The 113935-nt window shown below is 41.4% G+C and overlaps 20 protein-coding genes across 24 annotated transcripts; 8 read left to right on the top strand and 12 right to left on the bottom strand.

Moving 5' to 3' along the window:
* Window positions 1–4520: 4520 nt before the first annotated feature.
* Window positions 4521–5535, bottom strand: RB195_017304 (uncharacterized protein; the record flags this gene model as incomplete). Its single annotated transcript, XM_064184240.1, has 2 exons — window positions 4521–5333; window positions 5395–5535. The coding sequence occupies 2 exons, from the start codon at window positions 5533–5535 to the stop codon at window positions 4521–4523; spliced, it is 954 nt and encodes a 317-aa protein (XP_064040121.1).
* A 6128-nt stretch (window positions 5536–11663) lies between these two features.
* On the bottom strand, window positions 11664–12021 carry RB195_017303 (uncharacterized protein; the record flags this gene model as incomplete). Its single annotated transcript, XM_064184239.1, has 2 exons — window positions 11664–11814; window positions 11948–12021. 2 exons carry the CDS (start codon window positions 12019–12021, stop codon window positions 11664–11666), a joined length of 225 nt encoding a protein of 74 aa, XP_064040120.1.
* Window positions 12022–13999: 1978 nt separating this feature from the next.
* Window positions 14000–14641, bottom strand: RB195_017302 (uncharacterized protein; the record flags this gene model as incomplete). Its single annotated transcript, XM_064184238.1, has 1 exon — window positions 14000–14641. One exon carries the CDS (start codon window positions 14639–14641, stop codon window positions 14000–14002), a length of 642 nt encoding a protein of 213 aa, XP_064040119.1.
* A 14605-nt stretch (window positions 14642–29246) lies between these two features.
* RB195_017301 (uncharacterized protein) lies at window positions 29247–32537 on the top strand (the record flags this gene model as incomplete). Of its 2 annotated transcripts, XM_064184236.1 has the most annotated exons (7): window positions 29247–29260; window positions 29373–29523; window positions 29611–29820; window positions 30678–30916; window positions 31025–31307; window positions 31385–31728; window positions 32228–32537. In XM_064184236.1, the coding sequence occupies 7 exons, from the start codon at window positions 29247–29249 to the stop codon at window positions 32535–32537; spliced, it is 1551 nt and encodes a 516-aa protein (XP_064040117.1). The 2 variants fall into 2 exon arrangements, with proteins under 2 accessions (XP_064040117.1, XP_064040118.1); XM_064184237.1 differs by lacking the exon at window positions 29247–29260 and having other exon boundaries at window positions 29383–29523.
* Window positions 32538–32831: 294 nt separating this feature from the next.
* RB195_017300 (uncharacterized protein) lies at window positions 32832–33440 on the top strand (the record flags this gene model as incomplete). Its single annotated transcript, XM_064184235.1, has 2 exons — window positions 32832–33022; window positions 33428–33440. The coding sequence occupies 2 exons, from the start codon at window positions 32832–32834 to the stop codon at window positions 33438–33440; spliced, it is 204 nt and encodes a 67-aa protein (XP_064040116.1).
* Window positions 33441–33591: 151 nt separating this feature from the next.
* Window positions 33592–34296, bottom strand: RB195_017299 (uncharacterized protein; the record flags this gene model as incomplete). The annotated part of the gene is made up of 3 exons (XM_064184234.1): window positions 33592–33873; window positions 33934–34143; window positions 34231–34296. 3 exons carry the CDS (start codon window positions 34294–34296, stop codon window positions 33592–33594), a joined length of 558 nt encoding a protein of 185 aa, XP_064040115.1.
* Window positions 34297–36350: 2054 nt separating this feature from the next.
* RB195_017298 (uncharacterized protein) lies at window positions 36351–38846 on the bottom strand (the record flags this gene model as incomplete). Its single annotated transcript, XM_064184233.1, has 1 exon — window positions 36351–38846. The coding sequence occupies one exon, from the start codon at window positions 38844–38846 to the stop codon at window positions 36351–36353; it is 2496 nt and encodes an 831-aa protein (XP_064040114.1).
* Window positions 38847–38926: 80 nt separating this feature from the next.
* Window positions 38927–40866, top strand: RB195_017297 (uncharacterized protein; the record flags this gene model as incomplete). Its single annotated transcript, XM_064184232.1, has 3 exons — window positions 38927–39630; window positions 40671–40791; window positions 40846–40866. The coding sequence occupies 3 exons, from the start codon at window positions 38927–38929 to the stop codon at window positions 40864–40866; spliced, it is 846 nt and encodes a 281-aa protein (XP_064040113.1).
* Window positions 40867–47842: 6976 nt separating this feature from the next.
* RB195_017296 (uncharacterized protein) lies at window positions 47843–52457 on the bottom strand (the record flags this gene model as incomplete). Its single annotated transcript, XM_064184231.1, has 5 exons — window positions 47843–47912; window positions 47983–48053; window positions 49344–49467; window positions 51582–51669; window positions 52406–52457. The coding sequence occupies 5 exons, from the start codon at window positions 52455–52457 to the stop codon at window positions 47843–47845; spliced, it is 405 nt and encodes a 134-aa protein (XP_064040112.1).
* A 9295-nt stretch (window positions 52458–61752) lies between these two features.
* On the top strand, window positions 61753–66251 carry RB195_017295 (uncharacterized protein; the record flags this gene model as incomplete). 2 transcript variants are annotated; one of them, XM_064184230.1, is made up of 7 exons in its annotated part: window positions 61753–61807; window positions 63073–63254; window positions 63342–63551; window positions 64393–64631; window positions 64740–65022; window positions 65100–65443; window positions 65942–66251. In XM_064184230.1, 7 exons carry the CDS (start codon window positions 61753–61755, stop codon window positions 66249–66251), a joined length of 1623 nt encoding a protein of 540 aa, XP_064040110.1. The 2 variants fall into 2 exon arrangements, with proteins under 2 accessions (XP_064040110.1, XP_064040111.1); XM_064184229.1 differs by lacking the exon at window positions 61753–61807 and having other exon boundaries at window positions 63114–63254.
* A 278-nt stretch (window positions 66252–66529) lies between these two features.
* RB195_017293 (uncharacterized protein) lies at window positions 66530–80305 on the bottom strand (the record flags this gene model as incomplete). Of its 2 annotated transcripts, XM_064184226.1 has the most annotated exons (12): window positions 66530–66582; window positions 68001–68111; window positions 74319–74424; window positions 74480–74587; window positions 75053–75167; window positions 75265–75366; window positions 75802–75909; window positions 77060–77172; window positions 77624–77816; window positions 78770–78891; window positions 79198–79323; window positions 80093–80305. In XM_064184226.1, the coding sequence occupies 12 exons, from the start codon at window positions 80303–80305 to the stop codon at window positions 66530–66532; spliced, it is 1470 nt and encodes a 489-aa protein (XP_064040107.1). The 2 variants fall into 2 exon arrangements, with proteins under 2 accessions (XP_064040107.1, XP_064040108.1); XM_064184227.1 differs by lacking the exons at window positions 66530–66582; window positions 68001–68111 and adding an exon at window positions 72824–72867.
* RB195_017294 (uncharacterized protein) lies at window positions 70369–70674 on the bottom strand (the record flags this gene model as incomplete). The annotated part of the gene is made up of 1 exon (XM_064184228.1): window positions 70369–70674. One exon carries the CDS (start codon window positions 70672–70674, stop codon window positions 70369–70371), a length of 306 nt encoding a protein of 101 aa, XP_064040109.1.
* A 9961-nt stretch (window positions 80306–90266) lies between the features above and the next one.
* Window positions 90267–91579, bottom strand: RB195_017292 (uncharacterized protein; the record flags this gene model as incomplete). The annotated part of the gene is made up of 2 exons (XM_064184225.1): window positions 90267–90483; window positions 91458–91579. The coding sequence occupies 2 exons, from the start codon at window positions 91577–91579 to the stop codon at window positions 90267–90269; spliced, it is 339 nt and encodes a 112-aa protein (XP_064040106.1).
* A 2460-nt stretch (window positions 91580–94039) lies between these two features.
* On the top strand, window positions 94040–100427 carry RB195_017290 (uncharacterized protein; the record flags this gene model as incomplete). Its single annotated transcript, XM_064184223.1, has 4 exons — window positions 94040–94130; window positions 99385–99472; window positions 99594–99687; window positions 100362–100427. The coding sequence occupies 4 exons, from the start codon at window positions 94040–94042 to the stop codon at window positions 100425–100427; spliced, it is 339 nt and encodes a 112-aa protein (XP_064040104.1).
* RB195_017291 (uncharacterized protein) lies at window positions 98357–99691 on the top strand (the record flags this gene model as incomplete). Its single annotated transcript, XM_064184224.1, has 3 exons — window positions 98357–98473; window positions 99385–99472; window positions 99594–99691. 3 exons carry the CDS (start codon window positions 98357–98359, stop codon window positions 99689–99691), a joined length of 303 nt encoding a protein of 100 aa, XP_064040105.1.
* A 62-nt stretch (window positions 100428–100489) lies between the features above and the next one.
* Window positions 100490–102199, bottom strand: RB195_017289 (uncharacterized protein; the record flags this gene model as incomplete). Its single annotated transcript, XM_064184222.1, has 1 exon — window positions 100490–102199. The coding sequence occupies one exon, from the start codon at window positions 102197–102199 to the stop codon at window positions 100490–100492; it is 1710 nt and encodes a 569-aa protein (XP_064040103.1).
* On the bottom strand, window positions 100490–103325 carry RB195_017287 (uncharacterized protein; the record flags this gene model as incomplete). Its single annotated transcript, XM_064184220.1, has 3 exons — window positions 100490–102393; window positions 102545–103128; window positions 103285–103325. The coding sequence occupies 3 exons, from the start codon at window positions 103323–103325 to the stop codon at window positions 100490–100492; spliced, it is 2529 nt and encodes an 842-aa protein (XP_064040101.1).
* RB195_017288 (uncharacterized protein) lies at window positions 102534–103010 on the bottom strand (the record flags this gene model as incomplete). The annotated part of the gene is made up of 1 exon (XM_064184221.1): window positions 102534–103010. The coding sequence occupies one exon, from the start codon at window positions 103008–103010 to the stop codon at window positions 102534–102536; it is 477 nt and encodes a 158-aa protein (XP_064040102.1).
* Window positions 103326–103352: 27 nt separating the features above from the next.
* On the top strand, window positions 103353–107285 carry RB195_017286 (uncharacterized protein; the record flags this gene model as incomplete). 2 transcript variants are annotated; one of them, XM_064184219.1, is made up of 7 exons in its annotated part: window positions 103353–103370; window positions 104097–104218; window positions 104814–104954; window positions 105475–105542; window positions 105605–105734; window positions 106744–106914; window positions 106964–107285. In XM_064184219.1, 7 exons carry the CDS (start codon window positions 103353–103355, stop codon window positions 107283–107285), a joined length of 972 nt encoding a protein of 323 aa, XP_064040098.1. The 2 variants fall into 2 exon arrangements, with proteins under 2 accessions (XP_064040098.1, XP_064040100.1); XM_064184218.1 differs by lacking the exons at window positions 106744–106914; window positions 106964–107285 and having other exon boundaries at window positions 105605–105771.
* RB195_017285 (uncharacterized protein) lies at window positions 106902–107285 on the top strand (the record flags this gene model as incomplete). Its single annotated transcript, XM_064184217.1, has 1 exon — window positions 106902–107285. One exon carries the CDS (start codon window positions 106902–106904, stop codon window positions 107283–107285), a length of 384 nt encoding a protein of 127 aa, XP_064040099.1.
* Window positions 107286–113935: the final 6650 nt, after the last annotated feature.

Genomic DNA, 113935 nt, shown 5'->3' with positions numbered 1-113935 from the left:
AGAAACGGAAGCTATATACAGCTATTGAAATTTGTCAAACGTAGTGCTCCACCGGATGTGCGACCGCTGGTAGTGTGCACTTGTCACTGCTTAGTGTACCAAAAAATGAGAATTACTCTGTGTGGATCACCACCGACGATGTAAATGACTTGATCTACACACATAGTATCTGGCAGTTATATGTGTTAATAGTAGTAACAGAAAAATAACACTACTAGGAAAAGTAGACAGAAGCATGCCGAGGTTTTAATACAGGAGTAAGTTTGAACTATTTCGACCCATCTTCATTCACAGGAATGTATCCTTTTCTCAAACCCCCAAGATGGGGAAAGCGTTTTTGAGCTAAGTTGTGTCGTGCTGACTTCAACAAGTGATGGCTGTCAGGTCATAGTGTGGTAAGAACGACTTGGAACGAAGCGACACGGTGGAGTTAGGCATTTGCGATCGAAGTGGGAGCCTCGCTAGCTGCATTGATCTTCACATTGCGAGTGAAGCTAGCGATGGTACCACCTCGAAGGCAACTAACTCCAAGGCTGTACTTCTTCGAGTACAGCCGTTTATACAGTTAAACTAGGCCTCAGGTCGTCTTGACCTGACTGTGCTAATGGATCTTTGTCACCCTCTTCCCCGAGTCGCTTAAATCCAACAACCTCTACTACTTCCTATAATCGGACCTCAAATCTCCGTGTAAAATGTAGGAGAAATCCAAACAACGGTTACCTTTTACCGTTGCTAAATCTAACAGGTGTAGCCTTTAGAGCGATGCTATATCATTGGTGTCTCCTGGCTTTTCTTTAAAGCTTGAAAGATTTTTTCCTTCCTTTGCAAAAGGGTTTTTTTCCAGGTTGACCGTTCCGTAAAGAGATGCTGTGAGTGGAGATTACAGTCAACAGAAAAGAAAGCCTCATTTTGGTATTGTAATTATTAGAAAGACCAGAGAAGTGCTCGGAAAATACCCGACTTTTCCAAATTGAAAAAGCATACTTCAAAGCTGTCTGGCATCTCGAATAGGATACTCACTTACGAAGTTGTAGTCGAGTTAAAACGACCTGTAACCAGTCGCAATTGCTTATGCAGTTGCAGTAGGAGTGGGACTATCGATTGCTGCAATCGAACCGCGGAAATAATTATGATCCTATAGTCGGGTCAAAACGACATGAATCACGAGTGTGGTTGCAGTGCTTTTGCGTGCGCGCACGAAACGGCGCGGTGGAGGCAGCAGTTGGAACCGAGGCGGAACCGTCGCAAAATGCAGCGATGGGTGGTGCCAGCAAGGGTTCAGCTACGCTGCACCGATGCGCCTCCAGAAGGCTGCGTACCAATTGCGTACGTGTTTCATGTCGTTTTGACCTTACTACACCTCGATCGCAACCGTTAGATCCGCCGCTTACGCAACTGAACCAGGTTTTCGGTCGTTCTTACCCGACTGGGCTAGGCTTCAGGCTGGAGCCTTCGCATTAAATATTGGCACAGATGTGTGTTACTGTTCGAAAACTGTGCAATGTAGTCGAGTAGGACGGAGAAGAATAGAGTAGAGTGGAGGAGAATGAAGAATGTCGCGGAAGCGCGATTAAAAAGGAGAGCTGATGTTCTCGAAATATCCCGAGCAGGCGGATCAGATGATAGAAGCGGAGCGGTGGAGCGTAGCGGTTGGGATCGTGTAAGGATCCTCGCTCCGCCACCCACCTCTGCAATTCGCCATGCTCCCACCTTGACTCCAACTGCTGTCTCCACCGCACCGCTTCCGAGCGCGGCCGCTTACGCAACCGCCCTGCTTCATGTCATTTTAACCCAAGTATATTAGCCGAGGGTCGTTTACTCGGTTTCGGCCCCAGCTGTGACTTGGTGCAGCTCATCTTCATCGAACTCTATGTAGTAGCCTTTAGCATACATCACCAACGTCTCCTCGTCGCCTATCCACGTGTTTTTGCTCTATTCGGTTTTTGCGTTCTTTGCTATTTTCTAACTCTCGCGAACATGGCCAGTTTTTTTTAGTAGTCGTGATGTTGATTATTGACGTTAATGATATTCAACTGACATAATAGTTATTTTCGGTTTATAGTTTTTGAGATAAGATCTCCTCGCTTCCCCAAATGCCGCTATAAGTGGTACAACAGGATTTAACCACCATTTAGTCTCAGTCCCTACAGCAGCATTGGTCAGTGGTTCGGACAGTTGCGGCGTTCCTTAGAGGCAGTTTACCATGATTTTAACGTGGTGCTGAACCCACAGCCATAGCGTAGATTTCGGGCAGTAGATTTCGGAACCCAGCATGATTCCATTTATTCCACTATAATCGTCGTTTGAAAAATGGCGTGGAAACCACTTTAGTCCCTACGATTTACGCTATACTGCGCCTCTCCGCACACATCCCGCTTCCCTGAGCAGGTTACTGATTCTTTTTACAACTAGTAGAATAGGCTGGTAAGAAAGCCTCATTAAGCTTCGACCGTTCGTTCATGGACGCGACGCGTTGAACTGAAATCGCCGTAAAAATCGACATGGAAGACACTTAGGGAAAGATGAGCGAAACCACACCGGATCCCGCATTTAATGAATGCGGCGCATTCTACAATTCCAAGTCTAGCTTTTTTTCCTGCGGATTCCCTCACCACATCAGATTCGTGGAATGCTGCCTTTAAGCTTTAGCATCGTTTGGAATGAAATTTTGCCTAGCGGTATCCCCCTTAATGGGATGGCGGGAAAATTCGAGTTGTTACGATATGACAGGTTATTACAGGTGCAGGCTAACGCCATGAACAAGTTTGATCCGGTTGCTTTCATCACAAAATAGGCGAGTTAACATGGCATATCACGTCTTGACACGTATATTCTCTATTTATTTCACCAATAGTATATCGCAATAATTATTTCGTTCCGTCTACATTGTATGCGATGTGCGTTTGGAATTGGACAGTCCAGCAAGAAATTTTCGCCAGGTTACGCTCTTTGAGGTCCCGACAAGTACACGGAGCCTGTTCTTTTGAAATGGTCTAATATGCGTGAAACGTGACTAGGGGCGAATCGATGAGGTAAGTCCTCTCAAAGAATTGAGTCTGCTTGTTGGTTTTTTTTTTATTTCTGTTTTCATACTATTTCTTTTTTCATATTCATCACTCCTATAGTTCTGCAAACTGATCCGTTTTCTTTCGATGGCTCTTTCTCTTTTATTGTACATTACACATACGTACAGTCGGATCAATAATATTAATAATAATATTAATATTTTATACGACATGAAGCACCGTGCAATTGCGTAAGTGGCTGCGCTCGAAGCAGTGCGGTGGAGATGGCGGTTGGAATTGAAGTGGGACCATCGCGAACTGCAGCGATGTGTGGTGGTAACAAGGGTCCCCCATTTATATCCAAACCACAACGCTTCACCGCACCGCTTCAAACGCAGCCGCTTACGCAACTACAACGCGCTTAATATCGTTTTGACCCGACTATAATGGTGACAGCAGCAGCCCCACCGTTTCGCTGCATATTATGTGTCAAACCTGACAGAGAAGAGCACTATAGCAGCAGCGCAATGCTTTGTGAACTGTCATACTTATAAAAAGCCATAAAGATGTGAAGATAGGTTGCGGCTGTTACCACTATCAAAGTTGTAAAGCCCACTAGTGCTGCTGTTAAAACCATAACCAAGGTTAATGACCTTTTAAATAGCAACATATATTATTCGTTTCAAACAGCAACACATCATAGTTTGTGTTCCCTTTCTCATACCTTATCTGCATGATGAACTGAACCAATAACCATATGAATGAATACAATGCTATGCGAAAGGATAAGGGATAAATCCCTATGGAGATACGCCTATGCGTTCGACTTCAACTTAGAATTTGGAGTTTGTGAACGCTCATGACTTGTGGGAGTGAGCTGATGCATCAAGTCAGTGTTTTTGTTCTCCCAGATAAGTCTAATTTATCGACTCTGAAGCGATGAAAGGCTTGGCTGGCACCAAGGCGAATTGGAACCTCCGTTCCTTCGTGCAGCCACAGGTGAATTTCGTACCACCCTCCCCACATGCTATGTTACTTTTACATTATATATGTGAAATAAATTTTTATCTCGATAACTTGTAGCGAACAACATCTACCGTTCTTCTCTCGAAATTATTCGACGGGCTCCTAATAAAGCTTCAAAATAATGGAAAGTACTCAGGGAGTATAAGGAATCAGAAATTAAAACAGCATGTGCTCACAACGAAGTAGCAGTAATAGTATGCAGCTGTCAAATTCTCGCCATGCTCACAAAATTATAGTGGGTACTTGGCTGAAACTAACAGTTGATCCTTCTGTGAATTTTTATTGTAGCAACAATTTGTTATGTTTCTCTCTATTCCCAACCAAATTTGCATAACGGTACTCTTGATCAGAAGCTATACTTCTTTATTGTTCTCCAAATTGTTTTTTACTCTTTGATGCAAATCTTTCATCGCTACCGTGAAACAGCCAAATTTATTGTGAAGGTTTATTACCAGAGTCCACATATACAATCAAGTGCTGATGTAAGAATTAAGCCGCTTTGGCTCTGCGGAGCTTCCTAAACTTTCTTACTGCGGCACGGCGTCTACTGTATCCTGTATTCCCACCGTCGTTGGCATAGCCTTGAGGCGTGTCGGCTGCGGGAAGGTCAGAACTACGAGGAGGACAAGGACAATAAGCCGCATCCTTTCCAGGCAGACCTGGCCCACCAGGTCCTCCTGGAACACCATCATTTCCAGGTGCTCCTGGATTTCCAGCAGGTCCCTGGGGTCCTTGTTGACCAGATTGTCCAGGGCCTCCAGCCTGTCCATCCTGGCCAGGCTGTCCGGGGGCGCCCGATGGCCCTGCTGGTCCTGGTGATCCAGGTTTTCCTTGTCCTTTCTTTCCATTCTGTCCCGGTGGACCAGAATAACCTGGCTGTCCAGGTTGTCCTGGAGCTCCTGCATCACCCAGTGGCCCCGGTCCTCCAGGATATCCATCGTTTCCTTTCTGACCTTGAACGCCGTGTTGTCCATCAGGTCCTGCTGGTCCTGGTGCTCCTGGTGCTCCAGAAGCCCCAGCAGGGCCTGGAGGACACTTATTGCATCCAGCATCGTTTCCGCGCCCTATACCTAGTCCACCGTTACCTGGCGTTCCAGCGTTTCCTGGTGCGCCATCTTCTCCTGGAGCTCCTGGTTGCCCTGGCGGTCCAGCTGGTCCTGGCGGGCAAGTATTGGGTCCCGCAGCACAGTTGCATGATGCCCCGATTTGTTTCTTTTTGCGACGGAACACTCCTCGAGCTTCACGGATGTGGTCCTGTTCCAATGAGTGCATCATGTGGTCCCACGCACTGTTTGCGTGTAGCTGTAATTTTTAGCGGTAAGATTTCGCTTAACATTATTTAATGTTTCTTCTTGAAACCTACCTTGAAATCGCTTAGTTCCTGTTGGGCTTTGTCGTAAAATGTGTTGATGTCATTGAGCAGATAACCGACGAAACCAACAGCGGCTATGATACACGCAGCGCTTGCAATGGAAGTGAGACCAACGAGGCTTTTGGCGAACATGTTGCTATGTTTTTTGATTCAATGTTGCATCGCTTATATACGTAGGGTTGTCATTTTCCTCTTGACATGAAGCTAGGTGTTACATCAGCTCCGAATCCTTTGAGAACGAAACGCCTCAGACTCACTTTCAGTTTTCGTGTCCTCGCTCACTCTCCTTCTTACACTATTTTCAGTTGCCGTTAATAGACACCGATTGGAAGTTGTCACTTCTACAGAATTTTAGAACCTAAACGTCACTTTCCTTACATTCATTTATTTGTTCAGGCACTCAAAGGAAACGCTGTTGACAAGTATACAATCTGCCTGAAAAGATTTATATCTAGGTGATCCATAGGGCTCTCGGTGTAGAGGTGCACTCCATAATACACGAGAGGTATTATCCTCTTGTTTTCATTCTTTTTATTTTTATAAAATAATTGTGCATGAGTAGGATCACGTACTATCAGTGAAGAAATTTTCCAGTAATTTTTCTGACGTTTGTTTTGCCCCTAACGTGTCCCAAAGAGAATTTAGTTTGTAATAGTTTCTTTTGATGCCAAAGTACATACTCAATTTGTAGAAACTGGCTCTCTGCAACACCTTTCGCGTTATTATGCGTAGATATATTTTTGGGACCTATTTCACGGATTATATTATGCCATTATTACAAAAAAAACCTTAAAGGCATCACCCCACGAATCTGAGGTGGTGCAGATTTCAGGTGGAGTATTCGTATACGGAATGGGAGACTTTGGAGAGGGGGTTGATTCTTCCTAATTGCCGTAAAAAAGGGCCCGGAAGATGCGGCGTCGCACAAGGCTGGCGCGCTCCAGTCGAACTCCTTGTAGAAAATATTGCGCTAGAACTCCTGAAGCCGTATCTTCCGGGCCGTCTATTATGGCAATTAGGAAGAAATGAACGGAATCACCCTCCTCTCCATAGTCTCCTATCCCGTACACGAATACTCCACCTAAAATCCGTACCACCTCAGATTCGTGGAGTGATGCCTTTAATCATGGACAGTTACGCAAAGAAATTCAATCCCAACAAACTGAAATCTCAGATACGCTCTAACAGCAAAACAAACGATAAAACTAATGATAAAAGACTTCGCTGAGCTATGTAATTCCATTCATACGGTATTACACCAAAAAAAGCCTATAATTAAAAAAAAAACTCTGATGAGATTTCCGCGCTCTTTTGAGAAGGACAAGCGCACGCCTTTACCGACTGAGCAGCACATCATCAATATATCAAGTTTACGCTGACTGTATGCGTAACCTTTAAGAAAAAAACTTTTACAGGATTTGTACCACTGCTCTAATTATACGTCGCTGTTACAAACTACATCCGAATGTAGCGATATAGCAGGTTTTTTCTGTCGAAGAGTTTATATATTTTATGATGACGTGAACAATATCCCTTTAAAGGCATAACCCCACGAATCTGCGGGAACGGTATGGATTTCCGATTGGCTAATGACTATGCGGGTTCGTAGATTGCAGAAACGTGTGGGATAACGCTCTTCCTAATTGCCATAAAAAACGGCCCGGAAGATGCGGCACATGCAGCGCGCCCCCCGTGTGCATGCGCCGCATCTTCCGGGGCTTTTTTTTAAACGTAAATTAGGAAGAAAGGTTCGTTATCCCATCTGTTTCTGCAATCTACGACCCGTACAGTCTTTGGCCATCGAAAATCCTTAGCACCCCAGATTTGTGGGATGATGCCTTTAAATTGTTCTCTCTCCGTAATACACATCGTACGTGGACGATTTTAAAAATATTAAAAAAAAACGCCGAGGAAATATTTTTATTGCGATATTTTAGGGTGGGTTCAGTTTGTTTTTTCTTTCTCATATGCAAGCTGCCGATAGAGTACTTGCCGTTATATTGGCGTAATCATATCCACTTGTTCACTTCGGAATCCCTCGTTCCAAAGTGGAATCATCTGCATTCTTCTGATTCGTTTTCCCTTTTTTTGTGACGTTGTTGTACCGAACAGGTTTCCGCGAAGTTTTCGATGATTTCCCTGAAACGACCACTTTTTTTGTCTCGCCGATGTGGCGTTAGAAAAACAAGAAGTTATATATTTCCCAAATTTTGTAGTTTCACGCCCTTGTCCAATCGAATGATGCTGACAGTATCATCCGATTTTTTGTTTCCGTAAACTTCCATATCAAACAAAAAAGGAAAAACTAAACCTTAGTCAGAACAGCTGGTTAGGTGCGGTACAACACGAAATTAGCACTGTTGAGATTTCTCTGCGATTAGGGTGGGATACGGGTGTAGTTCACGACTGTGATCGTGATCAAGCAAATGCCGGCTAGTAATTCAGAAAAAGAAGGCAAGAGGAACAGGTTCGGTTGCACCTGACCCATCCTACGATGCTATTTGTTATGCAGATGAGGACGGAACGGGGGCGATTCCGTCGTCATCGAATGTCCGCAATAAAATGTATCTCTAAAGTCATAGTTTTATTATTCGTTCTAGTTATTTCTGCGAGAATAAGATGTAAATGTGACGCTGGTCGTAAAATTACGCAATGGCAATTTTATTCCAACACCGTTTTTGAAGATATAATCAATTCAGCACACAGAATATGTTTGATACATTTAAAATAAGATTTGCAATAAACTTCAGATTTTCCAGAAGACAAAATCAAAGCTCTACAGTTATTTTGCGTGGCGCATATATGCTATCAGTAGTGTCAAAATCGGGTCGTCAGGCTCGCTCAAGTAATTAGGACCATCGACATCTGGCTCTTGCAATCGTTCGAATCTCTTCGTCAGAAAATAGCTATCGCCAATTCATATTTCGTCGGAAATCTGACCGAAACACTGAATATATTATTTGGAACGTCATTATTTACGTGACTGATCGGATACGAATGTTTACGAAAAATACCTCCTTCGTCACATTGGTCTTACAATCAAAATTTATGTGAAGGTCCTACAATTAAAATCTATGTGAAAAGGCAGTGTTCATCTGACTTAAAATTAATCATTGTGCAAAAAATGTTCCCAGCGTACTGTTGCTACAGTTTGTTTATCGAAAAATTATTGCGATTTTACTTTTAAAAAAATATGCAAGAAAAACACACAATGGCACCTAGCTAACTGACAAATTGGCGGATTTTGCAATATATTAATATGTGGTATGAAACAGTCGAAGCTCTCTATCTGGAACAGATTCTGACGCCACTTATAGTCGCGATAAACATGCGAAGGTTAAAAAACGTCAGAAATCGCTCTGTAGTCCCCGAGCTGTAAACACAGATGATGTGACGGTGCTATCATTAATACAGAGCCGTTTGGAATTTCACATACGTTAGAAGAATTAGCCTATTCTGAAGATCCTGCCCATATCTCTATAGCAAATACGGAATGGATTCGGGCCGCACCTTCAATCATATTGATAATTACAGACAATTCTTGACTATTTGTATTCTTTGTAAAATGTTTACGCATTTTGTGTTATGCGAAACTTAACTGAACTGATATGACTTCGCTTACTTCCCTACTTCATATGTTCAACATTTTCGCGATTGTTCAAATGTAGTTTTTCAGAAAACTGTGGAGTAGCTTCCGGTGTGGATAGATTTGGACCTTTGGTATTTGGTTTTTATTATTCGTTCAGTGTTATTCCAGAATCCTCGGGAATCCTAGCTATCATTTAACCTATCTCGTTCTTTATTTTTCTTTTTTCCATTCCTTCTTTCGTGTTTTTTCTTTCGCGTTCTTGCTCTTTCTTTCCCCCCTCAAAATACCTTCTTCATGTGTTCTGCCCTTGTTTCGTTTTTTAAGATATGTGTATTATCATGATATATAATAACGAGCTTAGTGTGTGTCTGTGTCTGTGTCTGTGTCTGTGTCTGTGTCTGTGTCTCTGTCTCTGTCTGTGTCTCTGTCTTTCTCACGAAATTCGAAAAAGGGTCCAACAGCGTCAGATTGCTGCGCCGGCGCCAGATACCTATAGAAGTGGTGCGACGGATCCACCGGCGCCAGACAGCCATAATGTCCTGCTGTCTGTCTCACAAAATTCGAAAAAGGGTCCAACAGCGTCAGATTGGTGCGCCAGCGCCATATGCCTATGGAAGGGGGTGCGACGGGTCCAACGGCGTCGCAATGGCGCGCCGGCGCCAGATACCTATGGAAGGGGGTGCGACGAGTCCACCGGCGTCGGATTGCTGCGCCAGCGCCAGATGCCTATAGAAGGGTGTGCGGCGGGTCCAACGGCGTCGCACTGGCGCGCCGGCGCCAGGTACCTATAGAAGGGGTGCGACGGATCCACCGGCGCCAGATACCTATAGATGGGGGCGCGACGGGTGCGTCGGCGGCAGATACCTATTTAAGGGGTACCTATGGAAGGAGTCCAACGGCGTCTTTGGACCCGGTCATTGGTGCGCAATAACTTAGTATGCATGACGTAAAAGATAAATGGTTGGAGCCGTTCCATAGCCTTGACCACTGGGCGCTTTGCTCTTCGCCTTTATGACTCCTCCGCGTGCCTATTTCCTTCTTTGTTCGCTTCAAGTTTGTAGCATGCCGTTCTCAGAAAGTGGAAACACGCATGCAAACGGTTGCTTAAATAGTAGCAAGATGTGGAATGATGTCTTTCACGTCATTTTATGTTAAAACATCACTCTGTGATAACTATTGGGGGAAATCAAGACGAATACCCATACTTTGAGTAATGCTTTCAAATTGTATCTATATTATTCTGTCATCGAAGGATTGTTTGCAGCTGATGGTCGAATATTCTCCAAATGTAAAATTGACGCGTTTGGAAAACTCCGTAATCTTTCGCCTTAATTTATAATATAAAGAAGAGAAGGTAAGCGTTGTTTAAAAAAAACACAAATCTAATTTTACAGAAAACACCACTACTATTAACTTTCATTGATCAGTGAAGGGGAGCGAAGCTAAAACCACCGAAAGTCTGAAGTCCGGCTTTAGCCGGACATTCAGACTGGTATTGTTATATAGATAATATACATTTAAATCTTTTTCAAATGCAGCCTTTCCCTTTTAGGTAAAAGCCAAACTTCAGAAGTAGCGTGAAAAAGATTCTCCATAATAATTCTCCATATCAATAATTCTAACGAATATTTCGTTGAATTTTCTGATATTTCCAATCCGCGAGTAAAGAAGAATAACCTCTTTATCTCAGTTGTTCCTAGAAAATTTAACTGATGTTTGGCGCAATTTGTTGTTTTTTTACTCATGATTAGGTGAGACTTTCAGATTCCTGTTCCTTTTACTTTTTTCTTATTCAGCCTTTTATGTCAAGGTTTGTCTCACATTATGGATGCATTTAACGGAACTCCTTTCCGCTTTTTGCTTTTAAGAAAGGGTACTCGATTTGCTTGATATCATTTACATTTCACTATGTTTCGTCCGACTATTGTTTAGTTTCTTCGGCATTTTCTCACAAATAAGGACTAATCTAATATTTACAACTTATTTATCTATCTCTACATAGTGAAACATTTTTTTTGTTTTTTTTTAATAAATGGAAATATCGTTATGAAGAAATTTCGGATTCAGGTCTTATTTTCACATAGCTCAAAGTCACTTGTCTTTCTCAGCATCTAGCTACATATTGTCAGTTAGATTTTGCACAAATTTTCTCTGTCTTCATAGATAAAATTCACCCGTATGCGATTAATTTGTTCTATTTCATTTTATCAACTTTTTTTATGTCAGCTATCACTTACTATGTAGAAATATGTATAGACATCATCTATTAGAACGATATTTAGAAATATGAGCTACAAAGTTAAATAATATTTTTGTCTAACAAAGGTGCTCACAAACTTCCATGGTTACTTGCTCAAACGGCGGGCCGATGTTGGTGGATGTGTTCCATGGTCTAACGCGGGTTATCCGCATTTTCGCCGAAGTGAGTCGTCCTAAAACATATTTAAGTCCATCCGTTTAGATTTCCCGTTAGACGCGCTTGCGATGGGGTCGACCGACCACTTCGGTAACGAGTTGAATGCAGAAGTGGCCTTAGCGCGTCTTCGCTGAATATCTCACTCGTACCTGCTGTCGTTTTTCCGCATACAACCCGAATAACATGACTCGTCTAAAAGTTCAAATTCTTGTGTGGAGAGTCGAACTTCATTTTCGGAACACAGACAGGGATCTTCTACTCGTTCGGTGGTTCCTTCCCGACTGCGATGTACATCGGTCGCTGGTCACGCTCGAGTTCAGGGGCTGGTAGCGATTGTCGGTTCAGGAAGGTGTTGGATAGGTAGATAGGTAGGATTGCCTCTCCGACAGCGACTTCGCCTGCTGCGCTGAAGACAGGCGAACACCTCTTCATAATGCCGCTGCTTTGTCTCTGAAGAGCGTAAGGTTTTTTCGGGTTCTTGTCCTCTCATCTCCTCTCAACATCCTTTGCTCTGGACGTCTATTCGTTCTCGCGATCACGTCTCAGCTGACGACGGAACTCTCTCCTCAGTCGCTTCTCCTGGTTCAGTTTGCCAGAAGTCCAGGCGACACATACAGAATCTCCGGAGATGCAAAGGCGAACCTATTTCTCGGCATTAAAACTGGTACCGTTTTCTTTACGACGTCATGTTCGTTGTAATATTCATGGTTCAGGTATCAGTCATGGCTAAAGCATGACAACTCAAAAGACCTCGCACATTTCTCTGCAGGTGACTATGATGACTATGATTATGTATATGCCTAATTAACCATAACTTTTTTTTTACAGAGGTGCTCGCATATTTTCATATTTATCTATTTCCATTTTATTTGTGTATTTATCAATATCTACCTACTTACTTATATTCATATATTAGCACATTCGCGTTTTTTTTTTCGGCGTTTTTGTCGGAAAATAGAGGCGCATCCCTAAACGCTGCGTTCCTGTAGTCACAATTAAACACATTATCCCGAAGGAAACGATTACGTCAGCAATGTGATTAAGGAACGTTAAAGACACACATTTGAATGCAGAAACCTTTGCAAATGGAATTGTAAAGAGGCGCATACGTGCGCGTTCACAGTTCATGTGAACGCGTTCAGTTCATGTGTTCATATTCACTTAATATTCCTTTTGTGATTTTTTTTTTTTTTTGGTGTGGTTCAAAAAATCGGTTCCCAAAAAAAAATGTCTGCCTTTACTTAATTAAATATATTAGGTGAACTAAGAAGTTCTGAGCGTTTCCCTAGATATCTTTAGTGTGCCATATCTCACGATGTAAACATAAACTTCATTCATAAAAAGGAATTTAAAAGTTATATCAAAAAAAAAAAAACCAAAAACAAAAAAAAACTAATTAACCATAACTTTTTTACAGAGGTGCTCACATATTTTCATATTTATCTATTTCCATTTTACTTTGGTGTATTTAGCCATATCTACCTACTTACTTATGTTCATGTATTAGAACATTCGCGTTTATTTCGGCATTTTTGTCGGAAAATAGAGTACTCGATCCCTAAACGGTGCGTTCCTGTAGTCACAATTAAACACATGATCCCGAAGGAAACGATTACGTCAGCAATGTGATTAAGGAACGTCAAAAACTCACATTTGAATGCAAAAACCTTTGCAAAGAATTTAAAGAGGCGCGTTCACAGTTCATGTGAACGCGTTCAGTTCATGGTGTTCATATTCACTTAATATTCCTAGCCTTTGGTGATTCAGCACGTATGCACTCATTTAAAATTACGATTCAACGAAGCTTCGCGCAAAAAATCGACGGCTTCACATAAAAAAATGTCTGCCTTTACTTAATGTAAATATATTAGGTGAACTAAGAAGTTCTGAGCGTTTTCCCTAGATATCTTTAGTGAGCCATATCTGACGATGTAAACATCAGACCTCACTTACATACATACATAGGCGATTTCAAAGTGATATCACGAGAACAAAAACCAACAACGAACAAAAACTAATTAACCATAACTTTTTTTACAGAGGTGCTCACATATTTTCATATTTATCTATTTCCATTTTATTTGTGTATTTATCCATATCTACCTACTTACTTATGTTCATGTATTAGAACATTCGCGTTTATTTCGGCATTTTTGTCGGAAAATAGAGGCTCATCCCTAAACGGTGCGTTCCTGTAGTCACAATTAAACACATGATCCCGAAGGAAACGATTACGTCAGCAATGTGATTAAGGAACGTCAAAAACTCACATTTGAATGCAAAAACCTTTGCAAATGGAATTGTAAAGAGGCGCATACGTGCGCGTTCACAGTTCATGTGAACGCGTTCAGTTCATGTGTTCATATTCACTTAATATTCCTAGCCTTTGGTGATTCAGCACGTATGGCACTCATTTGAACATTACGATTCAACGAATGTACGCGCAGGTGATGGGTGCCACAAAAAATCGACGGCTTCACGTGGAAAAACGTCTGCCTTTACTTATTGTAAATATTAGGTTGAGTCGAAAGTTCTCGGACAAATTGACACTATTTTTATTTACTTAGCAATTTTCAAACGATAACTGTAAATTATTTGAAGTATGCCCCATTGGCATCGATGGTCTTCTGCCAACGTCTAGGCAGATCGTAGATGCCTTTGCTCCAGAACGCTGAGGACTGTTCCTTGAAGAGCTGCTCGAGTGCCTTTTTGATATCGTCGCGGGTTTGGAAGTCTTGACCATCCAGATGACGTTGGAGATAGGGAGAAAGGTGGTAGTCCGAGCTAGCCAAATCTGGGGAATACGGTGAGTGTGGTGAAATGGTCCAGAAGAACTTCTTCAGTTCAGCATTGGTCATTTTTCCAATGTGTGACTGAGTGTTGTCGTGCTGGAAGTAGACTTCGCGCTGCTGCGGGCGTGCATTTTCAACATTTGTCTTCAAATTCCTCAGTTGCTCAACGTAGACGTCTGCGGTCACTGTACATCCCTGAGCGAAGAGTACCCAGCATTCGACGCCGTGTACGCTCCACAAGATGCAGAGCATAACCTTTTTGGCGTGTACGTTGAGTTTTGAGACGTCTTCTGTATCCGTACCTTTGTCGACCCATTGGGTACGCCGGTGAATGTTAGAATAGGAAATCCACTTCTCATCCCCGGTGACTAGTTGCTCAAGCCACGTGTGGGTGCGCTTGAGCGTGATGAGGGAAAGTGCCGTATCAGCGCGGCAGTCCATCTCATACTACGTCAGAGCATGTGGTACCCATCGACCTAGTTTTCGCACCTTGCAGATTGACTTCAATCCGCGAACAACTGTGGTTTGACTCACCCCAAGAACGACTGCCAGTTCGTGAGTGGTTTGATACGAGTCGCCTTCCTCTTGTCTCCGCAGCAAGTCCAAATCCAACTCTATCGGGCGTACCGAACGGTCTTCATCTTCGATGGAATAGCCGCCCGACGCGAACTGTGAGTGCCACTTGTAGACTGTACTTCTAGCGGGGGCGTGCTCCTCGTAAACTTCCTTCAGATGCCTATCGATATCTGCGGGTTCTTGGCCAGCTAGATGGAGAAAGATTATGACGTTGGAACTAGCTCAGTGTAATTGTTAACCTACACTTTGAAGAGAATTTTATACTGTATCAAACGGTAGCTAACGCATCCATTTTTTGTCAGCTCTTTGCTGAGTGATGATCTCTAGAAGTCATCACTACCACATTGTCCGAGAACTTGCGACTCAACCTAATATATTAGGTGAACTAAGAAGTTCTGAGCGTTTTCCCTAGATATATTTAGTGAGCCACATCTGACGATGTAAACATCTGACCTCACTTACATACATACATAGGCGATTTCAAAATGATATCACAAGAACAAAAACCAACAACGAACAAAAACTAATTAACCATAACTTTTTTTACAGAGGAGCTCACATATTTCCATATTTATCTATTTCCATTTTATTTGTATATTTATCCATATCTACCTACTTACTTATGTTCATGTATTAGCACATGCGCGTTTTTTTCGGCGTTTTTGTCGGAAAATAGAGGCGCATCCCTAAACGCTGCGTTCCTGTAGTCACGATTAAACACATGATCCTGAAAGAAACGATTACGTCAGCAATTTGATTAAGGAACGTTAAAGACACACATTTGAATGCAAAAACCTTTGCAAATGGAATTGTAAAGAGGCGCATACGTGCGCGTTCACAGTTCATGTGAACGCGTTCAGTTCATGTATTCATATTCACTTAATATTCCTAGCCTTTGGTGATTCAGCACGTATGGTACTCGATTGAACATTACGATTCAACGAATGTACGCGCAGGTGATGGGTGCTACAAAAAATCGACGGCTTCACATAAAAAAAATGTCTGCCTTTACTTGATGTAAATGTATTAGGTGAACTAAGAAGTTCTGAGCGTTTTCTCTAGATATCTTTAGTGAGCCATATCTGACGATTTAAACATCAGACCTCACTTACATACATACATAGGCGATTTCAAGGTGATATCACGAGAACAAAAACCAAAAAAATTGTGCTCCAATTGCGGTGACCCGGAGGTCCAAGACCTTGGATGGGTGATTCTACCATACTTCTGGCGCCAAGCGACTAGCCGTAACTATGTTTATTTCATCGTCAAAATAAAGGCTAAGCGCTCAGAATTTTTTATTCACTTAATATTCCTAGCCTTTGGTGACAGAACTTATGCTTATGCAATGAAAGGTCTGAATAAAAGCGAAATAGTTCTTCGTGCATATTGATTGATGTGCACAAATTTATATACGGGTATTGAGAAGTTGCTGGGATCAGTTTGATACAGATTTTCAGAGACCCTGACGAAATGAAGAGAGAATAGTTAATATATTTGTGTTTAAGAGACCTATGAAAAGACGGGAGAGCAAAGGACTTCCTTTTTGAAAGCTCGCTGGTTCGTTTATACTGGTGGTGAACGAAGCACATCCTTGCTAAGAATGTGACATCTAGTAAATCATTATGCACCTGGTTTGAAACCAGAAGATTAACTCACTGGTACGGCTCTGAATGATCGTTCCTTTAATTAAAAAGTTTACTCGGCACATTAAAATGATGGAATTCTCGGATACGGTTGAATATTTCTTCCTTAGAATATAAGCAGTCCAAGCAAGCAATATAAATCCATCGAGGTGGATTGAAAACAGGAGGATAATTTTTAAAGACATCATCCCACGAATCTGGGGTGGTACAGGTTTCAGGTGTGTTATGCCTACACGGGGTCGTAGATATTGGGGAAGAGGGTGATTCCGTCTATTTCTTCCTAATTGTCGTAAAAAAACGCCCGGAAGATGCGGCGCACAAGGCTGGCGCGCTCCAATAGAACTCGTTGTGGAAAATAGCGCCCCGGAACTCTCGAAGCCGCACCTTCCGGCCGTTTCTTACAGCGATTAGGAAGAAATGAGCGGGATCCCACCCGTTTCTGCAATCGACGATCCAGCATAGTCTTTGACCCCGGAAATCCATGTCACGTCAAATTCGTGCAGTAATACCTTTAAGTACGGCGCTGAACACTCAATTCCGCTTAGTAGCATAGAAAAAGTGTGAGAAATAGCCTTAGTCGTCCTTGTGCTCCTCGTCGTTTTACAGTCCGTAGTAGATTATATCTTCAGGGACATAGGTGCAGGCATGGGTGTTCCTCAGAAAGTTTTCCGGATTATTAGGCGGAATTGATTGTGATCGTATTCATATTTGTTAACCACATTCAAACCCTTGTCTGTTTGTGGTGAGATCCCTGCGCCGTCAATTTCGTTCTATGCTGTCTCTAACTCGTTGTTTGAAACTAGAATGATTTCGCCGAGTTAAAACATAGTTATCTATAAGATTACCATGAGCAATATTCATATGTGTTCGTAATTGAGCGAACACCGGAAAGAAAAATGAATTATTAATAGAACCAGTTCTCCAGAGGTTCGATTTCACATAAGAAGAATTAGCGAAGTTTATTATGTGGAATAACAACAGGACAATGACAGATTTTTTTATATTAAAAACAGTTACATATTTTATCGAAATGCTTATGTCATCCAACTCTTCTGGTGGTTTTTTTCTTTTTTTTTTTACTTTACATATGATATTTTACATCTGTTGTGTCTTATGGAAGTACGTCCTAATTGGCGTATGCAGCTTTCGTCTGTTCTTGTTCTTTTGTTCTTTTGTACAACGTTTTCATCAAAAAACTAACTGACTCGTTCGTTAATAGTAATATTTTAATAAGTTGAGTTGTATATGCAGCCAAATCGGACAAAATTAGATATCCGATAAGTAATAGTAGAATAAAAGATTTGAAAAAGAGCAGGATGCGATTTCTTGCTCTGTTTGAATTGGAAATGATTCATATTGTTTTGTATGAATATCATATATGTATAACCTCAAGTTTGCAACCCAAACTTTTTTTTTTACCAATTCACACTGTATCGGACTAATGTCCACAGTGGTTTCTGACTAGTCTTGATGCTGATGCAATCTTTCGAGTTTATTGCATACATCATGTCTGCTCTTCCGTTTCCCAACAAAGCGTGAAAGAGTAGGAAAATAAACTTTTGAAATGATTTCATAGAGAAGAAACTAGGAGTAAAAAGGAGGAATGGATACGAATGAGTGATTGTGAGTAGTTAGGTACTAAACACATAAAAATGTATGAGGTATGAACCGCTGAAATTAGATATGTAAAGGTTTTTTCTCTCGAATACAACCAGAATTTTCTCTTAAAGGCATCACCCCACGAATCTGAGGTGGTGCAGATTTCAGGTGGAGTATTCGTATACGGGATGGGAGACTACGGAGAGGGAGGTGATTCCGTCCATTTCTTCCTAATTGCCGTAAAAAACGGCCCGGAAGATACGGCTTCATTCGTTTTGGCGCACCATTTTGCACAAGAGGTTCGATTGGAGCGCGCCAGTCTTGTGCGGCGCCGCATCTTCCCGGCCGTTTTTTACGGCAATTAGGAAGAAATGAACGGAATCACCCCCCTCTCCGTAGTCTCCCTTCCCGTATACGAATACTCCACCTGAAATCTGCACCACCTCAGATTCGTGGGATGATGCCTTTAAGGGAAAGTGTTTGACCAAGACTAGTTCTCTAAGAGTTTGTTTGTGCGGAACAAAGTTCTAAACTTTTGCGAATTCCAACACATTTGAGGTTTCTCTTTTCGACATTTTCACACCTTAAAGCCCTTATGCAGTGATAACTGTCTTTTTAGATTCTGAAAATTAATTGAATCTTTCATCCGTACATAGAAAGAAAAAAATCTAAATGTTAATGTAAAAGTAAAGTTAAGAATCTAAATTAAAGTTAAGTTAGTTAATCTAATCTAAAAGAAAAGTTAGAAATGCGGTTGTAGACTGCGGGATCCGCGGTGATTCCTCTCCCTAATCGTCCTAATAAACAGCGAGGGAAGACGCCGTTCTCATCACTCATCGTTCTCATCGGCCGAAGATCAGTTACGTCTTCCCACCGCCATTTCCACGTGGAACGAATGAACAAGTTGTTTAAAAAAACGGACTGTACATAGAGGAAAGTTCCAGCGTACATCGTAGAAACAAAAGAGATTGTAATGTCGTTTTCTACGACAAAATTGAGGAAGGATCAGTGAAACCATCCGGAATCAATAATCTACATCCCTTTCTCCAGCATTTTCCTCCTCAGGTCAGGTTCTTGGTATGTTGCCTTTGAAGAAAGAAAGATAACAACATTGTTATGGATTCTCAGAGACAGCATATACGCTGCATTGATGATATTGGGATCACTAAGCGAATAATTACAACACTGCCACTAATTTCAGTCCCAAAATCCGTCGCCGACGGATTAATCCGCCCCTAACCGTCGAATTAATCGATCTCAAACCGTCCGAATTCTTAGAAGAGGGCAAAATAAAATCTTGAAAATAGCATTCGAAAGCAAACGAGCTGCTGATTTGAAATATACTTCGAGAACTTATTTTCGCAATCCTACCATTGGCATATCCCGCGGATATATCTCCGTTGAAAGAAGACGTATTCATAGAATTTGCGCTAATTTCTTAAAGTTGGACGTTCGTTAAGTTCGTAGTCAGGACTTCATTTAGAACGTTTTGGTATCCAACATCATATGTGGGTTCGAAATTTCCACTGTTATTGAAAGCTGACGAAAGTGCTGCGTTGAAAGTTGATAAAAAAGAACGGTTTTCTAGATGTAGAAAATCTGGAAGTTTTTCAAGTGAACTTTTAATTCTGACAACAGTTCAAATTGTAAGTTCCTAGCTTTGAAAGTGTCTGGTTTTTCAATGTCAGACTTAGAACTTTGCCCAATTTCGTTATTTGTTCCAATCTTTGAGAAGCTGTCAATGGCCTACGATGAACGCTGAAGTCTCGCAATTCGGCACTTGCATTCTTATTATTTATTTATCTCTTTCTATTTATTTAATACCCGTAAAGTAGTGAAGTGCTGTGCTATCTCCGTTTATCCCTGGAGAGATCCTAACATGGTCATTTTCATGATACGGTCCCTTCAAAATACATTTAGAACTTCTATTACAAATAACGATCTCTTGTGTGCCAAACTTTGATGCTATTTTGATTCCAAAGCGCCGACACATATGTGCGTGAATTCTCGAAGATAAAGTCATTGCAGTCAAGTACATTGCCATCTAGTGGTTACTGTAACTACCGGTTCTCGTTGTACAAAACGTACAATAGGTGGGAGATATCGCAATTATTATGAATTCACATATACGAGACAAAACCAATTCACCGAATGGAATGGCTGAAAATAGAACTTTTCCATTTAGAAAAGTCAAAGATTTCCCTCAGAGGAAAATCGATGCAACAGCTGCAAAAATGTTCGTATGTGAACAGCGTTCACATATGAACATTTTTGCAGCGTTCGAGTAAAGTAATGATGATATTCATTTTTTTCGTAGAATCATGGAACGCTTTTGAAACTGATGACTATCAGTTTTTTAGAATTATATGAAGTGAGGCCACCATTCGGACCCACGACCTCACCGGAAATGAGAGACACTGGTTTTATGTGACACTTAGCGAAAACGATTACAGTTTCGTGCCGACCACCAACTGCTCCGGTACTTTAGTTCGAGTGAATCCGTACCTTGAAAAAAGTTGAAAGTTCGGTGATTGCTTGGGATTTCAAGACTTGATGGGTTCGAGAAAAGCAAGCAACTTTTGTCATCTCTGGGGAGGTACGGAGTTCCGATGGTCAAGGACTATACGGGGTCGTAGATTGCAGAAACGGGTGGGAGCTCGCTCATTTCTTACTAATCACCATAGAAAACGGCTCGTAGAAAATAGCGTTCTGAACACTTGAATTTCTATTGGAGCGCGCCATCCTTGTGCATGCGCCGCATATTCCGGACCGTTTTTTACGGCGATTAGGAAAAAATGAGCGAGGTTCCACCCGTTACTGCATTCAACGTCCCGTGTAGTCTTTGGCCATCGGAAATCCATACCACCCCAAATTCGTGGGGTGATGCCTTTAAGCGTGGCGGTTAGGATAGAGTGAGGACTCTTGTTATTACCACTCACCAGTGCAGTTTCCGATGATCCTCCCCTCGATCCTAAACGCTAGCTCCACCTCAGCTTCACTTGGAATGCAGTCCTTTGCGCAACTGCATTGAGTTTGAGGTTGTTTTGACCCGGCTATAGCAGTTTTCAAAATTGCTGTTCTGAACAACTTTTGGAATTTGTTAACGAGCACTCAGTATTGGTCAGTTTCGTCACTGTTTCTGGACATTTTTGTATTGGAGCGGTCAAATCAGTAATTCGAGTACAGAAACATGCTCGCACACTGTCTAACTGGATTCCTGAACATCTAGTTTGATCATATCCGTTTTAGAACAGGAAATCTTGATGTTACCATTGAGTTCTGAAGAACTTTTGTAAAACACAGAATGCCGTCTAATTCAGTTAAGACTGCAAACACAAACAGCTATTCAAGCAATCTAGAGACAGGATCTTGCATGAATATACAAAAGAGTTTGTTTTAAATGTTGCATGAGCTTTGCATGAGGAGATGTAATGTTTGTCTTGCACAGAAAAAAAGGGGAAGCGCAATTGTTTTTTGTGGATTTCGTTGCTGGTATCGAACAACGATCGCAGAATCCGTGTTTTGCATGTGATTTACTGGTTTCAGAGCAGATTTGCAAGTTTTGTATGTATCCACTTGTGTTTTGCAACGCTTTATGTACGCTATTTTGCCTTGAAGGCAAAATAGCATGAATCTGAGTGAATCCGCTGGAGAAGGTACAGATGGGGTTGTAGATCGCGGGATTAGGAGTGGTTCTGCTCATGTCCCCCTAATCTGCGTATAATAACGTTCGTTTGGAAACTGATTTAATCCCTACGACGTACGTTAGAACGCACCTTGCAGGAAATAAAGCGCTTTTCAAACTGACTTCTCTATGTACTCGTTCGGGTTCCCCCGTTGGTTTCAATTAAAAACCTCACTGGTCTTCGATTGCTTCTATTTGCAGGCGGAACGTGCAAAAGGGTAGCATGCAACTGAAACCATCGTAAAACGGCGTCTTTCACGACGACGATTAGAGAGAGATGAGCGAAACCATTCTGGATTCTGCAGTCCACAACCACATCTCTTGCTTTTTCAGTGGATTCCCTCATCACGTCAGATTCGTGGTATGCTGCCTTTAACGACACCTTCACTGTTATTGATCCATTTTTGTAATTTAATGTAATTTACCTTGAAGGATGATAAAAGTCAAAAAAATGCGGTGTAAAAAATGACCCGATTTTGGTCGATAGGTCAGCAGCGAGCCACGGTGGTGACGGTCCTCGGGTTTCTATGAGCATATACAAAGTTCACGGTGTAGATTACATTACGAATATGACGTAAACCTGCTCAATCCTCTCTGATCGTCCTGAGAAAACAGTGTAGTTTCTGCGAGAGGTACGTTAGAACGCGCCATCTCCCACCTCTCTTCCCTTCTACACGCTTCTGTTACCTCATCGGTTCTACTTGATTAGGCTGCTGAGGATACTTCATTGATTCCCGATCGCTCGCTCGTGGAAGAGGGACGTGTACAAGGATGTTGTGTTCCAACTTACCTCGTAAGAAAGAACGCTGTCTTCCACGCCGTTTTCACTACGACTAGTGGGAGTTGGGCAGAGCTTGGGTTCTACGATACGCTTTTTTTAATCGCAAACGGTCCGTTCCCGGAAGAAGCAAAATTAATGTTGTGCATAGTTGTTTTCACCTAATAATTCCGTGGAATTAGGAATTATATATACTACAACGTTCCATACAGAACAAGCGCAAATCCCTTGAAAACCTCAGCTCGGTGTTCCTTTTTTCTCCTTTTGTACGAATGAGTATGTCTTTTTTGGGCAAAATCCAGGTCCTTGACTACCTGAATTTTATATATTATACATCCGATATGCTGAGTTGTTTTTTTTTTTCCAGTGGTTAAAAACATATTGTCATTTTTCTTCTCCAATCGCAAGGTTTGTTTGTTCGTCCTAGCAGCTTTTTCGATGATCTCAACAGATAAATATTAGTATTTACTCCAACAAGGGTTCGCTCCGACTTTTGCTCCAACAACTCAAACAGATTAGCGAGTTCCTTGAGTTCTCTGGTGAAAGATGCTCATCTTTATCTTCTTATTTCCTCAGTATATGGAATTGGCCGTTCTGTGAATCCTGTAAAGAGGAACTCATTGTGGTTGCTGTTTATTTCCGATAATTCTTGATTATCGAGCAGTCACCTCGCATTCGAAAGCTTCTAGAACTCGTTGAAAAAGTGCTCTGTGATGTTGGGTGCTATTTTTGGAGTAGCTATCATTTTGTTCGACTAAAAAGTTTTCCGGTTAGGAGTGATCATGCGGCGTAGGTGGTAACTGATTGGTAATAAATACATAATGCGTTCCTTGCAGAACCACTGAAAAACTTACTACTAAAATACTTCTTGAAAAAATTACCTATGGCCTCACATTAACTATGCTAAGTCCAAGTTAATTGCCCCCCAACGATACATCATTTCGGTCGTAAACATATTGTTTGAAAAGTTAAATGATAGTTACAGTTTCGTAATGTACAGGCCATTTCGAACATTTTGGTAACTCTAACCACTGTAATTTCCGTGGCCTGTGAAGATTCTGAAAATTTGACCTGAGCAACATGTTTCAGCCTCATAAATAAGTGACATTAGTAACTTGAAAGTTTTCATCTTACGGATTCAGCAAGAAAACTATTTATTGTGGGATGTCCTTGTCTCTCGACTTCCTAGCTTAACAGAATTTTCTGTTTTTTTTTTTTTTGCTTTTTTACAGCTTAATTTATAACTTCGGTGTTTTGAACTACTTACTGTGATTTTCGGAAGTTTATAAATCGTCAACAAAAGAGGTGTTCCTTCGCTCGACGCATCACTTTGGAGAACGATTCTCGTAGTAGGAAATCTTTAATTTTTTTGCCATAATGTGTCAGTTTTGAGTTTGTAAAAATGAAAACTTTTCGTGTGATTTTACGAATAGCTCATTTTTCCGTACTAGCAAAAATTGTATCTACTTTAAATTCTATAATTTTCACAAAATGCTCTCCCCACCTCCTTAAACTTTTGCTATTTTGCCTCATAACATTTCGGCTTATATAGCTCATACGCTGTCACACTGTTGCACGACAGCACCTTTTTCCGACGTATGGGAAACTTTTGCCTTATAACAGTGCGGATAACATACATAGCTCGTTCGCTTCCAAGGCGTAAACTCAAACTCCCTGATTCCGTTTGGTGAAAACAGCACCACAAACAACAGAGGTAACAATCAGACTTGCATACACAGCCCTACTTTTAGTTCTAGAATTTTCATGATATTCTCTCCTCACCCCTTAAGCTTTGGTTAGTTATTCCCAGGAACAGCTGCTCCAATCAGACGCTATCAACCTTTCCATGCAGGCAATTAATTGAGAAAATCATCTCTAGCCACAAATTGACCACACTGATAACGTTAGCGAACAAAAAAAATTATGTCTTTATTTTTTCGCTCTTACATATCTCCATTTCATCATCTTGTTAATTTACTCTTTAATTCTGGGACATTTCTCTTATCTCTTTCTTAGGAGCACGAAGCATTTTTAAGGCAGTAAACCTGTCCAACACTCGGGAACTTCTAAAAGATGAAACATCACTGTGGCTCTGCTAAGGCGATTAAAAACGAAAGCGAATCATTTTAAACGAAATTAAATGAAATTGAATCCGCATGCGGTGCAATGAAAAATGCCTTAGTGGTTTGAATGGGTGTACTCATCATAGGTTTCTCTTTCAGTGGTATCCAATATTGTTATACGACAATATTCGATGACACACCGTCGCTCATCGAATTTTCCAATAAAGGCGAAACCATAACGACGTAAGAGTTGCACGAAACGCGAAAAATGTTATCTGTCATGATTGGTCGCTGTAATTTTTTTTGGATGAATAGGTGCTACGTGTACAAAGAAGAAAATCGAAAAATAGCTCTGACAAAGAATAAAATTGTTGAATGGCTGCAGCGAATCAACCGTGACAACATTTACTCCCTAGAAGGAAGCGTATCACGAAATTGAGGGAACTCTGCATTGTTAGGTGGAGGAAGCAATGTAGTTCACGATTCTGATATCGATCACTCTCATTTCGTCCTAGTAATTCAGAAAAAGCCTTTTGAAGCAGCCGTGAGTGATCCCGTCTCCCAACGACGACAGTTATTACGCAACAGAATGCGGGCAACTTCGTGGTCGTGCAACGTCCGCAATCCAACTAATATTATTAAACCATGGGGCAGAAGCTGCCATGGAGACACGTATCACACCAGGTTGTTCCACACGACTTTTTCTGGATTTTTAGGAGGAATTAAGCGTGCTCACGTCATAGCCGTGAATTACACCCCCGCTCCTATGCATTCGTGGGAAGATTCCAACGTAGTTAGTTTCGTGATGCGCTGCCTTTAAAGTATAATGCAGGATTCACGCATTCACGGAATTTTCATTTCGAAAGCAATAAGTGCTTGAGGATAAGGCATAATGTAAGATTCAGCAAATCACATTTCATTGTTTGACTGACAACAGTTTCAGAATACTACGCAAACTGTGTGCCAATCGCTTCCCGCATGTTGCCACGGATTCCTTGTCTATTCTTCTGCTCCTATAGAAGTAAACCTGTCAAGAAAAATCTTTGAAAAAATATGACGCCTCTCCTATATCGATGAAAATCTTAATGATCGTTCATTGCAGAATACTAAGGATTGATAACGTACAGAAAAAAAAAACCACTTTTCTTTTCTTCTACTGCAAAGTATTAATCAATTTAAAAGTTTTTTTGATTGCCTAAATCACCAAAGAAATTATTCTTAGTGGCAAACTGCAAGAGCTTAACAAGCAAGAAAATTAGCTGCTTCCACAAAGGCATTGACCTAATAAGTACTAACTCGACAGAGATTTCTTTTTGTAAGATTTTATGTTTCTCCCTGTAATTTTGTACAGTTCAGTATTGGTAGTTATTGATTAGCCTCTTTATAAATAATATAATATAAAATAGAATATTGAACACAAAGGTAAAAGGATAAAGTGCGCAATAGTGATGAGTTCATATGTGGATGCGCCTACCCGTTCAAGTTCACTTCCTATCATTCATAGTCCTTTGAGGTTTATAAAGGTTTCTTCGAGTGCACCCTCGGAATGACTTGCGACTCGGAGCCAGCCGAAGTGTCAAGTCTTGTTTTTATCCTCCCAGAGAAGTCTGGTACCAATTCATCGATTCCGATGGGGAGAAAGGTCTCAGGCTGCGACTACACCATCAGTGGCCTTTTTGAACCATCGATAGTGCAGTTACGGCTTAACCTCTTACAGACTGCGCTGCACCCTCCCATTGATACAAATACGAACCGTAATTCATACGTTTTATGTAGAACAAAAGTGGACTTCCGATACTTTTGCACTAGAATAATGACATTTCGTGCCATATTTAAACAGATGATAAGCTTAGAATAATCTAGTATGGATCCTATCAAAAGAATTACTAGATTATTTTAGGCTTATCACCTGTATAATCTTCATCTTCTACCGGAACGCTTTTCACGAAACAACGCAAACAATCTGCGACTGCAGAATAGCAGCATCATTTCTTTGCATAGCTGAATCAAGTATTAGCATGTGAATTCTGTGCGAGCAGCTACAACAACACAGCTGATATCCAGCTTTTCTATCAATCATCTTCAACTCACGGCTGCCGGTGACACTACTTCCTCTTTACTGTGTTTCTGAGGCAAAGCATGAGTTCAAATCCTATTTTTTGACATTTTTTTGTTTACACTTCTATTTCACATTATTCTCTTTCATTATTTATGAAGTGTTTTTACAACTCTTCTTTCAGAACTTTTCTTATGAAAATATGTTATCAGTTGAATTCAGAATGTATGAGTTACTTCATAGCATTTAGAGTGGGAATGAAATCTTTTAAAGAAAATCATTTTTTTTTCAACAGAAACAGGCGTTGTGATCTGGATGCGCATTCGAAAACTTTGGAATTTTGAAATTATCATAACTTAGTGGTGTTAATGAGGAACAAAGCGGTAATCAGTGTTTTTACGGTTCTTTTACGTTACGTTGTTTTACGGTTTAGTTAATCGATAATCTCCAAGAGCAGAGCAAAAAGTCGGCAATACGTTCGTCGCAGTTTGCTGGAAGATTACGGTAAACTAGCTACTTCGTGAGAAAACTTATGAGGAATGAAAAGATTTGGTAAAATGCCAAAATGACTGGTCATTCGAAGTGAAAGCAGGTCTCCGAACTTTCCTTATCCGCAACCATCTCCTGCTCCCCACACAGCTCACACAAACGTAGTGAAGCCTGCCTCAAACTAAACTCTAAGTTGAGGATGAAGGTGTGGTTTTGGTGAAACAGTTTAGATATTTTTAAACGGAGTACTTCTTCGAATATGGAAACAATTTCATGTGTGAATCATTTTCTTTCGGGTTCCTCACCAAAAATCAAGAAACCTCAGGAAACAACACGGAAGTACACTTTTTTTGCACGCTTTGTCCTGCTTCGCCCTAAAAGTTGTGAAATGAGCAGAAAGTCAACAACGCTCTAATTTACCAGAGTATGTATGTGCCAACATGAAATATTCAAAGCAGAAAAAATACAAAAGGTTTACAGAAAAGATGCTGACTGCATTGAAGGAGAAGAACTCGCAATAAATTGCAGGAAATCGAAATTTTAGAAAATGCAAACTGTCTAATGTAAAAAAACAAATTGTCTAATGTAAAAAAAAAATAAAAGCGAACAAATTGTCTAATGTAAATTTTGGAAGCGAAAGTCTTTGAGAAGAAATGGGCTGGGAGGAAAAAGAAAGAAGTTAAGTAAAGGAGTTGAAATTCTGGAGTTCTGGAGCATTGATTCTGCTAAAACTACCAAAATGTTCCCAAGATGTAGAAACCGGTTTTTGTATGCTACATGATATTTCTAGTGATATCATTGTACACTAGATATCATTGTGTACAATGATATCACTAGATATCATTGTACACAATGATATCACTAGAAATATCATGTAGCATACAAAAGGAAAAAATTGTTTATGGGGATCGGCAGTTTTCTTTTTATGTTGAAACGAGGGATGTTGCGAGTAGTTCTTTATAGCAGTGCGAATTTCTTCACTTAAAATCATGTGATGTGAAATTAGTCGAAAGTAAAGGAGAATACAAATCGAAGAAGAAAATGCCGACTACAACCAGAGTACATTTGCCCAATGAAGCGGAAAATTTGTGTTTTTTTTTTAATAAACGTTCTTAATTCTCACAAATATCCGCGAATGGATATTATAAGCTAATTTTCATATGTTATCGTCCTCTTCATAGAAAAGCAGCTTGTCATCGTCAGTAAGCACACTTTTTTCTGTACTGAGCTCGTCTGAAAGGCGTAGTACCAGCTGTGAAAGTACACAGCCGCAATCATTCTCATTTCACGTGCTAATTCGTTTTAGAACTGTTTTATGACGCCGTTGTATTTGTGTATCCAAAAAAATCAATCGAATCCCTCTTGGCTACGGTAGGAATGGCGGTCGCAGTCCTGGCCTCATCAGCAGTAATTCGTAAGATAAACCGGTCGAACAACCGTCATAAATTGCAAAAGTCACGTACACGCGTCAGGTTTACGTGACTTTCCCGAGATTTTTCGTCCCGACGGCGCCAGACACGCCCACCGGAGCGAATTATGCGACCCATACATAAGCGAGCCACGCACAATCTTCCGACAACATTGTTGTTACGAAGGTAGTCCCTGCTCTCTTTGTAATGTATTTTTAATTCAGACCTTTGATACACATGTACGATTCACGAAAGATCCATACCATCGGTGCACATCGCCTCACATTCTCTTATTTCCAGATTTTAGCACATCCTCTCCGCCTTAAAAAATTTCCATTAGAATTTTCTGAGGTCATGATGTGAATGTCGAGTTGTGTAAAACTACTGCGAAAAATTCGATGTTTGGAGACGTTGAAGGTTTTCTGCACCGATCTCAACGTTTCCCTTGTCGTTTCCGAAATAAATTTAATGAAAACAGAATTCGTTCGTAGTTCATAGATCTTTTAGATTCTGCAAAGGCTCGAATCGGATCCTGTTTTTGTCGGCTTAAGAGAGGTCTAAAAGTGCTATATAACTGCAACTTATCTAGGGATACGGTACAAGGGGCTGATGAGACTTTGGAAAGTTTGTTAACGCTAATCATTTTGGATGTTGATTCAGGAGTCGATCTCATCACGTAAAAATGACGTACTTTATACGATAACTATTGCTGATCCCGTCCAGCTCATCATTTTGTGACAGCACCATGATTCATCCACCGTACTTTTTTTTCTAAATTTCACGAACCATATCACCATTATCGCTTCATAATATTGTGTTCTGTACATGATAATACAAATGTTGCAATGCTCAATACAAGAGAACACTCCAGTTCACTGAACATGGAATCTGTGCGTCTTTACCGTGAAATTTACGTCCCCACCTATGGAAACGAGTCTTTCTGTTTGTGGACTGCTATGGGACAAATGATCCCCCAAGATTATGTATTGGCTATGGTGCCAATCATTTTGTGGATGTCTGTGGTGAGCTAATTGACCAGTAGCTCTTTTTTTCGCTAATAGCAGACGAAAGTATATGAAAAATCCAAGACTCACGACACACTTTTGCAGGTTGTCTACGGCACCGTGAATTCACGCTCAGTGCTCTCATCGCTAAGCCTACGACGTTCGTTTAAGGAACTAACAATGGAACGACACTCGCAGCTGGATGTGTTGGATGTGTTCCGAGTTGTTGCCATTATATGGGTGATGATAAATCATACCGGTAGCGAAGGTCGTGTGGATATTCTGGATCGCCTACCATCAGCGGAAAAGTTCAAGGTACGTCAAGGAAAAACGTGCAGTTTTTGCAGTGTGGGCGGAGATAGCAATTTTTCCGTCAGGTTTTTTGTATTCTGGACACTTTGTAGGTGATTTTAAAGATCACATCATCGTAACGTAGATCACGTCATCGGCTCCTGGTATTTTTGCTTGTCACGCGAGCAGCTCACGTTCTTATCGGCAGTAGTTCCTGATAAAAGCTGATCACTAGACAGTTGCCGTAGAGGAGCGCATCCGAAAAATTGTAGGGTCAGCTTACTCTTTTTCTGATGCGACTAATCGATCGACTGATCGATTGCGTGCAAAGTGCAATTCAGAAAACTGCTGGAAACATTTGAGAAAACCATTCAAAATCGCACTAAAACAGAGCTGCTTACTCTAACATTGTTAGTGATACTGATCCTCGATCAGAGCAACAGAATACTTTTCTACCCAACGTAATATCTGCTTACACCCATGGTACTCATGAACTGAAACCGAACAGCGCAGTGCAGAAATTGCTGTTTACAGCAGCCATTTATACCAGGGATGAAATCCCATGCTGTTATCAAATCCTCCTCGCGCGTCGATCCTATGGACGTAAATAATTGTCTTGTTTGGTAAACTGATCCTGATTTGTGGATTTCTGGCAAATGGTTCATCTTTTTGTTTTCGTAACACCTGCAAACTACATTACAAGCCCTATCTACTGCAGAAAAGAACCCAATGTTTTAAATTTTTCGCTTATTTCGAAGTTCAGCTGTGTACTGCAGCACATCTGAACACAAACGTTCCATCTCTGCTATCTTCCACAAAATCCGTGCATTTATCTTCCGTTGCACTTTTCTTCAGCTCGGCCTACATTACTCTTTTTCCAGACATCCGTACATAATAACCCGATCTTCGGAGCACTTCTTGGCAACTCCGCACTCGGTGTCGAGATATTCCTGGTGTTGTCCGGACTCCTTGGCGCTCGATCATGGTTGCGCAAGGCTGACCAACCATTCTTCAAACACTACCGCGAGTTCATTATCAGACGAGTGCTCCGTTTGGCACCGTCGATAATTTTCTTCGTCTACATCGCATCTGGTCCTCTCACGAAACACTTCCTCCCAAGGTTAGTTTAAAAATCAAATTTTAACTCTTTTAAATCCTAGATTCCTGACAACGTATCGAAGGGAGCTTCCTATGTATTTTCTGTGTTACTATTCCATTCGCTTTGTAGATTCCACTCGTCTATGATCTCCGCCTGTGGTGTCACCGGGATCGCATCGCATCTCACGTTCCTGGGCAACTGGCAGGCCACACCCACCTGCATGGGATACCTCTGGTACCTTGGATTGGATATGCAACTGCACATAGCTGCTCCTTTCCTTTTGCATTTGCTCTATAAGCGACCGTTTGTCGGAAAAATCGCCTTTGCCGCAATGATTGTAGCTTCGATGTTCATTCGAGGCGCCTACTGTACCGCCTACGGTGTCTGTCACAAGAGTGATGTTGATATACCGGTGAGTGGCAAGGACACTATGAACGCGTGTCTTATTGCCTTCCATAAACAATCCGTAATTCTTATCGCCCTTTTCAGTTCATCTCCTATCCCGGTCAAGATCCGAAAACGTTGACCAGCATTTATGCAGGCCTCTGGGAAATGTACGCTCGTCCGTACACGAAATGTGGCCCATTTCTTCTCGGGCTGCTACTTGGCACTGCGACAACCAAGATGAGACCGAGCCTGGATCGCCGCATGTCACGACTGATCGCCACCCTCTTCTTCGTGTTGTCTGTTTGCGTCATTTACGCGATACTGCCGCAGTACTGGTATGGCGACCACTTGACGCGCTACAACCTCTACTACACAGCCACCTTCCGAACAGTGTTCAGCATCGGAGTCTGTGGAATGATTTTGGCGATAGTTTCGCGTTTCGAGAGGTGAGACTTTTCCTGGAGAAAATCGAAAATTTCGTCCTAATAATCAGGAAATGCCTTTTGAACGGTTACCTCTTACTCAGCAATAAAGCAAAATATGTAGAACATCTGTAACAACAGGTTGTTGGCTCTATCTTACACACTGTCGCTCCGCCAATCAATAAGTCCACCTATAAATTCTTCTATAACACCCAAGACGTGTGCGATTAATAATAGGCTGTTGCAACTAGCTTGGTTTCCTAAGTAAGAATGAAAGAAATAGTGAAATTGGAATGAAATTTGTAATCATGAACAAAAAACAAACACATAACAATTGTGCTGAAAACTTTCTTAGAATTCTGAAAAAAAAAAACAGTGCCATCTTTCACTACCTCACCGTATTCTTTTCTCAACATTCCGATCAGAAAAAGAGCGCAAAAATGATCTAGAAAGTAAAACCATTAAATTCTACTCATTAGTATTGGTTGATTTGTTTCCACCTTGTTTATTGTGGATTTTTCAGCAAATCCTATCCTGGATACTGGGCGGCACTTGCTCGACTCACCTACAACACCTACCTTCTCCATATGCCAATCATCTATCTCTTCAACTACCTACCATACCTCCAAAAGGCCGAAGGTGCCACCGAGTTATTGGTAGTGGTGCCGTTCGTAGCTCTGCTAAGCTTCAGCGCAGCATCCGTGTTCTATTTCTTCGTTGAAGCTCCCATAGGACATACCACATTCTTCTGGATTGAGAGAATTGATCAAAAGATCGGGAGCATTCTGTTCATATCGAAAAATTGGCTCCAATCTGCATGTCTCCTTCGGTAGTTATGCAGTCTCGAAGATAAGCTAACTTTAGGCTCGTAACTTAAATTTTGAATGTCGAATGAGCATTTTTAATTGCAAGGGAAGGAACGGGATTCTAAAACGGCTACTATACAGGCAAATAAGCTAAAGAAGCATAATTCGTACATATCGTCAAACATGTTGTGTAATTCTGTAATTGCACAAGTGTTTGTTGTTTATTGTGTTTGCATTTTCGTGATAATTTTCGTGTACATGTGTGGAACAATACGTGTCAAGAACTTTTAAAGTAATAAATAATGCTAAACCTCGTATCCAATGAATCTCGCTAGTTTTGCTTCAGCAATTGGGAATGCTGGGAACCTTTACCTAATGGTCCTCAAACTTTGTTCAGAATTTGAATTGAACTACGAGGTTGAACGTGAAATCACAAAGATTTCACAAGTAATTTCACGATGGTTCCCGGAACCTGCTAGTCGGTCTTCACTGGACGAATTGTCTGATATTAGGTATGATGTATGGTATTAGACTCAGTAGTTAGATGATATACAGTGATAGAGGAAATCAACAGAGCACAGAGCTTCTAGTCGAAATCATTGTGGTTGGGCACAATTGCTCCTATTTGTTATTCTTATCATCGTTATTATAATTTTCATTCTAGATCATTTTTGCGCTCTTTTTCTGATCGGAATGTTGAGAAAAGAATACGGTGAGGTAGTGAAAGATGGCACTGTTTTTTTTTTCAGAATTCTAAGGAATTTTTCAGCACAATTGTTATGTGTTTGTTTTTTGTTCATGATTACAAATTTCATTTCAATTTCACTATTTCTTTCATTCTTACTTAGGAAACCAAGCTAGTTGCAACAGCCTATTATTAATCGCACACGTCTTGGGTGTTATAGAAGAATTTATAGGTGGACTTATTGATTGGCGGAGCGACAGTGTGTAAGATAGAGCCAACAACCTGTTGTTACAGGTGTTCTACATATTTTGCTTTATTGCTGAGTAAGAGGTAACCGTTCAAAAGGCATTTCCTGATTATTAGGACGAAATTTTCGATTTTCTCCAGGAAAAAGTCTCACCTCTCGAAACGCGAAACTATCGCCAAAATCATTCCACAGACTCCGATGCTGAACACTGTTCGGAAGGTGGCTGTGTAGTAGAGGTTGTAGCGCGTCAAGTGGTCGCCATACCAGTACTGCGGCAGTATCGCGTAAATGACGCAAACACACAACACGAAGAAGAGGGTGGCGATCAGTCGTGACATGCGGCGATCCAGGCTCGGTCTCATCTTGGTTGTCGCAGTGCCAAGTAGCAGCCCGAGAAGAAATGGGCCACATTTCGTGTATCTCCGCCCACACTGCAAAAACTGCACGTTTTTGCAGTGTGGGCGGAGATAGCAATTTTTGACTTGACGTACCTTGAACTTTTCCGCTGATGGTAGGCGATCCAGATTATCCACACGACCTTCGCTACCGGTATGATTTATCATCACCCATATAATGGCAACAACTCGGAACACATCCAACACATCCAGCTGCGAGTGTCGTTCCATTGTTAGTTCCTTAAACGAACGTCGTAGGCTTAGCGATGAGAGCACTGAGCGTGAATTCACGGTGCCGTAGACAACCTGCAAAAATGTGTCGTGAGTCTTGGATTTTTCACATACTTTCGTCTGCTATTAGCGAAAAAAAGAGCTACTGGTCAATTAGCTCACCACAGACATCCACAAAATGATTGGCACCATAGCCAATACATAATCTTGGGGGATCATTTGTCCCATAGCAGTCCACAAACAGAAAGACTCGTTTCAATAGGTGGGGACGTAAATTTCACAGTAGAGACGTACAGATTCCATGTTCAGTGAACTGGAATCTCTTGTATTGAGCATTGCAACATTTGTATTATCATGTACAGAACACAATATTATGAAGCGATAATGGTGATATGGTTCGTGAAATTTAGAAAAAAAAGTACGGTGGATGAATCATGGTGCTGTCACAAAATGATGAGCTGGACGGGATCAGCAATAGTTATCGTATAAAGTACGTCATTTTTACGTGATGAGATCGACTCCTGAATCAACATCCAAAATGATTAGCGTTAACAAACTTTCCAAAGTCTCATCAGCCCCTTGTACCGTATCCCTAGATAAGTTGCAGTTATATAGCACTTCTAGACCTCTCTTAAGCCGACAAAAACAGGATCCGATTCGAGCCTTTGCAGAATCTAAAAGATCTATGAACTACGAACGAATTCTGTTTTCATTAAATTTATTTCGGAAACGACAAGGGAAACGTTGAGATCGGTGCAGAAAACCTTCAACGTCTCCAAACATCGAATTTTTCGCAGTAGTTTTACACAACTCGACATTCACATCATGACCTCAGAAAATTCTGATGGAAATTTTTTTAAGGCGGAGAGGATGTGCTAAAATCTGGAAATAAGAGAATGTGAGGCGATGTGCACCGATGGTATGGATCTTTCGCGAATCGTACATGTGTATCAAAGGTCTGAATTAAAAATACATTACAAAGAGAGCAGGGACTATCTTCGTAACAACAATGTTGTCGGAAGATTGTGCGTGGCTCGCTTATGTACGGGTCGCATAATTCGCTCCGGTGGGCGTGTCTGGCGCCGTCGGGACGAAAAATCTCGGGAAAGTCACGTAAACCTGACGCGTGTACGTGACTTTTGCAATTTATGACGGTCGTTCGACCGGTTTATCTTACGAATTACTGCTGATGAGGCCAGGACTGCGACCGCCATTCCTACCGTTTTTTTTTTGCACGCTTTGTCCTGCTTCGCCCTAAAAGTTGTGAAATGAGCAGAAAATCAACAACGCTCTAATTTACCAGAGTATGTATGTGCCAACATAAAATATTCAAAGCAGAAAAAATACAAAAGGTTTACAGAAAAGATGCTGACTGCATTGAAGGAGAAGAACTCGCAATAAATTGCAGGAAATCGAAATTTTAGAAAATGCAAACTGTCTAATGTAAAAAAACAAATTGTCTGATGTAAAAAAAAATAAAAGCGAACAAATTGTCTAATGTAAATTTTGGAAGCGAAAGTCTTTGAGAAGAAATGGGCTGGGAGGAAAAAGAAAGAAGTTAAGTAAAGGAGTTGAAATTCTGGAGTTCTGGAGCACTGATTCTGCTAAAACTACCAAAATGTTCCCAAGATGTAGAAACCGGTTTTTATTGTACACAATGATATCACTAGAAATATCATGTAGCATACAAAAGGAAAAATTTTTTTATGAGGTTCGGCAGTTTTCTTTTCATGTTGAAACGAGGAATGTTGCGAGTAGTTCTTTATAGCAGTGCGAATTTCTTCACTTAAAGGCATCACCCCACGAATCTGAGGTAGTGCAGAATTCAGGTGGAGTATTCGTATACAGGATGGGAGACTACGGAGAGGGGGGTGACTCCGTTCATTTCTTCCTAATTGCCGTAAAAAACGGCTCGGAAGATGCGGCGCCGCACAAGGCTGGCGCGCTCCAGTCGAACTCCCTGTGGAAAATAGTGCGCCAAAACACCTGAAGCCGTATCTTCCGGGCCTTGTTGATAGTCGAATTTAAGCAACAGCCAAGATTGTTAACAAAATTTATTACGGCTAACGTTTCGGCGTTGTCGCCTTCGTCAGAGCCTGGAAAGTAAGAACATTTGCAATATATCCTCTCAAATGCCTCATCCAGAACAAGTCATCATCACCTAGGATATTACACCCGGAAACAAAAACCAAAAAAGCCCAAATCGTTGTGCCTACCTTAGTAGCCGCGTTGCCGTGATGTTAGCGGATATCCGCGTGGTGCTATCGCTCCGCTGATACTAATTAGGATGCGACCCGCATATGACCCCGTAGATCAAACCCGCAAAGGTCTTGATACAGAGCCAGCTCGTTGGTCACGGCTAAGCACTCTTCCTTTCTATTCATTTTTGGACCTTTTGCATTTATCCAAAACGCTTTTAAAGTTCTGCGAGCTATAATTTCGGGTTCGTACGATAGAATTGTGACAGCTACACAGAAAGGAACGTTTTCATGGCATTGTCTGCGGTGAACTCCGAGGGGAGTTGCTGCATTCGATTGTTTCATCCCCCTTAGATGTTCTTTAATGCGAATACAAAGGGGGCGCCCTGTTTCGCCAATGTATTGGTCCCCACATGTTTTGCACGAAATTAGATAGACTACACCAGAGACCATGCAGTCCCCTTCCTTCCCGAATGGGCATATTACACAGTCTGGAGTGAGACAGAAGCGGTCGTACATTCTGTTTCGAACTAGTTGTTTTTTGAGATTTGTTGGAGGTATTTCCACAACTCTCACTTGGTCCTCGAGACCGCATTTCACCAGACTAGCCCGTATAGCTTTACTCAGGTCGTCGCTTATGAAGGGCAGGCAGAAATTGATCTTATTCGACTCAACCCTTGTGGCATATTCTTGCTGCGCACCAAGATCTGGCCTACGTGCTACATTACCAATGTAACCGTTAGAATTCGCGATGCGTTGCGCTAGGTTGATCGCATCGATCCGCTCCTGGACATCTGATGTCACCCTTACGGCTGTCCTAAACATGTTTTTAACCACAGATTTCTTAGTTTTCCAAGGGTGAGCGGAAAGACAATGAACTAAAACGTTTTTGCTGCTAGGTTTTCGGAACCATCGTGTCTTCCATTCACCATTGGACCACTGCATTTCTACATTGAGGAAGGACAGCCAATTTTCTTTGGGTTTCTCCCTTGTGAACCGTATGTAAGGGGACTGTTGGTTTAGAAGCTCGAAACAAGTGTCCATCTCGTCTTGAGTGGGGCATATAATGCAACAGTCATCAATATAACGGCAATACAGGAAAGGTTTCCGTTCCAGAATGGGTTGTTCTATTTTGGACATGAATGCAATGGCTAGTGTGGAAGCTAGTCTTTGTCCCATGGCCAATCCCCTGACCTGTCTATAGTAGTTGCTGGCCCAACGAAAAATGGAGCACTTTAAGCATTCATCCAGGAGCGTCATAATTTGCCTTATGGAAAACCCGTGCAAGTCTAAGGTGTCCCGATGTTCTACGAGTAGCTCGAACACAGCTTGCATTGCAGCGCCGTTGGAAACATTTGTATAAAGCGATGTGACATCGAAAGATTCGATGACACATTCTTTTCCTGAACGCGCTCTTTTAAGCTGCTCAAGGAACATGTTGGTGTTGGATAGATGCGCGGGAACATACTTGAGCAATGGTGCAAGTGTAGCGTTCAAAAGCCAAGATATTCTGTCCGTGGGGCCACCTACGTTGCTTATGATAGGACGTACTTTGAATACATCCGGGTCTTCTGAAAGGAAAGCAAAGGAAGAGAGTTTGTGTGTTTTTATTAGCAGGTATAAAACTGGGCAAGTAGGAAGTTCGTATTTCAGCTTTGTGATCATTGTTTTATGTAACCCCGCAGCCTTTCCAATCTCTACCCAAACTCTATTGAGACGACGACTCTGTTTTATGAACTCTTCATGTGACGAAGAGTGGTAGAGTGTAGCGTCATCCAGATGTTTTCGAGTGATAGCCATGTCTAGTTCACGTGATATGACCACAAACTCTCCTCCCTTATCGCTGATTGTGACCTTTATCTCGCCACGTGTTGAGAGTTCGCGTATCTCACGTAGGCCAGAGCGTTGCATTGGCGTGAGATTAGAAATAGGATGTTTTCTCAAAAAACGTTTGAGAATCGAGAAAACTGATGTGGTGAACAAACGAAACTTGGCATCCACTCGAGGATGGGGATCCTGAGGTTTGAATATCATTGCGGGGAACGGTACCACAGGGAAATTCGCATTAATATTACTTCCTCTACCCGTTTCCTCCTCCCAGCTCTTTGCTCTATATCGCAGACGGTCATGTACGTATTGTAGGCTGCCCACTATCTTTCGTACTACCCTGGGCCCTATCGATTGAACAGGTGAGAAACTTGGGCCCATATCCAAAACTGAGAGCGCGTTCTTAGAAAGAGATACACTGCCTATGACCGAAACACGAGGCGGTAATTTTGCATTTTCGGAAACATCACTACGGCTAGCACTACCAGGGTCTGCTACTACTCTTGTAGGCTGTTTTTGATTCAGTTCCCGATGCAATAACCCACTGAACTTCCCTTGTAGCCTAGACTTGGCATTAGAGCGAATATTATCACAAATGACTCTTGACTCACCCTCGATTCTCCTCCAAAGGTTACCAGGCACGAATCGTTTACAACACTCTTCTTTACAAGCACATTTTAATAACATGGAATACAATAGGTCTTGTTTTGTCTTCAGTGCTGTTCGGAGTAGTAGTTGCTCGATTCCTTTCATTTGCTGGCTAAAACTAAAACATTTTAGTTCATTGTCTTTCCGCTCACCCTTGGAAAACTAAGAAATCTGTGGTTAAAAACATGTTTAGGACAGCCGTAAGGGTGACATCAGATGTCCAGGAGCGGATCGATGCGATCAACCTAGCGCAACGCATCGCGAATTCTAACGGTTACATTGGTAATGTAGCACGTAGGCCAGATCTTGGTGCGCAGCAAGAATATGCCACAAGGGTTGAGTCGAATAAGATCAATTTCTGCCTGCCCTTCATAAGCGACGACCTGAGTAAAGCTATACGGGCTAGTCTGGTGAAATGCGGTCTCGAGGACCAAGTGAGAGTTGTGGAAATACCTCCAACAAATCTCAAAAAACAACTAGTTCGAAACAGAATGTACGACCGCTTCTGTCTCACTCCAGACTGTGTAATATGCCCATTCGGGAAGGAAGGGGACTGCATGGTCTCTGGTGTAGTCTATCTAATTTCGTGCAAAACATGTGGGGACCAATACATTGGCGAAACAGGGCGCCCCCTTTGTATTCGCATTAAAGAACATCTAAGGGGGATGAAACAATCGAATGCAGCAACTCCCCTCGGAGTTCACCGCAGACAATGCCATGAAAACGTTCCTTTCTGTGTAGCTGTCACAATTCTATCGTACGAACCCGAAATTATAGCTCGCAGAACTTTAAAAGCGTTTTGGATAAATGCAAAAGGTCCAAAAATGAATAGAAAGGAAGAGTGCTTAGCCGTGACCAACGAGCTGGCTCTGTATCAAGACCTTTGCGGGTTTGATCTACGGGGTCATATGCGGGTCGCATCCTAATTAGTATCAGCGGAGCGATAGCACCACGCGGATATCCGCTAACATCACGGCAACGCGGCTACTAAGGTAGGCACAACGATTTGGGCTTTTTTGGTTTTTGTTTCCGGGTGTAATATCCTAGGTGATGATGACTTGTTCTGGATGAGGCATTTGAGAGGATATATTGCAAATGTTCTTACTTTCCAGGCTCTGACGAAGGCGACAACGCCGAAACGTTAGCCGTAATAAATTTTGTTAACAATCTTGGCTGTTGCTTAAATTCGACTATCAACAAGTTGCTATCTCTATGCCAAGATTCAAGGAAAGTCGAACTTTCGCACTTCTTCCGGGCCGTTTTTCACGGCAATTAGGAAGAAATGGACGGAGTCACCCCCCTCTCCGTAGTCTCCCATCCTGTATACGAATACTCCACCTGAATTCTGCACCACCTCAGATCCGTGATGCCTTTAAGTACTGGTTTAGTGAACCCTGATGCTGCGTGAACAGTTCGTGAATAAAATGCATCCCAAAACCGTTTGAAACTATCATATTGGACGAAGTAACATCGAAGGACTCTACGAACATTCACATTTGAACGTGGTGCTGCGTAGTTGTTTCAGGAAGCAGTTGGAACTGCTGGGGTGGACAGTGACAAAACTGAAGCAGCTGATTCAGGACAATGTTAAGCAGCCAGGAAGTTCTGTCTGTGGTGCCCCCAACAGTACCTGTAGGATAGGTCTCACTCTAAAGCCAAGTGGATTACTCGGAGCGAGACCATTTTCAGGGAGTTTGTAAATTTTTATCAAACTATATGCGACTAGCGGCGAGTGTGGCGCGGTCGGTTAGAGGTCTGTTGTACCCAGACAATCTGTGGTGCGAGGCTGACTTAGTGCAACCAAGCCTTTCATCCCTCGGGATAGACTTGTCTGAGAGGATAAAAACACTGGCTTGATCATCGGCTGACTCCCACAAGTCAATGTATGGGCCAACACTCGTTTCAAAACCTCAAAGATACGAATTGCAGAACACGTTGCCACGGCCCAAGCGGATTGATACGCAGGGTATTTTGTCCTTTGTGCTTTTTATATGCGATTGGGCATACCAATAAGTCATTCTTAAGACATGTGATAAGTAAGGTTTGTAAGGTAAGGTTTTTGTAGCCTTGTCGTCTCCACTATTTCAACCCAAGCCTTGTTTAGACGACGATACTGCATTTTTAACTCGTTGGACAAGGATGGAACATAAAATAGATTGTCAACCTCAAGATGTTGTAATTTTTCATTGTATTTGTTCTTTTAATAACACAGTGGCTTCCACACAGGTGTGCTGATCAGAAATGCGTCAGACGTCTGATGTGTGATTCATAATATTTCTTGTTTAGCAGAAGTGCTCACGAATTTTCATACTCATCTATTTCTGTCTATTTGAATATTTATCCATTATCACATTCTTCATTCTCGTTTATTAAGTATGTTTTTGTCAGGAAATTGAACCACCCTTAAAGATTGGATTTCTGTAGTCACGATTGAACACACCATCCTGGAAGGAACGATTACGAGAGAAGTGTGAAGGAGGGACGTTGCAAAGACACATTCGCTTGCAGTAAATGCAAAGGCCTTTTGCAAACGTGGAAATGTAATCATAAAAACACATATGCGTGCACTTCACAGTTTCTGATTCGGCACGTACCGTCTCCGACTGAACATTAATGTTCAGCAAATATTCAGACACGTGTAGGTGATGGCTTGTGGGAAGAATTGATGGGTTCACGTGAAACATGAATGCCTCTTACTGATTGAAAATATTTCTAGCAACAGAAACAACGGTAACACAATTAATTCTGCATTGAAGGGTCTGAATAACAAGGGAATAGTTCTTCGCGCATATTGATTGACGTGCACAAATTCGTATGCAATTAAGAAGTTGCTCGTACTAATTGAATACAGATTTTTAGAGGCTCTGAGGAAGTGAAGTGAGAATAGGTAACGGATCAGGGTTCATGAGTTCCGTATGAAAAAGGGGACGCAAAGGAGTTGAAAGGAGTTGAAAGCTCACTTGTTCGTTTAAATAGGGAGTGAGCGAAGCACATCCTTGTTAAGAATGTGACATCTAATAAATTATTATGCAAATGGTTTGAAACCAGAAGATTGACCCATTGGTACGGCTCTGAATGATGGATCCTTTAATTAGAAAGTATACTCGGCACATTAAAATGATGGAATTTTCGGACACGGTTGAATTTTCTTTCTTAGAATATAAGCAAATCGTCAGATGTATTGAGTTCTTCATTCGAAATTAATGCAGTTTGCACGTGTATGCATAATTAGAGTTCACACAATTCAACCACATAAAAGTTCGTACGTTTCCGAATTGTTAGTTCCTGATTTTGGTGCTCGGAATCTGTTTAAAGGCAGCGCACCACGAATAGAAGTGGATGAGGGTGTAGTTTACGACTACGAGCGTGCTCACGCTTAATCCAGCTTAAAGGCATCACTCCACAAATCTGAGATGGTACGGATTTCAGGTGGAGTATTCGTATACGGGATAGTAGATTATGAAGAGGGGTGTGATTCCACCCATTTCTTCCTAATTGCGGTAAAAAAAAAACGGCACGGAAGATGCGGCGCCGCAGAGGGCTGGCGCGCTCCAATCGAACTCCCTGTAAAAAATAGTGCGCCGGAACGCTCGAAGCCGTATCTTCCGGACCGTTTTGCAATAAGGAAGAAATGAAAGGGTTCACCCTCCTCCCCATAATATACGTTCCCGTATGCGAATACTCCACCGGAAATCTGTACGACACCAGATTCGTTGGATGATGCCTTTAATAGTCGTGGGAAAAGAAGGTGAAAGAAACAGCATTGGTTGCCACTACTACGTTTGTCCACTAAGATACGAACCTCCTACGCTTCAGAACGCGAACTATTCCGTCATCGTACAACGTTTCAAGTCCAATTAAAGGCATCACCCCACGAATCTGAAGTGGTGCAGATTTCAGGTGAAGTATTCGTATACGGGATGGGAGACTACGGAGAGGGGGGTAATTCTGTCCATTTCTTCCTTACTGCCGTGAAAAACAGCCCGGAAGATACGGTGCCGCAATAGGCTTGCGCGCTCCAGTCGAACTCCTTGTAGAAAATAGTGCGCCAAATCGCCTGAAGCCGTATCTTCTGGGCCGTTTTTTACGGCAATTAGGAAGAAATGGTCGGAATGAATCAACCCTCCCCCTCCCGTAGTCTCCCATTCCGTATACGAATACTCCACCTGAAATCTGCACCACCTCAGATTCGTGGGATGATGCTTTTAATGTAGCAGGGGCTCCCCAACTTACATTACCATCATCGCGGATTGCCATCATTTCACTATCCACAAAAAGTCACATCTTCGGGGACACGGGTCTTTGTTTGGTGTTTGAAACGTGACAAACTCGGCTGTGTTTTAAGGAAATGCGTCCTAACTGGCAGTTACAGTTTTTGTCGGTCTTTGTTTATTTTGTACAACGCCAACGTCGTTTATTTTGGCCGTCGAAAAACTGGCAGGTTCCGTCTGTGTGGTGCGAAATCATATGAAGAAGCTTAGTTTCACATGTGAAACAGTTACATTATGATTTTCACTGAAGAAAAGAACCGAAAAAAAGAGAACGGATCGTTTAAAACGATATAACAGCTTTTGTTCTCTTGTGGATAAAGTTGAAAATAGATTTGATGAGAACACAAAATTAAACAAACAATATGTAGCAAACTGCAATATTTTTAATAAATTGATTTATATGTGCAATCAAGTGGGACAAAATTAACACATTGACAGCAATCGCGTTCTGGGAAAAAATAACCATGAAAGACCGGAGCCTTTTTTCCGTTAGCGACGGCAGCCCACAAATTATTCTTATTATCATTGAAATTCAAAAAATAAAAGATTTTCTGAGACCGCACAATGTATAGCTTCATTAAGATCTGATTTAATTATTAAATTGAATCAATCAGTTGAAATTATTGAAGGGTGACAAAAAAGTGAAAATGTAACTGAATCAAATTAGAAAAAACCAAAGACAAAAAGAAACAACAGTAGTCCACATGTTGAATATGTCGTAAACAACGTGTGAAGTATCGGAGGGGTAGTGACTTACTTGACTCAATTGCCGGGCGGGTGTTACGGCCTAACGCGGCTATCAGCATCTTCGCCGAAGGATCGTCCTAGAACGTATCCGAGCCCATCCCGTTTGTTCCTCAGCTAGAGTTCGCATAGAATCTATCCATCCGTCGCTATTCCATAAGCGGCGGAATTTTTCGTCTCGACTGAACTGCATGCCAACATGTATTCTCAGATCTTTTTTTACCAATTCCGTCCAGAACTTCCTTTTTCCATCAGGAGGTCTTTTCCAGTTTGCGTCTGGAAGTATCCTCAGATAAACCTGGACAAGATAACATGACCAGAAAAGCAAAGACGGCTTTCTGTGAATATTTCAAAAGGCTGAACAAGGTGTTGGTGCTTTCCATCAGCTAAACGTAGTCTAACAATAGTCTAAACAGCTTTCTCTCCATGCACTCAAGCTTGTCCATCACGTCGAAACTGCTGCCAAAAGCCCTAATCTGTATATTATGAGAAAGTAAATTGGTAATAACTAGACTCGCAGATTGACATCGTTGGCGATCGGAGTCGACCACAGACACCTCGTTAATGAGTTGAATGCCGGTTTAGCTTTAGCGCATCTTTGCTGAATATCTTTCTCGTAGCAGATATAGTTTTTCAGCGTAACAAATACCAGAGTTCATTCACGAGTTGAATAGGTTGTCTGTCCCATTGATTCCCATCTCGAGGAGCCCCACATCTGCTTGCATCTATCAAGACGGAGACGGAGTCCGTAGGCTGGAGCTCATTTCGATACAAGGTTAGCAACATGTTGTAAGTTCGCGCTGCTAGAACGAATACTAATATATTATAATAGTATAATATCGTCGGCGTACTCGAGATCCACCAACGGATGTCCAGACGGTGTTAAAATAACATCGGAGGGACACTGCTCAACTGTTCTTCGCATTATTTCATCGATAGCAAAGTTGAACAGAAATGGTGCTTTCATGACCTTCTGTTTTCTGGATTTCATGGTCTCACTGCAATTTCCACTTTGGAAGGTGTAGTACATCCAGCTGCTGTTCGGACCGCAGCAGTTGTTGTCCTATTTATGTTGATTGTTAGGCATACGAATTTTTCTGGAGCTCCAACGGTGCGAAACGCATTGAGAAGAAGACCTCTACGAGGACAGTCGAAAGTTTAGTTGAAGTTTCGGAAGGCTTCTAAAGGCTTTCAACTTTGAAAGCCTACCGCTGCGACACTTTAATTACTCTTATCACAATAAACATCTGATCAATTGTCGATTGACCGGGTATCCGGCTTGTCCGGCTTGCTCGCCCCAGATGGTTTCTTCACGATGCCGGATTAGTCGATACAGGATAACCCATTCCAAAACCTTGTGCATTACATGCAGCAATGATAATTCTTGGTGACTATTGGGTTCCATGACAGGTAACTTCCTGTGGAGAGTAATTATAATAGCTTATCTCCGCGAACGTCCTTTCATCAATCTATATTGAACGGATGAACTTCGCATCTCACGAATCCCAGAAAGAGGGGGAGATTTCAAAAGGAAATCTCGGAGGGGCAGTAGTAGAGAAAATATTTGAGGACGAACGGAATACGATTCTTCGCCTTGATTAGGAAATTGGGATTGCAATTGCTTCGGAGTAAAATGCTATATATGTTGAACTGCAAGTTTAAAGTCAGCGTCAAGCGTATAGTTGGGAAAAATCCCTCCTAAAAACGACCCCCCCCCCCCCCCCCAAACCCCTCGCAGACCCTCCCAAAAACGACCCCCTCATCACGTTCCTACCAGTATAGCTGCCCACACAGCAACCAAAATTTGGATAAAAAAAAATGTGAAAAGCAAATAAACGCTTAATAAATAAATTAAAACAATACGATGTAATAAACAAATAATAAATTATTTTACAAAAATAGTAATGCTACAAGTAAAACAAAATACATATTGTAATGCAGCGATATTAATGGAATAAATAGTAACTAGAAATTATATGTTCATGTTAATTATATGTTCAAGATGCCGCATGACCTGTGCCAGATGGAAAAAGATCAAGAAAAATAAAAGTTTTAAACAACAAACAAAAGTTCGATCCCTGCCGGAACCATTATTTTTGCAAAACGAAAAAACAGCTGGAAAAGAAGAAGAACACCTTTTGAAACAATTTTCACACTATTTCCAACTATTAATAAACAATTTTACTCATCGACAATGGAAATGAACGGATGAGAGTTCGATCCCCGCCGGAATCTACATTTTTGCAGAACCGAAAAAAAAATCACTGAGGAGAACATTTCACCGGCAATTTGTTGAAATTGTGTTTAGAACACTGTTTGTCACATACAAGTGTTATATAGAGGTTATTTTAGCGATTAAAACCAGGTCTTAATTGGAAATTACTGCTTGACAGGTCGGATTTTGTTACCTTGAAATAAACATAAATAACTCACTAACGAAGAGACATAAGACGATAAAGCTGGCTGCGTTCTGTAGAGGAAGATTTGCGCTATAAAAAGGTCAAAAAATCTTTTGTAGGAACCCTCTGGTTTTTTTGAAACCTAGTTAAGAAAAAGTTGAGAAATTTGGCATTTTTCTTAACTTCTTCTCAACTAGCTTTTTCAGAGACGAAAACTACCTTCAAAAAAGCAAAACAAAATTATAATAGCAAAAATCCTCGTCTACAACATACTTCAAACCGAATTCGTTTTTATAAACTATGAGCAGAATTATGGAAATTTGTTTGAAGTCACACAGATTTTGACGCGTTGCCGAAAATCTGAGATTTCGCTCTTTTCCCGTTGCGAGGATACGGTAGTGCCTTTGAAAAATTTGACTCCATATTTGGATAGAGCACCAAGGAAAATCCTTAACTGCAAATTTTGGTCCCTGTAGGTGTTCTGGTTCTCTCAGAAGCTAGTTGAGAAAAACTCGAAAATTTGAGGCAAAAATTGGGATATTTCTCAACTAGGTTTCAAAAAGATTAGGAAAGCTAGAGCCACCAAACTTTGTAGAAATATAGGAGAAATCCCTCTCTACAGATCGCAGCCAGTTTTATTGCATATAATTCACTTTGAGCGTAGATATTCAGAAACTCGTGGAGCCTATTTTGTACTAATTTTAACCCTAATTGCGCCTGTAGATGTCTTTTTTTCGCTCAGTAGCAGCATCAGAATTGCTTTTTCGACTGAAAGTAAGAAGTTCGTTACTGTAGGATGAGAAATGTGTTCTCTAAATTCTTTTACGTCAAATGCAAAAATAGCACCTTTGCAGGGATTAATCCCTGACCGCCACAATAAAAATAGCCCGGCATCTCATTGAGCCATCCAATCTTAACGAATCACTAGCATCAGCTCTATTTCAACAGAGCGTGTAATGGCCGATTAACAGATGTCCTTATCGAAGTCTTTATCTTTAGTTTATCGAAGTAATCGCGCATAAATAAGTCTGCACTACACTTAGCCAGCGTACATGCTTTTCATTGCAGCTATGCTTCTACTTTTACTTAGTGCTCTTACACTTCTGTTAGCTTCTGAAGATCTCGTTTGTCATCCGTTCCTAAGCGAATTTTCGACGCTGCGAAGCACTGTGCAAGCTATGAAGATTGCCTTTTATGGTACTTTTATTTACTTTTATTTACTTTTATTTACTTACTTTTATGGTACTCACCTCTGGTTAGTTTCATTTCTTTCATATAAATCAGTAACACACAATTTTGTAGTGTAGACTATAATTTTGTAATTTTGTTTTGTAGAACTGTAATTTTGTAGTGCTTAGACTTGATGGGTTTGACAACAAGTCGATTTTTTGAAAGAACAAAAACTTTCAGGTAGTTAATTGCGTTTAAAATAATTGGTTTCCTATTTTATCACATCACAACATTATCACTTTATTTATTATGCATCACGTTTATTCAAGATTTCAGTTGTTTTGGTTTGTGCCACCGAAGCGACTCCGACGTCATCAAGCATCAGTTAGAGCAGCAAAAAATGCTTAGTCGCCCATCTTCAAGATTGGCTCAAAAAGCGCAGTAGTTTCATTACCAGAACTATGGAGAATAAATTTTTTAAAAATCACTTTTTTTGGTTTGTGTACCCTTTTTTATCCTAACTTTTTATGCTACAATAGTCTTCATCAACTGCAACCGCGAGTCTTCTCCAATCGTTCATTCGAATACTAAAAAAATTTACTTATTCTATATCATTTATTTTTATATTAAACAATTTTTATATTGAAACACAAGTACTGAATATGCATCATTGACGTTTTTTCTTCTTTGAGACAGCTCTTCCATTTTTTAGTCGCAGACATCGGGACCTGAAAAAAAAGCCTATGAATACGTTTCAGTTGTGAATATCTTCTGATATGCGATAAAAACATGTCATTCACTGCTGATCATCCTTCAAGTTTCAGCACTACGTCTGAAAAGAAACAGTTTTCACTCCTGTTTTTCTGCTGAATGTCGCATACCTAAATTACACTTCATTTTGTACACCTTAATATGTGTTTGTTTGAAAACGACAACCCCGTCTTCCTTTTCTCTTTGCTCCTTTGACTTTTTCTGATTTTTCGACCCCTACTTAAATTTTTTCTTAATTTTCCGACCCCCTCTTACGACCCCCCCCCCCCCTGATCCGACACCTCTCTTACGACCTCCTGTTGAGAAATTCTCAACACACGCTTGACCCTGTTCAAAGTTCACAACTTTTTTTTCAACAATTGGCATCTTATTTCATTGGTATCCATAGTGGTTTTTAGCTAGAAATTTTTAGAATGAATTTTGAGAGAAAAATTAAGAGTAAAAAGGAGGAATGGATATGAATGAGTATTGAGTAGGTCGGTACCCAACACATAAAAATGCAGTGCATGAGATATCAGATATACTAAGGTTTAGATGGAATTTTCTGGCTGCACAACATAATTCTAACCAGGTTCTTAGACATGTCAATGTGCATCTAAGTAATTCAGGGTCAGGGTTCACTAAACCTGTACAGATTGAGCATTAAGCAGATCGTCACGTTGGTAAAGTAGTGCCTACACTGCTGTATTTTTCGATGGCCAGGATGGTACCATCCACAATTTGAAGGCCCAGATATGGAACAAAGGCTGGGCCCACTCTCGTCATTATTTTCATATCCAAAATCAAAAAGCCTATAACAGACCTCAAACCACTGCTGTATTGTCGTTCACCTTGATCACCTTGACTCCCGTTGATCTTCGAAGTGGTCGAGCGGGCGCCAGTAATTCTTCCATTTGTCCCGATCGCGTACCAGAGCCGCCCAGTGGTTTCTCCTTTCGCGTGGAACACGAACAGCATCAAAATATTCTTTGAAGAACTTCGTGAAGAAATCTGACCATCGGGTCGGCGGTCTTCCTGTAGTGCGCTTAATATCGCGGAGAGCCCAGTTGCTCACGGCTCTGGTCCATCGGTTGTGTTAGAGCGCATCACGTGTCCGGCCCACCTTATTGTACATTCCTGGCAAACGCGGCGGCGTCTCTAATCTTCGGTCGCTGACGTAGGAGAGAGCTTCGAATCCCGTCCCTCACTTGCGTGAAACGGGATACTCCTAGCATCACTCTCTCAATTGCGCGTTCAATGACACTCACCGCGTTTTCTTCCTGCTTGCGAAATGCCCAGGTTTCCGAAGCATAGGTCAAAGCAGGAAGTACGGTGGTGTTGAACAGGCTTACAGAATGACGTAAGGGTTGTTGAGATACCACCAGCGAATCTCTAGGATCTGATGGTTGGAAAAGGAACTTCTAAATGAATTCTGGGAGATAAATAACAGTATGTGTGGGTGTATGAGATATGAAATCCTGAAATTAGATATGAAACAGCCTTTTTTTCTCTGATTGAAACCACTTTTTCTTCTTGAGAGGATGTGCTAAGAGGTGACCAGAATCAATATCCAAAACTATTAATCACGAACAAGGTTCTAAACTTTTATAATACATGTGGGTTTTTTCGACGTTTCAAGACTTTCAAGGCTCGCTACAGGAGGATGCGGGTTTTCTAGTTTATAAAAATTAGTTCAACTTCTCACATGTTGAGTAAAAATCTCCGGCGGGAAGGTTTAGAAAAAAGGTATGAGAGAAAGGTAACAATTTTGTCTTGGATCCACAGAAGCAGCATATCACGACTTGATTTTGAGACAACTAAGCGGATAGCGAATGAAATTGCATCATTGGGAAGGCGAGCTCGCACAACGCTTTTCTAGCGCCTTTTTTCCCTGAGTGCTAAGGGGTCTGACCATATGTGTAAACCATCCTCCTAAGTCTACCTAGTCCTAGAAAGATCCCAAAATTGTTAATTTTGTGATCCGTTGGGTGAACTTTAAGACCTCTATTAAATAACGTTCCCTTGTGTAGGAATCATTGATACATTTACTTCCGAGACATATGTATTTGAACATATATTTGCGTGACTTCTAGAAGATCCACGGAGTCATTGCCATTTAGTAGTTGCTGTAACTGCGGTGGTCGTTTTACAAAACGTATAATGGAAAGGGCATGTCGTCATTGTTATTGCATTCATAAACGCACGTAGACGAGACAAAACCTGAATGTAATGCAAACGCTGACTACCGAACGTTTCAAACGTCGGAAGAGAAAGTCATCGCTACTCATCACAGAAAAAAAATCGACGCAACAGCTGCTAAAGTGTTCACATGCGAACAGCGTTCCAGTACGGTAACATTACTTTTTTCGTAGACTCATAGAACGTTTTTGAAGGCCGACAAACAACAACCCCTATTATGTTAACCGCAGCAATTGTGAGCCCAAACAACAACGTTCTTGGACAACCAGGCTACCAGTATTTTTTCAAATAATACGGAATGAGACTACCATTCAGAAGTATGAACTCAGCGGAAAACTGAGAGACACTCCTCCTATGTGACACTTAGCGAAAATGAATCCAATTTCATGCCGACCACTAACTGCATCCGATACTTTCCTTTCAATGAATCCGCACACATCAAAGATCGGAGATTCCATGGAGATAGACTTCAAACATCTTGGGTATAAAAAAGGTACTGATCGGTCGACTATCTCAGTTGTAAATGAGAAGCCTCATGAAATAAACTTCTTGGATAATCAGGCTCCAATCGAGTCAAAACGACATGAGGGTCGTTGCGGTTGTGTAAGCGGCGCAGTGGAGCTAGCGATTAGAATAGGGGCTGCACCATCGCAAACTCCAGTGGTCAGTGGTGCTTCAAGGGCGGGTGGATGGTGCTACGAATGTGCAGCAAAAGTTCGCCCTCAATCCTAACTGCTAAGCCGTACCATTTCAAGTGCAGCTGTTTACACACTGCACCGGGCTTCAGATCGTTTTGACTCGACTATAACACGTCCAAATAAATTATTGCGATAAATTTTTGAAATCTGTGAACGAACGATATTGGTCAATTCCGTTACTGCGCTTTTCGGTCTTTTTGTACTCGAGTGGGCAAAGACGCCCGTGCTCTGCTCACACTGAATTTCCGAACATTATACATATCCTTTTTTAAAACACCAAATCCAAATATTACCATTGATTATTGAAGCACTTTCATGAAGCATAGGATAACATCCAGCTCAATTAACACTGCAAGTGCAAACCGATTTTCACCCAATGTAGGAACTAGATGTTGCGTGAATATACAAATTAGTTTCTTTAAGTGTTGCATGAGCTTTGCATGAGATGATGTAATGTTTGCCTCCAACATAAAAAAAAAGCGGAAGTGCATATGCCTTTTTTCGCTATCGCGTTTCTTTTTATTTCGTTATGGATTTCGTTATTGCTATCGAACAACGATAGCAGAACCTATTTCGTTATTGGTATCAGGAAGAAACTGTTGTCCTAACCTTCGTCGGCTATGAGAAAGCCTTGTACAGCGTTGAAACGGATGCAATACCGTCAGCGCTGGTGGATCGAGGTGTGGACGCGTGATATCTGAAAACATTAGCCAATTGCTACGATCCACCACTACAATACAGCTTTTCTACCGCCCCTTTACCATACCCATTGGAAAAGGGGTACGACAAGGCGATACTGCATCGCCGTATTTGTTTAAAGCTGCGTTGCAATCGATAATGAAATGAATTAAATGAGATGAAAGCAAACGTGCTGATTGAAGATTCCTCTCGAACCTTCGTTTTCCAGACAACACCGTCCACTTTTCTAGATGTACAAATGAAACAGAGACGATCCTCAAGGGATTGAACTAACCAGAAAAAGGAATAGCTTTGCGAATAAACAGAAAGAAGACACAGTCCATAAACAACGTCCACTGGGCGAAAGAAGGAAAGTAGAAACTTCGTCATACGTGTCTCACTCGTCTAGGCTGCTCGTCCAACTGACGGACAAAGAGCTCCGTGGCCATCTACTTGCTACTTGCTACTTGCAACTTGTTACCCACAGAGCCCTTAATAAATGTCTTTTAAAGTTCGACCGGCGCATACAACATCAAGCAGGTTTTCGCAGAGCAATGCCTCGTCTTTGAGACTCAGTGGAATACATATCGAAAGCAAAGCGTAAATGGGCCGCTCACATTATGAGAAGAATCGACGATAGATGGACTAGACGAACGCTAGAGTGGATCCCAAGAAATGCTAAACGCCCTCTAGGGAAATCGCCGACGGTATGGGGTGATGTGTTCGCTGCAAGGATGACCACGCTGAAGGCTCACCTGGATATGACTCAAGGACTTCCCCAACGGTGCTCATGAATCTTGAGAACATCTTGGATGACAATGGGTAGGGAACGAAATGGCAGGGGCCCGCACGTTTAGTGAAGATGGGCCATCTAAGTCTTTAAATAAGTGAGTCTCGAGCAATGATTGCAGAATCCGTGTTTTGCACATGATCTAGTTCTGGTTTCAGAGCATATTTGCTGGAGTTTTGCACCTGCTTGCTTGCTCTTTCCAATGTTTTGCCTCGTTTTGCCCTAACGACATTTTAACTGGTATTGATTAATTTTTGCATTTTATTCTGAAGGCTAATACAAAATAAAAAGTGAGATCTGAAAAATGAGTGAATTTCGGTGATTAAGGTAGTACCTCCGTCTTGAGAAGTAAATCGCAACCTGAATCGGTTACGGCGCACAATGGGTAGGTTCACCCTAGCAGAGGTAGCTGGTGAAAGAAATTCATTAGTCCCAGGATGTCCTTACCGAGAAGAAGAAGAATTAATATTGTAGTTCTTTTCATCGTATACTTCTGTAGAATTGGATTCGATGCTCAAACGAATACGTAGAGACAAAATCTGATACATCATTACAAAAACATATAATAAGGATAATAAAAATGCATCATTCCATGCATAATCAACGCAAACATTATTCGAAGCTTAGTCCAGCGTTCTTTTTTTTTTTGCACGAATGAGCATGTCATATTCGAGCAAAGTAAAGGTTCTTGTCTACCTGAGTACCATACATACATGTACATCCGATATTCTGAGCTTCTTTTCAGTGTTTAAGAATATTTCGCCATTTTTCCCTTCATTCGTAAAGTTTGTTTCTCATCTCCTAAGAGCTCCTTTTTTTCGTTGATTCTAGCAGGTAAGTATAAACACTACTCCTAGCAAACGTTTGCTCTGACACTCGCTCCAGCAACTCAAACAGCTTTGCGACTTTCTTGAGTTCCTTAGAGAAACGTGCACTTGCAGTTCCTCATTTTGATTTGTCACTGAAATCTGGAATTGGGCGCACTGTGAATTCTGTCAAGAGGAACACATTATGGTTCTAGTTTATGGCCAATAATTCTTGATTATCGAACAGTCACCCCTTATACGAGTATTCCGGAATATCGCTATTGTTCTGTGATGTTGAATGCTATTTTAGGAGCAGCTATCATTTTATTCGACTAAAAAGTCTTGTGATTAGGAGTGACCATGCTGCGTAGGGGCAAACTGATTGCTGATATTAAATACATACTGTATTCGTTGCAGGCTTATATTATATGTAAGCTACACAGTAAATATATATCTTTTTTGCCTTCTAATATTAGCCCAATATCAGAAAATTGAACCTACAACTCATGGAAAAACTTTATTTCGGAACGCTGTAGTTTTAAAATAGTTTTAAAATGCATTCATTTTCTTGATTTTTTCTTCAATAAATAGAAGAAAGTGGTAGTTCGCACTAACTGATTCATATTTTATGGCGATAGACACTCTGCAAAAGTGTAGTGACTAAAAATAGCTGCTTTTATATTCGTGCATCAAAATTTTTTCTATTAAACTTAGACTTCAGTTAATAAGAGATCTTATCCCCATGAATTATAGTTGTAACACGATACTCATTTTTTATATCACATTGGACCCTCAGTAAAAGAATAAGAAAGCAAAAAACAACTCAAAGACAGCTTTTTACGAAACTGACGATGTCAGGGTCTCTATGTGCAAATGTAGAGTTAAAGGTATCGACTACGAGTATGAGCGTGGATCCGTTCTATTCTCCTTAACTGTCGTATAACATGGTGGTAGGAACGGCAATTGTTCCTATGAGGTACGTTAGAATGCTTTCCCTCCCCCTTGCACACGCTCCGGTTTCCTCTGGTGCGCCACCGGTATATGATGTTTAATATCCCGAAGGTATATGTCCAATTGGTTTTAGCTTATTGGTTTTAGTTGAGTAGTATGTCGAGGAGGAGATCTCATCGATTTTAACCCGCTCGCTCGTCGATGCGGCGCGTGCACAAGGTGGGCACAAACACCGTTTTCACTATCGCTTTTAGGGAGACTGGTGGATATTGAGCGGGACCATGCTCATACTCGTAATCTATACGTAGAGTACTGTGTTTATCCACAGAGACCCCAAAATGGTTAGTTTCGGGATATGCTGCCTTTAAGCTGCTCTTACTTTCTTGTTCTTTTCTTGAGCGAGAATTTCTTAGAGTTTCTGTGAAGAGCAACACAACATTCATATGTTGAATTTGCTCTTTCTCTCCCTAATTTCTATCCTGGTTTTTCTTCTTCCCAGCAAAAATTTATAGTTCTATACTTGACCTAAACGGCGCATGATGCTACCGCTTAACGCGAGTATCCGCATTTTCGCCGGGCTGTGTCGTCCTTAGTCATATCCGACCCCGTCCTGTTCAATATTCAGCTAAAGTCTGCGTAGAATATACCGATTCGTAACTATTCGATAACCGGGGAAACTTAATTTCTCGACTGAACGCCGACATTCATCAGATCTTTCTTTACCACTTCCGTTCAGAGCCCTCTTTTTCTATCAGTTGGCCTTTTCCAGTTTGCGTCTGGAAGCATCCTCAGATAGACCTGGACAAGATAATCAGACGATCTCCTCATAACATGACCAAAGAAGCAAAGACGGTTTTCAGAAGACGGACAAGATGTTTCAATGTGTCATCTGCTGGTACACCACATGCATTTTTCAGTAAAGTTCTTTGCTATGGTACACCATCAGCTAAAAGTAGCCTAACAAATCGTGGGCAGCTTTCTCTCCGTCTCCCCAATCTGTGCATCATCGATTGGAGTCGGCCAGAAGCACTTGGTCAATGAGTTGAAGGCAGAATTAGCTTTAGCGCATTTTCGCTGGGTACCTCTCTCGTACCTATTTTTTTTAAGGTACCGCCCAAATAACCGAAATCATCCAGGAATTCAATAGGTTGTTCGTCCGTCCTGATTTTTGCTGGAAAGAAGCAAAATTAGTTATTTTTCTCGTTATAGTTTCCGCTTCAACGGTGAAATGCATGCGATGCCTCAAATTGCATGCGTGCGAGAAACGTTAAGGAGACAGCCTTGATGAGTAGGGTTGAAAGCGGCTTCGAGGTCAAGAAAAGCTATCTGCAAAGGGTTCCAATACCGCTGTCACACTGCTGCACAACAACACCTTTTTCCAACGTATGGAAAGCTTTTTCCTTGTAACAGTGCGGATAACATACATAGCTCGTACGCTCCTTAGGCGCATACTCAAATCCCTGATTCCGTATAGGTGAAAACAGCACCACCACGAACAGGTAACAATCAGGCTACATTCTCTCCTCTCCCCTTAAGCTTTCGTTAAATTTTTTCAGGAGCAGCTGCTCCAGTATAGAAAAACATGTATTTCGTGGAAAAATGCGAATATAATAACAGACACTGTGAACCTTTCCATATGGGCAAAGAATTGAGAGGATTATCTAGCCACAAATTGAGCACATAGATAACGTTAGCGAACAAAAAAGTTTTTCAATCATCTGGGTTTTTATTTTTTTGTTTCCATTTCATCATCTTGTTAATTTAATCTTTAATTTTGAGACATTCCTCTTATCTCTTTCCTAGGAGCACAAAGCATTTTTCAAAGCAGTAAACATGTCCAACTCTCGGTAACTTCTAAAAGATGAAACATCAATGCGACTCTGCTAAGGCGAATAAAAACGAAAGCGAATCGTTTTAAATGAAATTAAATGAAACTGAATCCGCATGGGGTGCAATGAAAAACGCCACAGTGGTTTGAACGCGTGTTCTCATCATAGATTTCTCTTCTAGTGGTATCCATTGTTGTTATACGACAATATTCGATGACACACCGTCGCTCATCGAATTTTCCAATAAAGGCGAAACCATAACGACGTGAGAGTTGCACGAAACGCGAAAAATGTTATCTGTCATGATTGGTCGCTGTAATTTTTTTTGGATGAGTAGGTGCTACGTGTACAAAGAAGAAAACCGAAAAATAGCTCTAACAAAGAATAAAATTGTTGAATGGCTGAAGCGAATCAACCGTGACAACATTTACTCCCTAGAAGGAAGCGTATCACGAAATTGAGGATGTTGGGAACTCTGCATTGTTAGGTGGAGGAAGCAATGTAGTTCACGATTCTGATCTCGATCACTCTCATTTCCTCCTAGTAATTCAGAAAAAGCCTTTTGAAGCAGCCGTGAGTGATCCCGTCTCCCAACGACGACAGTTATTGCGCGACAGGATGCGGGCAGCTTCGTGGTCGTGCAACGTCCGCAATCCAACTGCTATTATTAAAGTATGCAGCAGAAGCTGCCACAGAGAGAAGAGATCACGCCAGGCTGTTCCACAGGACTTTTCCTGGATTACTAAGAGGTGTTGAGCGTGCTCACGTCATGCCGTGAATTACACTCCTACTTCTATGTATTCGTAGGGAGATTTCAACGTCGTTTGTTTCGTGCATTCTAATTAGACAATCAGAATCAGAGAATTTGAAGATTTCTCCATTACGACCACAAAAAACGGGTATTTGATGAGGTTAACAGTTCACTTAATTTTCATTTGGAAACCAATAAATACTTGAGGATAAGGGATAATGTAAGATTCAACAAACCACATTTCATTGTTTGACTGACAACAGTTTCGGATACCGCGTGCCAATCGTTTTCGTGCAATTAGCATGTTATCATGGACTTCCTGTCCATATTCCTGATCCTATAGAAATTGTCTCGAAATAACTTTGAAAAAACATGACGGGCCTTCGATGAATGTATTGACGTTAGTGGATTATAAAATATTAGGAGAACATGCAAAAAAGCTAGTTTTCTTTCCTTTACCTCGGAATATCAACCAATTTTTATAAAAAAACCTTTTTGGTTGTGTAACCCACCAAAAAAACTATTCTTACCTGGAACTTCAAGAGCTTCAAAGAGAGGCAGACAGCTGCTCCCACAGAAACATTACTTGGTCAAGTAAATTAATTTAAACTTGAAAGAGAATTTTTTCTAGGTTTCTAGTTTCATTTCTCGCTTGTAATTTTGTATAGAAATAGAACTCAAAGTGCACAGTATTGATCAGTTCCTATGAGGATGCGCCTACGCGCTCAACTTCAACTCGCATCGTTCGTAGTCGTCAACATTCACAATCGTTTGAGGTTTATAAAGGTTTCTTCGTGTCCAGTCTTACAATAACCGATGTATCAACGCAGTGCTCCTTTATCTTCCAGGATAAAAAAAAAGATAAAGTCAATGGCGTATTAATCCGCTTGGGATGCACCAACGCGTTCTTACTGCAATTTGTAATCGTGAGGGTGTTTAAACACGTGTTGACCTATACATCAACATACGGGGGCCAGCCGATGACCAAGTCATTGTTTTTATCCTCGCAGACAGGTCTGGTACCAATTTATCGACGCCGGAGGGATGAAGGGCCTGGTTTGCACTAGAGCGGTCTTCAACCATCGACTGCGTGGCTAAAACGGACTCCTAACCGACTGCGCAACAAAAAAGCTTTTTATCCTTCGTCTTTGTATCCTCTTTACTTTATCTCCTTTTATCTTCCCAGATAAGTCTGATACCCATTTATCGATTCCAAAGGGAAGAAAAATTCGACTGTAACTGTGATCAATAGTGGTTTTGATCCATCGATCGCGCAGTCACAGAGCATTTTACCGACTGCGCTACAACCGCCAGTGATCGAATGGAACAGGATCCGCCAAGTATTTTATATAGAGCAAGAGCGGGCCGTCTATGCTCTTGCATTCGAATGATTCTTTTTTCTGCCGTATTCACACAGACCGTAAAAGTTTAATAGTCGTTTTTTTGGATGTTTTTGACATGAATATACCATAAAAACAGCGATGGAGGTCAGACCTAAAAACCTGGATAATTTCGCCTCTTCTTGGATGATTCATTTTTAGACTAGGCTCTCTTTCTTTTTTTTTTTTGGCTTTTTCTTAGTATTACATACATTTGCATATTTTGTGCTTGGATTGGCCTCGGTTCCGTACCCTTTGTACGGAAGAGGCCAATCCAAGCACAAAACATGCAAATGTATGTAATACTAAGAAAAAAAAGTAGGATTCTGTGAACAAACTATAAGAAAATTTGGGAATGGAAGTCTTGTAATGGATTACCTCTCATCTGCTAACCATTTGGAATAGTCATAGAGCTTTTTACGCGAAAAAAAAACCAATAAATCTTCCACAGCAAATTTAAGCGTTACGCATAGAAGAAGAAGAGCAAGAAGATGCATATCGTATAGGAGAATCAAGTGCTAGCACGTGAATTCTATGTGAACAACTGCAACGCAGCTGATATCCAGCTTTTTCTATCACTCGCACTCAGCTCACAACCACTGGCGACATTACATCCTCGTCATTGTGCTTTTGAGTGGAATTATTAGTTCAAACCAAATTTTTTCTTAGATTTTTTCTTGGGATTTTCTTTTCTTTATATTACCACGTATTTCGCACTACTCGTTTCTAGTACTTACGATTGAGTGTTTCTCCTACACTTTTCCAAACCAAACTTTTCTAAGAAGAATATTTTATCAAATATATGCAAAATCTATGTTTTACTTCATAGCATTTAGCGTTGGGATAAGATCCTTTTTAAAAGGTCCTTTTTAATTGAATGAATTGAATCTGACAAAATTATGCGTTGTCATCTGGATGCATATTCGAAAGCTTTGAAATTTCAAAAACTAGCACAGCTTATTTCCATTACTGAGGAACAAAGTGGTAATCAGTGTTTTTACGGTTGCTTTACGTCACAGCTGATCGATAATCTTGATCCAAGAGCAAAGCGCATTCAGGACTCTGCTAGTGATGCTTCATCACCCACACCGCTGTATCCCATTGCGCGAATTTTTCGCTCTTCTTTACAACTTTTCTTTTGCATGGAATTTCATTTCGCCGGCTTTTTCTTCTCGTACAATTTTCCTCTCTTTCTCCTCTCCTCCTTGACTTTGACTATTTGCTAACTAGTCCCCTCGTCATCTGTTTTTTGATCAGAAGGAGACATACTCCATTTGCTCATAAATCAAATTAGATTTGTTGATAACTAAAACTAAACATTAACCGGTTCTAGTCATTCAATAATTCATACCTTCAGTACTTGGCAGGCACAAGCGCATAAAAAATCTCTAGTCAGTGAGTTGATGTCATCTAGAACAGCAAATCTACAATTTTCTAACATAAGCAAGGAAATGACTACCGGTTCTGCTACAGTCATTCTTCCGCAAAAAGTCCGCAATATGTCGCAGTCTGCTGAGAGGTTACGGTAAACCAGCTACGTTATTAGTTGTGCAAATACCGACAAAACTGCCACCACACTGCTGTTACAGTGTTACCTCTTTACTCTGAACAGCTGCTTATTGAATTACGATTCCGAAAATCAAAATCATCATGCTTTGGGAAAACCTTTTTTATTCAGTGAGAAGAGTGAGAGGAGTGCATAACACATAAAGATAGCCCCTCATTCGATCAAGGAGTATATGTATTATGATTAAATTATCATGCTTTAGAATAATGGGCTTATTCCGACACGTGTGTGTATTGTGTGTGTGTGTTGTGGATGGTGTTTTGGGTGGTGTCTGTGTAATGTATGTGTGGGTGGTGTATCTAGTGTTTTTGGTGTGCTTGACGAAATTCCGGAAGGCATGGAGACGGAAAAGCCATAAAATTGAGTGGGACGGGCCTCATAGCGCCGATTGATTCGCCAGTGCCAGACAGCCATGAATAAGTTCAGAACGGGTCCCATGGCGTCGAATTGGTGCGCTGTGGTGCAGTAATACCGCACAATGACTCCAAGTGATTTTGTCACGAAATGAGCAAAACGTTATGATCCATTTTATGGCAGTGAAACCCGCTATGCGTTGCGTTGCGCTCCTATGTACACCACCGCAAGTCACTGGTGGTGCGTTCCAAGTTACCCCGTTGGAAAGAACACCATCTTCTAAGCCGTTTTTTTTTCACGACAACTACTGGGAGTTGAGCAGAGCCACTCTTCCGGTTCCGTAATCTACAACCCAAACTCTACGACTTCCCTGGAGTTTCCGTACTACGTCATTTTTCGAGATACGCTGCCTTTGAAAGGGACACTATTCCAATGATGAACACAGCATCGTGTGCGAGCCATTTCCTTTCAATAGCGCCATTAAAGATCGGGAAAGCTCACAAAACTCGATAATTATATGCTTACAAGCGCTGTCCTTCTTCGCCTTAGATGTTGTGAAATAAGCAAAACATCGACAACGCCCTAATTAACCACTTTCTATCAACATCTAAACAAACATGAAACATTCATACATTCAAAACTACAAAAAATCTACCGAAAAGGTGCTGACATCATTGAAGGAGAAGGATTGCCGATACATTGTAGGGAATTGAAATTTTAAAAAAATGTAAAAGCGAAATAAAGGCCACGAAATAGTTCCATAATTTTTGACGGGGAGGCTTTTGAAAGCGGAAGTTGCAGAGATCGAATGGAGTGGGAAGAAAAGAAAAAAAGGAGATCAAAGGAGATGAAATTCTTAAAAAGTGAGGCATTCTGCTAAGACCAGCAGAATGCCCCGAGAGAACACGAAGAAACCGGTTTTTATTGATGTCGTTAGAAGCGTCATGTAACATAAAAAAGAAAAGTTGATGTGACAATGAATGAAATGAATGGAATTTATTACTGAAATTTATTAGTTTTTTTTTTTCGATAGAAACGAGGGATTTTACTACTGTAATAACTGTTTATAGCAATGAGAATTCCTGTGCTTGACATCCATCTGATACGAGGTTTAAAATGGCAAAAAAAAGGGAATCCAGGCCAGATGGAACAGGAATAAGGAGGAATCTGCCTACAGCAGCTTATATTTTGGCCACAAAGCGGGAAATTTTCGATTTTTTTTGTCCTGGAAATTTTCTTAATTATCACATATTTCTATGAATGAATATGAATATGATCGAAATTTTAAATGTCATCGCAGAATGGATAACCCAGAATAGAATAGAAAAACAGCTTGTCATTGGCAGTAAATACACTGTTTTTTGCACCGAGTTCCTCTGAAAGTTAGACCAGCTGTCAAACTACGCACTCACAATCATGCTCATTTCACGTGCTAATTCACATTAGAACTAATTTGTGGCGCCGTTTAATTCAAGTATTCAAAAAATCACTCGAATCCCCTTTGATTACGGTAGGCATGGCGGTCGCAGTTCTACTCCCATCAACATTAATGCATAAAATAAACCGGTCCGGGGGCTGCCACATATCGCAAAAGTCACGTACACACACCCGGTGTACGTGACTTTTCCGAGATTTTTCGTCCGGACGGCGCAAGACACGCCCAGCGGAGCGAAGTATGCGACCAGTACATAAGCGAGTCACGATTTTCCGACAACATCGTTGTTACGAAGGTAGTTTATGCTCTTGTTGTAACGTATTTTTAGTTCAGACCTTTGATACCCATGTGCGATTTCGCGAAAGATCCACACCATCGGTGCAGATCGCGTAAAATTCTGTTATTTTCAGTTTTTAGCATATACACTTCCGTCTCCGAAATTTCGATGAAAATTCTACAAGGATGTGGTAGAGATGTCGTAAAAAATCTAATAAATTCAGTCTTGTAACATTACGACGGAAAATCCCCTGTTCTGGAATTTTGAAGGTTTTCTGCATCATTCATCATCATCATTAACATTTCCCCTGTTCCCGAAATAAATCCAACCAGAATAGATCCGCAGATCCTCTGGATTTTGCAATGTATAGGATCGAATTCTGTTGAATAGCTAAAATGAGACTTACGAACGCCGTATAATAAAAAAATTAGTAAAAACGTATTTCGTTGTTGGACCGCCTTCTCGAATTTTATCTACGTTTCTGGCTCTGAGAAACGTTTGAACAAATACACTGGAAGTGAAAAATTATACTGTCCTTAACGGATCGCTATTATTTATATGGATAGTGATTCACTCTTTGTCAAACCCGTTCTCTCTAATTTGAAATCTCACCGAACGTCGAGGAACGAGTGGATTGTTACAATGACTTTTCTTGATTTTAATTCTTTGTTTCATGCACTTTCCACCACCTCTAACACGAAAAGAGAGCACTTTAAGTGCCGCTCTAAAAACATAGGATACCATTTCCACGGTCCTCTCGTGTAGCTCAAGTTATTTCGACTTAATCAAAGTTGAGAAAAGTAGATGGTAGATTGACACTAGATTCCAGCTTTGAACCATGCAAGATTTCTCCTTCTCTATGTGAAAGTTGTGATCTTGAAGTTAGAGAGGGTATAATTTGACGACTTTACATTATTCGGACCGTTTTTGACACTTTCTCCGTCATACTACGTCATACTGTACACAGTTTATTGGTGTGAATCACTTTGGCCGTTGAAGAAAGACATTCATAGGACACCTCATCTCATTATTGTATAGGATGACAGAATCAAATCTCATCACGTAAAAATGACATAGCTCTTACGTTCCATTTGTTCGGCAAGGATTACTGATCCCTTCCAGCTCATCATCTTTTTGTGACATGATAAATCCATCACTTTTTTTTCCAAATTTTTAGCCTATCACCATTATTGTTTCTTAATGTTGTGTTTTGTTCATAATAGTATAAGCATTGTTGTCATCGAATAACCCAAACATTGATTGATTGGCGAATCACATTGCAGCTGGAATACTCAACACAAGAGAACACTCCAGTTCACTGAACATGGAATCTGTGCGTCTCTACCGTGAAATTTACGTCCCCACCTATGAAAACGAGTCTTTCTGTTTGTGGACTGCTATGGGACAAATGATTCCCCAAGATTATGTATTGGCTATGATGCCAATCATTTTGTGGATGTCTTTGGTGAGCTAATTGACCAGTAGCTCTTTTTTTCGCTAATAGCAGACAAAAGTATATGAAAAATCCAAGACTCACGACACATTTTTGCAGGTTGTCTACGGCACCGTGAATTCACGCTCAGTGCTCTCATCGCTAAGCCTACGACGTTCGTTTAAGGAACTAACAATGGAACGACACTCGCAGCTGGATGTGTTGGATGTGTTCCGAGTTGTTGCCATTATATGGGTGATGATAAATCATACCGGTAGCGAAGGTCGTGTGGATATTCTGGATCGCCTACCATCAGCGGAAAAGTTCAAGGTACGTCAAGGAAAAACGTGCAATTTTTACAGTGTGGGCGGAGATAGCAATTTTTCCGTCAGGTTTTTTTGTATTCTGGACACTTTGTAGGTGATTTCAAAGATCACATCATCGTAACGTAAATCACGTCATCGGCTCCTGGTATTTGTGTTTGTCACGCGAACTGCTCACATTCTTATCGGCAGTAGTTCCTGATAAATAGCTGATCACTACAATTGTAGGATCCGGTTACTCTTTTTCTGATACGACTAATCGATTGCATGCAAAGTCCAATTCACAAAACTGCTCGAAACTTTTGTGAAAATCATTCAAAATCGCACTAAAAACGGAGCTGCTTACTCTGACGTGGTTATGCTAGGTAAAATAGCATTCTGGTGCTCTGATCGAGGATCTTTAACGCCAGAGTACTATTTAACCCAACGTAATATCTGCTTACACCCATGGTACTCATGAACTGAAACCGAACAGCGCAGTGCAGAAATTGCTGTTTACAGCAGCCATTTGTACCGGGGATGAAATCCCATGCTGTTATCAAATCCTCCTCGCGCGTCGATCCTATGGACGTAAATAGTTGTCTTGTTTGGTAAACTGATTCTGATTTCTGGATTTCTGGCAAATGGTTCATCTTTTTGTTATTGTGACACTTGCAAACTACATTGCAAGCCCTATCTACTACAGAAAAGAACCCAATGTTTCGAATTTTTCGCTTATTTTGAAGTTCAGCTGTGTACTGCAGCACATCTGAACACAAACGTTCCATCTCTGCTATCTTCCACAAAATCCGTGCATTTATCTTCCGTTGCACTTTTCTTCAGCTCGGCCTACATTACTCTTTTTCCAGACATCCGTACATAATAACCCGATCTTCGGAGCACTTCTTGGCAACTCCGCACTCGGTGTCGAGATATTCCTGGTGTTGTCCGGACTCCTTGGCGCTCGATCATGGTTGCGCAAGGCTGACCAACCATTCTTCAAACACTACCGCGAGTTCATTATCAGACGAGTGCTCCGTTTGGCACCGTCGATAATTTTCTTCGTCTACATCGCATCTGGTCCTCTCACGAAACACTTCCTCCCAAGGTTAGTTTAAAAATCAAATTTTAACTCTTTTAAATCCTAGATTCCTGACAACGTATCGAAGGGAGCTTCCTATGTATTTTCTGTGTTACTATTCCATTCGCTTTGTAGATTCCACTCGTCTATGATCTCCGCCTGTGGTGTCACCGGGATCGCATCGCATCTCACGTTCCTGGGCAACTGGCAGGCCACACCCACCTGCATGGGATACCTCTGGTACCTTGGATTGGATATGCAACTGCACATAGCTGCTCCTTTCCTTTTGCATTTGCTCTATAAGCGACCGTTTGTCGGAAAAATCGCCTTTGCCGCAATGATTGTAGCTTCGATGTTCATTCGAGGCGCCTACTGTACCGCCTACGGTGTCTGTCACAAGAGTGATGTTGATATACCGGTGAGTGGCAAGGACACTATGAACGCGTGTCTTATTGCCTTCCATAAACAATCCGTAATTCTTATCGCCCTTTTCAGTTCATCTCCTATCCCGGTCAAGATCCGAAAACGTTGACCAGCATTTATGCAGGCCTCTGGGAAATGTACGCTCGTCCGTACACGAAATGTGGCCCATTTCTTCTCGGGCTGCTACTTGGCACTGCGACAACCAAGATGAGACCGAGCCTGGATCGCCGCATGTCACGACTGATCGCCACCCTCTTCTTCGTGTTGTCTGTTTGCGTCATTTACGCGATACTGCCGCAGTACTGGTATGGCGACCACTTGACGCGCTACAACCTCTACTACACAGCCACCTTCCGAACAGTGTTCAGCATCGGAGTCTGTGGAATGATTTTGGCGATAGTTTCGCGTTTCGAGAGGTGAGACTTTTCCTGGAGAAAATCGAAAATTTCGTCCTAATAATCAGGAAATGCCTTTTGAACGGTTACCTCTTACTCAGCAATAAAGCAAAATATGTAGAACATCTGTAACAACAGGTTGTTGGCTCTATCTTACACACTGTCGCTCCGCCAATCAATAAGTCCACCTATAAATTCTTCTATAACACCCAAGACGTGTGCGATTAATAATAGGCTGTTGCAACTAGCTTGGTTTCCTAAGTAAGAATGAAAGAAATAGTGAAATTGGAATGAAATTTGTAATCATGAACAAAAAACAAACACATAACAATTGTGCTGAAAACTTTCTTAGAATTCTGAAAAAAAAAACAGTGCCATCTTTCACTACCTCACCGTATTCTTTTCTCAACATTCCGATCAGAAAAAGAGCGCAAAAATGATCTAGAAAGTAAAACCATTAAATTCTACTCATTAGTATTGGTTGATTTGTTTCCACCTTGTTTATTGTGGATTTTTCAGCAAATCCTATCCTGGATACTGGGCGGCACTTGCTCGACTCACCTACAACACCTACCTTCTCCATATGCCAATCATCTATCTCTTCAACTACCTACCATACCTCCAAAAGGCCGAAGGTGCCACCGAGTTATTGGTAGTGGTGCCGTTCGTAGCTCTGCTAAGCTTCAGCGCAGCATCCGTGTTCTATTTCTTCGTTGAAGCTCCCATAGGACATACCACATTCTTCTGGATTGAGAGAATTGATCAAAAGATCGGGAGCATTCTGTTCATATCGAAAAATTGGCTCCAATCTGCATGTCTCCTTCGGTAGTTATGCAGTCTCGAAGATAAGCTAACTTTAGGCTCGTAACTTAAATTTTGAATGTCGAATGAGCATTTTTAATTGCAAGGGAAGGAACGGGATTCTAAAACGGCTACTATACAGGCAAATAAGCTAAAGAAGCATAATTCGTACATATCGTCGAACATGTTGTGTAATTCTGTAATTGCACAAGTGTTTGTTGTTTATTGTGTTTGCATTTTCGTGATAATTTTCGTGTACATGTGTGGAACAATACGTGTCAAGAACTTTTATAGTAATAAATAATGCTAAACCTCGTATCCAATGAATCTCGCTAGTTTTGCTTCAGCAATTGGGAATGCTGGGAACCTTTACCTAATGGTCCTCAAACTTTGTTCAGAATTTGAATTGAACTACGAGGTTGGACGTAAAATCACAAAGATTTCACTAGTAATTTCACGATGGTTCCCGGAACCTGCTAGTCGGTCTTCACTGGACGAATTGTCTGATATTAGGTACGATGTAAGTATTAGACTCAGTAGTTATTGATGACATACAGTGGTAGGCGCCTACGGAAATCAGCAGAGCACAGAGCTTCTAGTCGAGGTCATTGTGGTTGGACACAATTGCTCCTATTTGTTATTCTTATCATCGTTATTATAATTGCTATTACAAGATCCACGTATAGTTCTGCATGTGTAGCCCGCACTACTGGTGATTTAAACATAGAGAATCGCTTGAAAAGGAGGTTGCGTAGTCCGCTGAGACGTGATTGTGAGAACGAATGGATGTCAAGAGCGAAGAATTTTGAAAAGCCGTGTTAGGTCAGGAACACGAGTAAAGCCTATACTCTGTTACTGCACTATAGCACTAAGGTAAAGAGGTGTTCGTCTGTCCTCAACGCTGCCTACGGGTCACCGTCGAGTAATGTGTTGTCTCAGGTGTTTCTGATGAGGAGAGTGATCGAAATGTGACAGCTGCACTTGAAGCCTATGCTCTTAGCATTCCTTGAGCCACTTTTCGAAGCCACTTTTCACTCTCCTCATCAAAGCTGCATTTTCAACGCATTTCGCGGCGATGAAATTCCAGAAAAATTTGATCGCTTCATAAACGACATTAATAAAAGAACAATTGCTGCTGTTCGAACTCCAGCCGGACGTTCTACACCGTTCGATGTGGAGTCTGGAGTGAGATAAAGGGATGTGGCAAAGCTTAGTTCTGTTCAACTTTGCCGTTGATAACATCATGGACAGTTGAGCAGTGTCCTGCCGATGTCGTCTTAGCGCCATCCTTCTAGCAGCGCGAAGTTGCAACATGTTGTTCACCTTGTATCTAAATTTCTCCAGCCTACGGACACGAACAGCCCTGATAAATGCAAGCAGACCCTCATCGGGGATCAAGGTGGATGCACAACTTATTGAACTCGTGGATGCGTTCTGTTATTTGGGTTGTATGTTGAAAATGATAGCTGCTACGAGAGAGATATTTAGCAGTAATGCGCCGAAACTAATTCGTTGTTCAACTTCTTGACCAAGACTTGAGCTCCTCAAGTGGCTGTGATCGATTCCCACTGCCAACGAAATCAGCCCACTATCAATCCTCAGCTACCAGTTGTCTATCTCTCCTCAATTCTCTCTATCATGATGTACGCATTGGAAACTTGGGCAGCGCCGTCAACGGTGATTGACTACATGGAGAGAAAGCTGTTTTGGCAATTGTTAGGCTGCTTCTGGCCGATGATGTGCCATAACGAAGGACTTTGCTCAGAAATACACATACTATGTGACACGCGGAAAAGATCAACAATTTGCCCGACTTCCTGTTCTTTGGTCATGTTATGAGAAGATCGAAGAAGATCGCCTTGTACAGGCTGGCTGCTACCAGAACCAACTAAAAAAGGACTCCTGATTGTAAAAGAGAGTTCTAGACGGAGCTGGCGAAAGAAGACTTGAGAACAACTGGTGTTTACAGGCTGTTCGATTGCGACGTGAAATTTTGTCGATTATGAAGTAGAGAACGATGGGCAGATTCTATCCCACCTCTATGCAGCTAAAAATCAAACATGATGGGCTCGGATATGTTTAAGGAAGACGAAGGTGCGGATACCCGCGTTAGAGTGTAACATCTGCCTGCCGTTTAAGTCAAGTAATTCAATTACTATCAATATTTCTTTTTTCTTAAAATGAAGAACCGTTCCATGATATACCCGATGGCACCTTTGATTTAGAAGAGCTATGACCTCAACAATGCGGTTTCCGTTCTCTAATTTCTTCGAATTTTTAGCGATCTCGCCAGGGCACAAAATTGATTAAATCATTTTCCTGTGTGGAAGGAATTCAGGTGGGGTGACGTTGTGAGTGAAAGTTGACGGGCTAGGGTTGTCATGATTAGTTTGTTTTACGCTCTCTCCCGCCCTATCTCCTTTTATTCATAATTATTTCGCGCTAGTTGGTCTGGAAGAAATTCAACTATTCTAGAAACCAGTTGCTGCGCAAAACTAAGATGAACTATTCCTGCTGAGCGTCAGGAAGACACATTTTCTAAGGATTTACTTATGGTAAGTTTAAAGAGTGTTTTTCTACACATCAGTTGAAGAGAGCTGGTCAAAATAGGAAGTTTTGCTGCAAAATCCAAGATTAACCATGCCTAAAACATGAGAACTCACAGGACCTCCCAAATTTCTTTGCCACTAACTTGTCAACAAGTCAAGCACTGCGCCTATAACATTACGCTTTGGAATCGGATAAACAAAGAAAGACAATATTATGCTGGAAAACGGGTATAGTTTACGAAAAATGCAACAAAATTATTCATAGGGTTGAAAAACTCGGAATGTGCGATATATTTCTAGGAGAAGTGAGGAATAAAAGTTCATTCATAGATGTAAAGAAGTGAGAATAGGTGGCCAGCCAGAATTTACATGAGTCAGGATTACTACATCTACGTGGAATTTCTTCACCCTAACATCTCTGTAACATCCAAGGAAATGTGTGCACAGAATTTGTGTTAAATTAAGGTGGCATCACTTCTGATAACGCAAACCTATTTCTAATATTAAGAAGAGTGCATTGAAGCACGTGACTAATTATTTATCTTTGACGATAGCTATTCTCTCTTTCGTAGACGAATTGTGTTCCTAAATTGTTCGCAAAGTTCGCTACCATAAGAATTGAGACGGCTCTACGAATAAATGATTATCGATCAGCGATCGGCAGTCACCACCTGTAGAGTCGGCAGTCGGCACTGCGGACAGTTGGAAAGAGACACCAAAACAGAAGGAAAACAAGCACAAAACATTAAGTAGAATTCTAGATGCTTGAACTCGCACTGGTGATTCTATCAAGGAGTCACACCAGGTACATCAAGGAAGGCTACAAGCTGTTCTTAATTCAAATATTTATAAAGTAGGGTCTCTAAACTATTTTCATTCAACGTAGTTAAGAAGGGGAGGAAGGGGCAGAAGGTTGAGAAAGCTGGTATATGTGAGTATAGATGAGAAAGAGTGAATTTCATCGTGCAATTGAGAATAAACCAATTTCCCCTTTCAGTCTTCATTATCTTTCTCGACTTCCCCTCACTTAAAGTCATCTAACTTACTTATTTTTAGTTTATTGTTATTCTAAGATTCACGGATCTCCCTCACTAGAGGATCATACCCGCTTGGTCGCAAACCTGCGTGAAGCATCCACGCGAACCAAAGGCGATCTTGTGCCTGCCTTAAATTCAAGGGATGGACACTCTGTTTCTGCCGTGCCAGGAGTGACTCATGACATCCTTGGGTACCGCACGTCGGTCTGGCCTAAACTCTTCAATCAAGTGACTGGGAGGTGAAAGGGAGACGGTTTGGAGCCGCCTCCAGCAAATAAGCTCCACCCGTCCACTCCAGTAGAACGCAAGGTTCTCCAAAGAAAAAAAAACTCATAGGTCTAGAGGTTTGCAACATGCCCATGGGCTTTAATATTTTACACATGTCACAGTGATAAGAAAAAGTCTCCTGACTCCGGAGGAGAGCCTGGTACTTTGCGCAGGAAGGACGGGGTTGCAAGAGTTATCTAGGCTACCAAAACAGAATAGGGCTAGAATGGCAAACTGTATTTATAACGCGTGTATGTTTGCATCGGAAGCGGCCGTCGAAGATCTGATGATGCTAGCCAAGATGATAAAGTAGGACGTCATCGGCTGACCGAGACGAGACGACGCCACCCACTGAACGCCATCGTTTACGCTCCAACACCAAGCTGGGGAAGAGCAGGAAGTCGAAGCTTTCTATATGGAGCTGGAGAAGTTCTACAGAGAAGACTATATTTTCTACAAGGTCATTGTTGGTGATTTTAACGCCAAGATTAGCCCCAGAAGAACGTCCGAGGAACTTCACATCGGGATCCACGGCATACAACAGCACGAACAGGGGAAGAGGCTCTCCGAGTTTATCATGTCGACTATGACCATACATGGCAGCTCGCAAATCCAGAAACCCTCCACTCTACGCTGGACATGGGAGTCCCCCGGTGGAAGTTACTTTGGTGGAATTGACCACATCATCGTCAGTAAAAGGTTCACCTGATGAACGTCGCTGTTGTGCCAAGGTTCTTTACGAGATCGGAATATCGCCTACTCCCCGGAAGATTTTCCTTTACACAGAGAAGAGAAAAAGCCGCTAAGTTCAGAGAGCGAAGTCACAGAAATATCACTAACTAGGAACTCTCCGCTACGTAAGCTGGCTTTTGGGAAGATTGAACGAGAAAAGCAACCGGCTCTTTGAACACCTTCATGACCCCACAAAGAAATCTAAAACCACCAAGAGAAGCTTGTCTTTCAAAAATCTTGAGCTTATACGCCAGCGTGGAGCGGCATGAGCCGCAGGCTACCAAGAACTCACGTCCGAACTCACAAGAGGCAGAGAGGAGATAAAAGGAGACTTCAAAGTGAGAAGAGCAGAACTATTAACTGATGACACGTTTTGATAACATAACAACGTCAGTCTAGCGGAACGCTGACCGGATTCGACGAACGACGATGCATCAGTCTTCAGATGAATCTGAAAAAGAGGATATTCATGGGGAACGAATGTGTCTCTGATGCTCCATTTATGAACGGAACGAACATATCCGAACCTCACCAGCTATGTTTATCTGGGTCTGGAAAGGAACATGAAGAACGATTTGATCTCCGGACTGGATTAGGAAACGAGAGGCTTGGGCAGCGTATCAGAGCATGTAGTGAAGAAATTCAGGAACTCTCAATTCTTCAACACCACCACGCTTCCTTCCTTGAGCTATGCTTAAGAAACCTGGGCACTTCGCAAGCAGGAAGAAAATGCGGTGAGAGTCATTGAACGCAAAATTGAAAGAGTGATGCTAGAAGTATTCCGTTTCACGCAAGAGAGAACATAATGGAAGTTCTCTCCAACATCAGTGATCGAAACATTGAGAAACGCGTTTGCCAATGAAAGTAAAATAAGATGGGCCGGACACGTGATGCGCCTTAACGACGATCGTGTGGCTTGAGTCGTGAGCGACTGGGTTCCCCACGATATTAGGCGCACTACTGTTAGACCCTATGGTCTGATTTCTTCAGGAAGTCCTTCAAAGAAAATTTTGATGTTCTTCGTGTCCCACGCCAAAGGAGGAAGCACTGGGCGACTGTGGTCGCGATCGGGACAAATGAAAAAATCACTGTCGTCCGCCCGACCAGAATAATGGAGTCAAGGTAATCAACGTAATTATAATCAGGTTATTATTATCTTCATTAACTCAGCTTTCAATAATTACTAAGAATATATTAATAGTAAGGACAGAACCAGTATGTATGGAATTCATTCATCTGATCTGCCGTCGGTATTAGCGTCAACATTTGCGAGAGCGTATCAGTTGATCAGTGATCAGTAGCCTCCTAGTTTTGTAGCACCCCAAAAATCACCCATTGTTGTAAAGTCACCCTCCTCTCTTACGCACCGTAAATAACTTGTTCGTGATGACTACTCGGACAAACATTTTACTACTATTCACGACTGTATTTATAATTTTCTGCAACTCCCAACCATTTTTTCATCCACACTATGGTATTGCTCCATCAACCACTCCAAAACCGCTACTGTATGTCATGGTTAAGTATGGATTTTATGACCCTTATATTCAAGAGATTCAGAAACGTCTTTATAATCTTGGTTAATTTATTCACTCGCAATTCGATGAGATGCGCTCTTCACGCTTCTATCCGCATGGGAATGAACTGCAATGGGAAATTGCTTCCGACTGTTAAAGATTACAAATTAGCGATAATGAATATTTTGTTGTCCACATGTGCTTCCTCATTACAGCCACCTATTTTAAACGGACAAAAAGTTTTCCAATGAGCTGTTTACAGGAAAAAAAAACATTTTAAAGTGTGACCTTCCAGTGGATCACACCGGTTCCTTGTTGCCATAAATACTTACCCCAATGTTCGATCACGTTGCCTGTGACGTGCCGAATCAACTTTTATCAAAAGTGCTACCCTTGTGTATTGCCCATGTTCGACTGTCTTTGAATCTCGGCATGTTGAAACAAAGTTTTTAATTGATTTCCTTGAGCTGTAGCCAAGATTGGTATTGATCGCCTTTATTAAACACCGGCTAACGTTTCGGCGTTATCGCCTTCGACAGAGCCTGGAAAGTTCAAGGCCATTAGTGATTTATCCCCTCAAGCGCCTCATCACCCTACCGAAAGCATCCAAACGGTAGGCAAACTCAACTAAAGGCCTTTTGGATAACCGCCAAAAGTCCAAAAATGAAAAAGAAGGATGAGTGCATTGCTGTCACAAACGAGTTATCCCTATATCAAGACCTATGCGGGTTTTCATCTACGGGCGGGCCGTGAGGTCCCTATATAAAAACCCTTGTGACTTGTAGTTGTGGTACGTGGTGGTCTGCTGCGTTAACAAGTCTAGCTAATGAGGTAAGTCCTAGCCAATGTGTTGCTGTTTGAGTTTGCCTACCGTTTGGATGCTTTCGGTAGGGTGATGAGGCGCTTGAGGGGATAAATCACTATAAAGGCGATAACGCCGGGACGTTAGCCGTTGTTTAATAAAGGCGATCAATACCAATCTTGGCTACAGCTCAAGGAAATCAATTAAAGCTTGTGATTTCCATATGGTTAGCTCAGAGTTTCGTTAGTTCTTAGGTGTTGTGTTCTCAGTGAATGTCAATGTTCCCAACCTTAATTATATTACAAAACTGGAAGTTACCTTCTTATTGATATGTTTGTTGGTACGTAATACTTATCATTCAACTGCAGCTCATGGGCACATATGAGCTTTGTCCAGAAAAAACTTATGTACTGGTGTAAAACTGTAGGGGAAACATCGAAACATTAAACGAAGACAAAGCGTACCAAGTGGTAAAAGAAACGGGGTCGGGAATGTTACACGTAAAGGGTGCAACCAAATTGTCACTGTTTCTGAGATTAGAACGTTGTGTATGTGCTCATAGCTATAACAACCGTGCCCGATTTGCACCTATTGTCATGAATCTTTCTAGAGTTCCCGTGGATTCTTTGATATGGTGAAATACAGATGTTTATATCAAAGCACTACTCTCTATAGAGTAGACTTCAAAATTAAAGCACAAACACAATAACAACAAATAATAAACAAGAAGTACAGCATCAAAACGAGCAAGATGATATGGTCGCGTCAAAACAAGCTGAAGCCTGGTGTAATTGCAGAAGCAGGCGCGCTTGCAAATTAGGGGGAGGGAAGGGTAGTGGTGGGAGGGACCATCGCTTGCGCTTCTCTTCTCTGCAATGCGAGTGGGGATAACAAAAGTCTCACCATCTAACATAAATCGCATTTGTTCTTTGCTTACGCAACTGTACGACGCTTCGGATTTTGACGCACCTATCCCATGGGTGATGCAATGATGGATATTTGACACACTGTGGGGCGTAATACTTTCAAAATTGTAAAAATGATGTGAAACTAACATTAATTAGCAGATCTCATTTTGCAGAGAAATAAAAGATACCGGCAAAACAATAATTGAATGGTAAAAAGAAACACATCACAACATTTCCAAGTAAAGATAATTCGGTCCCCGCATCTTTAGTAGTCCTTACGGACCTTTCGGGCATTTATTGGATCGTCTATGAGTTGCTGGTTCCAATCTGCACATTCCTTTTGTAATAATCATTTGAAATACTGATTCATCCTTCCAGGATGCAATAACCTAAAAGTAGGCATTTGTTTTCGAAAAAAAAAAACTTTTTTTTTATTGAAACTACCTCGTCTGACACCTCGACATTTATTCCTCCAGGACCAGGCACGCAAAATCGTTCGACTACAGTAGTGTCCAAGATGCCTCTCTTCTCCAACATCGATAAAAATTCATCCTGAAAGTGAAACATTTAATGAAAAAAAACTCAATAGCCCGCCAAGCTTTCAATGTATTTAAACACTTTTCTCTACAGATTCTTTCGCATTCTTTACAGATCTAGAGCGTATGTACTTATAACATAGACGAAAAGCATAAACCAAGTATTTCGCCATTATTAGAAAATATCTAGCAATGTGAGCCAGAAAGGAAACCATTTCTTCCATCGCTTTATCACCTAAATACTTTCAGCCTCTGCCTGCATGACAGAAAAAAAAACATTTTAAAAAATAGAAAAAATATTGGTAGATTTTGGTAGATTTTATTGTAAATGAGTAGTACACGTTATTTGTTTAACACTCGAAAGTATGGATATGTTTGTGAAAATTTTCGATCACTAGACAAAACTCTCAAATGCTCATAGGACTCAACCTTTACAAAATGTAAAATTCGAATAACGCTGTAAGTGGCTGAACATCTATACCTTGGTCTTATTTCGCAGTAATAGCATTTGATACAATGGCTCATCTTCCGCGGCTACAGACATCTCTCGAACAAACACTTTAACTGGAGCTGAGAAATCCAATGACGATGAAGATCTGTGGGAACGAATACATATCAAAACATGGTCAATCGCATCTAAGCTGTTTCTTCATCTTCAGATTCAACCAAATGAAGAAAGTCGACCAACCTTACCTTATTTTTAACGAGTGGTAAATACAAAACGCATCTGATTCGTTTCTGCATAGGCGAACAAGCTCTTCGGAACTCAAAGACCGCATCACATCCACAGTAAATCTGGAAAGACTTTTTTACCGTTTTGATTAAAAATGAACCTTCCTATTATCATCACGCCAAATGTTGCACTGGATACCAAAGAAGCTTTCATTTTCTCACCCAGTACAAGTTTATAAAGACACTGGTAAAAAATACATGAAAACTAAGTAATTATAGTAAGCTATATACCATAAAACTAACGAAACAGCTAGTTATCTTCAATGACAACTACAATTAACCTAAGCAGGAAAGATGGAAATATGGAAATAATATGAATATATATTCATATAATTTCCACATCTTTATTTTTCTTCCTTGATACAATAACAATAATACATAAAATGATAATAATAATAATGATAACATTTAATACACATGGTTTACACACTATAAATGTTACACTTTATCGAGTGTATATTCCTTCTAGACGTTAAAGTATTACATCAAATCACTTACTTCGCAAACACAGACTTGTATTTGCTCAACTTCAAATCATCAAGGAGTTTAGCCACAGCGGTGTCGCACTCCATTTCCGTTGATGTAACACAAGATACTGTTGATGATCTGTAAACAGAAAATTTTTCGTTGGATAGGAAGTCTTCTAGAAAGAAGTTATAACTACTATAATTAAATTTCGTGTAAGCAAGAGTAAACCAGACAAGTGTAACGTTTTTGTGCATATTTACAATAGAATAATAATACAATACAATACAATACAATCCTTTTCTTCGAAAGACTATTTGCAGGAATCACAGAGAAAGAGAGAGAGAGAGAAAGAGAGAGAGAGAGAGAGAGATGGTTCATGAATTGATAACAAGTGAATTATGACATTTATTACACTACTCAGATCAAACGAGGAAGCAATTTATAGAGGAGTCTGTGGCGGTGGGACTGTGCGACTAAATGAGTTTCAAAGGAGTTGTCCGTTTTCGACTGGCTTCTCAATATAAAACTGCGTCAAAATATATTTTGGCACCCACTTATACCTGACTAAGACGAAGGAGTTCTATGTTATATTACACGTGTATATATTAATATTTGTTATAAAAATATAACAAAAAAAGGATTTCATTATGAAACTGAAGAGATATAAGCGGCTCAGGGTTTCCACTCAGCGGTATGAGAGTTCCTTGTTGTGAACTAGAGTAAAGTCAAAACGACATGGTGCAGTCGCGTAAGCGGGTGCGCTGGAATCACCAAGCTGTGGAGGATAGCCGTTAGGATGCTCCACAGCTTGGTGATTCCAGCGCACCCGGAGGAGGCACCCACGTTGTCACCACTCATCGTTGCCATTCGCAATTGTCCCATGTCGATTTCCATCGCTACGTTCGTTGCGATTGAAATCTACATGGGACCACTACGAGCTGCTACCTATTGCAGCCGATTATGCAACTGCACTGTGTTTCATGTCGTTTTGACCCGACTATATTTCCAGGATTCCAATGTTATTATAAAAATCGCATAAAGAAATAAACGGGACAGAAATTGACAGCCGACGCTACTGGTCAACGGAGGGATAGATGAAATTAATCCATTAGCAGTCACAAACAGTCTTCAGGAAAACTACACTCTGATAAGGTCTTCTTGATCTCAAGGTACTTTAGTTGACCTTCAAAAGTTACTAAGCTCCATAGTTTCTCTCGGACAGACGTTCGAGGTACTGAGAAAAAGTCTAAATCCAAAGGAAAAAAAGAGTTCAACTACAGCAACTTACCCTTCCTCCCCTTTCAGAAATTCCACCATTCTCCGTGTTGCTTCGAACAACTCCCAAAATTCTGTTGGATGCTGTAGAAACAGTTCCTTCACTGATACGACATCAGCGGGTGGCTGGAAACGAAACTTATTTCAAAAAAAGATTTTTTTAGTACCGATATGAGTGAGAAAAGGGGTAAAATGTAGTAGAAGGGCAGAGGAGGAGGGCACTCAGTGGCGGCATTATTTCTGGACGCTCTATCCTACTTTTTACTATGAGTAACGTTAGCTTACATGCCATAAATCCTCAAAGACTAATGCTTAGGTTTTAGGGCCTCGAATGATTAAAATATTTACTTCAAAAAATAAGGGTGCCACTGAGTGGCCTCCCAACTACATTTTACCAAAACAGTTATGCAGGGATTCATTTACTGTCTGTTTTGCTATTAAGACAGTGAGATACAACCCCCAGTTTTAGAACAGCCAGAAGAAAGCTTGCCTCCAGCTTCAAATGATTTATTGCTTTATTTAGGCTTTCTGACGAAAAGAACATTATACTGGGAAATCTTAACACGATGAAAATCACCTTGTTAGAGTCCCGATTCTTCGACTTTCTCGGCCGCTTTCTTGGTGGCTCAACTGTCTCTTCTTCTTGTTCCGCAATAACTAACTTCTCTTCGGTGCGTTCGATGAACTGACCAAGATTCTGCATTGCGGATCCTCCCGGAAGCATTGGACATGGCAACAAAACACACGCTCCAGGTGGAGATGCTGTTTGTCTGAAACAGTCAAACGCAAATATTTTCCATATCTACAAACAGAACAAGCAAAATAAACGGAAGTTGAAATTCACTGTTCAAAAAGAACACTGCTCTGCAATGGGGACAAAAATAAAATTATAAGCCTAATTCGTTCCCCCTTTGTTTCTAAAAGAAGGTCCCATTTCCAATTGTTCATAATTTTTTTCTTGCACATTACAATGCCTTCATCAACTTATTGGTTGGAACTTATAGTAATCACGAAGTCAGAGACAGACATCACCAAGATCACTTTGCCCAATAACAGATTGTAGATATCTGTCACCTTCTACAGTACAACGAAAAAATTATCCATGCTGTGTTCATGCTTCATTTTGCTGTTGAAGTTACACTTGACGTTTGCGAGGTGAGACGTTCGCAAAACCCAGTCCTTAGACCTCACCACATTACTGAAGACTTCATTCATATTACGGGGGTACCATAACTCTCTTCTTAACTGGTAAATGCGGACTGCGGAAAAACCATTTCAAAGGTCATTTTTGGTTTCCTTGAAAGTACTAACATAATATCATTTAGTTACTCAGTTCCAGCAAGCTTGTTTATAGAGTTTGGTAGATTTAAAACATTAGTAGTTCCAAACATATCTTCTTTTTTCTCGTAGAAGCCTTCGCCTTCATCTCATGAATCCTCTAGGACCAATGCTTAGGTTTTAAGGTCTTAACAAGGAATCAGTTATTCACTTGATTCCGGTGATGAAATGTCGAATAAAGCTCCTTATTGAACTATCTCCTTCTCAAAACTTGCTCAGATTGTAGAGCCATTTGTCGCCTAAAAACGGTTTTTGGGCTCTATTGACTTTTTTGCGCCCAAAGTACAATTCAATTAGAGCAGTGTTGAGTGCCCCCCACAACTACCTCTGCACCTAAGTATATATATATATATATATATATATATATATATCTGCTTGAACTCACGTGTAATCGGTGGATGGCTGCGGTGGTGGTGTTGTGCCCTCTTCACTTTTGAACAGCAACCAAGGTGGTAGTTCGTCCGGATTCGGTGGTTCATGCGAATGTTGATGTAAACGTTTTATGATCTGAAAGCGAAAGCGTGCACTTATCATTCCGCAACTACTCATATATTTACCCTTATATTCATACGTACTATCTTTCTATCTACCCAAAAAAATATCCAAGCAAGCAAAACAACTCCGAATTTTAGCTTTCCCTAATATTGTTCGCAACCACAGATTGAGCACGAAAACTCACGTTAGTTGTTGGATATCACTTCTCACGTTTGGGAATGTCGTGCCCCCAAGATTATTTTCCTCGTCACTGTGACTTTCCCATGGTCTCTCATCGCTGTTTTTGTCAATAAGTTATCGATTTCCAGGTGCACGAACCTGATTTGTCAGTGGATTAGTGTGCACTCGTGCTGGACACTCGTTCTTGCGTTCGCACCGCCAGAAACTACGTTGTCCACATGATGAGTCCTTATCGTACGTAAATATATAGCCATTGTCGTATACCTAAAGCATGAGTGTTTTTAGTTATTAGTTGTTCCTTCTTTAATTGTGGACTAAAATGCCTCTTCAATTAGAAGTTACATGTTCACTATACAACTGTTCCTTTTCTTGATTTTTTCTCTCCTATTTGGGTTTTCTAAGGAATCGTTATTTACATTTCACCTTTCCAAGAAGCGAGAAGTGGCACTGAGTTTAATGGCGAAGTAAATACTTCTTTTAAAATATACCATCGCTAGAAGTTTAAAAAAAAAGAAGCGTAGATAGTAGAATAGAGAAATTATATTAGAAAAAATAGAGAACTCTTCTTTTCTTTTTTCTCGTATTTTTTTTTATTTATGACGATAATGTGCTTGTTAGAAAGAGCTGCGGTATAGATATCTGTCACACATTTGGTAATCCCTTTTCCGTCAAGAGAATTAACCACAAGAAATTTAGCGTTGTTAAAAAATTTGCACAGACTTTTTACTGTTTTCAGCATTCAAAAATCTGGAAACAGCACTTTTGATAAGCGTAACGAGATAAAAGGTCCAAAGTTCGGGAACGGAGTAAAGGTCGAAGCTATAAGCATGGCATTCTGTATTGGTTGATATAGCTGATGGACTTACGAAAAAAAAAATTTAATGCTATACGTTCTCGTTCTCGTGCATCATTTTTAATTTCGTTTGTAATACAGGTCTAAAACTTCGAACTATTAGTTAGAATAAACGTTTACTGAAAAGCTGCGGCACTAAAGAATTTTGGATGTGATTATTTTTAATGAAGTTCCCCTCACCTTCATTCGATTGCCGCGTCGTTGTCTTTTCAGTCGCTCCTTGCTAATGCCCGGAAGACCACCGGCACTAGCCTGATTAAGAACATTTAAGACTTCCTCCATATTGATATTATCCACAATATTATCGGTAAATCCCTCTGAGCTGTTCACTGTCGGAGTGACTTCATCGAGTAGTTGCTCAAGAAACGGCGCCTCTGGCTTTGTTTCGTTCATTCCTAAAACGACGAATCACTAGGTTTCAGTGAAAGAATGATCAAGCGGTGTACGAGGAACTGTGTGAGTTACGAGTTACAGTTAAGACCATTAATAACAGAGGACAACGTGAAATGAGCTCCAAACAAAACAAATGCAGTAGTGTCATTTTGCGCAACTGCTGGTCCTTACCAGATTTGCCAGATCGCCAAGTCGCGGGCATTGAAATCTATGCATTTGTCTTAAAGGAACTTATCTTAGAGGATGACATGAAGGCTAAAGTTACTGAGAAAAAAAGGAAGATCGAGCCCCAGAAATAAAAGCGCGGTTGAGTACCTCCCCCACAACTACACTTCCCTCCATATTTGTTCTGCTTAGCATTCGCATTACGGCATAGTCATGCTAGTCCCTTGCCGTTTGCCAATCACATTTCTGCCCAGACTATAACTAGTTCACATATGAGAACAACAATGACGCACTGGTAGTATTTCCACTGCCACCTATCTCACTACCTCGATAAGTGAGAAATAAAGAAGGGAAGCGATACTTAAGGCTGCCAACAGAGTGTGTGGCGCAGGTGGCGCTTTCTGAGCACAGCGCGAGACGGTGTCGACTGGATTTTCTGGCGCTCCAGAAATGTGTCCATTAATCGCTGAATCCGTCTCGCGTTGGCGCCACACTATGTTGGCGCCTTGAAGGCCGCCGTCCACAGGCTACAGTAGACTCGGAACAAAAGACCGAAACAAAAAACCTAGTAGGGACTTTAGCCCTCTTCCAAACGACTACTTATTTGAAAGCAGTGATTTCATCGTAGCAACTCAGCTAAATGCTCTCGGTTCTTTCAAGTAACATTCTATGGTTATGGAGAGGATATCTCAAACTAGTACTATTGAAATGGAGTAGAATCAGTAACACTGGAGCCCGAATCCAAGATATCTGCCCTTGGGATAAATACAATGGAAATGAAACCATCAGGAACATCTTTTTCCAACTATGCTAAACCAATGCCAACCGTGCAACCTATCCAATATTACTTAGTTATTTTGCTGACGCGAGCTCTGAGCAGCGGTGCTTCGCCGTGGGACCCAGCCGTTTGTTGCTGAAACATTCCTGGTGCTCAAACGACTGGAAACGTATTTCCGCAGCATGATGCGTTTGCCGGCAGATAAGTTTTTATTGGACAGCAATATATCCAACCAAAGCATATTTTCAGCATAGCTTCCAACAGAATTTTTACTCGTTGGGGAAAATTCTATTGGATACCGGTCTAAGAGACTCTAGCCTGTTTTTCCATCGACATTAGAATGGCTTGCAACAGGTTTTTCAGTTAAATCTTACCTCGAAAATTGTTGTTTCGTTTGTCCACCTGTACACCAGTGATATGCTATTCCAAGAAAAAAAATTGCGGGGAGTGTGAAAGGTAATGGGAAAAGTAGCATATCCGAAGGCAGGGAAGCTGAACAGGTTCCCCTTAAAGGCAGCATACCACGAATCTGAGGTGGTACAGATTTCAGGTGGAGTATCCGTATACGGGTTCGTAGATTATCCTTACTGCCTATCAGGGCAGTCCGAATTGATTTTCGACGAATCGCAGGGCGGAGGCGGCGCAAGGGGTGGAGCGTTGCAGTAGATGGCGTCGTACAAAACAGGATTCTGGAGGCGGCTGTTTGCAGTGATGCAGGGAGAGCTAAGCGGGACTACCCCCGTCTCCATAATCCCCGACACCGTATACGGATACCCCACCTGAAATCCGCACCACCTCAGATTCGTGGTATGCTGCCTTTAATGTAGACCAAAAAGTGAACATCCTTGCTATGGCATGTGATGAGAAGTGAATGGACCATCTTTCCAACTGACGGTGCAGCAGTTTTCTATCGGCACTACTAAAGGAATACCACTTTTATAATCGTTCAACAAAGCAGGAGAAGTGCACAAAGAGTAGGATACAGTCCTTTTACTTCCAATGATAGAAACAATTACAGAAGTAAGTGCTTTGGACGTAATGAATATGTGAAGCAAACCAAACGTGGTTTCATAGCGCTTCGTTTGCACAGAGAGAGAGAGAGAGAGAGAGAGAGAGAGAGAGAGAGAGAGATGACGGTTGGAATCGGACGCGGGACTATCGCGAACTGCAGCGATGGATAGTGCTAGGATGGGTCCGTGCTGGATTCTGACTGCTACCCGAACTTCATGTCGTTCTGATCCTGCTAATATATGTGGCAACCGCTTGTTCCACAATAAATCTGGGCGTTGAAGTAAAGATAGGATCCAAAAGACTTCTATTTCACTGTGTGATGCTACTTTAATGCCAACGTGGTGTGGGTTTAATGTGGTGAACTTCGGCTTGGTGTAAAAGGAAACCCCCTACCCTCAGAAACTCTAAATAACCAAAGTTTGGTTTTTTTTTCCCACAATAATAGCGCACTGTCGACAAGTTGTATCGAAAACTAGCTACAACAGCTTTCTTTTTTCTATTTAAATTCAATTACTTGCATTGACTGTTCAGGAATCGACGGTAGTAGCCAACATTCGTGGACTTCTATTTGTATTGACTGCAAATTGTTGTGGTTGTATTGTTGACGTGCACCAGCAAAGAATCCCAAAAAATTGCTTCGCATTATGATTTACCCTTGAACTACGGACTCTGTTCTGAAAGTCCAGGAATGTACTGACTTGTTGTATTTTCATTTTATTCTTTAACGACCGGGTCTTCATGTTTACATTTGTGGATTTTAATTTATTTTGTTTTTTTTTTGTGATTTCTTAATTCTTAATTGCTGCATTTTTCGTCCGTTTTTTTTTTTTGCTTTCGACTGTCTTTTCTAAAAAAATCCTACTCCTTTCTTCTCCGAACAAACGTTCAAAGAATTAATCACGTAGTGGGGGAACACAAACCAGCTGCTCATTCGCGGTCATTAACACTGACAAGCGGCGCCAGTCGAATGTGTCTCCGGTCATAAATATGGCTGAGTTTTTACTAATCGGCGTCGTCGTCGAATATTCGAAAAGTTGACGTTGACATAAATTACTTCAAAGTTCTCGAGTAAAAAAAAACAATCCAGAATGACGTCAACCAGTGTTTGATTGACTGCAGATGTACTTCGTTTTTTTTTTTAACAAATATATGAACAAAGTTGAAATCTTCAGAGATATTGCCTTTGTAGATCAGTCCCTCTAAGAACTAGTCATTGCTTTATCACAATTATCTAAATATTTATCTAAAAATTTTAGAAAAAATAACAAAGGTACTCTCTTGTAGAGAAAAAACGCCATTTCGAATAACGCGTTACATAACGTTAAACTTTTTTTTCTGTGCGCGAGTTTAAACTTCAAAAAGTCATTATTCATTGATGAACTTAATATTTGCATCAGTATGATTTACATTAGAAAATTTGCACAAATGGCAGCATTTGATTTTAGAAAACTCCTTGCTTCCTACCTTTGATATCGTGCAATTTTTGTAGAATTCATTTGTAGACGTTGTAGAAAGTCGAGGAGTTGTAATTGAGACTTTTTTTGTGTCCGAAAGATATGCTGCGCAGGAAATCCGTAAGCGAAACATCAAATTGCTCTCTCTTCACATCTATTCAATCTCAACGCAGTAATGCTAATGTAAAGGGCCTACAGCCTGGTGCAATTGCATAATCGGCTACGCTCGAAGCGGCACGGTGGAACTAGCAATGGGAACCCTGCTTTCCGCGGTCGAACTGTGGGGATGAGTAAAGCACTCACAATACATTCGTAATGTTGCTCGTATATTGCGCAACGAATAAACGAATGCACGAGTTTGCTGTCACTTATACTCACGTCATTTTGATCCGAGTATAAGATGCAGCAAACTCATCTATCCACTTACATATTTATTTTCAATTTGTTTAGTGATGAACGAATAACATTATAAATGTTTGAGACTTCATCTAGACAACAATAGAATTTCAAGCTCAATCAAGAACTCATGTGAATCCGGAATAATTCCTACATTGTTACTCCAGATAGTTTGTATAAAAGGGTCCTGTACATACGCATATGAGGAGAATTAATGCGAAAGGAAATCTTTGAGCTTGTTTCGAATTTAGTTAAAATGGATGAGATGATGATGACGTACATGATTATGAACACAGCTGTGAGCAAAAATTTTATAAAAAATGAGATCAGTAGAAGTCAGTGTTGGCGTAGTTTTCTTCTCTTATCATTCTCTACTACTTTCTTGTTCCTCTTGTCCTTCAGTTCATCCCAAAAATAATAGAGCATAACGTCCCTCAGGACCTTTTTTCCTTTCTTCTTTCGAGAAGAGTAATTTTAACATTCGAGCGAAAATGGCTAGCATCTTCCCACGAATTATCCAAAGCGCCTCATTTCGGGTGCTTCCGGTTCCCACCATCTTCGGACTACAATCTATTATATTTCTTCTATGGTGACTACAATTAGCTTATTTCTCCTGGGAAATACTCTTTTGGGAGGTTTCCTAGCGAAATAACTCAACATTTACTCCGTCATTTGAAATTGGCACCTTCACGAGAGGCTTTGTCGCCAATAGACGACTTCTGACTATCGATTTCGCACACTCTTTATAAACTGTAGATTTAAAGAAGAAAATGGAATAAGGTCAGAAAAGGAGCTGCCAGCTTTTGCGCCAGATGTTCAATCAATTATTTTTAAAGGTGGCCTTGTATGAACCGTAGCACCTTTTCAAAAGTTCCCCAGAGTTGCCCTCAAATGTTTTCTTTCACAGCAATTTGTATACTTTTGAACAAACACGTTCAATAACCCCAATTTTGACTTTTGATGCTTTGAACACTGTAATTTTCGCAGCTTACTGGCGTGAAGCAAAGCAAACACCACTATTGTTTTGCCTAGCCAATTCCGTTACATCACTGAAATAGCGATAAATTGAGATGGGCACATCAGTCGAAAAATTCCTCAGCTAATTCAACGATAGTTTTTTTCCGATGCGCTCAGAACATACAAATTGTGAGAGATGCGTGTCGCAAACAATGTTTGGGCCCAGTTTCTCCTCAAAACCTTTAATTGCAAAATAATTGGCAATTTTAGAGTCATTTATTTCGCATTCAATGTCTACGTCCTTTATAGCCCCGGTGAAACTAATCCGATTAAATCATTAAAGATGAGAGAACAATTCCCACGGTCGTCGTAAACCATTCACCCGGTGCCTAAGTGAATTGCGTCCCAAAATGCAACCGATCAATAATCATATGATATGGCATTATGCTACCAACGGAGAAAGTTTTTCTATCTAACATACTTTCGGACCATAAACTACTGAAGTAAAGAAGTTAACTGCCAATAAATCTTGGCCGTGATTTTCGAATGTAATGGAAAGAAATAAAATCTGAATAGCAACGTACTTTTCGCACTCTTTTGTACGTTCCATTTCCTTTTCATTTAGTCACTTGAGTTATACGTTTTGCAGCAAATCCCTACAGCCATAGATAACCCTTTTGATTAAAAACCTCTTCCCATTCCATTCAAACATGCAAAAGGACAAAAAATGTCCTTTGTCGTCAGAGCTTCTGGTTTTTCACCATCTGATGACACCAGCACCACTCAGTAGGAAAACAACCTTACAAATAGGACTAATTAGTAGAAGAAAATTTAATAATTGATTGAACATCTGGCACAAAAGCTGGCAGATCCTTTTCTTCAACCTTTGCCAGAATATGTTATCTACATGCGGAGCCCTAAAGTTTTTGCTGTCATTGGGTATTTTAAAGTACCAAATGTGTAATATTTGAGTAAATATGAAGCAAAGGAAAGTTGACGAAAAGTATGTCAACATCCACTGCAATATCCACAGAAAAAATTCTGATTCCAAGACGTTAGCTATCTAAAAATATCTAAAAATGTGTCAGCGATGAGATGTTTAACAACCGCAATCGGTCCGACAAAGGACTTAGGTCAATCGACCACAGCAGTTGCCTCTACGTAGACCCAATAAAGGAGGAGAAAGAGAGGAAGTAAAAAAGAAGAGACAGGTTAAAGGTTATATGACATTACTTATCATTACATATCCTGTTGAAATCTCTCCATTCCTTCAAAAATATCCTGAGTTTCAATATCTTATATAGTTTGATAGTTCAATAGTTAGTTGAATTCAAAGGAAATTATGCAGAAATTATTGTGATATAACGCCGTGACAATTTATAATCAGTGAGAGAAACATCGAGCGATAAGAGCAATATCTCAGTTTCCACTTGGATCATTTCCATTCTCGCGTCTGTGAAGGTTTTCCTCCTCAGCCTTATTTTGTTTACAAATTCCAATTTACTAAAACTAATTCTTTACATCATCGTAGCTGCAAAATTGCAAGTCCATCCGATTTTTAACATAGTGACTATATGAAACGTTCACAGTAAGGATAGACTTCACGACGCGATATGTAGTAAGTTCCTTAGGAGGCGGAAAGACTACTAGGCGCATGGTAAATAGGTGTTTTCCATGCTACTGAGAACCGAATACCACTGCCTAACGCATAATCCCTTCGGATACTCAGCCAGATACCGGATCAAAAGACATCTACACCGCACAGAAATACTCTTATACGATCGAAAAATGCGAGAACAAAGCTGTTTATCAGAATGGCACACGGAACGGGAGGATTGTCGATGTGTGTTCGCATGAGCGTACGACGACGGCGGCACCAGCGATGTGTTGTGGCAGCGGATGGCGCGCGCCTCCGGGCGCCTGACCGCGTCGCACGGCGCAACGCGCCAACGCCAAGGCCGTCGCCGCATTGATTGGCGCCCGATGCCGCGCCGCTGGCGTCTGGCGACTAGAACCCTCTGCCGCCTGTGCGTCTCATCTCATCCAGTTGTCGCCGCCACCACTACCATCACCGCCATCGCGTCGACGATAATCGGGTGCGGGGGCGCCGGACAGATGCGGGTCGTTCGTCGGCGGCGTAGCAGCTATAGAAATTCATCGCATTGAATCCATGCAGAGATCTATAACATAGCCCCTTTAATTTGGTGGACATCCAGAGCATATGGTTCAAAAGGGCCATCTTGTTCTGGACTTTGTGACGGTTATGTTTGTACTTTTTGACGATGTAGGAAACCAATCTCCACTTTTTTCTATTCTGATATTCATTGGTCTCCTGTGGGCTGACGCTCATATTAACAACCACCACAAAGGGCGTTTTACGAATCTCAACTTCGGCAATTGCTAGGGCGGAAGTGCTTCGTTAATTTCTGCTTTGGAACATCAAAAATTTCTCTCACATGTTTTAAATATGAAAAGGGTCAGCTATGGATCCGTGTTTTATGATAATGGCTAGGTTTCGGGAGATATATCGGTAAGAATTTCAGACGTTGAAGCATTTGTCGCCTGTATCTAATTTGTACATTGAATATATTTTGTGCAGTGCTCTTTCGGATACTCACACAGCGATACCGTATGACCTTTTCTAGACTCTACAATACGTATTTGGATACTGTATCCAATGTGGTCATCATTACAGATATCTTTTCATAGCGTAAAATACCTGCCTACATATGTGAACGCACATGTTCAGTGTGGTCCGTAGTCCACTCTTGAACTGAGAACGTGTGTCCACTGGAAGTTGTGGTTGCTTGTTTACTGCCGAATAAACTACAGTGCAATTACCGAACGGAATGTGAGCCTACTAGAATCACTGTAGTTTCTTATAAGATGAAAGCTACAGTGGAAAAGTGTTATTCTTCTTTCAAATTTTATTAAATTATGGTTAATTCGTGGGTCTAGTAAGTTGCGGTGGTAACCATCGATGAAGGAGTGTTCGTCCTAGTTATTGTCGAACATCAGCGCCAGAAATGTCTGCTGTGATGCGTGGCAATTAACGCGTTTCTTCGCATCGTCCATGTTTTTGAGAAGAAAAGAGGAAGAAATGTCGGGGATTCTCTAGAACACCAAACCTTTTTTTAAGGAAAAAAAAATCGGATTTATTGCTAAGAATATTTGGCACCACAAATATATTCCAGACGATAGAATATGACTGTAAATTCTATTTCAACATTTGTTAAGTATTTATGCAGAAAAATTTACTTCCGCAAATTGCTTCCACCGCAACGGCCACAATTATCATAAGTGAATTCTGGGTGGATTCTGTAGCCGACTTAAGCTGTTTTGTACTTCTTTCCATTCTACTTTTAATACAACTGTAGGCAAAATTAGGTGGAAAAAAAACTAGGTTACATTCTGCACTGGATCCATAGGTTATTTTGTATTTTATTTTTGTTTATTTTCTTATTATTATTATTACTATTTTATTATTATTTATTATTTTATTTTTTATTTATTATTTTATTTTATTATTTTTATTATTTCTATTATTTTTTTGCGTCTTATAGTCCATAAAGTAATTATCTATTCACATTTGACTTTTTGTAGTCCGATTCTGAGGATATCGAAGAATGTGTATGGATTGGGGAAACCACTGGAGAATAATTAATTATCTAGTAGAGCAATATGATTTTGGGCACCAGTGTGCATTGTTTTTTTTTCTGGGGTTCGTTTGAAATTCAAACGCGCTAGTCATAACATTAACATGGTGGGACGAAAAATGTATGTACTCTGCTGAAAATATTGCCATTCGAACCATTTCACCACCATGAATAACGCTGTTTCATCAGTATTACCAAATTAGAAGGACCGCTTTGAATTATTTACATTCTGCGATTATCTCTAAAGATGTTTTCCGTGCTGTTGCTTCCCAACTATGGAAAAGAACACCGAAGTGCGAGTGGTCACAGCATTTCTTTATGAGCTGTTGGGATATCTCCGAAAAAATAGTTAGGGATAGATATATACATAGTTCACGAGTAGGAGCGCGACAACACTCAATTCTTTCCAATCATCCAGAGAAAGGCATGGATTTATCGCAACGGATCCCCTACGAGGCACCTATTAAGATCCTACGCCATTTAGAGCAGATAACAGAAGTAGAGCATCCATCAGGAAGCGTAGAAACCGCATCAACACACTATGCATTGTTCGCTCGCTTGCCCACGTATTCTTGCTATCGCAGACGTGACACATTGTTCGGTGCTTCGTGTGACAAAGCCGTTTCCTACGTCTTTTTTCTGAACGACTAGGGGAAAATGCCCGTGGTTGCGCTCTTTGCGCCCCATGTTCGTGAACTATCCTTCTAATCCTATCTCTTCCTGGAGATATCCTCTATTTCGTGGTATGCTGCCTTAAAGCGGTACTGTATGGAGCATAAGGGAAGTTATTTCCAGCGTATGTCGCGGTCAAAGCATGAGTTCAACACGTACAATGTGGTTGTGTGAGTATCTAAAAGCATAACTCCACGAATTTCACGTGATATGGATTTGCGATGGTCAAAGGCGATACGGGATCGTAGATTGCAGAAACGGGTGGGATCCCGCTAATTTCTTCCTAATTGCCGTAGAAAACGGGCCGGAAGATGCGGCTTCGAGCGTTCCGGGGCGCTATTTTCTACAACGAGTTGTAGAAGCCTTGTGCACGCGCCGCATCTTCAGGCCATTTTTTACGGCAATTAGTAAGAAATGGACAGAGTCACCCTCTTCCCCACAATCAACGACCCCGTATAGGTATAACCCACCTGAAACCCGTACCACTCGAGATTCGTGGGGTGATGCCTTTAAAATGCTAAGTGTGAAAGACCAAAATCCGTCAAAACCGATTAAAGCCTTAAAAAATCGTGTGTTACTGTTGTTGGGAATCGGTGAAGGTAACCGATAGTTCTATAATATCGAAAGAAAGGGCACATCACACCTCAACTATTATCGCGCTGAGGGGGGAATTTTCAGCAAAATGGGGGCTTCAATTGCTGATTCGAGGATGAAAATTATAGCGCATGCGAACAGCATTTGGATCGGGAACTTAGATCTCTACGAGCTCAACCCGACAAACTTTATGCAGCCCCTTTTTCACCTAGTCCTCTTCCCAAACCTCAAAAATTTCTTGATGGAAAAGTATGTTTTGATCCTGAAGTCGATTTTTCTTACGCATTGTATTCTCCTATAGCGCGTAAGCTCATTACTCCACCAGCGTCTACTTTTTTGCCCGAGTAGAAGGCTGTCACCGTCGTTGAGCCCTTTTTGGCCGCCTTCACTACGTGATTGTAAAATGTGGTATCCATACCAGCAATGTTCACCAGCAATGCATCCGTCTTTTCCGATCGTGTGTGAGCATTGCCGAGTGGTTTTCTTCTCACATACCTAAAGTATCAAGACCCCTAAAGCACCGTACTGTTCTTAAAGGACTTCATGAAGAAATCTAACCATTGACCAGCGATCTTTTTGATGTGCGTTCTTTACTTCGTGGAACTTCGGTCAGTCCCCAGCAGTCCTTGCCCGACGGTTGTTGTTAACACGTTGACGGCAATGTCCTACGATGCCGCCGAACACTTTTTCGCCGCGTGGGCAATGTTCGACGATGTTGGGGCCAGCATCACAAAAATACTTCATGAGATCTTGATCTTCAAATATTCAACAGTATAAAATTAGGCAGTGAGCTCGCTAGTATCTATACCTGACATAAACATGACATAGACATAGACATGTACAGACAGATGCCTATGGACTCCTCAGAGACCTTGTTTGGTTACTGTTTTATTCATACCTTCATACATAACAAACAATGTAAAACAACAACAAAAACTATGGAGCAGAACACGATTTTTGGCTTGTTTGCAACCAATCCCAGTAGATGAAGTTTCGAAAGACAGTGAACTGAGCTCTGGACTTCCTGGCATAAGTTTTGCTAAACTGACTTTAATGTTGATCTGCCAACTTCGGTTGCAGCTTCGGCATTGTTTTCGTTGAGTGCTGCTGAAATATTCTCTTTCTGTTAAGCTACTTATGTTTAGCTTGAGCATTTGGCTGGTATTCATCTAACTTCATCGATTTTGTAGCGATCAATGGACAAGTAGTCACGAAGCTTTAGCAACCGGACAATTCCCATATACAAATTCAGATGTACAGACAGATGCCTATGAAGTCCCTGAGTTCATCGACGGTCGTCTCTATCCAGTCTTTCTTTTTCTTCATCTTCTGACATGTATACCTGTTCGTCTTTGTCCCACAAGGTTTAGCAATAGGTAATTCAAGAAGAGGCAAAAGTAGTCGATAGGCGTGTCACAACTATGAATGGCGAAAGTAAATCAATCGTGGATGAGAGATCTTCAGCTCACGTTTCTTCTTCATCGTCGTCAATCTCATTGTAATCATCGTCCTCGGACGACTCTGATTCCAGAGCCACAAACAAATTTTGAATAGCAACTTCATCATTAAAGTCTTCGATAGAGATATTCATTATTGGGTGGAAAATTGAGTAGTGACCTTGAGACCCTATTAATTTATACATAGTTATCGGATTCTGGGGTTTTGAATAACGTTCAGCATTCCAAAGACAGCGATAACTTTCAAAAATTTCAATGTTTTTTTAAGCTGTCAAAAACGTTCTAAAATCTCCAACTAGGTCCTCACTTCAATATTATTAATTTTTTATATACAAGTTTACCATTTTTAAAAAGTTGAAAAATTAGGTTTTTGGGACATTGTTCGACGACGTAGTCGGACAATTGGGGAGCGAAAAATATGCGTTTTCCCGTGTGCCAGAAAAAACGCCTGGTCGTCAAAGTGTAAAAATGCATTACGTGTTCGACAAGCCCAATTTTATTTATTTTCATTGAAAAATGTGGCAGCGTCTCTGATCTTTGGTTGTTGACGTGGGATAGAACATCGAGTCCCTTCTTCATTTATGTGAAGCGAAATACTCCTGACATCACTCTTTCGATAGTTCCATGCCAGTGAATGCATTTTCCACTTTCTTGCGAAGCGCGTGGATTCTTGAAGCGTACGTCAAAACAGGAAGAACAGTGGTGTGAAAGGAAGGGGTAGTCGTGAAGCCGAGTGTTCTCGACCTCCTTCACTACATCTCTGAGCATGCTTCCTAAACCGTTTCCTTTCGTTTCCTCCGCTCCTGTCTAGCTCGGAGGTCAGAACGTTCGTCATGTTCATGTCCCGATCTATATGATCATAAATATGCTTAGCTAAAGCATTCGAAAATATTAAATTCGTTGAATATGAATGAGGCATCAGATACCCATCCGTTCCCTATTTACATCTTCTTCTCCGTTTCCACCGGAAGCCATTCCGATCGCAACAGCTAGCTCCACTTCGCCACAGCGCAACTATTTTTAAGCGAATGGCCTATACATCCACTCACATTCGCAAAGGTTCACCGTTCGGAAACTCGAATAACATCCAGTGTCGAATTTAATGCAACCTTTTTGATTCTGGACTTGACATTCTATAACATTACAAAGAAAAAGAGAAATAAGGAAATCACCAGAACAAAAGTGAGAGGGTTACTTTCACTCGCAAGAATACTTTGCTCAACATTAACGTACGAAGCTGCCCGCGCTAAATCTTTCCTTTCGAAAGCGCAAGTGCAAGTCTACAATTGTTGCTTCAAATTAATGCTGATGTTCCAGTTCTCACGGATGAACACCGTACTCAAGGTGGAGGACGCTTGCTCCCTCTATATTCGACACGAAAAAGAATGGTTCCCGATGTGGGCTAGTCCTACTGTAGGGCGTCGTAAAATTAAATGTTCATGCTGCGATATCTGTACAGCATTTTACCCCTGAATGTGTATTGAACACATTTCTACAACAAAACGGTCGATAGGTTTTTTGCAATTACCGCTTTATCTCACGAATGGTTATAAAAATCGTATCGGTTTTTGCATTAGTTTTATTAGTTCTGCATTATATTGTACATCATTGTTCAAAATTCGGCAAGTTGTTTTGCTTTGGTGTTTTGAGGACATTCATCTTCGCTTGTAAGTGCAAGTCTTCGTGACAATCTCCCATTGCTTTTTCAACCATTTGTCATTCAATTGTGGCTCGCTGAACTTTGGATGAAGGCTAAAAGTCTAAAATGTAATAGAAAGGAAGAGTAGCCGTGACTAACTAGTTGACTCTGCATCAAGAAGTCTGCAACGTTTGATCTACGGAGTCATATGCGGGTTGTATCCTAATTAGTATTACCGTAGCGATTCTGTTGAGATCAGCTAACATCACTTCAACGCGGCTACTTAAAGGCATCACTCCACGAATCTGAGGTGGTACGGATTTCAGGTGGAGTAATCATATACGGGAGAGAAGATTATGGAGAGGAAGGTGATTCGTGCATTTCTTCTTAATTGCCGTAAAAAACGGTCCGAAAGATACGGCTTCGGGCGTTCTGGCGCACTATTTCCTACAAGGAGTTCGACTGGAGCGCGCCAGCCTTGTGCACGCGCCGCATCTTCCAGGCCATTTTTTACGGCAATTAGGAAGAAATGGACAGAATCACCCCTTTCTCCATAATCTACTATCCCGTATATGAATACTCCATCTGAAACTCGTACCACTTCAGATTCGTGGGGTGATGCCTTTAAGTAAACATAACGATGGGGCTTTGGATTTTTTTGATGTCGGATGTAGTATTTATGGGATGATGACTTGTCCTGAATGAGGCATTTTAGAGAATATGTTGCAAATGTTTTGACTTTCAAGGTTCTGACGTAGGCGACTCCGTTAGCCATAGCAAAAAGTGTTAGCAAGGCTTTTGCTTCACATTGATTACCGATAAATCATTTATGTGCAGGTCCATTTTCCTCGCTTAACGTTGTAAATGTATGTTTTTGAATGTCATCTGTACTTCTATGTATATTCTCTTGTTTTAATAACATCGCTCCTCTCAGGGTGCCGAATGAGAGGTACTCATGATAACCGAACTGTCCTGTCTACAGCGCTACGCACCTACGCATTGCTTCGACTACACCATCTGCGGTGCATCCATGATCGCTCGCTCGGGTACATTTAGACTCCTCTCCCTTCTTAAACTGAAGGCAGCATGTATATGAACTTCTTAAACAACTCTACTTAATCTATGGCTTTAGACAACTTTTCACCAAGCAATTTCCTTCCTTGTTCGTTTCAAAAAGCACATCGTAAGAGTTGCGGGTGTAGCGAAAAAAAATGAATCGTAAGAGTGGCGTACGCGGCAGAATGGACGAGGAAGATGTGGGCGGGGCCTCAGCGAGACGTAGTAGAAGAGAAGCGATCAGGCTACCGTGGCGATTGTGACGCTTTCAGAAGTCGCGCGGTGCAATTATCGATACTCATTAGCCTCCTGCACACGCGGCGGCACATCGTATGGGTACCTCTTCACCGTTCCTCCGAATATGAGCTCATTTTCCCCTAACCACCCTGATAAACGCCGTAGTTAACAGTTTCCTCTTCAAGATTTCCGAGGAGACATCCTGTGACACCTTTGTATACGCGCCGGTTCTCTCGCCAGCCTATCCATTAGTTTCACTTGATTAGTCTGCGGGGAAACCTCGCTGATTACTGTCCGAACGCGCTCAAACGTGCAGAGGGATGGTGCCTTGTAGAGTGCTTCCCAACAAGATTCGAACTCGAGGGCCATTTTCCATCTAGTTTTTTTTTTTTTTTTTTAATGAAGATTGGTAGAATTGACTGTGAACACTCGACGATTGACAATCGATAATCTACACCACTAACCCTATGTTTTATGGAGGAATCTCAACGTCGTCAATTTCGTAGTGCTCTTAAGGTTGAGACGTTCGTCTAGCAAAAAAAAAAGCGAAAGCAATGGATGATATAAGGGAAGGATTTGGAAGACAGAAGTTTCTTTTTACTTGTGGAAAACGCTTGCTATAGGAATTTCTTCGAAGTATTCTCACAGGTTCTTTTTTTTGAAACTAAGAAAGTTTTAGGTGTTACAAAAAAAACACTGAAGAAATCTATAGCTTCTAAATCCTATCGTTTGAGACATAAAATAACTAGTGTAGGTAAAGCGCAAAGTGTGAAGAAGAGAAATTGTTTTTGCTTATTTATTTGAGAATGGAGTAAAAGAAAAAAGGTCATCGTGTTTTCTTTCTTCTCTTGCAATTAATGGTTTTACTCCCACTTCGGAGGCAAAATCGCAAAATAGTAGCAAATAGTTAAGTACTTGAGTGGCGATCTGGCGTCTTTATATTTGCGAAACACCTCTTCAGGAACCGTGCATACCTACCAGGCAACACTACTACTTCAAGCCTAATTGAGAGATATGTCAATATCAGTATACTGGAGAACAGCAAAGAACATCCAAAAGACGCTTTTGGTAACGAAAACAACAACTAATGGATGATTTCCAATTGAAATTATCGTTGGGTTTTTCTGATGGGTAATCTAAAAAAAAGGAAAGTTTAGCAATAAGGTGAGGAAGTAAACGCCAAACAAACGATACTTACTTACAATTCTACATCACTCTCCACATATGAGTCTCCATATGAGTCTGTATCGCATTTACTTATTGAAAATGACTTTCTGTGAATGTAATTCCTAGTAACTAGTCCATAATTGTTAAGCGATTATCGGGTTTGATTATGCTTTATGAAAGCAAAAGGCGCTCAACGACAACGTTCGTGTAACTTGTCGATTCCTTCCACGCCGGAGAGCGGTGGTTGGGACTTGAGTCCTATGAACAGTTGAAGGCATCACTCCACGAATCCGAGGTGGTATTGATTTCAGGTGGAGTATTCGTATACGGGATCGTAGATTATGGAGAGAAGGGTGATTCCGTCCATTTATTCCGAGCGTCCCGGTGCGCTATTTTCTACGAGTTCGACTGGGGCGCGCCAGCCTTGTGAACGCGCCGCATCTTCCGGACCGTTTTTTTTACGGCAATTAGGAAGAAATGGACGAAATCACTCCCCTCTCCACAATCTACTATCCCGTATAAGAATACTCCACCTGAAATCCGTACCACCTCAGATTCGTGGGAACTTCTGTATCATCCATAGCTAGCTAGCGTTAGCGTGGCTTATACTGCGATATCACTAAGGAGTTACCGATTCATTAAATGAGAACAGTCGCCCTTGTAAAATCTCTACCCTATGTCAGTTCTGAATATCCGGACCTGATTTCCGCCAGAGCACGACAGAATAACCTGTTTTGAATTACGACAGTAGAGTTTTTCAATGTACCAGTGAATATGAACAGCAGAAAAAATGTGATAAAAGAATAGGATCGAACGACAAAGAAATGATGGACAGAAGACACTAATCACTGCGCTGAAATTACTGGTATGTTGAAAGCAGCATACCACGAATCTGGGATGGTGAGAGTAATGCGACCGAAAAGCTAAGGATGATTTTGTAGATTGCAGTATCCAGGGTGGTTCCCTCATCTCCATGGTCGTAAAAACGGTACGGGAACCGCTTTAGTTCCTAGGGGTAGGAACTTAAGCGTTAGAACGCTGTTCTGTGTACACTTTTCGGTCCCCTCAACAGCCATTTCATTGGTTGCACTTGAATAGGCTGGTCAAGAGTCTTCGGTCGCTTATATGTGAATGCGGCGCGTGCAGGGGAGTGCAGCGTTGCAACTGATTTCGTAGGAAAGATCGCCGTATTCCACCCCCTTTTCTACGATGATTAGGGGACGATGAATGGAGCCACCTTGGACCCCGCAGTCTACATTCTCACCTCTAGCTTTTCCAGTGGATTCCCTTTTATGCTTAAAACCTCGAGCAGCTGCTACATAAGACCAGATGATCCGGAAAAATCAAGATCAGCATCCCAACCAGTCCATAACACAACTTACTGCATATCAGGTTGAAGTCATAAGCAGGATTTGTGTGTGCGATCTGTGTGGCTTGAAACGCCATATAGTGGCTAAAGTTGTGTTTATTAGTGTACTCCAGATTGAGCACAGTTTTTTTTTGCAGGCAACGGTTTATGGAAATGCGCGCTCTCATTGTCAGCAAGAGCACCAAGAAACGTAGAACGAACTTCAAATGAAAATAAGACACAAGCAACTCTCGAAACTCAACTCAGAAACTTATCTTATGACGTTTCGAATGTGTTACTTATCGCTCTATCCATCTGTGAATCTGTCGTACACATGAACTGGCTAACAGTGCAGTAGATCATGTAGAACACATCTTCACTCAACATTAATATGGATTTCCAAACTTTTTAGTGCCTTTTCTTTACGTAGACAGTGCAAAATTCCCTTACAATGTGTCATTTCCAATTTTTGCCTGAGTATAGCTTTGTTCATTAGTCATTCCTAGCTCCTCGCCGGGAATTGCTTTTGGAACGGGACGTAATGTACCGGTGAATTTTCCTGCAAAGGATATTTCGTGAGTGAGATGACGTTATGACAAATGTAGCGACGTTTTGAATCATTGTTTTCTCCTTTTTGTTAAAGTTAGCGTATCACGAAACCACTGATCTTGAGGTGCATGTGGGCAAGAGTTTAGGGTGTAGATTACGAGTATGACCGTCCCCACTCAATTCCCTTTAATCGTCTTGGGAAACGACGTGGGAAACGGGGCTTGTTCCTACGAGGTGCATGAAAACATGCCACACTTGTGCACGCATCGCATCTATGAGTGAGCGGTCGAAAACCAATGAGGTGTCCCCAGCAGCCTCTTCAAGTAAAACTAAAGGATGGGCTGGGCCACCCCCATACTCATAATCTAAACAGCGAATTTCGTCTTTGGTCTCAAAGATCACAATATCGTCAGTTTTGTGATATGCTGCTCTTTAGGAGGATAACTCGGAGACATTCTTCAAACCGTTTGAAAAAGAAACTTTAGAATAGTTCCATCGGAGTTGCAGATGACAACACCAGCGCATCTTTGTGACCAATTTTGAAGCCGTTCCAGAGTTTGTCTGACGAAAAGATGTCATAACGTTATTTTTCCTGCGCTATGCGTTTTGTTCATGCTTTACCACTTTGTACCGCTCGAGGTGAACATCGTAGTCGCCTCTCGTCGTCACCGTCAGGGATCTCCGTATACTGTAACAATTACTGCAGGGCTCACAAACGTGCACATCACTTACTCCAGTAACAACTGGTGATCATCGACGCAACGCTCCACATAGAACCGCTCGACCTTCACGCGTCAAATGTGCAACAACGGTCGTAGAGTGTACAAAATCCATCATCTTACGACTTTTTCTACGGAGTCGGCTCATTGTACTTAACAATTCGTTTTGTGAACTTCTGGAGCAGTCTGGGCTTTCATGCGTCTTTCGTCAGTGCTTCGGGTTATTATCCGTGGTCCTGACGGTCAACCTATCTGGAGAGAAGTAAGCGACCTGCGTCTTCCTAAAGGCGGAAAGACTCTTTCGTACAGACAGGTTGATTTTTGTATGTACTTTTGTTCACTGCTTTAAATTAACGAGATTCCCATTGTTTTGTTTTGGCAATGGACTGTAGCGATAGGTGTCAGTTGTCAGTACGATTTCCTTTTTAATATAATTTCTACCTCTATAAGAACTGGGAACTTCCCGAATTCGTTCACGCTTTTCAAATCTATACATAACTTCCTTTAAAGGAAAGGTTACCAGTCGATTAGTAGTTCATTAGTAAACGGTACTTATATTAAATATTTGTAATCAAACCGCTCAGATTCGAGTTTTTTGCTGGGGAACTGTATGTGAATTGTTTCACATTTTTAGCGAATGTGTCCCTCTCCCTCCTATCGTTCCATTTTCAGAGGTAGACTTTATTGACTAATTAGGCCAAATAATTGTGATTTATGTTAGAGAATGGAAGGAAGACAAACACACAACTGTATGCAATTGGTGTTACTTATTTCCTCGTCCGTCCCATCGATATCGATCTCAGCAAATCAGAAAAAAAGCAAGCGCGACCGCATTTCGGCGCAGCCTCTTTCTGTGAACAGAGAACTCTTTCGAGAATTATTTTGTTGTCTTTGAAGAATGGTTATTCATTCCTTACTACTTGCTAAATATTAATGCTTTATTTAGTTAATCACCTTTCAATCCACATTAACATTAACTTGTAATAAACATTTTTGTCATTGTGTTCACAAACGATAGAAGCATTTTCTATGACCTGCGTTTTCTTGATGTTAAAGGCTAACAAATTATATGTGCTTCTGACGGGGAATTGACTTCTCATTGTAAACTCGTTCTGGATCAAAAATTCTTCCCGCTGTTCTTTCTTTTGCATTTTAACCCAGTTTTGCCTTTGTACCTATAAGAGAGTCGTTTTAACCAATTAATTGTGAAATGAATGCTTCCAGAACTCACTCATCGTTTTCTTTGTTGCCGTGGGCTTATTCGGCTATTGTACAGTACAACAGGAGGTAAATCCGGACTCCAAGTGGGCAGGTGAGTCATGAAATAGATATGTGCTGTTGGAAGAGAAAACAATAAGAATTTCTAATGGCAATCCCTCTAACATTTCCGAGCAGCGATTTTTCTCTACCTTTTTCTCTACATGTTCTTTCAGAAATCTATCGCGGATTGACTCGAGAACCTTTAAAATGGTTGGGAGCGGACAAGACGGAGGCAAAGCCAGCCCCAAACCTCTCAGCGCATCTGAAGTAAGCTGCTGTCTTTTTCTACGCTGTATTTCCTGTTTAGAGAGATGTCCTTTTTTCACTATATATAGCTTTACTAACTACCTATATACATGTTTCGGGTTAAAGAAACCTTTTTCGCTAAGTTTCCCTGTTGAAATGTGAAAAAGCCAAAAGTGGGAGACAGGTGATGTTTTTCATTATTTCATGGTCATCCGCGTTACGAACTTCATGTGTGACTGACTACATGTGAAATGCCGCATGTTGTCTATCTCATCTGTAATTATGTATTAGAAAATGATGAACAGTTGGTGTTTTGCATGTTATTCTTCAATTTCAACTTCTAGAGAGTCTTCGCTGCTAATCTTCCTGAAAAAAGGAGGAGTTAGTCTTTCGCTTAACAAAACGCCCCAGGGAGATGGGTTGTCCTAGTTATTTTCAATATTTTCTGCTCGACTTCATCTTCGTTGGGGACATTTTGCTGTTGAATTCTATTCTGTTTTGCTTCATTAGGCAATGAATACGTTATACTCGAAGGTTCATTTATCGTACCACCTAGCAAGAAGTCATTTCAAGTAGGTGGATAATTTAATATAGAAGAAAACCTAGTTCTATATTTCTACTTTGGCTACAATATTTCGAATATAGCTAATTTTTTGGATAACAATAGTCTATTCTATGCTGGAATGTTTTTTCAGCTGACTTTCGAGTTGCCGCATCGTTGTTTTTTGTACAAATCAAGAGAAATATTTTTTACAACGTGAGGATAACGAACTTTCTTTAAACTGTTATGTTATGTTGTTGCACCAATACTCTTCTCTTCTTCCTAGCGTTTGTCCCGCGTTGTTGCAGGGTCCGCTTTTCTGCTTCTTGTCTTCCATTTGGTTCTATCCATTGCATCAGCCGTACACAAACGTGCATCTATCATATCCAGCTTCACACGGTCTAACCAGCGAATCTTTGGCCTCCTGCGCGGCCTCACTCCTGAAACGTCGAGCCTCAGAGCGGTTTTGGCAACAGAATCTTTCTCCCGCCGCAATACGTGACCAAACCATCTCAGTCGCGCCTCCTTCATCTTCTCAGTTATCGGGACGACACCGAAGATGGAGCGCACAGTGTCGTTGGATACTTTCTCTTTTAGCGTTACACCTATCGTCCACCTCAACATCCGCAGCTCCATAGCGTGCAGCACTCTTTCCAAGGCTTTCGTTGTCGGCCAGCACTCGCATCCGTAAAGGGCAACAGGACGCACAACCGTCTTGTAGATCTTCGACTTTAGTCGAACAGGGACTTTCTTGTCGCACAGTACCCCTGTTGCCATTTTCCATTTCATCCATGCAGCATTAACACGTGCTCGACCTTCTTGATCAATGTCGCCTGTGGAAGTCACTTTGGATCCAAGGTACTTGAAGCAGTTCACCTTGTTTAATTCGGTGCCATCAACACGAATTGAACCATCCTCTATCCTTGGTCCGCACTCCATGTACTCAGTTTTTGATGCGTTGAGGCGCAATCCATATTGCTGCAGCTGATCCTTCCAAGACTGCACTTGTTTCTGAAGATCATCTCGAGACTCCGACGCGAGCATGACATCGTCGGCAAAGAGTAGAGTCCACGGATGCTGCTTCTGGATTTTCTTCGTTATCGTGTCCATGCACAGTGTGAACAGCAGAGGTGAGAGGGATGAACCCTGATGAACCCCTACTCGTACAGGGAATGGCCTGCTTGTTCCAACAGCACATCGTACAACGCTGATAGGCTTCGCATAAAGCAGCTTCGTCCACCGCACATATTCTTCTGGTACTCTATGCGACCTCATGGACATCCATAACAGCTCATGTGGGACACGGTCGAAAGCTTTCTCGAGATCGAGAAAAGCAAGATGCACACTGCGGTTCTTCTCTCGATGTTTCTCCAGGAGGATTCGGACAGCATGGATAGCATCTATAGTGCTGCAGTCCTTCACAAAACCGCACTGGTTGAGTGAAACGCTAACAATTTTCCTCAGACGAGCTTCCAGGACACGCTCAAAAATCTTCATCGTATGGCAGAGCAGTCGTATAGGCCTGTACGAGGTGCAGTCAGCAATGTCTCCTTTCCCTTTCCAGACAGGCACGGTCACGGAAGTTTGCCAAACGTCTGGAGTCCGTCCTTCTGCAACGATCTTGTTAAATAGAGTTGCGAGCCACATGGACCCTCGATCTCCTAGCAGCTTCCAGATATCAACAGGTATGTCATCAGGACCGGTTGCCTTGTTCGACTTCATTTTTGCGAGGGCAGCACTGACTTCGACGGCAGTAATTGGTAGAACAGGACCCTCGACGCTGGGAACGGTTGGGATGGGAGGATGACAGAACTCTTCGTTACACAAGTGATTGTAGTACTCTCGCCACCTCTCCAGGATCTGACCAGAGCGGCGCAGAACGGCTCCATCAGCTCCCTTAACGATCTTGGTGTGCTCCATATCCAACGTTGAGCGATGACGTGCTCTGACTAAACGATACACTGCCCGCTCGCCTTCTCTGGTATCAAGCATGTCGTACACAGCCTTGTAGCGGTCCGACTTCGCCTTGGAGACTGCCTTCTTAGCCTCCCTCTTCGCCGCTAGGTAAGCACCCCGATCTTCAGGCTGACGCGTCCTCCACCAGAGCTTATACTTGGACTTCTCACGAATTGCCGCCTGAACTTCCTCGTTCCAAAACCACGTAGTCTTTTGTACCTTTGGCTTACCTAGAGTCGTCTTTCCCAGAGTGTTCTCCGCGGTAAGCGTATAACGCTGGAAGTAGACGACCACATTTCCTCCACACTACGAGTAGGGTGGGGAAGTGTAGATGGAGCCACGGACGCGAAAAATACCTCCTTTCGATCCTTCAGATTCCACCATTTGATGCGCTGTGTTCCTTGGATGTTTCTTCCTTTGACGGGAGATTTTCATGTCCGTAACGAGCAGATGGTGTTGGGCAGCGACATGGTAACATCCAGAAATCTATTTGTGTCTCACGACCGCCGCTGGTGTACGTGATCAAATGCGATTTTCTCTTTCGATACTGCGTGTTAGCAATGATCAAATCACTTGCAACAGCATACTCCAGGATTCGCAACCCGTCGTTGTTACGAGCTCCATAGCCGTATCCACCATGACAACTCTCGAATCCGTCTTTCCGAGAACCGACATGTACGTTGAAGTCTCCTCCGATTAAAAGTATTTCTTCGCTTTCCAGGGATTGGACGTACTGCTCCAGATCCTCCCAAAAGCTTGCCTTCTCTTCTTCACTACAGCCCGCCTGGGTCGCGTAAGCAGAGATGACTCCCAATTCCACTTCTCCTGTGTCTACTTTTACAGCCATCAAGCGATCCGATAGTCGAGCCACCGCTGTGACGCTATTTCTAAACGACTCGTTCAATATGATACCAACGCCATTGCGATTTGATGTGCAGATGAGCTTGTAGCCATCGCCTAATTCCCTTGACTTGGAGCCTTTTCAGCGAGTCTCCTGTACGCAACATATGTCAATACGGCGTTTTCTGAGACTGTCTGCCAGTTCACGACTTCTTCCAGTATGCGTCCCAAAGTTAAGTGTTGCCAAGCGCACTGGATGTTGCTGGCGATGGCGGACTAACTTCTTTGGCCGGCTCCGTCCTCTAGCCGGTAGCCCTCGCATATTTGCCACATTGCCCGGGCGAGGACAATGCGCGTCGCTTCTGGGGTACGCCCTAGCTTCTGAAGAACATATAGTAGACATTGGCAGTATGACGCGACGGGGGTGTTGTCCTCGTCGGCTTGTCGCACTAGCAAGCTAGCAGCCTGGCACCGGAATCGTCGTACTACCTCCTCACTTAGCTAGCCTGTAGCCTTGGCCCAAGGACCGGGCTACTAGCCGGACACCTTTGTGGCATGGTTGAACCTGCCGAGACGAAGTCTCGCCACCATAGCTGCCCGACGGCCAGGGCCACCGCTGCGCCGCTTTGAGGCGTGAGGTAGGATTTGCAGCAGTGTTGCACCAATACTCTGTTTTGTATTTAGAGCACATGTGTAGAAAATATGCGAATCTAACCATAACAACCTTCTTTACGCTGGAATATTCACATTTCATCGGCTTCACACACGTTGTTCATCCTACATAAGCAAAAAAGTTGTACATAACGCCACTTAATCGTCCAGAGATCATACATGCGATAGCGTGCTCCAACACCCTTCACTTTTGGACGGTTGGCAAAGTGTCACTGTTTACTTGCACTGCACCCCCATGAGCTAGACCCCCTTCACCTGTGGTGTGTCTGGCTCCTCCCTATCGCACCTATGCCGGAGATATTCTATCATTATGCTGCTGTGACCTGTGTTTTCTACAGAGGTATTGTTTACTGAAATACCTTGAGCGCGCTTTCTGCCCGAAATAAAACTGGTCTTTTTTGTTTTTAAATAATGCGTTCAGGTAGCTGAACTCATTGGAGACCCAGCGCCTGAAACTAAAGATTTCTACTTCCAACAAACTATGTTACGCATTAAAGACCCAAGAAAGTCGTTGCCTTTCTATACCAAAGTGCTTGGAATGAGGTTAGTTCATCATTTAACTTTGTGACGAATTTAGCAATATTTTTCCTTCTCAGATTGCACCCACGGAGATTTCCGAGTTCTCTCATTTTTTTCATGTTCAATTTTCACAGATTTCAGTATTATTGTATTTGTAATTTCAAGACCACTAACAACCATTTGATAAACGCTGCAATGCCCAGCCTCGTTCAAGGAATTGCCAGTTTTAAAGGCAGCATTCCACGAATCTGGGGTGGTCGAATGGAAATGACACAAACTGCTAACCAATGCTGGAAGGGAACAGTTTTATTGCGTAGAAGCAACTTTGGTCCCAGAAAAACCAAAACTTGGTGGAAGTTTAAATTTAGTGTGGATAAATGAAGATATTCAGTGCTCCACAAAGGATATATTGATTTCCACCTAGATTTAGAATCGAGGGGACAACTGTCGAGAATCGCCCTCTGTTTTTTTGGTCTTTTTGTAATGTTATATACGAGCGATTACACAGCATTAGCAGCTAAAGTTTGGGAATACGTGAAAACTTCGAAAGCGAAGATTTCTGTGGGTGCTGTCTTTAAGAGGACAACATAGGTTCACGTAATTATCATTATTTTTGAAGACTATTGAAGCAAATGGACTTCGCTGCTGGTCAGTTTTCGCTCTATTTTATGGGTTATAAAAATGCTGATGAAATTCCGTCCGGAGATAATGAGAGGAGACATTTTGCGTTGTCTACGTTGGCTACAATAGAACTTACTCAGTGAGTTCTTTTCTTCTCTTCCTCTTCTTTCTTTCTTTCTTTCTTTCTTTTTTTCTCTCTCTTTAAAGGCATCACTCCACGAATCTGGGGTGATGTGGCTTTCAGGTGGGTTATGCCTATACGGAGTCGTAGATTATGGAGAGAAGGGTGATTCCGTCTATTTCTTCCTAATTGCCGTAAAAACGGCCCTGAAGATACGACTTCGAGCGTTCCGTCGCGCTGTTTTCTACAACGAGTTCGACTGGAGCGCGCCAGACTTGTGCACGCGCTGCATGTTCCGGGGCGTTTTTTACGGCAGTTAGGAAGAAATGGACGGAATCACTCTCCTCTCCATAATGTACGACCCCGTATAGGAACTCAACACCTGAAATCCGCACCACCCCACATTCGTGGGGTGATGCCCTCAAATGCTTGTGCACCGCTTTCTTCCGGAAAACTTTATAAAGAGGCTGATTTTTAATCGATCTTCTTTGAAAACGTCAACGTCAAAGATTCCCGTTATGTTTTCTTTGTTTTACAGCAACTGGGGAACTGAAAATCAACCAGATTTCAGTTACCATAATGGAAACAAGGAACCTAGAGGATTTGGTCTGTTTTTTTTTTCACTATTCTAAAGCGCTACAAGAATCATACAGATTCGATGCTTTTAGGACACATCGGCATTGTTGTCCCGGATGTAGAAAAAGCATGTGAACGATTTGAAAAGATGGGGGTGCAGTTCATCAAGAAGCCTCAAGATGGAACAATGAAAGGATTGGCATTTATCCAGGATCCGGATGGGTACTGGATTGAGATATTCAACCCGAATAGAGTGTGAGGTGGAGCTCTGAGGGATGGCTTTCTGACGATGCTTCTTAGACGCGATTTCCAAAACATGTGTTTTGTCACATTTCTATGTTACACCGGTTTCATTCTGAGTGCTAAATGCTGTTCTAGTTATTTATCATAAACATTTTCAATGCGATCAACCAGCAGAAGAACATAGAGTATGTTCTTACCGGATTCATTTTTAAATATCATTAATTCAGATTGAAGGTTCGTTTCGCAAAATCAAGCGGTAGCTTTTTTAGCAGGTGACAGCTGTAACCATTGCAAGTAGTGCATTCTTCCATTTTAAAAGCTCAGTTGTGCTTGCAACATTGAGTTCTATCGGATTCACTATGAAGGTTCGCTCAAAAGGGGTTACACTGATCCCTGTGTAAGTCACAAGTGGTTAGTACATCGTTTGAAGCAAGGAGCAGGAAATGGTCGAAAGGACTTTTGACTTACATAGGAACCAATCAATCATTTTGAGCGTCGCTTCGTAGCAAACCCGAAAGAATCCTATTTCCTGGTAACACAACTAACCTTTTAAAATAGTAATAGACTGACTGAAATCTATGGGAAACTCGCACATATACAGGAGCTTGTCATGGAATTTATCTAATACATCCCTCATTCCGTAAGAAGCACTCATGCTGCAGAGAAGTAACTCAACAGTTCGGAATTAAGATGGGTGAAGCATGGATAACAGTAACAAAGTATGGCATTATTTTTACAATATACAATATTATATTAGGGTGTTCGAAAAGTATATGCCGAAAATTTCGCAGTAGCGCAGGTTTTTTGAGATGTTCTGGAAGTTCCCGTTTTAAACATATTATATAAGGACCGCTTGTATACACATAACATATCTGGCTCTCTCTTCCTTGCTTACTTCATCCTATAATGGCCGAACATTCTACCCATATTCGACACGTACTCCTTTACGAGTTCGAATCTGGCCACCCCAATCCCATCGAAACTTAAGTCAAGTATTCGGCACTGAAGCCCCTCCTGAGCGGTATGTGCGCACCTGCTTCCAGCGCTTCAAAGCCGAAAACAAGAAACTCGAAGGTGAGCTTCGCTCTGGTCGACCGACTGCGATATCGTTCGACGAACTGAAGAATCTGGCGGAGCAGCATCCATATGAAGGTGTGCGGTATTTTGCTGCCAGTATCCCTGGACATCTGCACTCAACTGCTATCCAGATGCCGCAGATTCGACTGGCAGAACACCATTGTCACTGGAGATGAAAAATGGGTCCCCTACGTCAACCACACCCACAAACGTGCCTGGTGCGCTGGCGATGAAATGCCGGATCCTTTCGCGAAAGATGAAATCCATGAGAAGAAGGTCATGCTGAGCGTCTGGTGGGAGTTCATGGAATCTATCGTTTCGAACTGCTGCCGGACAACACGACAGTTACTGTCGAGGTCTACTGCTCAACTGCAAAGACTGGCCCACAAGATCCGCAAGGAGCACCACATTCCCTCAGGCCAACTGTGTCGGATTTCTTTATCCGTTTCTTAGTGTATTGATATGAATTGATGATTTGCATGTTGAACCCTTCGAAGAAAAGAATGAGGCTTACAGCGATGGGAGTAATTATCCTCGGGGAATTAATTGCGAGTCGTTTTGGTCATTGCTTCACTTGCTACGTATAATCAGTCGGTGATCGAAGCTGATCGCAGCAAACAAGTTGGTGATGAAGTGTTTCAGACTTGACGGCTGCTGCCGCAGATTGAATTTGACGAATAAAGGTAGCGTTTCATGAAATTTTTGCACACACTCAATTTTCTCGTCCTGAAGAACGGCGTGAGAACGGTCTTATTTCCTGCGGGGTGCGTTAAATCATGCCACTCTTATACATGAACCGAGTCCACGAGTGGTCGAAAATCAGTGATTCTCTGCACTAACTTATTCGATTAAAACAAGAATAAATAGGCCGCTGAGGGAACCTGAGTGTGCAAAAGGATGAAACGCTCTTACGCGCCTCGTAGGAACCAAGTTCGTTTCCCACTCCGCTTTTCAAGAAGATTACGTGAACTTGAGCTTGACCATATTCATACTTGTAATCTAGACCTCGGACTCCATATTTTTCATGAGAAATACAAAAACTGGATTTCATGACACGCTGTTTCTTATCTGAACAACCACAGTTACTGCTGCATATCAGAGGATTTGTAGATCGGGTTAGATGTAATAGAGACTTCTACAAAATCACCGAACAACCTGCTTAAAACTGTTTTTTTTTTCTAGAAATTACACAGCTTTGCACTCACAAGTGTTATGTGAAATACTTTATCTTTGAAATTTGCATAAGCTTTGCTTCTTAACTCTCTGCCTCGAAAAACCTGCTACTTTGAGCAATATTCATGTGCACGTCTCTTGCATCTGAACTGTACAGATTTCCCTTACTAAGTTATCGCGTTTAGTCTCGGTTCGATATGAGAGTATAAAAAAGACGAGCAGACCTGAAATGATTTGATCGGTCTCATTCTTTCATCTGCCCATGAGTTTGGCATATAATACCGCCGTCTTAATAGGAAGTGGAAGGAAACAGCAAAAGTGGTAGAAGTATCAACTACTATCACACGTCTAAGATGTGATCGCCCGCCTATCCAGTTCTTTACGTCCTAATCAAGATCCGCTGGCTCTCCGCTTCCGACTTTAGTTCAAACAGCTCAGAGGATCTCAAGATTAGACCTCATATAAGCAAGAGAGGTCTCACTAAGAGAATACTCTGTTTTTTTTATAATTATTCTCGGCCAGATACTCTAATACGTCCCCGCCCACCTCTCAGGTACAAGCAAGTTCATTGACTACTCCGAAGTGCGCGCCTTTACGGAGATTGAGCAACATCAGAGCTCATTGGACACCAGAGGTGTCTTACTATGTAAGGCTTTGCGATAGAACGAATAATGTTGCTGCTTAGCGAATGTCCGAGATCTTCTGTATTCTTTGTATTTGCTTTCACGTCTGAGTGCAGGAAAAAAAACCCTACTGGAATGAAAATCACACCTGCACTGTCGATATATAGACTATCGTCGCATTATGGTGCTACGCAAGACGAAATCGACACTTGCTTCAATCTTCTGAGTAGGCGATCTCAGTACATGAAGTTTACGAGAGAAAAAAAAAAATCTGAAGCCAATTGGCTGTAGTTTCTGAATATCCAGGTTCATTAATCAAAGGGAAATAGGGAAGCAAAATGGAACTGAAAACCGAGTCATATGAACACTCTAATTCACTACCAGTCGCAACTCTGGAAGACTAAAAATCACTCAAAATATATCCAGGGAACGATTCAGTCCTATCCCCAACAACGCACCGCCTCCGTTATCAGGGTAACTACATTGCTGAGTTTAATGGGGACCTATCAAAGGTTCTCCATATAAAACATAGTCGTGTAACAGAGCGCCAAGGCGGAATAGTAGAACAGACGACAAAGATCCCTTTGTGCCTTTCTTTTATATCGGATGAAATGAACAATGCAGTGCGAGTAAGTTTTACAAACGAGTCTGCAGACTTCGTTCATTTTAGTGGACTTACTACCTACGAACTTGAAGAATCAGCTGGTACACAATCGTGACTTTGCATGGGTTTGAGGGACACCTGAGTGGGTCGTCCGAAGAGAAGCAAGGGGACTACGTGGTATTGGGGGTTATCTATCTGACCACATGTCAGTCATGTAAGGGTGATTATATTGGCGAAATAGTACAGCATTTAAAGCACTGTGCACCCATGGAGAAACACTTAGATGGGCTTTTAAAAACAAAAGCATCAGCCTACTTATCTTGATACACGAACCCCAGGTCTCGGTGGGGAAAACTTAGCAAGCGCTCTATATAATAGCCAGAAGTCCGATTATGAATCGTAAAGAAAGATGCATCGTTGTGACAAATAACCTGCCTCCATCTTAAGACTTCCGCGGGTTTTGTCCATCTGGGTCAGATGCAAGGATTCACTATTGAAGACGCAGCTCTAGCAACCGGTGGTCCGCTAACATGCTTTACGGTTACCGGCTTTACGGTTACCAAGGTAAGCGCTACAGTGGTCTGCCACTCTTGCGTTGTCTCGGAACAAACAGTGAGCTAACTCAGTGCGAGGTGATTATACGTTCGAGGAGTTTTTTAGGCTCCGAACAACGGCGAAATGTTAACTAGAATAAAGATCTATAGCAGTGCTGATTGTGCCCTCCACCCGCACCTACATGCCTGCACTGCTAGCCAAATGTATTTATATTTTCGCGGAGAAATATCAACATTATCAGTTCCGTGGTATGGTGGTAAAGTAGCTGAACATCGCAAAACCTTTCAGTAACAAAGATGCCTACAAACAATAAATTGAAGAAACAAGTAGAAGCCAGGCAACGAACTAGAATGTGATAGGAATTGTGCAAATGATACGAATTGATGGGCTAGAATCTTGTGAATCAAAGTAACATATGCTCTTTGCTAGAATTTTAGCATATCATTCAAATTGCATCCGGTATTAAAACAACAAATGGCAATCTGTGCTAAAAACACCTCTTCTTCACAATGTGATAATGGTGGTCACCTTTCTGATTGAACTATCCTTCATTACCGAGCGAATAGAGACATTCTGTTGTTATTACAGCACTATGCTAGAACATTTAAGTTTGTCAATCCCAAATTAGATCTTGGTACTTTAAAGAGAAACACCTGACCTAGTTAAAGACTTACAAGGAATTTTTTCCAGGTTATTAGACGAATTAGTGTCACATCTAAAAAGTTAAAAATTTCGCGCACTACTTTGTTTGACCAGAAACAAGATTGTTATTCACCTTTATTCTGCTTGACGTTTCGGCGTCATTGCGTTCTTCAGAGCCTGGAAAATCAATGATACATATAATCTATCCCCTCAATCACCTCGTCACACCACGAGATATGACTTAGCAAAGAGATTCCTCAAAGACAACGTCAGAAAGGCAGACTACAATAGCGCTCACCTTGGTAGCCACGATGTTAGCGGACCGCTGGTTCTTTGAGTTGCGCAGCTAATAGAAACTAACACGATGTCTCTTGCATCTGACCCTGTAGATCAAAACCCGCATAGGTCTTGATGCTGCGCCCGCTCGTTGGTCACAGCAATCCATTCTTCCTTACGATTCATAGTTGGATTTTTGGCTCTTATGTACAACACTTCCAATGTTTGAATTTCATTTGGGTGTCGTTGAGGATAGTAATGAGCGTCCAGCCCGATAGAAAATAAAAGGTGGAGCAAAGCTGTCACGATTGTTTCATTCAAACGCCTCTTAATATCCTAATGTTGTAGATTTTGAAAGTATTAGGTTGGTGCAAAATTAAATTCGGTTTGGAGGTATGCGTAAATAGAACAATTATTTACCCTAAATTATTTCGTCTCATCTGAGACGATATTTCTTCCCAAGCAAACAACACAAACCGTTTTGTAGGTTTTTCTTTCTGCTCTTTCAGATACATATATGACTGTTGCTCTATTTATTTCAGGCGGCCTTTCCTAGGGCTCTGAAAAATCATGAACCTATGTGACTATCGAGTCATCACGCTTTACGAATTTAGATTGGGACACTATGCGGCAGAAGCAGCTTGTAATCTTAGCAGGAGTTTTGGGTCAGCTGTCTTTGCGAACGGACAGTGGAGCTCTGGTTTAAAAAAAAATCGTTTCTAGCGATTTTGGTCTCGAAGGAAAACCGGATCGCAGTCGCAGGTCGTCGTTTGACAATGAAGACCTGGAGAGAGCAGTGCAAGCAAATCTGAAGACTAACACGCAGACGTTAACAGAAGACCGGGCGTACATCATACTACAGTAGTTAGACATTTGGCGGAAATTGGCAAGGTGAATAAGATGTCAAATTGGGTGCCTCACGAGCTGACCGAAGAGCACCGTCTGGCACGTGTTCTAACCTTTTTATTCGGTTAAAAAATGAGCCCTTTCTTAGTCCTAGTCGTTTATATATACCAGTTTCTTAGTCGTGTTATAACTGTAGATGAAAAGTGGGTTCTTTACTATAATAAGAAAGCTGGATTTGTGTGGGTAGATAAGGATGCCCTTCCTAACACTTTTCCTAAATCCGATCTTCACCCCAAAAAAATCATACTTACAGTTTGGTGGTGCTGTAAGGGTTTAATCCACTTCAGCTTCATGCAACCAGGCCAGACAATTACAGCAGAGTCCTAGTGCTGTGATTTAGAGCATATGTATGAAAAGTTGCAAAAATTGTGGCCGGCAGTGGTGAATAAAGGAGCGCCGATTCTGCTGCAAGACAACGCAAGGCCACATACCGCACAAATCACCCGTCAAAAAATAATCCATTTGGGTATAGAAGTTCTCCCTCACCCACCGTGTTCCCCAGACCTTTCCTCAGCAGACTATCACTTTTTCCGAGCTCTTGATTCTCATTTGCGTCAGCGACACTTCACTAATTCAGACGATGTTGAAAGTGCTTTCTATAATTTTGTTGATTCCTGTAATTTCAGTTTTTATGCTAAAGGCTTAAATTTATTACCAATTCGTTGTCAAAGATGTGTAGATTTTGACGGTTTTTCTTCCGATGCATAAAGTTGTGTTTGTTATAGCAAATTGAAGTATGCAGTCCGTTTCCGAAATTAATTACGCACCAACCTAATTCCTCACAAGTTGCGATTATTCAATCCCACAAAGGCAGATTAAGAATAGTTAACACAGTGGCAGCCACGCGCTTGTTATTGTATCTCGTTGAATGATTTGATTTTGATTCCATGACTTTTCGGCATTGAGAGACAGATGTTTGCCTTTCCAGAGTTTTTTCAGTATAGCACGTGCGTCCGCGTGCATTTTCTTGGAGGCTGGCTCCGCATAACTGCTATGCCAACAGCAGAGCCTTTGACCTCTTCTCCACTCCTTTCTTTATGTTTGATTACAGATATTGATCGTCCTCTACTTTATGCAGTGGTAGTAATTTTTATATTTGTTTCTTCTACATAAAAGCATAAAATAATCATATAATGCTTGAGAATCACTTTTTTCCCTCTTTCCAACAACAAACCGCCCTAGCTCCAACCAACTCTTTCGCCCCTCCGGGTTCGATAAATTGGTACTAGACTTGTCTGGGAGGGTAAAAACACTGAATTATATCATATCATATGTTATTATATTATTGATCATATTAATTATAGTTATATCGGCTGATCCAACAAATCACTGTATGGGATAGACACGCGTTCGTAAACTTTAAACGATTCTGAATTGATGTAAATGCGTTAGCGCATCCTGAGACGGTTGATGAACACCAGATATTTTATCATTTATCCAATTTATGTCGTGTTTCACGCAGGCGAGAGAGGAGATCCGATGTTCTCTGCTACTTCAACAATCGAAGGTGAAAAACGCAGCATCATTTGATATTATTTGGAATTAGAAATTTCCGATGAGTCCCAGCTAGTGACCGAGTACCATGCGATATCAAGTACACTACAGGAAGATCACCAGTCTGATTTCCTCGCAAAACTCTTTAAGAATTTGTAGGAAGGGCGCGGATGGCTTCAGTGTATCCTTCTTTTCCAAACTGATTTTTTGAATCTAATCTCGAGACAGAAAACAAACCATAAGCATCTCCATTTGAATTTATTATGCACTAAGTCCACAACAATTTAGGCACGGGTATTCTTTGATTGAAAAATAGTGGTTTATGTTTACAGTGAGTTTGTGATGAGCTTTCGATTGGGGCAAAGCAGAGAAAGTACGGGTGTTGGAGTGGATGTGTCGCGGTCATGAATGTAATTTAAAAAATAAAATGAAACATAACACATACATAAAATATACTTAAAGGCATCACTCCACGAATCTGAGGTAGTAAGTTTTTCAGGTGGAGTATTCTTATACGGGATAGTAGATTATGGAGAGGGGGTGATTCCGTCCATTTCTTCCTTATTGCCGTAAAAAACGGTCCGGAAGATGCGGCGTGTGCACAAGGCTGGCGCTCCAATCGAACTCGTTGTAGAAAATAGCGCTCCGGATCGCTCGAACCCGTATCGTTCGGGCCACCTGAAATGAAACGAATACTCCACCTGAAATCCATACCACATCAGATTCGTGGGGTGATGTCTTTAAGGGACATATATAAAATATAAGACATATAAAAAATATATAATTAAGGGACGTAATTAGTGGAGAAGCATGCTATATAATAACGGGGT

This window comes from Necator americanus, chromosome II (assembly GCF_031761385.1).
Source record: "Necator americanus strain Aroian chromosome II, whole genome shotgun sequence".
Classification (NCBI taxonomy): Eukaryota; Metazoa; Nematoda; class Chromadorea; order Rhabditida; family Ancylostomatidae; genus Necator; species Necator americanus.
Note: the sequence above shows the minus strand (reverse complement) of the source record. Positions and strands in the feature narration are given on the sequence as shown.